Source organism: Scleropages formosus, chromosome 4 (assembly GCF_900964775.1).
Source record: "Scleropages formosus chromosome 4, fSclFor1.1, whole genome shotgun sequence".
Classification (NCBI taxonomy): Eukaryota; Metazoa; Chordata; class Actinopteri; order Osteoglossiformes; family Osteoglossidae; genus Scleropages; species Scleropages formosus.
This window is the reverse complement of record NC_041809.1, coordinates 5171274-5311436: the sequence shown is the minus strand read 5'-3', so window position 1 is coordinate 5311436 and position 140163 is coordinate 5171274. Positions and strand designations below refer to the sequence as shown.

Genomic DNA, 140163 nt, shown 5'->3' with positions numbered 1-140163 from the left:
ATTGGAAACGGTGGTGTTTATTGAGCCAGACAGCGGCTTCGTTTCTGCCCTGAAATAAGAGGCAAAAATAAAATCGATGTTACGGAACGTCATTTTCAGCTGCATTGACTGCACCGGCTGGGTCTTTTCCCGTCTGCAGTTCTCTTAGCCGAGGCACAATCGGATTAGCGTGGAGTGCCGTCCCGTGTTGTTTAGGGAGCGCCTGGAAACACTCCTCCCTCCTCACTTTGCAGTGCGGAAATGATCAAATGCAAATGTAGTTAAGGAGACGCGTCATCGGCGCATTATTCATTAATGACGATGACTGCGCTTTGCGTTGCGGAGAGGACACGTGTTGGGGTTTGGCCCCGAAACGTTTCGGCTTCACTTGACCTTAATGAACCTCACGTTTTCTGGACACGGGCGAGACATTTGACACCCTCCGGGTTTGGTCGTGACACGGGCTGCACACGCCATAGCGTGTCAGCAAGCCCTGCCGCCCCCTCGCCCTGATGACACACGTTTGGCTGTGCGTGAATACGCCCGCGGGAGCTCCCACCTACCCCCTTTGAAAGGACGCATTTCAGCAGCTCAAGGCTGCGATGCTGATGTCACAACCGGGGACCTAATACACATAAATAACGTGTGATAGATAATTAGACTGAAGCGAGACGAGGAAAAAAGGGGGAAGTTGCCCCACTCCCTCAGATCAGGGCAGGGTTACTGTGAGGATGGAGATAAGTCAGAAAGACAGATTGAGGAGAAGGCGGTCGAGGTAAGAAGATGTGATTTTGCCCTCGGAGGGGCACCATCAACCCTTTAGCACCTGGTCTTCACCCGTCGCTGCAGAGCTCCCCGGACGCCTTCTGTCCCAAGGACCGGACGAGGGACATCGATGCCATCTTCCGCGTGATGCAGGACGCCAAGAAGTTCATCTATGTTTCCATCACAGACTACCTGCCTCTTATCAATAAGAGCCCTCACAGGTCAGCTCTTTCTCACGATTATTCAGTGGTGCTGCAGCAATCCCACTTATCGCTGCCAGCGGCCACATATAGATGGTACCACGTTGCGGATGAGCATTGATTTTGTTTCTTGCCTTTTTTCGTTTCCTGCACGTATATACGCTCAGGTACTGGTCGCGGATCGACGGGATGCTGCGGGAGGCCTTGATTCTGAGGAGCATCGAGGTGCGTCTGCTCATCAGCTGCTGGAAGCAGACGCACCCGCTGACCTTTAACTTTGCCTGGTCTCTGAAGACGCTGTGCAGGGAGCTGACCAACTGCACGCTGGAGGTGGTGAGTACACTCAGCTGGACGAATGGGAACCGCAAAAAACGTACGTGAGCAATTCTGAACGTGTGGGTCTTAAGATCGAAATGCGTTTCGAGCAACGATGATATTGTGGACCTGCTTCTCAATGAGATTATGTCCGTGTTTGAAAGACGGGGCAGCTTTTTTGCAGAAAGAAGAAAAACGGACAAACGTTTTGTGGCCCCGAAAGCACATGCTTTAATAGTCCTGCTTAAATGTAACCTTACAAGGTTTCACGGGAATTCTCAGGGCAGATCTTCAGGACATAATTACACAGTTTTGTGAGGGAAGCCTGTGATCAAGTTTTGCGGATGACAAGTCTTACCACAGAATGTAGAATGTGTGGTTTGCACTGTTGCACAATAACTTCAAAACTACACAGCACTTGTGTGTTGCTTCAGTTTCTTATGATTATCATCATCATGATACAAAGTATTAGTTTTCACGTTCATTACGATCATGGGTCGTAGTGTGCTTTTTGGCGGGAAAGTGTGTCCCGACAAGCCCTGACCCCACTGGTGTCTGGCTGGGCTTCGTGTGTGCGGCCCAACGTGTGTATGGTCTCTCATGCAGAAGTTCTTCAGTCCCAGAGAGCAGAAGGATGGCACCGTGCACGCAGTCAACCACAACAAGTTCATGGTCACCGACAACTCGGTGTATATAGGTGAGGACTCGAACCTTTGACCATTTCGATTTTGCTCCGGCGCAGACGCTTCTTTGTTTGGCCGAGGTCAACCGGAATATCGCGATCGTTTGACCGATTGATCGGTGCCCGTTGAGCAGAGAAATGTACGGCTCTGACTCCACAGGGAACTTCGACTGGGTGGGGAACGAGTTTGCGTACAACGCCGGCGCGGGGCTGGTCATCAGCCAGGACAGGGGCGCGGAGGAGCGCAATGCCACCGTGGTGGAGCAGCTGAAGGCCGCCTTCCTGCGGGACTGGCACTCGCGCTACACCAAGAGCCTGCAGGCCAACAAGGTCCCCGAGTGCGGAAAGCGCCGCGGCAGCCAGTCGGCGCCGCTCAAGGGCTCGCCGGACAGCGTGCCGGACAGCACGTGGGACAGCGCGGCGGACGGAGATGGCGAGAACACTTCCCTGTGACCAAGGGGACTCGCCGACACCTCGCTTCTGTCCTCTTTTTTTTTACTCCGAGCGGCCGACGTACAGGGCGCCGGGAAGCAGAACTCATTTTGAAATTTCTTATATAACTCTCTGTGTAAAGCCCAATTCCCGACATGATTAATTTGCAGAACAGCTCCTCACGGTGCTTCATTTAGGAGGATTTATGATGTTTTCTCAGTTGTTAGTGGAGCGTTACAACATTGGACTACAGCAGGACGCCCTCGAACTCCGCGGAAACTTTGAGGAACCAAAAAAGGACCGTCCCCAGACGGTGTACCGCTTTGCCGAAAGCTCTCGTGGCACCAGAATCGTCCCTTTTTTTAAATGCATAACATCAAGAGGGGGGAAATCGGTTTCCCGGTCGTAGCTGCGAATGTGGAGATTGTTTCCCTCCGAAGCACACTTTTTTAACGTCTTCTGCAATTGCAAAAAAAAGCTGCAGATAGAGGTTCACAGATGGTGGTGTGAGGAGATCCAGCAGCAAGACCCGTACTCTGATAGTACGTGAGGCGCGAGGGTAGTCGAGTGAACAAACGTACAGTCTCCCAGCCAAAATGACAACGAAGAATGTACAGTATGTGGTGTGAATGTGAGAGGACGGTGGGTAGGGAGCAGTCGGAGAGCGGCGGGTGGGCCGATCTCCGCTCGGTGATGGGCCGGCCCACCCCACCGTATCGCCGTTCTACGCCCACCTGTAAAGGCAGAACTCGTACCTTGATAGTCCCACCTGTGTGAGGTTTACTCTTACAAGCTACATCCTGAACCGGTATGCAGCTGAGCACAGCTTTTTTTTTCCTCGCACGAATGTTTATTTGCTCACTTCTCAGCCATTTGCCTTACTAATGGTTTCAGTCTTACTGGCTGCACATGTGCTCATTTAAATTTGACTGATTTTTAATTTTTTTTTTTTTTTATTTAACTGGAAATAAAGAAGCAGCCGCAGGGTAATTCCTGCATTTCCGTGGCCTCGGTTCGCATGGCGCTCCTTTTCTGGGGCGACTCTTCGGTGGCAACAGCGGCAAACGCACAGCGATGTCCCCGATCCCCTTGGCTCTGCTGCCGAAATGTTCAGCCCATAGTGACAAACTGGCTTTAGAGAAGTTCACATCCTTTACCTCCTACTCTTTTATTTTCATCGCTAACACCCTGCGTTTGAGATTATTGGCACAACCATAACTTTTGTAAGTGTTTATACCAGCGATTGGTTTCCGGTCAGTTTCTAACGCAACGCTGGAAGCCACGCGTACACGATTTTTACACAGAAAATGTCTTTTCCACACTAAGATCACTGTAGCATCTGTCACGGCAGTTGCTCCGATTCACCTTTTTGTTCAGGTTTACATACAGAACTTTGATTTTATGAATATTTAGAGTCAAACTCAGTCAAAAGATGTGACAAAATTGCATGGTCCCCGACTCATTTGGAACCCTGAGATACAGGCATTCGTTTTCATCCACTGTAGAGGACATGTATTTTTAAGGGCATCTCCCAGACTGTACCTGGAGTGTGAACCATGCTACTTCCAAACTTTTCAGAGAACATTTTGTGCTTTTTAATGATACCACATGCTGCGGAGTGGGGCTTGGAAAACTTCCTATAAATCCTAGAAATGTATTCAAAAACCCCCTTTTTTTCCTGGGTCCCAGGAGGAAAGGACATCATAGCAGCATTTTTTTATATGTGAAACGTACTGCAAAGGCACCATTTTTTACTGAGCAGTCTTAGTACTAAGGTTCTAATCCCGATGCTCATGTTTTATATGTTTTATACGATCTAAAAACGCTTTTTCCATCACTTTTAAGAGCTGCGTATTCATCACATCAATAAGCCACGGTTCTTCGTGATGTGTTGTAGGGAGAGCATCTTATTCAGTAACTGTACCGCCAGATGTGTGGACCAATATCAGATGTGTATCTGACTGCTGCCAGTGCGCGTATCTGCTGAAAACACCTCCGTCCTTCATTTGAAGAAGTAGGTATGACTGCTCCTTCGATGTTTCAGGATTTCTTATCACTGGCGTGGCCTCTTAGGATCCATTTGTGGACAGGCTGCTATAATACCGAACCTCAAAAAGGAGCCGTCACTTATTCCGTTTTACAGCATTTGCTTTTGTTGCACTTTTTCATTGCAAGGAATATCTCTATAATGATGGATGTAAGGGTGCAGAATGAAAAAGAGTACACAGCTTCTGAACTGTTAAGTGTCATTGTAAAAGAACGGACTCCTTTCTTGCCTAACAAAAGTGTAATGTTGTAAAGAAAGGCTCGGGCGGGAAGGAAACTGCATTTGTCACTTGCTTTCTTAATATTCCCATTCAAACTCTGTTCAATCTACTGCCACTTGATCGCATTTAAATGCCAATCATCAGTCTCAACCACGTGAACTACATTTCCCACGTCGCTCCGAATTCTTCACTTCCGCTGCTGCACCTCGATCATCTGTGCCGCCTCTGTTCTCCCCGTCGCTTTGGCGTCGTTTCACCCGTACGCCTGTCAACTTGGCAAACATCAGATGCGCGTATGACCAGCAGAACTTTTTGTGCATACCAAGCCAAACAAATACAATACAGCACATTCTTATACATTCCGGGTGACTGAATATTATGTGCAGCTGCTAAATCATGTTTTAAGTTACCGGTCAGCAGTGATCTGATACCCTGTTTTGGAGCCTGTTTTCAGTGTGAAAAGCAGCAGTCTGCAGTATTGTACCACACTGGGTGTTGTCCAGGACAGCACATTGTTCACTGGTGTATTACTGCCACCTCGAGCTGCAGAGAAATAACAGCAGCAGTGCAGACAAACCAGGAGTGGCCCACTAGATGAGCTGGGGACTCGCCCCGCTAGGAACATAACCGCACATCAGTTATTCCAGGTGGGGACAGAAGAAAAAAACTTTGTGCCTACTGAAAATTGCACAAACTTAACCTGGTACATTTGCCTGCACCTTAAATAAACCGGCAGGTTCTTTGGGGACACAGTTAATAATGTTAGATCCGACCACATAACCCGCAGACACGAATTCTCTCCTGTTCCGTTGCTGTTGATCTGTATAATAATCTCATTTAAATATTAATAGAGGTGTGTTTGTGTAATATTTAGCAGGTCGTGCTCATTCTGAGTTGGAAAAAGGATGCGCTGGTGTTCGCCGAGGGCCCCGTGAATTTAGGACGAGACCGACTGCCCCCCAGAAGTCAATGCCAGTGTTACAGGGAGACGCTTGATACCGTAGTATGCTGTAGTACTTTCACTGTTTGCCTAAACACAGATCATTTTAATCTAGATTAATTTATTACTATGCATTAACTGCTTTATAATAGAACACTATTTTTAAATCAGGTTTTTCCTCTATTTTGGCATGCTACTTGTTTGCATGGCCTGCCTTTTTAACTTATACAAGTTTTTTTGCAATATGATATATATTTAAGAATGCAGAGGAATGTATATTTATTGTATAACCTTCTTAATTAATGCGTAGGAAATAAATTGATAAGTGTAATTTTTACTCTTAATAAAAAATCTGCCCGCCGATCATGTTGTGCCTGGTTTATTTGAAGGACCGCGGCTGCGAGATGTGGTTGAGGTTGAACATCTGGAAAGGCTCGAGCACGAGCCGCGCGCAACGCGAGGGCAGAGTGAAAGTTCCAGAGATGATGCGTCGCTCCAGATTTAGCGCAGCTCAGCGACCCGGCGGCTTAACGGCGTGCGGTAAATCCTCCGTGGCCCGAGGAAGGTACGGTAAACGAGGACCTAAACGAAGAAAATGACGACGATCGCGGTGCCGATGATGATGCTGACGGCCTGTCGCTGTCTGGTCATCATAAATGTCGATGATGGTTTATACTTTATTATGAGGGGGAAGATGTGTCCACGCCTGACTTTATTATAGTACCTTTTAGGACAATATTTAACATCTCATTCATTCGCCTTCCAACTGCTTCGGGATGAGACGAAAGTGGGGAAATCTCATCTGTATCAGTATAATCCCAGGTCTCTATCTATATAACGAAGCACAGATTTACATTATTTAACAGACACTTTTCTCCAAAGCGACTTCCAATGAACTCTAGTGTTACCAGCCCACACACCAAGAGGACTTACACTGCTAGACACACTGGGTCACTCATCGGTGGAACACACACACACTGACTGAGGCAGATGCTGATGTCCCAGTTTTGTTTCACCTTCAAACACGCGAAGAGCGGATGTACTGCGCTATTAATCATTACGCATTTAGGAAACACTCGAACATCACCGACTGCACATTAAACTGAAAGTAATGAATCCGTCCCGTGCCGTTTGGATTTAGCGGTGACGCGCACGCGGCTCGCTTCCAGCCTGCGGGCGGCGCGCGCGGCCCCCCGTGACGCAAAACGCGTCGCCATGGGAACCGATCAGGAGTCGAGACGGGACGGAGTCGCGAGAGCGGGACGCCTTGCGCGCGATTCGCACGAGCGCGTGGGCTGACGATTCCTCCTCCGGTTCCCCCCCCCCCCCTGCCGGAGCCGCAGCCGCAGCGCCGCCGGACATGGCCGAGGACAGCGAGTGGGTCCTGGAGAGCATCGCCGGCTACCTGGGCAGCCCCGAGTGGGTCATCCCCGTCACAGACTTCATGGAGAACAAATGTACAGGTACGGCCCGGGCGGGAGCGGCGGAGGTACTAGACGGAGGTGAGCGGAGGGCGCGGAAGAAAAGGGAAAGCGCAGCTGGAGAGTGGAGTAGAGGACGAGTAAAACGGAGAAGAAAGTTCTGGATAAAAAAGTTCTCCCCCCCTTCAGTCCGCGGCGCTCCCTCTCGTTTTCCCGCGCTGCTGGTGCGGCGATGGGCGCGAGGCGGCTAGCTAGCTCCGCTGCGCTAGGGCTAGGCTAGCCCAGCTGCTAACCAAGGCTTTTACCCTACCGAGCGGTGTAATTCCCTGTAGCAAACCACCGGGCAGCCGCTCGAGCTGCGGGTTTGCGCCACACCGTTGGGCTCCAGGTTCACTGTGGTTTCGGTGTTTCGCGGCGCGGCTGCGCGCTGAGTTTGTGTCCCGCTTCGTGTCCCGCTGCTGCGCTGCTGTTAGCAACCTAGCAGCGGTGGAGCTCCGGAGGCACAGAAACGCCCCTTTCGCTGCAGCAATAATAATAATAAACAATGATAATAGTAATAATAATGATGATGATAATAATAATGATATTGATAATGGTAACAGATTGCATTGATTTAGTGACCCTGGCCGTCTCGTCTGTCCGGCGCCGTTGGTTTGGAGGCGAAGCGGCGGTCGGGAGGACGAGTCTGATCCCTTACGCGCTCAGCCAGCGCAGTAGTAGACTCTAGAGACTGTAGAGTAGTAACCCGCCGTGTAAAACTGAGTAAGGTAAAACACAGAGTAGGGTAAAAACAGCACACGGCTTTCCACTCGCTTTTTCTCACGTCACGTACACAGTATTCGCAGGAAAAGGTCACGGGAGACACTGACTGACCGTGCAGTCGAGTCGTTTTTTTTTTTTCCCGGTTTTTCTCCTGAAAACAATTTTTACCTCAGGTGAAAGAAGACTGCAGTAAATGGTACATAACGATAACTGTACATCGCAATTTTTCTCATAAAAATAGCAGCTGAAAAATCATGTCGTTGAAGGTAATGATATCGATTATCGTATCCAGCGTACGATACACAGCAAACTTGTTTAAATACCATTTTTTCAGGAGACATTCGACGAATCGTCTCTTGATTGTTCCATTCGTTTAAATTAATGCCTAGTAATAGTTATAATTTCTTGCTCCATAAAGTCAATATTAGTTTCCTTTTTTTTTTTTTTTTTTTTTTTTTTTTTTTTTTTTTTTTTTTTTACAGGACACCGTTGCATTTACATTTACTCTTACATTTATTAATTTTATGAATATATCTGACACTTTCGGACTTTCCTCCGAAGCGACTTAGTGTTAATGTATTTACAGTTATTTACCCATTTATACAGCCGGGTAATTTTACTGGAGCACATTTTTTACATTAACAGTAATCAATATTTGTGAAATGTACTTGTATAACATATATATGAATATCCAGGTTTGTAATATATATATGGCTGGGTTGGTGGGGCGGTGATGGAACGCTGAAGGGCTGAAAGGCCCCAGGTTTGAACGCAGTAACGGGGCTGTTGTGCTGGGCTCAGGAATGATGGTGTGTGTGTGTGTGTGTGTGTGTGTGTGTGTGTGTGTGTGTGTGTGTGTGTGTGTGTGTTTGTGTGTGTTTTACAGTGTTTGACGACGAAGATGAGAACAAGCTGACCTACACTGAGATCCACCAGCAGTACAAGGAACTGGTGGGTTCACGCTCAGGATCATCGTCTGTATTATGTATTCACTTAACTGACTCTTCGCCAAAGCAACTTACCTTGTTATGTGTGTGCGGTAAGCTGCTTAACATCAGTTTGCACATTTTTAAAGCTGGGTAGTTTATTTACTCTATCGCTATTGGGTCAGTACCTTGACTGAGAGGCACTGAGTGAGAGAGGGGTTCGAACCCAAGTTCTTCAGTTACGTACAGTGGCTCTAACCACCGTGCTACCTGTTGCCTCCTTTTAATAACTATTGAGCTGTTATGTATCGCCTGCACGGGAGACGCACCGCCCCCCCCCAGCCGTCCCAGGACAGCACCGCACTTCGTTCGCGCTCGTTCGGGCTTTTGGTCGACGCCAAAAATACCGTGTTCCCCGGTGACGCGGTTCGTAGCGGTCTACATTTAGACTGGTGCGCTTCGGAGCAGCATGTACCAGCACAGCAGTTTGGGAGAGATGCTGAGGGACATGAGGTGCTCATGTTTAGACTCTCCGTTGTGATTTGCGTGACACTGAAGCCACTTGGGAAGCATCAGCTGCATTTACGACACGTGTTGTTCTCGCAACAGCGACTCATTGCTTATTAAAAGGGTACATTCGACAGGGATCTGCATGCGTGTCAGCAGCCCGGATTGGGGTTGCAGAGTTACGTCGGTGTTCCGCGTCGATTTTACTATCAGTTATTGAAAGATAAATAAACTTTGGGGTATTGTTGCAGCATCTTATAGGGAAGTTTATTTCATACGTAATTTTTTGCCTATTATGTTCTGTGCCAGAGATTCCTAATAATTAGCAGTAGTAGTATTGTGTTTCCTTAACCTGTCTGGGTAATATTTTTGTCCACTTATTTTCTTGGGTGAATATTAAAAGCATTGAGCAGACCAGACAAATTGATTTTTCATAATTTTATAGCATACCCTTGTTTTTTTCCATGGTCCCTCCTTCGCTATATATATATATATATATATATATATATATATATATATATATATATATACATACATACATACATACATACATACATACACACACACACACACACACACACACACACATTTTCAGAACCGCTTGTCCCATACGGGGTCGTGGGGAGCCGGAGCCTACCCGGTAACACAGGGCGTAAGGCCAGAGGGGGAGGGGACGCACCCAGGACGGGACGCACCCAGGACGGGACGCCAGTCCGTCGCAAGGCACCCCAAGCGGGACTCGAACCCCAGACCCACCGGAGAGCAGGATCGTGGTCCAACCCACTGCGCCCCCCATATATATATATATATATATATATATATATGTATGTGTGTGTATATATATATATATGTATGTGTGTGTGTGTGTATATAGATTATTTTAAACAATCTTAGCACGTTCACTTTTATGTTATGGAAAAAAATGTTGCTGAAGCCTGGGACTTAGAAACTGCAAGGTAAACTGTTGCACAGATTTAATGTGTGAAGCTCAAGTTGAGCATATTTTTTCCCGTGCTGATCATACCACCAACATCAGTGTATTATGTGTCAGTAATGCATATTACAAATGTTTGCCCTCCAGGTAGAGCAGCTTCTGGAAAACTACATGCAGGAGGTCGGAATCAATGAACAGCAGTTTTTGGAAGCGTGTTCCTCCCCCTTTGCCAAATCCAAGGCTCTCCAGGTATGATGCATGTTGGCATTTCTCTCCGCTGCAAAAAAGGGGCTGATCTGCATCATTGCTTTAGGATGAGATGTTTTTAGATGTGTCTGGAGAGCACATTTCAGCAGTGCAAATCACATATTGCTGTGAACTATAGTAATCAATGAAATGGATGAGGGCCGATTCTACCTGTCAAAACACTTTGCTCTCTAATCTATGGAGTTTTGCACTGAACAGATGTTGGAGGACAGGTGCCCATAATTCCTGGATTTGCTGTTCTGAAGTTGTCCTACTCTGAACAGCCCATGCCTCAATTTCAGACTGGCTCTTTTCCCCACTCTGCCATCCCACAATGCACTGCTCTGCAGCTTATTGAGGATAGAAAGGAGTAGTGTGTTGTGCCATGCTCCCCACCCTCTGCAGCGCATGTAACCTGTGTGTAACCTGCTGCTGTCAGGTGGAGATGATCTCATTTCCAGGGCAGAATTGATAGAAGCACTTCCAGTAGAAGTCCCTAGTAAAGGCCATCGAGCCAAACTTAATGCCGTATGACTCTGCTAAGATTTTAGCGCTGCATGATTTGTTTCAGCTTTGAAATCGGGTGTCTCTATTGTGACCTGTTATCCGTTTCTATACTGTCCCCCTCACTCTGATTCAAATCACTACAGAAAACTCTGTAAAATCAATCGTGGTCTGCACGTCCGTTCATTGTAGCTCCTAGGAGACCTCAAATGCCTGGCTTAATCCACACCCTGTCACTCCAGTTCCCTTCTCTGTAAGCCTTAAATTAACTGGACTGGGTGCTCTTAAGATGTGATCAAGTGCAGCTCAATTTAAATATTTAAAAATGAGCGTCAGGTTTTGTATTGAATACACCGAGATTTTTGTCCCCTGAGCAGCAGATGCGTTATGCTAGGACCACATCTGATGTGTGCTCTAATTTTACACTTTCTTCTCCAAGGAGAAGCAGAATTAAATCAAGAATACATCAGCGAAGTAGTAGTGATAGAATTATATAGGTAAATAGCAGTGGTTAAGGAGTAATTAATTTGTTGAAATTAAAGGCAAGGAGAAAAATAAAAAATTTGTTTGAGGATATAGCGTCAGCACGTATAGCGCAGTATTACCGGGAACTGAACAGTGGCTCTGTGAGGGAGTTGAACTCTTATTACCTCAGGTAAACCCAGTCCGACTGTGGCAGGATTAACTGGCCAGTCCTGAATCGGGTTATTCAGGCCACGGGATCAGTTCCCGGTAGCTGTTTTCACCTCGGGCAGGACTGGCCCTTGCTCCCAGATGTGCCCCTTGGGACTTACCTGAGCCAGAAAAAGCCTACAGGGCTGATTAAGTTCCTGGGATCCTGGGAGTGCAGGCCTCGAACCCTGAAGGAGAGCAGGGAGCTGACCTAGTTCATGTCATTCTGTACAGGGTCTCTGCTCCCTGGTGCTGCCATGTGCTGTCAGGGCTCCACGGCATGGAGAACCCCAGGGCTGTCAAGAAAGCCACAGGATCCTCATCTGCTTTCCGTTTCCAACTTTTGATGCAGACGGGTCTTGATGACTAAATAAAGGATTAGTTTTTGTGTAGCTTTCAGAATACTCTTTTTTTTTTTTTTTTTTTTTTAAACATAAATCCTGAACATGTACGTCTTGTAGAAACGCACCCATGATGAGACAAATGTTTGGGAGGTTACAAAGCCCTTTTCAGCTGTTAGACTCCCGCCCGCGAGGCAGTCGCCTCGATGTCCCGCTGCTTCGGCTGGAGGTGTCGGCTGTAATCTGCCACAAAAAAGCGACAAGGCTCAACTCAAGAGCCCCACCTGCTCCCCACCACCAGCTCCTACCACAACAGTCCCCACCTACCCCACAATGACTGGCTTCTCCTGCTCTCTTGGGCCTGCAGACCGTGTTCCAGCCGGTGCTGGCGACCGATGACTTCCAGATGTTCCGCTCTCTGATGGTGCAGAAGAACGTAGAGCTCCAGCTGCAGGCACTGCGAGTCATTAAAGAGAGGAACGGTATAACTAACATGCCACCACTGCCCAGTTCTGATTTAGCTGAACAATGATGCTGTTATGCCACTTGGTTTTTCTCCAAATTTTGGATACACAGTCAAGTTTGATGTAGTGTTTGGGTAATGAGCATGCTCTGCATTGTAGGTGCACTTCCTGACTGTCTCACAGATGGAGCAGACATGATGAGTGAGCTGGAGCAGCAGGAGATGAGGATCCTGCAGGAGGTGCTCAGGTAAGTGGTCCTACGAGCCGCGCCTCCCAACGCCTTCTACCTGTTTTTCTGTGGATGCAGGAGGAACCTGTTTCAGGCAGTATGCTTGGCGTGTTGCATCGCACTGAATCATACCCCTCTAAATCTTTATTTGAACTCGGACATGGATACGTATCACATGGTCCTTTGCGTCGTATTCCTGGCGTTTTGGATTCCGTGCAAGCAAGCAGTCACCACTTCAGATGCATCGCTGCTTCTGTTCCATAGGCGCAGCTCAGGGCGTCTTTTTTTGAAACTGCAGAATCCCATCATGCTGTTTGCGCCTGGGACAGGTTGTCTGCTCGTACGATGGCGGTTGCATCAGCTCTACCTGTGATGGGATTGACGGAGCTAAGCCAACCCTTAGAGGTGCTTTTTTGTGGTCAGCTAAGCCTCTGTCAGCAGTGGTCCCTGCAGGTCAGGGTGAGCTCTGGTCTCCTGGACTTGGCATCACATTTCCTCTGTAAGCAGGTCAGCGCAACATCACACCTGAACCTTTTAAATATTCCTCCCGCACCCCCACCGCTGCCACCAGCTTCAACACTCGTCTTTTTATTTCAGCATCTCTGCCTTCTCTGTAACAATCACTTGAAGACTTTCTCTGTTCTCTTGTCTGGTTGCAACTGAGTGGCGATGTTTCACAAGCCTTGTACCGTGAAAATCGGCAAGGAGGGAATATCCGGAAGCGTGGCAGTTTTAGATTGTTTAAGCCAGCGATAAATTTAATTATGTTGTTAAAAGCTTACGGAGAGTGGCAGGCAGATGATTGTGCTTGACATCATGGGGTAGGGATGCCGCTGGAGTGCACAGTCACGGCTACCTACTGTCAATTAACCGCGGTTCTGCGTGCATGCATTTTTGGCAGTAGCACAGCAACACCTAATCTCACAATTTCCTTACTGCACCCAGTTATTGTTGCATATATGCTGGCTGCTTGCGTTAGTCTGGTTACAAGTTTTCAAAGATACAAACATTTCCCTACCTAGCTGTGGGGCAGCTGGCAACGTAGTGATTAGAGCTGCTGCCTTTGGACCAAAAGGTCACAGGTTCGAATACCACCTCCAGCTGTAGCACACTTGAGGATGGTACTTACCCTCAAATTTTCTAGTAAAATTACCCAGTTGTATAATAAATGGGTAAAAAAACTGTACGTAGCTTAAAACTATAAATCGTTTTGGAGAAGTGTCAGATAAATGAATGTAAATTTCATGAATGTGAGCTGTGGCCAGTAGATGGCAGTAAAGTACCCAAACAAAAAGGATTGTGGGAGAACTTTATTCAGCAGTGTTTACAGCTTGTGTGTGGTGTTGGTACGTGTTGGAAAACAGTAATAAGATGGTGAGCATTTATGGGATGAATCTTCTGCCATCTGGGTTCAACTCAGTTTGTGGAGACAATGTATTTTTCTGTTCAGTTTGTAATTTCATTGACTGGCTTCCACATTAAATGCACAAGATGGAAGTAGACTGTGTAGCTGAGACTCAATTAATTTGGCACTTGTGCCGAATGTTTAAGTTCAAGCTTCACTGAAATCGTAGAAAATTTTGTCACATTTTGAGCAGTGTCATCATGCCCAGCAGTAGCAGCCAGCCAGTTTTCTTAAATTTTCTGTTATTACTTATGGTAATTTTTGCATGTCCTCATACTTTTTATATTTGTTTGTGTTCATTCCGTGTTTACAAGTGCCCTGAAGTAAAGTTTTGGGAAGGGTGCTAATAAGAGAATTAATTGAACCGAATATCATAAATTGAACAAAGATGAATTTTTTTTCCAGTGTCAGTGGCTGGAGGAAATTTCTCCACATTCTACAATCATTAGTTATTTTGTTTAGTGTGCAAATAAAAATTTGTCACTGCTGGAAATTTTAATGACCCAAATTAGGGTACATAGTTTCCTCAGGGGAACCCATTGCAAGTCATCTTCTACGAAATGACAGTAACTTTTGGGTTCTGTGTGTGTTGTAAACTAGTATGCCTTCTACTGCACATACGTTGTGAATTATGGATGATGATCAGCTTTCTCTTCAGCGCAGGTAGAATGGACAAGCCCAGCAGCTGGCCCACTGTACACCTAGTGTCTCTTTGTCAATCCACCCGCAGGAGGTCAAAGGAGGAGTATGACCAGGAGTTGGCGCGCAGGATGCTGTTGTCGGAGGAGATGATGGGCTCCACATCCAGCAGCAGCTCTGATCAAGTGCCGCTGGACAGAATGGAGAAGCGGCACAGTCCCTCGGCCCAGCAGACAGACGACAGGAGCAAGGTGTGCCGCCCTGGCAGGGGGAATCTCACAGGCAGTTCAACTGATCAGTTCACTATTGGAGAGCTGTTAAAATATCCAGAGAGGTTTCATGTCCATCATACATGACATGTCTGTGGCAGGGAATACAACCACAATTATCTGAAGTTTTCTACTAAGAGAAGGTATTTTATCAAAGTGATTGTTTTTACAGGATGATGGACGATAACTCGTTAACTTCTTTTATTGAAAGTGATTGCAGGCGTGAAACAGTGTAGGGGGCATGCAGATCAGGCCGATGTTAGCCAGCACGAGCAAGACGATTCGTCAGTGTTTTCCCATGTCGACTGAGCCCAGCTGGTGTTCTCTTTCTAAAGGTGCAGCAGGCAGAGGCTCCGTCGGACAGAGGCAGGTCCAGTGCGGTGGCCAGAACACAGTCCCAGGGTCCCGCTGTCTCTGGTGGAGCCTCAACGGTAACCGTGAGCTGGGCTGTCCCCTGGAGCGAGAGCGTTAGTCAAAAAAGAGCACATAGCAGCAAGGGTTTCCGTCTAGTGGTTGAGTGAGACTCGACCTCGTCGTGAGAACGTTAGCAGGGTTAAAGTCTGCAGGGCTGACAGGTGAAGTGGGTGGAAATGACACGCAAGCTCCTCCCTCTCACAGATGAGCGGCACACCAGGGAAGGAGGTGAAGAAAGAAGCGAATGCCTGTAGAACTTCAGAGACACCTGGGAAGAGCCAGACCAAGTCAAGTCCGAGCAGCACATCCAAGGTGCCCCCAGGTAGCACTGTTGCTGTCGGGTCTGTGTGCCTCTCGCGTGGAAATAAGTAGACGGGAAAGTGTGACGCAGTGCCACTAACTCACCTACCCTGGTGCCTATGGCGGGGGGGGGGGGGGGGGGGGGGGGGGGTGGTGCAGATCTTCCTACAGTCAGGACCCCAGTGAAGGGCAAGGAGCTCCCGCAACCGCCAGGGGACAAGGCCAAGGAGAACAGCGGCAATCAAGCAGCCAAGGCGTGGCTAGAGGAGGCGCGCAAAGAGGCTGGCATTTCCAGACCGTTTGCGGTGAGTCCACCAGTCATCCAGGCTACAGTGCAGTACTACAGACATCTTCTCACACTTTGCCATTCCTCTCATCTGTGTGTGTGTGTGTGTTTGTAGGAGCTGTCGGCAGCCCAGCAGGAGCAGCTCCAGCAGAGGGCGCAATACCTCCGGCAGCAGAGGGACAAGCTGCAAGCCCTGAAGAAGGAGCAGCAGAGGCCCAAAACAGCTGCAACTGAGGAGCTGCAGGAGGCTGCCACCAGCGCCGCCACCAGCTTACCGGTAACGCCGACTTGAACCCCGCCCCCACAAAAAGAGCAGCTGTATGCGAGAGGCTTTGCCTGACAGCAGACTGCTCCTTTTGGGTCACCAGCAGGATGTTGCTCTCCAGCCTTAATCCTCAGCAGCAAAGTGGTGTTTTTATGGAGATGCAATGTGCTGCTTGAACATGAACATTTAGAACATGAAACTCTAAGGGCTGTCAAAATATGTCTGGGTAGGATATGTTCCAAAATACTTTCTTCCTTGAACTGAATGACCTTCACTGCGTCCACACCAGGAAGGACAGTTTTTGACCTGAGGCACTTCAGAACCGTGATAGCTGTGGCCAGCATGTCGTTTTAGGAATTGTTAAATTGTGGATTTTTCCATGAGTTTGATATGCGATACCATACTTAAAAGTTCATCTCCATACAAACGTCACACAGCTCTCCATTGGCACGCTGTATGTACCACAGGATGCTGTAAGGGTTACAGGGCAAAGCCAAGGTGTCTCCTGGCTCCGATTTCACTGGTTGCCTTTCTTTCCCTCCACGAGAACCCCAACGCAATGTGTTCTATTCACATGCGAACAGGAGGCCATTCCCAGGAGGGACATTAGCAGAAACACTGTGCAGGATGAGAGAGGCAGTGTCTTGCCTGCAGCAAGTTCACCCCAGAAGAAGGTGACCGTGTTTGTGTGAGAGACAAGTCATAGTTCCGCTCTGCCATAGACCTAGAGTAGCTGTCTTGTAGAAAAGCATAGCTCAGGCTACTTGACACGTTTTTCCCCGTTCCTCTACCTGCTTTGTCACGTAATGTACAACTTCATTGCGTTTGTCCCTGAATTGTTTTGTCTTCACCGCGCAGGAACTGTCCACAGAAGAAAGGAAGAAAATGGAGAAAAGGAAACATTTGGCTGAAAAACTGAAAGAGGAGGTGATCAAGAAGTGAAGCACATGCCATTGTCTCTTCCTGCACACAGTCATTTAGCCATGTTGGACTTCAAAGGCCTCCTGGGACATACATGAATTCTGGGCTACATTTCTTTCTCCAGTGCCAGTGGAAAGGTGTGGTTCTGGTGGATAAATGCAGTATTGAAATTTAGCGCTAGTCTCACCTGGGCAAGTCATGTACTCCGTTATGGACCTGTATGCTGTTTTTTTCCATTAGAGCTCATAGTTTAAACCACAGTTGCCTATAAACTTAAGGTACAATTGTAGATTTACACTTACTCGCATCTCAATGGTACAGTTTCACATTCAATGTAAAATCATGTTCTTAATATATTAACTTATAGTTCCTTGTATGTTCAAGTCATTTTTATAGCAATATACACAATCCAGTGTTTTAATCAAAGCTGTAGAAAGTGTAAATATCTAAATTTGAGGAGCATGATGCTTTTTTATATTATGAAACTGCTTTTAGGGAATTTTGAAATGCATTGACAGCTTGGGATGCAATATTTATGTGTAAGCTTTTAATGTTTAAGAAAATGGCAGGAGGGTCCAAGTAACCATGTCCCACAGATGACACAGAGCCAATTTGTTGAACAGAACAGTTTTGAACCTGCTGTATTCAAAGCAATACCCATTGCTAGTTTGCATGTGAAATTGTTTTACTGTAAACTGTACCACTGGAAAGTGTCCATGCTCCGGGCTACTTATTTTAAAAAGCATAAAGGAAAACAACTGCAACTGGTGTGTAGATGTGAGAAACTTGGAACACCCTGATCTGCACAATTTTGTAGGAGCAAAGCATCAACATTGACATGTCACAGGGTTACAAATGCAGGGAAACCAAAGACTGTGCATCCTAAGCTGAATTTGAACGAGCAGCTCAGGCACTGTGAGGTACCAACGCTCTGCCCCTTTTGCTGCTTAATGTCTAAATGTCCACAAGTTAACATTGCAGAACAGCACAGGTGGAGGTGTCTGCTGGTGGAAACTAACCATTAGTTAACAAAACAGACCCTCACTGTAGAAGAAAGTGTGAAACTAGGAGAGCAGCGGTGTAACTCACCTCAGAAGGGTAGATTAATAGGGCAGCGGTGCGTACAAAGAGCCACATGACCCTGCACTCGCATCCAGCTGAGCAGCGCAACTCCTAATGCCCCTGACAGCCGTCTCTTCGGCTCTGCCCTCAAGCCCTGCTGTAGCGACAGCACTCAACGTTTGTACATTCACAAACAGCATATACATTATCCAGTGTGACCCAAATGACAGTGTGGATGTTCCAGAACAAGTGACAAGAAAAAGAAAGACGTGATGACAGCCTGAAAAAAGTGCCCCTCCCAGGGACCCTGTGTTCCATAGTGATCTGACAAAAAAAAAAAAAACTAGCTTACCATATTTAATGCCAGGGTCACGTTTAATTTTAAACATTTCAAATATCAAATGGTATACAAATGGTGTAGAACTGAGATAGTGGTAAATGCAATTGTACAAAAATTCATGGACAGAGTGCGGAGGAAAAAAAAAATCTCAAAATGTTCATTTACTGTGTATATCCTCCCAAATTCAGCACACCTTGTTTACACTGAAATGCTCACAGTTCTTGTGACAGTTGAAAAATTTTGTCCATCGGAATGTCTGCAGATTTACCATGGCTATTGTTTAACAACCGGCGCTAAACTCAGTTCCACCTACCCCACAGCTAGCCATCGCTGCCATTAGTGTCGCCCCCTTTTGGTTGAAGCAGAACATGCATCCCCACCCAGGAGCAGTGAAGTGTGCGAGCACCACAGAGCGTCAAAAGGCCAAACGCACCCTTGTCCGCACCTGATAAAACACTTCCCTGAACAGATGAACATTGTGAAATGAAATGAGGGAGGCAGAGGAAACAAGGTGCTTCTGAAGGAAGGATGAAGCGGCCTAACGCTGAAAACTTACTGAATTCCTCCAACACGGCAGCAAACCTTTACTGCACTTCATACGTTTAATTAAAACCAGCATAGCAACTTTCCTACTACAACAAATGAAAACATCTGAATTAAAATTAGGATCAACAGTGGTCCCACGAGGGCTAATGTATCTCCCTTTTCAAATCATTGGAGGCAAAGGATTAAAAAAAGAAACACACTTTACAGTACTTTTAATAAAATTATGAATACAAGATTCCTGGCTGATGCAGTTCCTACATGAGTCTCAACACTGGAGACAGTTTAAAAATTTTGAGTCCTGCTCCTTGGAACTAAGATCTTTTTTCCTTCCCCCCCTGCATAGTTCCCCCTTCAAGTGTCAACATCTGTAGCTATTTTAAGGTAAGCCAATCAAGCTTCCATTACTAAGCTGCTAGTCCTGCTAGCTTGACTGGCCTTCCCATCATCCCCTGCTCCATGCCTAAAATGGTTCAGGAAACAGGATGTGCTCTGTTCCTGAAGGTGTGACAAGAGTGTGCAGGGGTAGGGAGTGGGGGGCAGCAGGGATTGTTGGCACTGTTCCTGACTCCTCTGGTCCTCCTCAGATAGGAGATGGGGAAGGGATGGGCAGAGTAGGTGGGCAGTGGGGATCATCAGAATTGGAGGAAGTGGGACGAGGCGCGGAGGTGTCTCAGTCCAGAGGGCAATGGAACAGTGGCGCCAGACTCGCTCCAAGAGGACGGACCTCGTGTCTTATGAGCCCAAGCGGGGGCGCTTTCGCGGTGAATCCTCCACCTCTTCGTCGTCTTCTTCGTCATCTGGATAGTCCACGAGACCCACCAACCCAGCCTGCATGTGAAGTACATGCAGTAGGTTTACCCATTTCCTGCTTTTATTGAATCCCTGACAAGACTCCCTCAGAAAGCTTGCAGCTGCTACCTACGATGGTTAATGTGCATAAAGAGCGGCTCGAAGACATTAGAACACAGAGCACCTAAGAGTCATGTTATTAGGAGAGGTTAAGACCATCACAGCAACTCTTAAGGGTGAAGCACTTGCTCACCTTGGAAACAGCTGCAGGGGGCAGTGCAGCCGACTTTGCGGAGGAGCCATTTGGACTTGAGGGGTTGGGAGGTGTAGCCGCAGACTTCCCATTGGTGCCACTGGTCCCGTTCGCTGCTCCTGCAGAACGAGAGAAGGAAAACTTAAAGTGGCCAGCGGAGGTCCACTTTGGCAACTTCGGCCCGTCTTGCTCGACTACAGAAAGAAGAGAGGGCCATGTCAGCGAGCCAGTTTGTTCTAGGGGACCCGTTCAAGTCGTGCGCTCTAAGAAATAGTAATTAACCAAATTATAACTGCAAAACCGCACTGCTGCAACATCCACGTCCCCTTCACCCTATAATCAAGCTAACAGCGAGATTTTGTCCATGCCTGGTAACAACCATTCAAATGCATTAAGTGGATTGATTAAACTTCCGCCTGTAATTTCTTCTACATTTCAGCTCCAATCCGGTTGTTTCCAGCCGAGTATGAGATTTAGCCATGGAGGCAGAGGCCAAATTAAAAACTGCAGAAAAACTAACAGGGATTTAAAGGTCTGCTGACTACTTGCCACCTGCAGGTTAATGACAGTAGTAGGAGGCACTCATATAATCATTTATTAAACATCAATGAGCCCTGGACCCTCCAGTACCGGGAATGGACAAGGATACACACACCTTCTCAATTCACTGTTTCAATTTCCATTCCCAAATGCAGTTAAATGTAATTGGAGTCATTTCACTTTACTAGTTCAAGATTCACCACCACTGAAAAGAGGTACCTTTTTTTGCTTCCATATATTTTCCATAACTCTCCGGAAAGTCTTCCTCTGACTTTCCCTTTTCCGCCATGACCTCTCCTTCTTCATCGTCATCTTCTTCATTGAACCACATTTCTTCATCATCCTCCAGAGACCTGGTGTCTCTACGGTATCTATCAAGCAATAGGAGGAACATTATAAGCGCACAAAAACTGGAAAACCACTGACAATGACGCACAATCAATTCTGCGTCTTTAGTATATTTCAACTGCCCTAAAGTTCATAATTTACATTTATTTATTTAGCAGATGCTTTTCTCCAAAATGACTTCCAGTGAACTCTATGTAGTGTTATCAGCCCACGCACCTTATTCACACCACTAGATACACTACTTACAATGGGTCACTCATCCACACATCAGTGGAACACACTCTGTTACTCACACACTATGGGTGAATCTGAACAGCATGTCTTTGGGAGGAAACCAGAGCACCCGGAGGAAACATACAAACTCCACACAGACAGAGGGAATCAAACCCATGCCCTCTCGCACCACCCAGATGCTGCGAGACAGCAGCACTACTCGCTGTGCCACCCTACGGCTGTTTCAGGCTGCATGTAAAACCCCGCTAACCTGCTGAGTCTCTGATTCTGTCGGTTCTTCTCCTGCTCATATCGTGTCTTCAGGCCTTTGAAAGTCTGGACATATTCAATGGATTCAAGTGCTTTGTAGAAGTTGTCCACAATGTGTGCTATAAGGGATTTAATATCCTCCTAAACAGGAAAGTAAGAGGAGATCAACTTTAGTCTATAATAGGGCACATTTTGTTAGTACGCATACATTTATTCATTCAGCTGACACTTTTCTCAAAGTGACACATTAAGTTACCTACAACTACTAACCGATTTATACACCCGAGTAATTTTACTAGAGAAATTTAGGGGTTTCTTAAGATGGAGATGGGATTTGAACCTGTGAACTTTGGGTCCAAAAGCAGAAGCGCTAAACACTATGCTACCAGCTCCTCCATTATATTACTAAAGTACTAAATACTTAACATGCACTATAGAAGGTTGGTGACAATTCACAGCAAGTTTTTTTTGCAGCTGTTATTCTCTGCTAGGAAACAGACTTGCATCAAAGTCCTTGGAACTATTTTTTGAGCTTTCATCTTCTATTCAAACTCAAAGGTGATTAAATATGTTAGACAACAGAATTTCAAAACAAAACCTGTAACATTACGTAAGACCGTAATAGCGCTGAAACCCACCACTTTGATGAATTCGAAAAGCTCAATAATGGCAGAATTGAGTAGGTTGTATCTTGTTCCATTGTCCAACAGAGCATTTATGACTGGCTCAAACAAGTTCCCTTTGATGATGTAGCGGTTGTAAAAGTCATCCTTCAGCCCTATTATCCGCCGCATGAACCGCAACGCACCTGAGACGGAAAAGGCAGTCATACGTTAAATTCTGAGTGGTGTTTAACCTTAATACATGGAGAAATTACAATTTTTCTACTTTACTGTCTCACACAGGAGACATTCTCCCAGCTTGGACAAGATAAGCTCCAAGTTCTGAATGAACAACTTACACTGAATACACTAAAACCAGTAATGCACAAAGCTGTGAAGCTTTGTGATGTGGATGTGACTTAAAGCAAATAATAAAGTTGGTCACCTTTGCTGCTTCACCCACCGACCCACCAAAACCCTGCCATCTGCCAAATGGCAAGCAGCCCCTTCTGACCCTCTGGCTCCAAAGCAACAGTCTACAGACTGCCCAACCCTACCATGGTCACTCACACAGTGCCAGGAAGGTGTGCTTTGAGTTCATGAGCACCAGCACCCTGCGCAGCAGGTCTTTGTTCATGATGTAGTTCTTGATGTGGTAGGTGTGGTGTTCCACACAGAAGGTCAGCAGCTCCAAAATCAGTGCCAAGAGCTGGGCTGTCTGGAAGTTATCTAAAGAACACAGAACCAGTGGTACCCTCAGTGTCATCAAAACATACATGAAGAGAACACAAAGATCAACAAAACAAGCAAAATAGATCACTTAGACTGAGCTCACCAGGACAAACTGGATTGATCTTTGCAGAACCTTCCGGTGAATCTATGTAAAAACAAAATTATGAAATATAGTTTAAAAACAATTTTCCCATCTTACATGGGATACCAAATTCTGACCAACTACAGAAATGGGGTTGAAGAAAAAAGTAAGTTCTATGTCCCATACCGCAGTTCTTAAAACAGACAAAATATAAACTGCTTAAACAACACCCAGTGCTGAACAAGCCAGATGGCAAGCACTAGAGAAAACAGGATTCTCACCTTTTGGGCTCTCGGCCGTGTTTGCCAGGAGCGGGGCGGTGAGAACGTGCATGCAGTACTTGTAAAAGAAAGTGAGGAACTCCGTCTTCTCCGTTTTCTGTCAGAGAGGGCGTGAAGGGGGGGGAAAAAAAAAATCACGATAAAGAACAGTACACCTTGTGAGACCTACTAGCTCAGGACTGGGGTGGTAATACATGTTCCTGGAGAGGGGTACGGGGAAGACGTGGGCCTACGTTGGTAGGCGCTAGCATGTTCTCAGGGTCAATGAGGGTACGCAGCAAGCCCATCAACTGTACGGCACCGCCCAGCTCCGGGTCCGTGTCGCAGATCATCTGCTTAATCACCACATTGATCAGCAGGACATCCTACAAAGGAGGAATCAAGTCATCAACCACACATCTAAGTTAGAGTAGTATTTTTCAACTCCCCATATTACCATGCTATCAGACAAGGACAGCTAAACTGGCCAGCTGTATCAGTGGGTGTACAGAAATACAAGGAGACCATTAAATTTGCTTGCACATTAGGAGGAGTAGCTTATTCTATCAAGGTTGCATCTGTGGGTGAGTCCAAATTCATCTTCAGGACTTACATCATCAGTGTGCTGTGACTCCTGCATTACAAACTCCCGCACCATGGACGGACTGAACTCGACCAGGTAGGAAAAGATGTCTATGGCTGCTGCTCGAACTTGCAGGTCATCCATGCCCTGCAAACATCAGTCGCTTACATGAGGCACACAGACAAAACACGGTCATCATTCAGAGCAAAGAACTTGAATGAGCTATTCCAGAAGATATGAGAAATCTACAGACTGACATGTTCTTTCTCACCCATTTCCAATTTACAAGCAATTTCTCTCCAAATCTGACTGGCAGCTTTGTAAATTAGCCCATATTTTTTCAGTGCCTTTGCCATTCACGTCTGAGTAACATGTACCTGCAAGTCAACTATCAAACAGTACTGCTACTATTTGTCTAGTGATACTGTCTGTTGGCTCTAAAGCTTATCTGCTGTGAAATGCATTTACCATAAGGTGTATCAATTTAAAGAAAAATGCTAATTGAATAAATGTAAATCTAAGAGCAATCAGTGTAATTTCTTATTTTCTCAACAAAATGAGAAAGATCCCAAAATGCAAAACCTAAAACGGGACACTGGTAATCCTACTGGTGCATCCCACCACCAGGACATGTAGCAAGTCTGTTCATTCCTTCTGTTTATATGCAATATGATGCACGCACCACTAATGCCTCACCATCACTATCTCCAGTGCGGGGAGGATACCCAGATTAGCTAAGGTCTTGAAGAAAGCATCTCTGTTCTGAGGTTGTAATGTTTGTGAAAAAGCACAGAACTCCTTGAAGAAGTTGACCTGTGGAAAACAAGGACACAGCTCATCTATAAAACAGCAGATTCTCTTAAAGATCAATGCATGTAAGAATCCCAACCACCTATTTCCTGTGAAACACAAATGGGAATGTTTTATACTCACCAATTCTCTTCTCTTTCCTTCTTCAGTTGCTTCATCCGTCAACTGTGCAAAGACTTCAGTCAGGAATTTTTCATCTTCCTATTGTCCAGGGATCACACAGAGGCACAGTTATTGTAAAATGGTTAAACTGAAAAAGAGAATGTCACAAAGACTGTATGTAACAACAGATCTAATTTATAACATTCAACAGTAAACGAACACTTCGTCTGCGGATGATTACATCCTAAACTTTTCTATTTAGTCTAATAGTTTCGAACAGTATTTCTATCCATGACTAGCTGATGGTCCCCTACATTACACTACTTCATTTAGCAGGCACTAGACAGCTGTAGCATTCAGTTCTTTTAAATAAATTATAGCACTAAACAGAAAATCAGGCAACTTCACAAATTACGGACAGGACAGAATTACAGTTTAAGACCTGTTAAATTTCCTTCAACCAATTTGATAATTAGTAATGGCTTGGTGTAAATACGTACTTTTCTGCATTACAGAAACATCAACTACAGCGCAAATTACCTTAGCAGAGTGCTTAAAAGGTTCACATGGTATTTAACGTAAATCACCATCTACAATATATCTGGTATTAACAGGAGAAAATGAACCTCTTTACCCCCCGACTGATGCAGGCTAAGAAGCAGTTTCTGCTTTCATTTAAAAAAAAAAAAAAAAAAACAATCTGCCAGATTTAAGATCAGGGTCGTGTACAATAAGTCAGGTTAAGGATCTTGCACAATAGTGATATATCACTTTAGGACTTGAACCATCCACTTTCAGGTTATAGTTCTATGCTCTTAACCTACACCTGAAATGTGCAGCTTTGCTTTCCTGTATACTTCTGCTATGAACAATGGCTGTTAGACAGCAGAATAAAATCTGAGCTGCTCAAATTAGCAAACAGCTGGTACACTACAGAATCATCACTGTTTGCACCACAAACCTGCTACACTATAGAAGTGATACTACTTTGTTAATTACACTATGAAATACTGTAAACTTCCCCATGTGAACTTTAAAGCACCGCTCACAAGTTTCCCCTTTTCGAAGAGGATACATCATGGTCACATTAGGACAAGCTTGTTCCAGAATGCAGGTTCTTGGGAAAGATCACTGCAATGGAGAAAAAAAAAGTACCTGCACTCCACAGCATAGGTTGTACTGATAAGGCTTTGGTCATTTTCTGTTTTCAGGTATTCTGGGTTCCTATGTATTTCTGCAGTCCAGATGTGAAAATCCGGTTGCGACTAATGGCTCTATGAATATTTCTTATTTGTAGAAGATATGCCAGCATTTTCACAGCTAGCTAACAAGCCACAGCCTCAGTCTTACATGAGGATTCCTAGATGTGAAAAAACTAATTTGACAGCAAGATAGCTAGTTAAATAAAACAGTCCAATGAGCTTTAGTTTTCATTGCAAGATTATAAATGAATACAACTGGATAATATTCTCAGTTCTACTCAAGATAAACTTTATTTCTAAGTACAAACATAAAAATCCATATAGCCTGCTATCACTGTAATTGGGTATCATTTTACAACTTTCACAATAAACCACATATGGGAAAACTGTAGGTGTTGTCAAAAGGTACTTGATGCTTTACTAAGCGATCAAATGGCTTTTTCCCCAATCAGCATGGTGAGCTGGATATTACTTTTATCATATAAAAGTAACTAAAAATATACCATTTTGAACAGAGTTGAAATTTTGTAAGAAACTCCCGTCTTTCAATGGGACTATGGGAGAAAAGTTTTTCTGTGCCATGTCATCCATGCCGGAGTTTTGCTGATGTGATACTGTTCCCTTTGTGGTCATCTCTTGTTCAGGAGTAAAGATGTAAACAGTAAACATTTCCTCCCATTTAACTAGTTCCCTTTTCTTCGCACCACTCAACCCTATAAATGTCAACTCCCTGGACTTCACCAGCTAATTCCTGAAAGAGAATTAGACCTTTACAGGGGCTTTCAGGTTAAATTCTCTCCAGATTCTGAGTCAGAGCACTAAACCAACCCTCTGGTTCCCAGAACACAATCTTCGCCCACCTAAACATGTATTCATATACAGGCCTGCAGATTATTTTTGGATTTCCCTTCTTGACTGTCACATGCTTCTACCAAAACATAAGCCATCTGAGAATGAAGGACTCAACCAAAGCATTCCAACATAAAACCAACATCTAATGATGTATTTGACAACCATGTCTGTTGGGCCCAAACTATACTGGGAATAGCCTGTTTAACATACAGAGCAACAGATTATTCCATAAGCATTCAGCACACAGATCAGACCATCTGCTGTCCGCAATTCTGACCAAAATTCTGTTGATTTTTAAAGCCATCATTGTATAAAGCCATAGTTCAGCCATTACAGGACCAGACAGCCACAGACAAAAGACAGCATATGGTGAGGAGATAAACAGCTGACTCATTAACCATGCATTTATCCAAAGGAACTCACATAACCTGTTGCTTTATGCATCCTTTACAGAGGGTTTCTGACATACTACAGAACCCACCCCCCCAAAAGGCTGAGCAATAGGAGTGCTCACAAAATGCCAAAAGTTGACAAAGCACAAAAATCCCTGGGAAAGAAGAAATGCACTCAATTCCAGCCATGAGCAAATTACCAATTCTATAAATAGAACAGGACATTTCTCCTGCACATGAAAGGATTCACAGCACCTAGTGTTTTCCACCCCCATTATTAGACCTGCAATTTTCTGTGAGTCAAAGCTCCCAAGAGTACTAAATCATTCTTCTAGGTACTCAGGAAAATGAAGCTCAGAGACGGGACGTGGTACAACTTGACACGTGAGCTGCTGCTGCATATTTAAGAAGAAAAATACCTAAATTTTTATCTCCACTTACAATGGATAGATGGATTTTGAGATGGGGACAGGCAGAATGAAATTCCTGGCTGTTTAAATGAATTTAGGTACCAGAGTCATTGCTCAAAGTGCAGTGAGATTAATATTAGAGAAGTGAAAGAAGGGGGAACAGAGAAGCACTGTGGTGTCATTAATTTATGAATGTGCTAGAGGCTATGTGTACACGCTCCAAAGTTGGCTCATCAGTGCCTTACTATGGTTAAACTTCCAGTCCCCACCACAACACAATGGGTGTGTGATGAAGAGGCCCAGAGAGCAGATTGCCCATTGTTCCCCTGGGTGAAAGACTACAGGATTTTTTCCACTCTTTTTCAGAGAGACGCAAAGTAGATGCCTACAGTGCTGCTGGTACAATGGGGAACAGCAGACTCCTCCAAGTGTGTAACACCTCCACAGAGTAAAAAGAAGCAAATGGTTCACAGTGTGCAGACAGAAAGCGAGTTCATGTGTCCACCCCTTTCGAGCTCTCACGGCAGTCAGACATTGAGGGGGGGACCCAGAACCGGGCACAACTATTTTAGGTGGACCCACCTGTAGCATGCTGACAATCTCTACTTTGTTGAAGAAGATGAAGGAGGTGAGAGTGGAGAGGAAGTTCTCCTCAAAGACGGAGGGGGTGGGTAGAATGATGTCCTGGATGTACTGGACACGGTAGGTCTGGTGAATCTTCTGCCGCAGCTCCGAGTCCGTGATGGGGATTACCTCTTTGAACTTGGCTGTCTTGGTGAGGAACTCACGGTGCCGCTTGGGCTGCACCAGTGCAGGGTCGTACTCCAGGCAACCAACCACATCCATGATGCAGTCATCAGAGAACATCACCTCAAAGAGGGCCGCCTTGTTGAGAAATAACACACCTCGCACAATCTCATACAAGTGATGGAGTCCCTCACGGTTGTCCAGATCCTCGCACACCTGAAACAGCTGCAGAAGCTTCTTGATGTAGCCCTCACTCATGAGTGCTAGCGCCAACTTCTCGCGCCGAATGGGAGAGGACAGCACTGAAGTGACCAGGTCAGCAATCTCCTCCAGCTTAGCGAGCTCACAGGGTGGTAGGTCCACAAGATGGCTGGTCTCGGGCATCTCCTCAAAGCGCTCCTCCTCAGACTCATCAATTGGGTCCTGGGTAATCTCCAACGCAGGGTCTTTACCTTGCACCTGAGACCAAAAAGAGGTGCCAAGAGACCCTGTTAGATGGTCTTGTTCACTCCTTTCAGGCAGTTTTTAAAAAAAAAAAAAAAAAAAAAGATTCCATACAATCACCACTGTTGTGGTCCTAGTATATCCCAGTATATCCTGAAAGAGAGGTTTGCAACTAAGCTTTTTTTTTTATATACCAAAGGAGCTTTTTAAGATTCAATTCTTTTGAATTTCCCCAACTTCTACTGTTGCTTACTTCCTAACCCAGCATTATTCTGCTTGTATTTAACATTTATATTCATTCATTCTTACAATGAATACTATATACTATTTAGCTGACACCTTTTCATCCAAGTTGATATAGATACACTACAGTACACAACCTACAGTCAATCACTCAGACACCAGAGCAATACACAATCTCACACACTGTGGGTAGTCACAAATTTACTTCCTCTGCAGCACCCGAAAAAATCCTTAAACACACGGAGAGCATGAAAATGCCACAGATATAACTTCCAAACCTGTAAGTTATATAAAATTCACATGAAAACTTAGGTAGTCTGGCTTCTACTCATATGTTCTACTTATGAGTAGAAGCCAGACTACATCTTCGACAAGATTTTAAGAGAAAATTTTCATTAGGTGCTACAGAAAAACTCCATAGTCGATGAGTAAACCTGGTGAACACGGGACATCCTGGGTGTTTCTTTTCAAGTCAAACCACAAAAACAAAGCCACACCTTTGTAAACCAAAAGACAAATAAAAGCTATACTCAAAATATACATTTGATTTGAAAGATCAGAGACTTCAAAAAAAAAAAAAATAAAAAAAAAAAAAAAGTATTTTGTGAACTTCAGACTTCAATATACCACCATAATGCTGCTGAGCACGGGAGAAAAAAAATTAACTTGTAAACCTGGCAGCATTGCTGATCCTAAATTACTGGTACTGTGAGAAGTCTTAAGAAAGCACACAGGTCAAAGGTTTAAAATTTACAATTCAGACCTGAGAGAGTACAGGACAGTATTGCATCAAATTTCTAATTCAAAGCACATAATCATTAATACCAAAACTTAAGCAAAATTCAATCATCAGATACCACAAACTGGAAATTAAAATAAAGTAATAAATGGTGCTTGTCATAGAAAGTTCCTGGAATGAGACACCTTAATGTCATAAGGGAAGCAAAACACAGCAAATCCTGGAATGTCCTGCAATTTGAATCTTAGGAACATGACCCAAGAGGCCATACTAAGAGCATACAATGTTACTTGTGAATGTTTCTACAGCAGCAAGATGTTCAGTAAACAGGCAATGAGACCAGTACTTCCTTTTAGGAGCACAGCCTATTGCACAGCTTACACTTCACAGGCAATAAAACTAATTTTGCAAAAAAAAAAATGTTCAGCATCACACACATTTTAGTTCTGATAAGCAATATATAAATTATGGTACCTATTTTATCAGTTTAAATAACAGCTCTCTCCCTATATGTAGTGCACAACTAGTTTAGACAACTCATAAGGCATTCCTTTATTCCTGATATACTTCATGTTTACATCAAAATTGTATGATACATGAATATAACATTTCATTTAACTTATTTAACTTGATGAATAACAGTGAACGAGTGTGTAAATGACCCAAGATAGACTGGCCCCCATGCAGGGTGAACCCTGCCTCACGGCCTGTGCTTCTGGGATATATCCAGAGCACTGCAACCCTGCACAAAACAAGTAGCTCTTGATGATAAATGGATGGATGGCCTTTTGCCGTTTCAAATTTCGCAAAGAAAAGCATTTACTCAGATCTACATCACACCTGCCATGAGCGTAATTGAGAGTAGCAGGTGGCATAGTGGTTAAACTGCTGCCTTTAGACACAGAGGTTGCAGGTTCAAATCACACCTCCTGTAAAAACTACCCAGCTGTATGAACAGGAAAATAAATGTAGGTAGCTTGAAATTAAGTCATTTGAGAAAAGCATCAGTTAAATGTAAATAAACATAAATGTACATTAAGTGACCAAACTCCACATAATTCAGAAGTCAGTTTAATACCTGGCAGATCTTCTCCCAGATTTCATCGCAGCCGGCCTTCTCCTGGAAGCTTAACGCTAGGTCATAGTTCTCTGCTTCGGACCACACAATCAGGGTGTCCTACAAAAGCAAGGCCACGTTGACAGAAATGGTCACAATTATGATACAATTTCAAAGAAGAAACATTGTAATATTTAACTCCACTCTCAAGAGTTCTTGCTTCATGCAAGTTCTTACTCTAAGAAGCCATTATGAGGAGTCATCTTGACTTTGACACATCCTTCCATATAACTCACGGAAAAATGATCACTTCCACCAGTAACCATGCTGTCGTGACAACACTGAGTGGCACGTTTCAATAACATTTCTATGAAAATGTGCAGCTATATTATTAAAATGTGTGGCTGCGAATTACGCAAAGAGACATCACCCAAGAAACTAGTTTCTGAAGATAAAAATGTAGACAAAAGCTGGGCAAAGAGGGTGATCTGAGGCCCTTTTCCTCCCCCTTCACTACACACTTACTTGCTGTTTCTGATACGCCGTGTTGGGGCTAATTTTGGACTCCAACAAAAGCGAACCTGCAAAATATTTTATTCATTAATAAAGTCCACTTGCAGACAGCCACAGCAAACAAAAAAAGGTCACAACTAATGAGAAAGCTGAAAGGGAAAAGTTAACTTGAAAAACACTTCAGCAGGTGTAAATTTACCTCAGGTAAACACTTCACAGGTGTAAATTTACCTCAGGTAACACAAGTTAAGAGAAAAGTTGGAGTTACTTGTTAACAGTTGTTTTATGAATAGATTTACAAATATGTCACTTTTCCAACTTGACGGAGTGACTAAAAGTACAGACTAGTTCTGTGCGTTAAGTGTTTCTTTCGCGTCACGTCACGATCTCCCCGTGTCGTGTGTAACTCCACTCGCAACCCGAATACAAACACTTAAAAAAGCTTTCTGAAGAGCAACTCATTTGTTCAGTACTAAAAGTTACTGAAGAGATGAAGAAGCCCGCGAAAGTGGACCTCGGATAACTATCGTTTCTATTTGTTTAAGAAACGATTCTTTCATTTGTCCCGCGAACGACGGAACCGAGGACGGCGCGAGACTCCCGCCGCGACTGCGCGAGCCGGTCTCGAGGGCAGCCGAACCCGGAGCGGGACCCCCTGCCTGGACGGGGTCGGAGCGGAGCGGAGGCAGGGGAACGCCGAGCGACGGAAAAGTGAAGTAGAAGCGTCGTGGAGCTGCCCGTACCGTCGGACTCGGCTCGGACCAGCAGGGAGATCCCCTTCAGGCGCTCCACGAAGGTGGAGGAGACGTGGCCGGTACCCCGATCGTCCCACTGGCGCTCCTCGTTGAGCGTGTACACCTTCACGCGCCGCCGCGTGTCCGACATGGCTTCCGTCCCGCTCTCGCGCCGCTTCCGTCCCGCTGCCCCGGCCGCGTTTCTCGGTGAACTCGATTTTCTCAACCCCGAGCTCCTAACTTTGTTTCCACCCGCATGTTCCAGACGCGCTACGAACTAGCCCGTGGCTCTAAAACACCGAATCTCGGCTTAAATCTCTTCATAGAACATGGTAATATTTTGAAGAAAACATAAACCTTCCTCTGATATTCCCGGCCGAGGAAATTAAAATTGAAGGTAACAGGTACAAAACAATGTGTATCTCGACCGCTTCTTTCTACAAACCACTATCCGCCATCTTGTAATCCGATCTCAAGCCTTTTCTTTTCCTACGTCAATCAGAGCGGAGCGCGCCGCGGGGTCTCCTTGCAGGGGCTACGGAGGCCGGAAAGAGACCTGTTTGACGTACAACGTGAACGCGGAGACGGAATTCAAAAGGCGGAAGTAGCGTGTAGCCATCTGATCAGCGCTGTACTGTACTCTACTGTACTACACTTCGCCACAGGCCTGAGTTTCTATGCAAATGTGAGAATGTGTAGAACTTTAAATTCTGTTTATACTGTTGTTACAATGTATAAAAATGTATTTTAAACAAAAATCCCCAAGCAAACTAACAAAAGATCTCAATGTTGATGCTATTTTGTCCTTTTAATATCCAAAATAATGCAAAACATGTACATACAAACCAGTTATTTAAAAAAAATTTATTATACAGAGACACTGCAGTATAATAAGGTAAATAGTTTTCCCTCTTCACAGAGAAATGCTAATGTGTTAAAACTGACAAATTACTCCCATCTATACAGATTTGTACAGATTAACTGCAGAAAAATGTATCAGCAGTTCCTTTTCCTGCAGTTAACCGAGATGCAAGTGAATAAAACGATGGCAATACAAAGTGAACCGCAGCCTGCGATATTCACAAACGGACAGCGCCGGGTTACGGCGTGTCTGCGGCCTGGTTGCTGCCCGTCCCCATGGCGATGCTGTGCTTGTCGCTCAGCGTCCTCACAACTGTGGCTGCGGGAGACTGAAGCACTTTGCGCGAGAGTCGCATCCGTCCATCTGTTGGGTCACGTCCAAAGTATTTAACCTGCAAAAAAAGAATTCCAAGCGCTGTTCAAAATGCTCCCCTGCTTGCTGTCACAATATTAGATTTGAGCCTGTCTGTTAAGTTCACTATACATTTTAAAGAAAGCCAGTCTTTTATAAGTAATTGCTTCATCTAAGTTTTATATAGTTCTTTTTAAAGCAAAACTAAGTTTTAGTCCATCTGTTGTCCTTTTTGATTTTTTTTTAATCTGTCATGGTTTAAGGTACTTACCCTGTTGAGCGTCCTAAAACACACATTGACATTTAAATTTTTTTTAAAAGCTTGAGGCCCTTTAAAGTTTGTCTCCCTCACAAAAGGAACAACTGTGGTAACTCGTACCTGAATCTGCTGCCCAACCTCCAGCCCGAGGGCACTGGGGTGTTTGATCTGCAGGAAAACAAGATTTTTGAAAATATTGAAATGGACTTGATCTACAGTCAGACTGCAAAATAAATGATCTGAAACTGCTTGTTACCCTTTTGTGGTCCAGCTGGGAATTGTGAAGTAAAACAGCACTCATATTTGGGTACAACTTGACCATGACTCCAGCATCTCTGTAGAAGGAGAGTGGAGGCACTGAACATCATGTCTTTGGGTTGTCAGAGCAAGAGCATCAGTTGGAAAACTCACAAAGACACGAAAGTCCTTCAGATAAACTGACTTAATTGCAAAAAAAAAAAAAAAAAAAAAAAAAAAACTTCAATGTAATTAAAGATCAGTTTTCACTAAGCTGTGCTGAGTGCAGTTAAGTCCTTCTCTTGAATTGCTATAGTTGAAAGTCACAGTACAGAAAACCAAAGTTAATGATGGACATCCATCATGTTAATACCACGTACCTTATTTCAGTGATAGTTGCTGTGTAGACTGCCCCAAACTCCAGCTGTTGCTCTTGCTGTGAAGAAAAATCATTGTTACCGACGGCAAACAATATAAAAGAAATAAAAGAAACAGATGCAGTGGTGCCATCATTTCTAAATCAAGAACTCGACTTACATCATCTTTGCAGATTTCTCTTATGAATTCCTGGGCCTCGCTCATAGCACCAGGGGTTGGAGCGAACACAGAAAAGGTCTCCTCATCCACCTGGCTGATGGTTACACCTGCCGAGGGGGGAGCGACAACAGCCGACGCTGCTCAAACGGAACCTGGGATCACAAAAGCTCAGGAACACAGCAAAGATGCCTAGTTTAACATGCCTTGACTGTCTACCTACTGATGACCACAGGGGTGGCAGCCAAAAATATCTTTTGGAAAAATTAAGAGAAACAAACACCAACAGTTTAAAGATAATTAATAACTTACTTTAATGCTGAAACAAGTTGTAACATTTACACCAACAAGAGGAAGCAGCCAGTTGGGAAGTAGTGTCGGATTGAAAGGATGACCGACGCAGACCTACCTGTCTCCACTTGCAGTTTACGCAAGTTGTACCCGCCAGGACCAACAAACCGTGCCCTTCTAGAAATAGGTACCCGAACGGTCTCTGAAGTCATTTAGTGAAAAGGAGAAAGTGATGGAAACAGTGCCAAAGCCACAAACATTCATTTATCATCATTATTAATATCATTTTTATTTTTAATAATAATAATAATTTATAATTATGATTATACCAACGACTGGACCATTCTCCTTTCTTTTGGCTCTTGGCTTAGCAATCGTCTTGTTCATGATGCCCAATATCTCTTTTTTAGCCACTGAAATAAAAAAAAAATAAATAAATAATAATAATTTAAAAAAATATATATACTTCAAAGATCTTAACATGCTTATGTAATTTCATTCAAAGTACATATGGATTCTGTCATTCAGTCTAAATATGTTCCAGTATACCTGTGGCTTGCTGAATAGCTTCCATTACAATTTTCAGAGGTATTCCAGGAATCTTTACATCAGCCTAGGAAAACACACAGTATGTGTGAAAGTGTGGCAAACTCACGAAAAAAAAAAAAAAAAAACACAATAAGATTTGAGAAAATCAGCACCAAAGTAACACACCTGTAAAGCGGTGATGCCTTTGCTGGTACCAGCCATTTTGAAATCCATGTCTCCATTATAATCTTCTATTCCCTGGCAAGATATGAAGAAAATTACTGCGAGGTTACAAAGTCATTCTAAAAGAGGCGGCATTAGGCGTTTACAGAAATGACTGGAACCGAAGGACAGCGTCCCATACCAGGATGTCCGTTAGCAGTCTGTAGTCCTGGATTTCCGATTGTTTCTCTGGGTTGGCTTTGGAGACGAGGCCGATAGCAACGCCCGCAACAGGGGCTGAAATTGGCACACCTGGAACCCAAAGCACCTCTACTGTATCACATAATCCAGGTTTGTTACAGCTCCCCGGAAACAACTCCAGGATGATCAAATGGAACATCTCCAGCCAACGCAAAAGTCCCACGAAGCACGTCTCACAAGTGCTGCGCCTTCCCAAACCTCCATCCTTTTGTGCCATCGAACGACTCGCTCATACCTGCATCCATTAAGGCCAGGCTTCCTCCACATACCGAGGCCATGGACGAAGACCCTGGGAGAAACCGTAACACATGACACATTTACATTCATTCAGCTGAGGCTTTTCTCCAAAGCAACTTACACTGTTGATCTACTTATGCATTTATATAGCTGAGTAATTTTACTGGAGCAATTTAAAGCAAGTACCTTGTTCAAGGATACTACTGCTAGAGGTGGGAATTGAACCTATAACCTTGGGGGTCCAAAGGCAACAGCGCTAACCGCTACGCTACCGGCTGTCCCACCCGGGAACAAATGACAGCCCTTTATTAAACGGCACACTCGGAAACTAACCGTTAGACTCCAGAACTTCTGAGGTCACTCTTACAGTGAAGGGGAAGTCTTTGGGAATGACAGGTTTCAGACCCTTCTCCGCCAAGGCCCCTGCAATGAGGACGACATAATAACACATTGAGGGAAGAGTAACTCGCGGGTGCGGTGGGGTAAGGGGGGACTGCAGCATGCCTCCTCCTATGCAGATGAATGCTCACCGTGGCCAAGCTCCCTCCTGTTGGTCCCACCCAGCTTCCCAATCTCATTGGTTGCGTAGGGAGGGAACTGAGACAAAAGGAAAAAGAAAAGATAAGAAAAAAGAAAAAAAAAAAACGATGGGGAAAAAAAGTGACCACTGAGATTCCTTAAATCATTACATGAATTCTCAATGACTAAGTCATCCTCTTTAACTGATCACAAAGCACAGATTAAGTCGGCAAAAACTAATTTACAGGGAAAGCAGACACACAGTATTGGACAGTTCCATGCTACAATAACCTTTGAGCGGTAAAAATTACCCAGCTCTACAAATGGGTGAATAACTAAGTGGCTTAACACTGCAAGTCACTTTGGAGAAAAATATAAATACAAAAAAAAAAAAAAAAACCTGGTTATATTGCTTGTTCAGTGCCTAATACTAATATGAAAAACATAGTGAATATGAAATATGAATATGAAATCTGTAAACATTATCGCCACTCTATCCCAAATACTGGACAGATATTGTTGCAACTTTCTAGCAGAATTAATCACAATGTGAACGTGTTAATACTCACTTCATAGTGCAGCATAAAATTTTTTTCTTTCACTCCACTGTTTAAGGTTTTTTTTTTTTTTTAAAAAAAAAAAAAAAAAAAAGACACAAATATTCAGTAATTCATGAATGGTTATATTCACTCATTTTATGCATTATTAAAGACTCTCGTGATTAATATGCTGACTGCCAATAACGATACCTTAAAGCAGAAGTGACCAGGTCAGTTTTAATACTTGATTCTATAGAGTCGAAAGTCACAGTACAGAAAACCTAGCAAAAAAAAAAAAAAGGCTTCAATTAGAGGACCATTTCTTCGACACGCAACAAAATTGTTGGTTGGCGCAGCATCAGCGGAGACCGAACCTGCGTCTGACCCCTCTGAAAGAGCGCCGAGCCGTGAAGAGGCTCAAAAAGGTCCACCTCGCAGGATATGTCCCTCAGGGATGTGAGATCCCGCCCGTCGCACCTGCGAGCGTGAAACGACACCGTATGTGTCGCGGACCAGAGACGAGGACAGTCGGCATGAGAACACCGAAACACCATAGTAAAGCAATTAAAGCATTAAACAAAACGCTCCTAAGAAGTTTAACAATTTCCCCCATTAAAACCAGGGCAGGTGGTAGTGGAGTGGTAAGCGCTGCTGCCTTTAGACCCAAAGGTTGCAGGTTCAAATCCCACCTCCAGCTGTACTGCCCTCGAGTGACGTATTTACCCTGAACTGTACCTGCATAAATGGGTAAATAATAAGTAGCTTAACATTGTAAGTCGCTTTGGAGAAAAGCGTCATATAAATAAGCTGTAAAACGGTAGAGCTCGCATAGCCTAAATAAGCTCGACGGAGCCCTACCTTTTGTACTCGTTGAGCACCAGGTTACGGAAGATCTCCTTGGAAACCGCGTTGAAGGCCTCAATCCCATCGTAAGGTTCCGCTTTCGGATATTTTTCTGCCAAGAGCAGAGGGGGGTTTTACAACACGTGCATTTTGGGGAAAAGAATAAACCCCACTCTCGCGTCCAGTCCGTCTCCACAGCGCCCAGAGCAGATAAGGGGTACCTTTCAACTGCTCCTCGGTGTCCAGGCGTATCTTGTTGATGGCCTCATCTCTAGAAACCTAAATGAGGGGCAAATCAAGTTACTCGAATCAAGGTCTAGCGTTACCGAACGGCAAGAAGGTACGGCCGAGACGTTCATTCATACCTTGTCATGGGAATAATCTGTGAAAACTGCATAGATCTTTTCTGCTGCCAACCTGGAAGCAAGAAAGGGTCGCGTTAGGCCGTCCGTCGGGCTGCGAACTCCCCATTCATTCACCCCGACCGTCCACGAGGGAAAGGAATTTTCTCCGTACGACTTACTGGCGCGTGGTCTCCGCCATTTCGGGGACGGCTGTGAAGAGCTTGGCGGGCGTGCGCTTTTCCACACCGTGCTCACGGGCCAGCTGCTGGATGGCCAGGATGACCTGCTGCGCGTGCTTCACCCCCACCTTGACGGCATGGCAGAAGTCCTGCTGCAGCACGTTCTCGGCAGCCGCCTCCATCATCACTGCGTGGGTCGGACAGGTGACACAGGTGACACGGGTCCGTCACGCGGATCACGTGCTTCCGCCCAGGTGTGCGGCACGGATCGCCTGCCTCCTCACGCTCCTGCATTCCCAACCCTACAGCTTTCACCCCGTACAACTGTGAGGTTCTCACACCAGCTGCAGCGATGGAAAGATTACATTCTGGAACATTCCTAAAGACCTTGATGAAGGGACATCTGACCAAATCTGCACCTGACTTTCCCGGCAGCCCAGAGTTCGACAGCCACATACGTTTAACCCTTGCCGCACCACATTACAAAAAACACACAACATATAAGTCTAATGATCGATATTGAATGTGTATTTCCATCTCCACAACTGGTTGGAGCACGCACTGCACAAACGCAACCGCACAAGTCACCTCGGACAAAGGTGTCACCGAAATAAGAATAATCATCGGCGAAGCTTCCGAAGGGACTCACCTATTTGACTAAGGGGAGCGCTGGCCACCACCAGGTTCAGCGTGCTGGAGGCCATTTCCCTGCGAGTCGGGTTCACCACAAACTCCCCGTCCACGATACCCATGCGTACCGCACCTAGACATCACCGTACATGTCTGTGTAACGCCGTTTATGAAACATCCCTGAGGGAGGGCCAATTCACGGAGCCGAAGATACGAACGGGTCGGCGACGGGGACCAGCAGCCGCCGAGCTCTGCCGACGGCTTACTCACCAACGGGACCGTTCCAGGGGATGTCAGAGACGGCCAGGGCAGCCGATGCTGCGGGCGAAAAGCGTTTGCGTGTCACCGGTGCTCTGGCACGCCTCCACTTTCAGCAGAATAGCTTCCTGTGTAGAAACACGGGACTGGTCCTCACCTCCGTTTATAGCGAGTACGTCCGGGTTATTCACTCCATCGACGGCTAACAGGTTGCACAGCACCTTGGGTGGAAAGATACGAGAAGGTCTTTCAAAATAAAAATTAAAAAAAAAACACATCTTATGATTACGAACAGAATCACATCACACCGATCACCTAAACAAACCTGCGTGTCATAGAAATAGCCAGCAGGGAAGAGAGGCCTGATGGAGCGGTCTGGGGTGTGACAGAAACGCCATTAGTCATATCGATCACCAACATCTTCTAGAAGTGTCCAGAGAGACCGATGTGTCACCTATCAGCCTGCTGGTGAGGATCTCGACATCCGTCGTGCCAAGCTCCCTGCGCAGATAGTTGGTCGGGATCCTCCCCGCAGCCGCGGATTTCTGTCTGTAGTCCACCTGCCGATCGCGAGGCGAGAACAAACGAGGACCCAGTGACCCCGCGCTCTGGTGCCGTACCCTCTGCAGAATGGCTCCGCAGCAAAGCTCTGCTGCCCTTGTCTAACAACCATTTGCTCCATAGAGAAGCGCTTTTTAAGCTGTTCTATTCCACAAATCTCTAGAAGAATCCGATGAACGCTAAAGGACCCCTCAGAGAAAAACGTCCACAAATAAACTCGGAGAAAACAAGACACTCAATTTACGGCACTGACACGTCATTACCCTCATATCGAACCGCGTGACAAATAATATTTTTATCTTTTATCTACCCATTCGTATAGCTGGGTAATTTTACTTGAGCAATTTAGGGTAAGTACCTTGATCAAGGGTACTACTGCTGGAGGTGAGGTTCGAACCTGAGACCAGCGGCTCTAACTGCTATGCTACCAGCTGCCCCAATTTCTTTTTAGTTAGGCTATTACTTTCAGAGCAAGCCCGAACTGCAGAGACTCCCTGAAACTGATCCCCGGACCACTAAAGGGACAAGGGACCCCCAGTTAAGTACCCCAGGCCTAGAGCATCTACCTTCCTCAGTCCCCAGCTCCTCACATATGAGAGCATTAAGAAAAATAATGAATGAAGACTTACAACCAGTGGCATGAACTGAGAGGCGGTGGGTTTCGACTTGCTGACAGCTGTCACCATAACAGACGTTTCTCCGAGCTGCAACGATAAAACGTCACGGTCACTCTACTGCGACCGCCACTCAACAAAGGTTCTGTCCACGGTAACTAGGCTGAAGAAGCGCTTGCCCAGCTGCATCACAAAAACGTGAGGAGCATCTCTAGCCAATAAGAGGTATTAGTCAGGTACATAAATGAACAGACCCACAGAAAAAGAGGATTTTAAAAAAATATTCCTCTACCTGAACGACAGAAGACCCGTCAGCGAATCTGGCCAGTTTGCCGGTGGAGATTTCGAGTTTTCTACAAAACACGGAGGGCAAAGGTGACAAACAGATTCAGGGTTACAATAAAGGCAGCGTCCAGCTTCTAAACACTCTGCTCACACGGTGCGGAAATGTTACCACATACACCCTTTTTATTCAGTACATGTCTCAGATACCGTACACCCCCGATTTCAAATAAATGCCGAACACAAAACAAAGTTAGACTGTGCTTACCGACACAGAAAATAAGACTACGCAATTGTGTGCTCCCCTTCCTTTCTCCTTCACTCTCATGTTTTGTTTTACTATTTTTCCTATAATAATCCCATTGCACTGTGATTGTATTTAATTTTGTTGACTCATTTTACATTTGTTCATCGAGCTGATGTTTTCTCCAAAGTGACTAACAACTAATCACCCATTTATACAGCTGGGTAATTTTAGGGTAAGTACCTTGCTCAAGGGTACTACAGCTGGAGTTGGGATTCGAACCTGCAACCTTCAGGTGCAAAAGCAGCAGCTCTAACCACTAGCATTTACACAGCATTTTGGGAAACTGCATTTAAGAGAACTATGTAAAATGTATTAATAATAATAATAATAATAATAATAATAATATGTAAATTGGGGAAAAAAATAACAAAAGATGGACACACCAGCATGAGATCTTTTGCAGAAAAAAAACCTGCATGCTAATTGGATAAGAGAGCGCGCGAGGCACGAGGACGGAGCACGCGAGCGGACTCCAAGTGCCCACGGTCAGAGAGATGACAACAGAGGCGGCTCGTGAACCCTGTCCTGGTGGTGGTGCCAGAGTCGGGTCCGCTCCCCTCACCTTTCTCCCAGCTCCACGCCCACTCGTCTCACTTTGCCGTGTCTGCTCCATGCGCTCTCGTGACACCGTCGCATGCTCCCCCGCACGACCTCGGAGCCGAAGCCGAGGAACTGTCTCACGCCGAGAGCGACACGCTCCATCTTTTGTGAATGAAAAGCCCTCATGGTGCCGCATAGTCTATGAGCTGCCATGACTGCTCCTCACGTGCGTAGTAATACGTTACCCCGGCGTACTCTCTCATTGGCTGCTTTTGGTGCACCGCTAAAATAAGACCGCTGCACCTGGCACCTCGCGTTCTTTAGTTCCTATATAAAGTACGGTAAAACTAAACACGTCCCTTCCTGTTTCCGATTACGTTGATTTGCTAGTGACCTGATGTCACTTCCGTTTTCATTTTCTCTCATTTTTCTCAAGTTGATATCTTCTCGTGGAATTTTTCTCCCTCTAATGTTATTTTTTCATTCTTTAACTTGTAACTTTATCTATAATGTGGTGTAATTTTCCATTAAAACATATTTTCTCTTGGAATTTTGTACATTTATGGTGGAAATGTGTTTTATGTGATGACATTCCATGAGTCATGGGCGAGTTTGGTCATAAAAACAATAGTTCATTCTTTCCTTCAGTATTTCATTATCAATAACCTCAGGCCAGTGCAAAGTGCAGAGATCCACAAGCTATTCTGGAGGCATGGTGCACGAAACAGGGTTCACCCTGGATGGGACATCAGTCCATCACAGCATAATAATAATAATGATAATAATAATAATAAATGTAATGAAATAATTTACTAATTACTTAAGACTTCTTTATAATGACTGAAAATTAAAAAAAAAAATGTAGGTATATATATGAAAAATAAAATTTGTTTCCACAAACCGTGGTTCAGAAACTTTTATTCATTCCACAAGTATTTGCAAAATTTATAATTTTGTTATTGATCACTAATCCTCGATAACACCAGACATGACCTGTAAGCACTGAAAAGGAATAACATTCCTGTTCCTTTTGGGAGATTTTTATTAGAGTCTATTAGTTGAGCTGGTAAACAGAGCTCACCTTCACTGCACTACAATTTTTTTTTTTTTTTAAATCTGAAAATGAACAAGAAAATTGTCACATTTTTGGGAATAAATTAAAAGAAATAAACAAACAAAAGAAATCAATAAAATGAAATAATATCCAATATAATAATATATGCAATAAATAAATAATTGCAAAAATTTCTTTTCAAAAATGTGTGACTCAAGGGGCGTGTAAAAATTACTGTTAATACTGCTTCTAGTAAAATAAATCCGATTTGTGTCCTTTATTTTTGTTGCTTTTTTTTTTTTCCCCGAGACCTGCTTAAGGTATATTATACAGTTATACCCTAACATTATGGTTTTTATATCATATTATTATTATACAGTAAGCATTGTGTGTAGTTCTGCAGTTTGCCACAAGGTGGCGCACTAATGTACAGTTTCATCAAGCTACTGTACTCAAGACAAGCAGACAGCACAGACCCTTTGTTCACCATGGTATATACAGTATAATGGGTTTATGTTGATAAATTATCATCCAGCAATTGTTTAGGCAGGTACTGAGGCACCTTTTCCAAAAGGAACACTTCCTCTTGATGGATTCTGAGCCGCGTTTCTGATTTCAAAAGCGCGCGTCTCGAGATCTGCGCCTGGGAGCGTCCCCCGCGGCCCCCTTTCCGACAGGCTGCTGCATTATTGATGAGGGTTCGAGGCACATCCTCAGTGTGGGCTGCGTGCGCCGTGCGAGCACCAGGGTGCGGCGAAGCAGGGATCTCCTGATCCCTCTCAAGAACACTGCAGAGGAGGCTGAATTTGGGTTTTTGCCCTTATTTGCCAGTAGACAAATGCATGGCATGTGGCATTTTGCTTTTGCAATTGCCATCAAGAAGGCTGTCAATTCCAGGGTGCGAGTCATCCTCCAGAAACCTACTGTGACCCTCTTTTGTCTGTTCCGGATCGTTCCGTATAACGTGCATCGGTAGTACGTGTCCTTTCACATTTATCCCATTTCGTCTCACAGCTACCCCACATTTACTTGGGCCTCTGGTCGCAAGGAAAAACTGTTTGAAGGTCTCTCTGAAAACCTTGAAAAGTTCAAGGGGAAGGAATTCACTGAGCGCCGCAGAGATTTATCAGCAGCGTGTCCTATTTCTACCGGCCTTATCTCTCCGAGACACCACAGACGGCCTGTTTTTGTGACGCCTCTGAGCGGAGGCACCTGGAGATGCCTCTCGAGAGCCATGGAAATAAAACGCATGCGTCTGCCGAGGTACATCGCGGTGGGGTGAAACACCACCCATCTGTGTTTTGACTGCCGATCAGCTCCAGGGAGGGGGTGCCCAGGTTTCCCACACGCTGCCCTCAGGGTGCGAGCGTTGCTGGAGCGCCACGGGAACCGCTATGGATTTTGTGTCACATCGATCACCCCGCTGCACTTGCGACGTGCGCATCATCGCTAACGACGGCGGATTACCGCGCGCCGCCCGGGCCTGTCTGCCGCCTTCAAATTGGCCCTGTGTGTTGCGGGGTGCGGTTGTTATGGCAACAGATTAAGGTTAACACATTCTCTGAGCAGCCTCTATTAGGTTTCTCTGGTTGCTATGGCAACATCCGGAACACAAAAATTTAAAAAGGATACGAGAAACATTTTTTTCTGAGTATTACACTGTCTTGACAGTATGTTCCACACTTGGACACTAACCTGTGTGTGTGTGTGAGAGAGAGGATTGCCAGTAAAACTGAAAGAAAAAGGATAAACTTTCCTACAGACTCTTGCAGCCACCGGCAAACCTGCCGTACCCATATCCATGCTTTGAATCTATATTTACATTTACATGCATTTGGCAAATGCTTTTCTCCAAAGCGACACACATCTGAGAGTACAAAAGCGCACGCCATGGCGACGGGGGGGGGGGGATGCACAAACGCATGATTATCGAACCTCAGCTTGTTTGTCCGATGCCACACGTTCAGACAGGTACCTCCAGCAGCGACGTGTGAATCAGGAGATACAAAAATAACAGCATAACAAAATATAGCCTGGTACAACTCGAGAACATGCACCTTGGTACTGCTGGTACTTAAAAGACAGTATCATGTTTACTTCCAACGGCTCGCAGTGCACGATACCTTCACATCGCCGTGTGATTACATTCAGTGTAACTTAATATCAGCGAGAAAAGCGGTTAAGGACCAGTGGGGTAAAGCTGGCTGGTTCCAGATGTGTCTTTGTTCTAGATCAACATCCAGATGTATAAGTGGCTCCAACTGCGGGAGGTTTGGACAAAATGCTGTGTGAAATATCTGTAAGAACGTTGAGCGTGACCGGAACCGAAGCGGGAAGCGGATGTGACCTGTCTGGAAAAGGCGATCGGTACGATGGTGTGTGTTACAGGGCAGACGGGGCTGGCTGAGGGACGTGGTGGCTGTGAGAACGGTTGCCTGGCAACTGGCACTCCTCGGGGGCCTTTGACAGACACTCAGAACGGGGGCTGTTCTCCAAGGCCTGGAATTCCAGTTTTATCGGACCCGGCACGGAAATGCACACCGTACGCTCGGGCTCCCCAGGACCGATCGAGTCTCACCTGGGGGTTGCTGGGATTTGAGGGACCGGGTTCCGGTCACGATTCTGCACTGAAAGGCCCGGCAGAAACACTGGAAGGGGGTGGATTTACTGTGTGACCTCCAAAGGCAATCTCCACAAATCCTTTCTCATCATTTCACCTTGGGTGGGCTCTGGGGGTCTTTGATGATGACCATTATTGACTCTATCGGTCCTGCTCTACCCATTCAGAGCACATTAGGCCGCAGGGGCTTTGAGTAACTGGAGGGGGGTGGAGGGGTGGTCTGATCATTTCAGTTCGATCTCCAATATCGGCTCCACAGGGTAGCTGCTGGGAGGCTTCACAGCACTTGTACTGCAAGTGGGTCAGAGGTTTTTTTAATCCTTATTTTGGTCAGAGACTTTGTATTCAAGCCACACACCCCAATTCTTCTATTCACATTTCACTGATGCTTTTTTCCAAAGTGACTGACAATGTTAATCTATTTACCCATTTATAGAGCAGGGTAATTTTTATTGGTGAAATTGAAGGTGAATATCTTGCTCAAGAGTGATGTTTGAACCTGCACCCTTTGAGTCCAAAGGCAGCAGCTCTAACCACTACTACACTACCAGCTGTCCCCCTTCCATCGCATTACGCAGAGTTCCGAAATGTTGGACATCCATCCTTCGATGGTCGTTTACCACTTGTCCAGGGCGGTGGTGGTCCAGAGCTCATAGAAGAGACAGAGGGTACACCACTCAGTCACAGTGCAATCACACACACACAAAAGCCAAATCAGAGTCATCAATTTACCTGAAACATGTCTTTGGAGTGTGGGAGGAAACCAGAGCACCCAAAGGAAACTCACACGAACATGGGGGCAATGTGGTAGTGTACTGATTAGATCTATTACCTCTGGACCCAAAGGTGGCAGGTTTGAATCCCACCCCCAGCTTTACTACACCTGAGCAAGGTACTTACCCTGAATTGCTCCAGTAAAATTACCCAGCGGTATAAATGGGTAAATAATTGTAACCTCAACACTGTAAGTCGCTTTGGAGAAAAGTGTCAGCTAAATGAATACGTGCAAAGGGAGCCAGATTCAAACCCACAGTCCAGCATCCATGAGGCCCCCGCACCGCAGATAGAAGATAAGAATGTTTGCGCTCAGACTCTGCTCTGAAACACACAGATCTGCTCATCACAATGAGCCAAAGACCATCTGTGGAGTTCCACCTTCAAACACGACCAATGAGCTCTAAAAAGGCGCACGTTTCTGGTCTCTGATCAAGAGTGAGATGTAAATTACAGTAGAAAAGTTAAAAGTGACCATAATCTCAGCTGGGAATCTGCCGCCACCCCCTCGGCCTGTAAAGGGCACGAGGTTCGAGCGCTCGGGGCAAACTGTTTACAGCTGCTGAAAACCAGACACGCGGCACAGCAGACCTGGGTTCAAAGGAATGTGGCCCCCGTGGGATAAGGGGGATGAGCTTGGAGACAGCTGCTAAGGCTCCAGGAGCGCTTCCAGAAACTTCCAAAACACTGTAAACACCATTGCGTTACAATGAGCCACTATGGTGAAAAATACCACGGAGACGTAATTACTAGTCACATTACTTGACGCGCTGCGCTGCTCAAATGAACGCAACGATGCTTTGGTGCCGCTTCCATTTATCGAGAGTAGTTTTCTGTTCTTAATGGAATCGGGGAGCCTGGCGCTAAAATCCTCGCCGAGATGGAGTCGGGATTAGTGCGCATAAGACGTTTTTTGGAATAATTTTGTTTAATCGGGATCAGACAGATTTATTCTCATTTCTGCTCGCTGAGGGTTTATATTCCACACAAGACCAGAGTGGTTTTATTGTAGCTCCTATAATGTTTCATGTGTATTTTGAATGAGATCATATGGTTGCAAAAACATTAGAATAATATAAGGGGAAAAAAACGATGGAGAACCCCTTCTTGGCCGAAGGCCTACGCAATCTGTACAACACATGCAGACTTGCGTGGTGTCTAACGTTCATTTCTCAAACACAAAGCGAGCTCCAACAGTGAATTTTCCTAATTGTCTGCGCAGGGGCTCCATCGGTCGACGCCGTCGGCTCCCTTGTTAAAAACTCTGAGGCGTCTTATCGATTTCATTGTCACTTGTTTGGGAACAGTTTTATTTCTTCGCGTCGTATCAGACCAGTGAATCATCTTCCAGGAGGAGCAACTGTGATGAACTCAGTGGGTGAAACCATCAAGGGTGGATTTAATCAGAGCTCTGACACTCGGCGTGACTGACCAGCCTTTGCTTTTCTATCACCGATTGATCCCCGTTCAGTTCACGTCCAATCTATTCCCCTTCCCCACAATCACCGATTTCATAAGACAAGTACTGTAGTACCATGAGGATAACGGAGCTCTCACTGCTCGGATCTGGCAGAGCGCGTACATTGATTCTGGTGGCGTCGCCCAGGGGGTCCTAAAGTACACATGTGAACATGATGAAACAACTCAAAGACTGGGGGATTTAGAAAAAAACTTATTAATTTCAAGTTCATGAATTCTGTTGCTGTGCTTTTCTGTTTATCACCATCTATAATGTGATAATATGTTGTATAAATGCCATAATTTACCAAATTTATCTTGTAAATCAACCATCTCAGTCAAAACAATAGATAGTAAGGGATTAAGTTGGACTGCAAAAAAACACAACGTGGTTTGGGGAAACAATCAGGGTGAAATGTAATTAAATCAGTACAAACATCAGTATTTTTAAAGCATTTTGAATGAATCACAGACAAGAAGGACATGGTATCATAGCACCATATATTCTATAATGTATGTTGCGCCTACTGTCAAGCCTTTATAATTTGTTTTCCTGAATATTTGTAAACAATTCATTTCAAATGCATGAAAATTACAGCCTCTTCTCACATGTGACTCGCGCAGTAATGAAACACATCAATTTGCTGGACATTTGACAGACTTGTGGGTTAATCATGTTTTCACTCCTTTAATTAGTAGTAAAATCACACGCGCGCAGTTGTTGGGAGGAACCAGCAGGGGTCGCTGTTGAGACTCAGTAACCGCTGCCCATAATAGAGTTCGCTATCCAGTAGCCATACCCGCAAAATTATTACCAGCTGGCAGACAAACAATGGAAAAGACCAAAAATATTACAAATTACACACAATTATTGGTATTATATGAATCACCGAGTCTGGGGTATTCGCAGCAAAACACCAGACGTAGAGGTTCAATCCTACGTTACATTAATTAATTTAGATAGATGACGCTTTTTTCCAAGCAAGCGGCATGTTCAGTACAGTCGTCATAACTGGGCTATATTAATTGATTTCTTTTTTTTTTCGCAGTCCCTTTCTGGACTTATGTTTAAAAATAAATTAATGTCGCCTTTGTAGCAATTAAAGAATACAAATATGAGAAATCTGGCCCGAGAGCAGCACCGTTTGGCCCTATTTTTCCTCGCTTCCCTTCCCTGCCAAGCGCCTGGCGGAGGTACACACGCGTCCTCGCGACGAAGTCAGTGGGGCGCTGCGTTCGCACGCGGTCCGAAGGGCGCGGAGCCACACCGGGGGAGGGCAGGGGAAAGGCGGTGCTTCGGCACCGTCTCGCGCACGGCCGTTACTCCTCAGGCGGTGGAGAGCGCGAGGATGCGGGCGCCGCGCGACGCAGAAGGGTTGTTTCTGAGGAGCCGCTTTTAACGCACAACCAAGCGTTTTCCTCTCGTCGTAGGATTATTATTATCATCTTTTAAACCGAGTTTCTTTCAGGATGACGCTCTTGGATACGTCTGGGTGATCGTATTATTTTTTTTTTACGTAAAGGGATAATTCCAGTCAGGAAATCGTCATATATTTTGTATTTTAACGAACTAAATAAATAGGTAGTAATAGGGCGGTGCTGTGGTCGCGTCAGTTTTCGGCAAGGTTTTACTTAGAAGATTTCTGGAGACGTATAAATATTATACAGATATACATTTTGTCCATATATTTTCCAGTATAAGATTCTTTTCGGCGCCGTTTCCTGCTGAGGTGTGAAAATCATGTCTTTTCCTTTGAACAAAGCCGCATCCTGCGGCTCCTCTCCGCTCTGACTCCACACCATGGTGCCTCTCCTCTCCTTCCTCCCCTTTCCGCTCCTCTGTCTCCTGCTCGGCCCACATTGGATCTGCAGCAGCACTCAAAGGCTGGATTCCGCTCATCGTTTCGATGATTTAATCATCCCCGACTCCGGCATCAGCTCTTAAAGGCGAACATTCATTCACTTGGACTCGTCCTGCGGCTTTTCGCTCTGCCTACTCTTCGCGGGAGCTCGGCATGGAAAACGAGGTGTTCACTCCGCTGCTGGAGCAGTTTATGCTCAACCCGCTGGTGACCTGGGTAAGAGCTGCCTCCGTCGTGCGGTTATTTCACGTTTTAAATTTGACACATGATTTGCTGCAGGCTGCTCTAACGGCTCTCCCTCCGCGACCTTCCTTCAGGTGAAGACTTTCGGGCAGCTGGCTGGCAAAGATGGCACCAAACTTTTGGAATACGTCGAACTGGTGGACGGAGTTTATCTGAACGACATCATGCTCCAGATGTAAGTACTATATCATATATCAAGTATTAAAAATGCAGTAATTAGGTTTTCACTTGCGGAGTAGACGTACATATGATATGATGCACAACCATATATAGGCACCCACCTACACGTTCTCTCTTACACACACCCGAGTGCTGCTTGCCTTTATTGCCATCTCAGCAGCCTGGAGCATCTCACTACACTTCTTGGGTGGAGGTTGGCTTGTAAGAGAAATGTCGTTTGTGCTGCAGAATCTCAAAGGATGGAGCTTGGCATTTTGATCTCTACAACCAGATGTTCATTATTGTTGTTTCTATTTGAAAGGACTTGTGCTAATGTCCTGTCATGTGCTTGCTGGTGTGTGTCACTGGCTGCGTGATAGCTGGGTAACTCCCCTCCCTCCCATCCTGCGTGTCTGCAGTCGGTTCCGCAGTGTTCTGCACAAACCGTACCTCCTCAGTCTCCATGATGTCCCTAACTCCTCTGCACACGATGAGTCGCTACTGAGTGCTCTCATTACTGAAGGACACTTATTTCTATACATTACAAGAGTAGATGACATTGAATTTTTATTTCAAACAGGATTATTTTCTACAGGAGGGTATGGTATTGTCAGGAATGTGGAATAGTAGTGTAAGCAAATTTATGAATATTGATTTTTTTTTCAGTTACTCCGGGGGGGAAAAAAATGTCATGGGCATGTTATCCTAGTCCACGGTTTTGTTAGCAGTGAAGTGAAATTAGAGGTGCATTAGGAGCAAGCTTTGTGAGTATTTTGGAGCATGTCATAGTGTACAATGATGCCAAGGTCAATGGACTTGAATAGTGAAATGGGATTTTTCAGTTGTATACTGCTGCCGGCAAACAGTATTTTATTGTTTGTCTGTAGGCCTTTCGAGAAAGTAGAAGTTTCAGCCAGAATATCATTTTGTACTCTCCATCACATGCAATGTCTGTATTAGAAGCCTGATTTGCACCAACAGAACTCTTAGATACGTAGTTTTCTTTTCAGAATATGAACTATGATTGCAAGAATTGGTCTCCATTATCTTCTTGCCAAATTTCCACCAGCAATCCTTGAATCACAATGAATCCTACAAGTATTCATTTTTAAGAGCAAGGCACAAGCATGTTTTTGAAAAGGAGCCATTATCTCCTGCAGTCTGGCCCAGGTACTGCATAGCAAGTGGGTAAATAAGTGTAGGTAGCTTAACATTCTGTTGCTGAATGAATAAATGTAAAAATGCTGTTATTGGCAATTTTTTTTTTTCAAGTGAAATTTTTGAAGCCTTTAATTGAAAACATGTTTTGCCTGCATGGATACTTGGTGACATAGTGTCATCTAGTTGGTGCAGGATATTTGTCAGATTGATTTTTAAATACTCTACATCTGCAGAGCAAAAAGATATTGGGGTTGAAGTGTCTTTTTGGTGAATTGAAAATTTTTCACTATAAACTGTTCTATTTTGCATGTAGATGTGAATACTACAGCATCAGTAATAAGATTAAGAATTCTTCGGTTAATTTTCATGCTTTTAACTTTCTTGTTTTGTAAACAGTTCTAATCAAAAAAACATTAGTTTTATGCAAAGGGGTCCTGATTGCACACTGATACTGATTAGATTCTTTGCTTTCTGAAGAGTAACTTGGTAGCTTAATCGTAGTCAGCCTTCAGTCACCATCCTGCTTTAGCTGTGGATTGATTTTTTTTTTCTTTTTTTCATTCCATGTACAACCTTGACAAAATGATGTTCTCACATTGTTTACATTTGCTTCCCAGGTGATTCTTGTTACACATGAAAATTCATCCAAAAATAAATGAGGGACTTTGGTGAACTAGTATAATGCATGTCTAAGAAGCACACCTTTATCCCAGAAGGCATGATGAGTCTCTTGCTCCAATATGTGTACATTACCAGCATTAATTACTGCAGATCTTTTGTTTTTTTTAATTGTTCTGTTTCCTGTAAAATCAGTGTCCTCAACTGTCAAGGAACACAGTACTGCATTACTGCTAAACAAAGTGCTTGAAATGGCAGCAAAGGCATGCTTGTGAAATGTTTACAGGGTTAATACAGTAAGTAATGAATGAGATTTACCACCTGGCAATTTGTGAAACAATTTATTCACACCTGATGAGGTGCCTCTCTCTTTAATTTACACGTGGAAATGGTTGTCCTTCCAGTTATTGTCAAACAGCAGATACTGATGGATAGTGAGATCAGTACCTGTACAGCTGAGGACTATTGGGACAGTTGAACTCTGTTTTGGGTGACTCCGTTTTTGATGAAAAGATGGTTGTGTAAATTTAACCTGACAACCCATATTTTTCATGCTGAATAACTGCAAATGTTGTTTATAAGATATCAGTTGAAACTGAATGCTTTATTTTTCTCACCTGTGGTGTAAAACACTGTTGTAGAAAGAGGAGACAGATGTCACTTCATATAGAATTGTATCCCCCCCCACCCCATATTACATTTCCTTTACATATGTGTTTTTAGGGAAAGGCTATAATTTTAGTATTTTCTAGCAAAGCAAGATTTGCATGTCAACAGTGAACAGCAGACAGGCTTTTTTTTTGTTTGTTTGCTTAATATTTTTGAAACTTGCATGTTACAAAGTGACAGTGGAAACGGGGAGTAAGCCATGACTACAACAAGATGGGTGAGCAGGGATTGGTTAAATGCTCCCGGATTATTCTAGGATTTATAAATTAAAGATATACAGATGGCAGGGAGGGGTGACCAGAGTCCTCACAGTTCATAGCTGCCCTAGCAGTGGCCATTGTCCTCTGTGATATTCCATGTTAAAGGGAAGTTGGTCAGTGTGTCATCACTCATGCGTCAGTGAGTTTAGAAGGGTAATTCATTGATTCTTCGTATAGGTAATTCTGTGTTTGCTGCCAAGTATGGTTTTCCATAGCTAGTTCTGTGTTCCTTTGGTTTTGTCTCAAATCAACTGAATTTCACTCTGTTCTGTTAAAGTAGCTGAATGCTCAGTTTGAAAAGAGTCATGTTTGTTCTGGAAAATTTTTTCCATTTATATTTCTGTAGTATAGGCAAGTTACATAAGGACAAAACAATCTCTTGACTGTTGTACCACCACACCACTGTTCTGTCTAACAGTTTGGTGGTCAGTATAAAGTTTTTCACAAACTGCTGTTTCAACACCTTTGACTTGACATAGAAGTCACTGTTTTACACAAAGGTATTAACTAACTAAATACTTGCACACAAAATGGACAGTTGAGGGATGTTCAGGTATTTTGTACCTCTTGAACAGTTAGTTTTGCCTGGTTGCTGTTTCTTCTCGGTGTTCGGCTTCTCTCTGTATGTTTATATTTGTTCATTTACCAGATGCTTTTCTTCAGATCATTGTATGCCTTGGAGAAAAATACGATGAGTTCATTACATCAACAGAAGGAGAGATTTGGATGCAGACATGTGATTCTTGAGTATAGTCAAATTCTCACACTCATCATATAAACGAGTAGACATTATACAAGTAGTTGCATAAAGGCTTTTCCATTACTAAACGTATTAAATATTACATTTATCATGCACATATGAGATTGGGGAGAAGTGAGTCTGAAAGAGGTGAATTTTGACATGTTCTAAAATGTAGAGAATTTCAGCAGTTCTGAGAGAGAGGTGGAAGTCATTCCACATCATCAGAACCAAAAACCTGTGTGCTTTTGATTTTGGATCTCTTGTACATGGGACTACTGAGCAGACAGAGGTGGAGCATAGCAGTCTGGTCTGGGTGTGGCAAGTGATCAGGTCTTGTAGACATCAGGGAGCAGATCCGTTGATGGTTTTGTAGGTCATAACCAGAGTCTTGAATTTGATCCGGGCAACTATAGGAAGCCAGTGCAGAGAGACAAGTAGGGGTGATACGTGGGAATGTTTCAACAGGTCAAACACGACTTATGTAGCAACATTCTGTATCAGCTGGAGAGGTTTGATGACAGGTACAGTAGTCCAGGTGGGATATCACCATGGCCTGGACCAGGAGTTGCATAGAGTTTGGTGTGAATGTTTTATAAAGGATGTATCTGCAGGACCAAGTTATGGCTTTGATATGTTGAAATACAGACTTGAGCCACTCATTTCTCCCAGGCTTGTAGCCAATGAGGTAGGCAAAATGAGTTTTTCAGCTTGAGAGTTCTTGACAGGAGTATGAACCAGCTGGCAGGGGAAGGATCTATGTTTTGGAGAGATTTAGTTGTAGATGGTGGTCAGATATCCAGGCAGAGATGTCTGAGGCAGGCAGCAATCTGCAAGAGAATTTTCGTAGGGCTGAGGGAAAGGAGAGAGAGAGTGGGATACAAATCCATAACTTCTCCATGTTGCAGAGGTTCTGTTTCAGACGGCTATTGCTCACAGCCTATTTACTTAGAAGCAGGGTAACTTTTGACCCTGGTGAGACAGCAGAGGAACACTACTGCTTTAATAGATGCATTCAGTCTTAACTTAAGGTGTATGTAGCGTACATTTTGTCAGAAAAAGGAAAGTATGTTCCGTTGTTTTGTCTACACAGCAATCCACAGAACCTGCTGCGATCCTCATTTTTTCTAGTTTTCTCAAAGCAGCATGTCCCCCTCTTTATTTGTAATCTTCAAGAGGAAGTAGCATTCTTCACATTCTTATTGAAATCCTTGTGTGTACTTGTCAAATTCCCCACAACTGGAAATATTTGAAAAACCAAAAAGGGACTGCAAACTCCACTGCTGACAATAGTAGTGGTGTGCTTCAGATTTGTATCCGGGGTCTGCAGGAAGCAGCTGCTGTGGGACAACCAGTTCCGAAGGGGATCTTAAGACAAGCAGTCACGGATGTGTTGTGGAACAGTGAGAGTCCTGGCCAAGGCCTAAGTCCTTCTTGTCATGTCTGTGTGGCCTTTTTGGAAAATTGGTTTGCTTTGAGACTGACTGTGTTTTGGTGCACCTGTACTTTTTTTTTTTTTGGTCTGAATTTTCTCACTGAAGGGTGAGTGGGTGTTTACATTTATTTAGAAGATGCTTTTCTCTGAATTTATGTAATCATTGGATGTTTAATCATTGGACATTGATTGCTTCAGCAAAACAAAAGGACTAAACAAACCCCTGTTAAAACATACACTGTTACTGGAGCACAATGGGTTTCCCTCCAAAAGCCCAAATTTTTCTGTGCAGAGGATCTTTGGAATGGGTCTGGGATTTTTTTTTTTTTTTTTTTTTCTTAAGCCCTTCCCTTTCTCTGGAAGGATGCTCCCACCACCCCCAGCTCCAAACTGTGATCAGCCTCCATAGCAGCTGAAACTGATGTAGCTTGTCATAAGTAGGTTATACACAACTGCTTCAGGCCATGGCAAGCGCCCGGACTGCAGTCCTTCAATCCGCCACATTGCCTCCCCTGTTTTCACTTTATTATTTTGTCCCACAAATGTGCTTTGCTTTAAATGAGGTCTTGTTTGGAAACTATCAGTCATTGTAAGCCCAATGGAACTTATAGACAAGAAGAACACTCGTTATGCATGAGTGTAATACACTTGGCTTGTCTGCCATGAACTTCAGCTTAATTATTGCACATCAGATCTAGTTTTGTCGTCCTGTTGTGTTGCTAAACTGAGACACAGCACTCCTGTGTTTAACTACTACTCAGCATTACAGGATTACATCTTCCTCCTTGGATTTTAATTAACAGGGTTAAGACACCCCCCTCTGTGCTTCTTCAGAGGCCCTCTATTTGGTGTCAGAAGGTAAGTGTTTAGGGGGGACATCACATGAGTTGCATCCATTCACACCACAGTAAAATGGGCCTTGTTTGTGATTTGCTGAACTGAATAGCCAGGGTGTGTGGAACACAGTAATTTCATGGTCAGATGATTAGCTCTATCACCAGTGAATCAGTACTGAAATTGGAAGAGCTGCTGTGATTTTAAGTTGTAATAAAATTTGGATTTTTTTTTTTTTGTCAAAATTTAAATGAAAATACATACTGGCAAAGTAGATGTTTGGCTTAATGTTTTGAGTCAACATTTGCACCTCACACCTGGAGTATACCAATTGAGGAGTGCAGAACTAGGAAGTGCATTAATGTGTTTATGCTGTTGTAACTTGGCAAAATGCCTGCCTTTCACTTGCATGAGGGCATTGAGATGCCTTTGTGAGCAGATAAATGTTTCTTTGACCCTACCAACACAACATGCCTTGTGTGAGTTTCACTTGGATGGAAGTAAATGAAAAGAGAGGTAATGTGGATACAGGGGTCATACAGAACTTTCTGGATACATACAGAAGTTGTGCACAACATCCATGCCAGTTCTCTTGAGATTCAGTTGGATGCACATCCCATAACAAATGCACATGCACTTGACTGAATGGTCCTAGAGTTCTTTTGTTCCCTCGATTCTAAAAATACCTAAAACATTAATCGGTTAACCAGTTCCATGATGCGAGAGAGTCGTGTTTACTGAGTGTAGTGTAACAGCTCTGCTTCCAACACTAGTATTTAGATGAACCCCCTCTCTCACACACACACACACACACACTTTCAGAACCGCTTGTCCCATACAGGGTCACGGGGAACCGGAGCCTACCCGGTAACACAGGGCGTAAGGCCAGAGGGGGAGGGGACACACCCAGGACGGGACGCCAGTCCGTCACAAGGCACCCCAAGCAGGACTCGAACCCCAGACCCACCGGAGAGCAGGACTGTGGTTCAACCCACTGCGCCACCGCACCCCTCCCTCTCACACACAAATTTGCTAAATTGTTTGGTTTGCTGGTGAACATATCTTCAGATGAGCGACACTAAAATTAGGTCAGAGGCCTGCTAAACACAAGCCATCTGTCCAGTGAAGGATGCAAGTGGAAAGAATTATGTTTTGTAGATGTTTTAGTCGCTCGTGCATTTGTTTTTGAACTCTATCACAAAGTGAAACCGAACTACTAACTTTCTCGTTAAATTTCAGTGTAACTGGAAGTCTTATTTGTTGTCAATCAGTTCAGTTAAATTATAGATGATCATTGGGGACTCTGCAAAACAATGGGGGGTTGAACTTTTGGGCTTTTTAATTACAGCTTGTTCTTGAATGCCCACCAGATTGTCTTCTCTGCTGCAAACTGGGTTTGCGATACAATACATTAACATGAAAAAGCATAGCATACAATTACAATAGTAGGCTATGCTTTTTCATGTTAATGTAGAGACTGTGAGGGTGTTAAAATGTCTTAGGTGTCGTACAGACAGTTCTTTAGACTGCAGTGAAATGGCTAAACTAGAGACTGAAAGTACAGCTCAGGTCCTGGTGCAGTATCTGCAGTTCCCTTAAATTTTCACTCTTGGATAGATGTATGCACTTAGGATGACGATAACATCAGCAGTTGTGCCTGAGGGGGATAAGATTTCAGTGGCTCCTCAAAGTATGCATTCTGTGCTCCAAGGCTTTTTTTGATTATGATTGAAGCAGTGGGCTGTTGGAAGCTTTTAAAGGAATGTCAGTTGAAAACAAAATGCATCATTTCATTAAGTCTGTGTTGCACATAGTCCTGTATTAAATCTGTATAATCTTGAATATTTTATTAGGAAAGTACCTTTAATCTAATTTAAGAAGGTCACATCCAGTTAGGTTTGTGTAAGTTTAATGGTGCCTTACTGCTTGGTCTTTGCATTTTTAAAATCTTTTAAGTTTTTGTAATTTGATCTGCAACAGTGTGTTGGACCAGTTTGTACTATTGTGCTGCAAAATGATGTAATATTAATTGCATAACATCTACGTGCTATATTGGCAAGTAAAGTGTACAGTTCATTATAGTGTTAACTTGTAAATGCTGTATTTTAGTAGTACTTTGGTCTCTTAAATCTCACATCAGAAGTGTGAATGTTGCTAGTGGCAGGCTCTGTTACCTGCACCCACCCACCAAGAACTCGCATGAGCCACATAACTCCAACCTCAAATGTTTTTCATATCAGCAATTTCCTGCTTCGTTATGGTTTTCGTAGCTTATGCTTTTATTTTACGTGCTGCTTCTAGCGGATCTTATAATTTAAGGTTTTTTTTAAAAAAAAAAAAAAACTCTTGCCATTAGGGTAGTGATAAAGCAAACTATAGGAATGCCTAATGAGTAGCGCAATAAGTGTAAACTCTTAAAGGGTTATTTAAAACAAGTAACAAAATAGATTTTAAAAATATTATGTGAAATATTGTGTACATTTTGCTTTTAAGTGTTGTTGCTGGTGCATGTTTGTTTTTATTAACCCTTTTATGTTTTAGCAGGTTTTTTGCCTCTATATGGCTATTTACGGTATTACTCAGGTTTCTGAGAATGTGATTGTACTGTGAAATGTTTTGTACTGTATTCATTATCTTTCAACTTTGTTTTTTCAGAAACCCAAAATCTGACATTCAGAGAACCAACAAAAAGGTTAACAATGACTCCACCCTTCGGATACAGAATCTATCCATTCTCATTCGCCAGATCAAGTCGTACTATCAGGTGAGTGGAAGATGTCACTTGTGGTGCTTTGCCACACTGTGTAGCACTTGACATTTCAGCTGTGTTTCAGTGCACTTTGCCATGAAATGTGAGTTTTTCTGTTGCTTTTCCAAGCTCTGAGTTCAGATTGACTGGAGAGATACCCATGCAGTCACACAGATGTATGTGGCAGATGTGATGTGTACCTAAAGTCTCAATTCATTTGTAATGGGATATAGTTACTGTTGTGCTTTTCTTTTGTTGAATGAAACAAAAGGATAAGGTGGAACACTGGAAGGCAGGTGCACTTTGGACATTGATGTAATGCCAGTCTGTTGTTGTAAACCTTTGATTTGACAAACTGCACAGATTAACATTCATCTTAAATTTTGGTTTGACTTCCAGATATTAGCAGATTATCTGTTTTTCATAAAATACTATGCATAGTTTGACATAGATCTTAGTGATCAAAAACTGGATCCATTTTTGTGTTCTGGCAGAAGCTTCAGATTCTTGGTTTATGAAATGAAATTAGTCGATTGTCTTATTTACTTATTTAATTAATTACTTTATGAGCAGAATATTCCACATTTTGCTATGTTCCACCAGCATTGGGGACCTCCTCTTTGAACTCTTGCATGTGGATATAGTGCCCACATATGCCTGATGGTTTTCAATTGACTGTAGAAACAGGAGACTTCCTCTGGATTTGAAGAGCCCCCCTGATGGTGAGAACAAGGGCTTTGGTTACGCTCATAAGCTCAGGAGTAAAAAAACAGCCGTGGATGTTGGTGCTGGGGCAGAGCTTGCTGACTTCGGCTTAATTCTCCCCGGGAGGCCAACAGGACTGCTAGCACATCTGTCCAGCAGTTGCTACCAGTTTGACCACCCCCATTCCACCCCAGATTATTCCCTGGAGGCCTGGACTGTGCCCTGGTTTTCCGTTGAGGAGAAGAGGAATGGGGTCTGTATGAAAAGATATAGGGTTTCCTTGACAGAAAACATTCACAAACTGGAGTTACAGCAGTTAGCAGCAAGGAGCTAGAGCAGAGTCTGAATTGATCTTATCTTGCAAAGCTGTTGAGTTTTGAGTTATGTCTATTTTTTTAAATGATTGATAAATACATGAATGGTTGAGGCAGTATATTTACATTAATTCATTTAGCAGGTGCTTTTCTCTGAAGTGTTGTACATCTTGAAGAAAAATGGAAAGAGTGCATTTTGTCAACGGAAGAAAGATTTGGATGCAAATATGTGATTCTAGACTATAATCAATCTCACATTCCACCATATGAACCAGTATACATACATTCATACAGTGGTCACCTAGTTTTGGTCTAGATAAGCAGTTTCACTGTTTCTAGTTTTTCCTCAGTTATTTACTGGAGACCTCTTATCGGCCTTCTGAATTTTGCAGGAATGTTTCACTGCCACATCGCTATCCTGGATAAGCTTTCTTCAACATTACTGCTTTGAATCCAATACACTGTGCTAACATCTGTGTTTGGAATCTGTGGTTAGATTATGCTCCGGAAGCAGGCCTCTGAAATTGCACACTTTCTGTTAAAAAGCTTAGTGCTAGAAGTTCTTGATGCTGGGATATGTGCTCAGTTTGTCCTGGATGTCTCAGCCATCAGCAAAAAATGTGATTCACCTCGTGGGAAACTGGGCTGTGGAGACATTTTGCCTGTTTGGGAAGCCACAGGAAATGATCACTAATATCTGAGCAGTAACACTTCAAGTGGGTAGTATTTTAATCAGCAAACATATAATATATATATGTTCTAGTTTTCCCTGGGAAAGTATATTTGACTGTGTGGTTGTTGGACTAGGAAACTGAATATTTGAATTAACTACTCATTCCTCATAACCTTGTCAGCTGACAGGAAAGAGCCCAGCCTATCCAGTACACTTCAGCACAGCTTGGTTTTTTGTATGCTTCCTTTGGAAGTTTTACTTGAACCATTTCAAACTTTTTTTTGGGGGGGAAAATGCGATCTCATTGCATGGTGAAGATATTGATATTTCTGTAATTGCTGTCTTTGCCAAAGGAGAGGGGAAAAACTCAGTGTGTGACATTGTATTAAACATTTACTAGAATATACAGGTAAATCAGCTTTTTGTCTTAGGATGAGTAGCTTTTTTTTTTTTTTTTTTTTTTTTTTTTTTTTCTTTTCCCCAAATGCTCGACAAAAATACTCTGGTGTTCTGTATGATATTAAATGCCTCCCAGGAGAAAAATTTACATTTCTCTTGTGTTTCACAGTTATTGTAGAATGCCATACAACGCAGGGTCAGAAGATGAGAAAAACTGATACTAAATTTCTACAAGAACATTTTGTGAACAATAAACAACATTCACCCAGGTGGTTCCCCCCCCCCCCCCCCCTCATTAATGGCCTTCTGCCTTTTAGCCTTATCCTTTGTTTTAGGAATATGTAGCTTTTTGTTCCTCTAAATATGTAAAATCAAAAGCCACAAGCAGGATGTATCAGGCTAATCTGTCTTTTATACAGAGGGATTCAGTGCCTGAGTCAGGTCAGAGAATCAGCATGGCTCTGACCTCATTGTGCCACGTGTGTGGCATAGTTACCGGTGATCCGCTGAAGCCTGTGAGTGACTGTGGTGCCGTCATCACCACTCATCATTCATTTTCAGTTGTTGTCGGAGTCAGTAGTACCACAACTATCCTGAGCAATGAGACACTAAGCTTTTCACCAGTTCATCTTACTGCCCACGCCTGCTTTTTCCACAGGCAAAGATCACAGATGTACGTTTAAATAAAAGGAAGTGTTAATTGCCATAGTTAAATGTCATATCCTGGAAAGTAAGTTTTATCATTGTTCCTCTGTACTTGGTTACTGGGTGTAGTAAGTGATTGTCTTCATGGAAGTCATTCTGAAGGTGCTGTTGAGTTTCACGGAACAGGTGTATTGAGAATGACGCTTGTGAGATTTAGCTTTGAAGGAGTTATTTATAATACCATTTCTGAACCCTTCCTCCCTTTGTTTGGGTCTATGTTTTCAAGTTAGGCTGAAGGTTCTGCAAAATGTCTCACCCATAGTTTAATACTGTCCTCCTTTGTAATTGTAATTGTTCATGTAAATGTAACATGAGTTGTAAAGCTGAGATAATGTGTAGCCTCTGTGTCTGGTTCTTGGTCAGTCCATGCTTTGCTGAGAAGTCATAGCAGACAGTGATTCCTGCTACAGCTGTTGGTCTTCACATGGTGTGGGTATTTATTACAGTTCAGATTTTACCTGATAGCTCTATCTAATCCAAGAATTAGTTGTTTATCTCTGCCTTCTTACCTCTTGGTCAAGTGGGCTGATTTGCTCCAGGTTTTGCCTGAGGGATTTTGTATCACTGAATAAATATACATGGTATTGAAACTGAGCAGTACTCCCCTTTCTTATTAATAAGGACACAAAATAAACTTAAGATGTTAGTGTTCAGTATGTTTCAGATTAATTGAACAATACAGATAAGCATTATCTTAAGGAGTTTTTTTTGCCATGAAATAAAGTGAGAGGGACTTGTGCATTTAGTCTTCAAAGCTAAAGCTGTTCTTACTCTTTTGAAAGTACATGGCATCAATCAAATTATAGTTTAGCAGAATTATACGTTTCAGTTGTATTACAAGTATCACATCTATTTGTAAGAATTCCCTGTCTTAAATGTTTGACTTTCTTTGCTTATTTTACTGAACCCAGACACATCCACAATCTGTTGCATTCTGTGCTACTGAAACAGGATGGGTAGTTTTATCTGGTTTACAGTAACCCTTCTACGTGTTCAGATCAGGCTTTCTTGTAAGCAATAGCTGGGATTAAAAGTATTCCTTCTTGGTTAAAATGTTGACTCATGCAGCACATGTGAGGCAGTTGGCTATCTTCCCAGGGTTGACCCTTGTGTGCTTGCTTATTGGAGACAAACGAGTCATTGTTGTTCTGCACATTGCTGTGAAAATTGCTAGTTAACTTTATCACTCAAGATAACATTGAGAGGTACAAAGCTGTTGACTATAAACAGTAAATAAATTTGAACTCATAACTGACTTTACTCTTTATATGTAAAAGTCTTAAGTTCCATTTAACAGTAGCCTGAAATTAAGCTTTATTGGTCTTAGTTGCCCTTGTGCCATAAATACTTTGAAAGCTAATGGGAAAAACCTACCTTAACATAATAGAAGATATATGATCACTGGGCTCCTCAATCAGTGCTACTCTGTTAGATTAGAAAAGATGTGGGCTTGGTGTTTTTTGAAACTTTGAGGTCTGGGGCACATGTATTTGTATCAACGTAAAGAAAAACGGTAGATCCTAAGAGTCAACTGCAGCCTAAGACAGTCATGGGTACCAGTTGGCTATTAAACAGCCCAGCCTCCACCTCAGTAGCTGCAAGCATCATTTTAGCAAAAAATTCCACTCACTTGCCAGACTGGATGCTTGGATGTTTTTGGTGGGGCAGAGCTGGGGTGGCACTGAACAGAGGGTATGTTTTTCTTTTGGTGAGTAAAATATTTCTGGATGGCTGCTGCATATGAGGGTTTTTTTCTTCCCTTCTTCCCCCCTGCACTGCTTCAAACAATAGAATGTCTGTTTAAGGCAAGGAGGCTCATAAGTCTATATGAAGAAGTGTTGATGAGTGATGTAAACGGACAAAATGGAATTATCTGCTTGACCCTGGTATATCTCTTCAGTGTAATCATCAGTGTACAAATACTTAATTAATTTTTGTCTGCTGGATTTTCTAACTTTAATACTGCCATAGCTTTTGTTTTAATGTAAATGTGTTTAGCATGTTACAGAACTTTGTGTTGAGAAGATTATGAACATCAAGCAATGAGATTCTCTAATCAGTTTATTGGAAGCTGTGCAGAATCTTTTGATACATTACTGGGGTGATCTTTTCTGAGATGATTGGACAGTACAGCAGTTTTTAGTGACCGAGAGGAATTTCCACCCATATGTACCTCTTCTTCCATTTGGAGGGTTTGTATATGTGTTAAAGGATTCTATTGCTGAAATGATTTATATATCTTGCTCTTGAGTTTTTAATCTGCTTGAGAATTTCATTTGATTTACATTTATTTAGCAGATGCTTTTCTCCAATGACTTGCAGTGAACTTTGTGTAATGTTATCAGCCCACACACCTTATTCACCAAGGTAACTTGCACTGCTAGATGCACTACTTAAAGTGGATCACTTATCCATACATCAGTGGAATGCTTGCTTTCTCTCACACTCTGTTGGTGAACCTGAACAAGTATGTCTTTGAACTGTGGGAGGAAACCCACGCAGACGTAGGGAGAACATGCAAACCCCACAGACTGAGCGAGGTTCAAACCTATGTCCTCTCACATCACCCAGGTGCTGTGAGACAGCAGTGCACTTGCTGTGCCACAGTGCTGATTTTTCTGCTTGTGTTTATACTTTTAGCTGATGCTTTTCTTCAAAGCAGTTTACAGTGTTAAGCTACCTACAATTTACCCATTTTTGCAGATGAGCAATTTTTACTGAAACAATTTAGGTCAAGTCCCTTCCTTAAGGGTACTGCAACTGGAGGGATTCAAACCTGTGACTTTTGGGTCCAAAGGCAGCAATTCTTACCACTACCAGCTGCCCAGTTCAGTTGCAGGTACACTTAAGTGGGGTATGTATTTTTAGCTGCTCTAATTGTCCTCTTTGTAGTCTTAATATGCAGTTACTTCAATTAGCCTGATTATTTTAGGCATTTGGTGTCATTCAGTAAAATGGAACCTGTTTGCAGTTTCTCTGAGAATGTTACAATGAGGTGGAAAAGAAGTGCTCAGTCAGGCCTAGCTGAAGGTGGACTTAAGGCTAAGATTTTTAAGGAACTTTAAGTATTGTGCTGTAAGGGTGATATTGGACAGCTCTTATTTGTATTTCGAAAAGTATATAATAGATACATAGCAAAGGTGTGTGTTCATTGTCCTTAATGTGTTGACTTTTCTGAGCTTTTCAATTTGCCTTGTAGTTCCCTAGATCCTGTCTTTTAGTGCTCAGAGGAATTGGTTTTTGTAAGCAGTTAATTTTTCCATTCCTGGAAATTGTATAGTCCCCCCCCCCGGCAGTGGTAAAAATGCTCAGTATGTGTTCAGCTGTTGGTTAGACTAGATTTTATTTGCTACCCATATCACATCAGTCTGTAGACCAGTCAGTCACATTTCCGGACTCCTGAAGCGATATTGCAATTAATAGCAGCGCAGCCCCCAGTCACCTGCCACTACCAGTCAACAAAAGCCAATTAGTCAGCCACTAATCACAATCCGGTCTCTGTGGGGGAAAACTCATGATTGAGCATAATCACCTCAGGAGGCCCCATACAATACGGTCCAAACCAGATCTTATCAAGAGAATCACTCTTCCTGTTCCACTGTTACAAATCACTTCTCCATGGAAGTAGTGGGAGAATAAAATAAAGAGGAACTAAAGTGGACTTGAATCTCCTCTTCTGTGCCATTAAAATGCAGTGTGATGTTTGTCATAGAGAACATATGATTACTTGATTTTACTACTTCACACATGCATTTTCATTTTGAAACTCAACCCTGTTTTTACATGTTTGTATATGAGCATAAGGTCTTTGGCCTTTGTCATGTATTTACTGAAATTAAGTGTCTTAAGTTTAATCCACTTGTAAAAAGGAAGTAATGAACAAGCTCCCATGGAAAAAATGAAGTGAGAAAACAGAACTCTCACTGTACACCTGGTGTACATATATGCCTTAATGTGACTGTCAGGCAACTTTTTTTAAAAGTTCTCAAGTTGTGTAAACTTTAGCTTGAATTGTATTTGGCCTTTTGACAGCAACTTATGTAACTTGCATTAGGTTCAACATTCAAAGATTGTAAGTCTGATTGCCCATGTCTTAAATGCCATGCTTGTACAGTACATAGACATTTGGGTGACATTTGAATAGTTACCTTCCCCCTGCCTGTGTGCCAGATGTTGTAGAATAGCAGGCCAGCTCCCAACTGTATTTAAGCTCTTGGAGGAGGGTGCCCATCTCCCACAATTCTGGACAGTTGAAAAAGGCCTGTCTGGTTGCACAAACATATGTGTGATGTTCCTTTTTGATGGCGTGTGGGGTTTCCTTCCTGCCATAGAGGACCAATTACAGTCAATATGCACAGAGTTCATTGCTGTTCTTTCCCATTCTCTGGAATGTATGGATGTAATTCGTTGTCTTTGTGTGCACTTCTGGTCTTTTCCATTGATTTCATCTACTGTGGAATACATTTACCTGCTTCATGTTGATCTTTTGGTTCTATAGGTTGTGATGTGTTTTGAGTTACTATGTGCAAAGATTAAGAACATGGACTATTCTCAAATTCATTGACTTGCTGGCATTTTTCAAAGTGACTTAAATGTATTTGACCTAGTTGTATAGCTGAGAATTGTACTACCAATTGGTAGTGTCTTGCTGAAGGCTAGTACAGATGTAACTTGAAGATTCTAGCTCAGACACCACAAGTTCATGTCCCTGATATGAACAGCTCATAGCATAGTGGTTAAAGCAGCTACCTTTGGATCCGTTGGGTCTGTTAAAGTGCTCTGTCACTGTGTGAGAAGAGCGCTCTATAAAAATGAATTGAATTGAATCTGAAGGCTGCTATTTCAGATCCCTCCTCCAGCTGTATTACCCATGAGCAAAGTACTTACCCTAAATTGCTCCAGTAAAATTGCCCAGCTGTATAAATGGGTAAATAATTATAGTTTGACATAAGTTGCTTTAGACAAGTGTCAACAAAATGAAGAAATGTAAATGTATTCTACCTTTAAAATATCATTGGTATAACTGAATGAAATTTTTAACATACACTCTATCTTTTAGTGTACAGTTGATTTTAAAGAAGTATAAATTAATTTCTGGGCATGTCAGTTGATTTTTAGGTTGAGTAGGGAATTTTGAAAAGAACATCAGTTTTCATTTCCAGATTTGTGCTCAAGTGGTCAATTTTATTTTAAAATTAAACTCCGGTTAATGTATTTTAAATTTAAAATTAATATTTAAAATTAAATTTAAATGAACTGCTGAAGTGCCAGATTGTTTGGATCATGTCCTAAAATGTGACTTTAATGTCCATTGTCAGCATCTTCTTCCTTATTTTTTCATGTCCAGCACCATTTTTGCCTGTACAATTCCATAAACATTACCTAATCTCATTTCTAATTAATATGAGAAAGCATCTTTGGTAATCCCTGCATATTGCACAGACCAAGCAAAGTGAACCTTGCAGAATAAGGATGCCGCTGGCACCAGTAAGGCAGCACCAGATGAATAGGGTAGTCAGTTGCCATAGAAACCATCCTTGCTTCAGTAGAACCGTGCAAACACGACTCAGGCTTTCAGTGCTTCCCACAACATATTCTAGTCACCTCTCCTCCCCTGGGAGTTACCCACACAATTGGTCCCTGTTCCCTAAGAGTCTCACGAGGTGTGTAGGGACTAAAGTGGCAGGACCTGGGTTTTGGTTTGGTTAGAGGAGATTCTGCTATTTAGGAGTCCTGAAGTTCTCTAAGTGCACTAGGCACTGACAGTATGGCTCATATTTATCCTTTTGTTTGTCTGTATCACTGTTTTACTCCATCTTCAGAGTGCTGCCACACTGTGTGGATTCATCTGACTTAACTTGTCAGCAGAAGGTGTCTATTGGCCATCTATATATGTTTTACAAGATGACAGTACTGAGGTAGATTGCACCATTGGGTGATGCTGTTGAAGACATTCACTGAATTTGGGCCATTGTGCTACTGATAAATGGAGTGAGATCAAAAGGAGACCTGGTATGACACTGACAGCTGTTTGGGGAAAGCATGACTAGAATACTGTATCAGTCATTATAATGCAGGAGCATAATTATTCCTCAGTGTGAAGTGTTAGCTTTGTTGGATGTGTAATTTCAAGAAGTACTGCATGTATATCTCCCTTTTAAGTTTTTATGGGTTTTACCGAAAGGTTTTTGGCTACAGCTCTTAATGGAGCTTGAATCAAATTTCAGACATTGCATCCTGTTTTTTTCCCCCACAATCCTCAAACACATGACACTCTTTTTTTCTTACAGCAAGGAGAGTTTTATTGCTAGACTTCTGAAAAAATGGGAAATGTTGGGACTTTGTCAGTTTCACAAAAGGACATTTTTTTCTGGCAGACTTAATTTGTCTGAACGAGTGTACATGACATCCTTGTGTCCCTCCCCTCTTGCAGTTTGGTTATGCATTATACATGAGGCGCATCCGATAATCTCCCACCCTTCCGTTACTAACATCTAATCAAAGGTTCCTCTCTTCCCTGCTACGCTGCCAGCCTAGCCAACCGGCATGAGGGAAGTGGAGAATCTGTGCGTTACAAAAGGAGCAAGCAGGAAATAATTGGTTCTGTAATGCAAATTAAATGCCTGTTTATCCATCAAGGATTTTTTTAAAACCTGCTTTGTCCATACAAGCATCTGAAGGTCTTTCTCCATTCCAGTTTTTGCCATGTGAAATAAGTCTTTTGTCTTTCTGGATTCCAAGAGACTGTAGAGTGTGCTGAATCAATATTTTAATTGTGGAAGAGCAGAGTTGCTTTTCACCAGCCTCCTGAATAACTCCTGCCTAAAGGGAGTGGGAACAGAGCTCACAGTAGCTGTGGGGCTGTAAGAAATACAGAAACATGGATTTGAGTAAGCCTGGTCCCCTGCTGTGGGAGAGCTCTGTGCCAGCCTTGCAAACACATGTCTTTTGTGGGGACAGGTGGGTAGACGTTTGTTACATCTAGGGACAGCTGGTAGTGTAGTAGTTATAGCTACTGCCTTTGGCTCCGAAGGTCACAGGTTTGATCCCCACCTCCAGCAGTAGTGCTCTTGAGCAAGGTACTTACCCTAAAATTGCTCCAGTAAAATTACCCAATTGTAACCTCAACACTGTCACTTTGGAGAAAAGTGTCAGTTAAATGAATAAATGTAAATTAGTTATACTTTTTACTATGCTTTAGACTCTGGAATTATTCTGTCTGTCTAGGTGGAGATATGTTTTCACAGTTTTGCCTCTTGTAAAAAATCTGATGTGAGTTAGTAATTTCCTGACTTGGATGGGTAGGTGGGGGAGGGTACCTTAAAACTCTGAAATGCTCAAGTACTCTCAGCCCCCAATGAAATGCATGTGCTGCATAATTGATAAAACCTGAATCATGTTGATATTAAGAAGCTGGTTGGAGAATTAGGTGGTGAATGGGCACATTTAATTAGTCACCTGTTTGTTATGAAAGCTCTTGTCCTCAGGCTGTAGTATCACAGATCTGCAGAAAACTCCATGTAAAAGCTATGGGAGCTAGGGGAGATATAGTAGTTTACCTTCCTCCTTGCTGTGAGTTATGTCAGGGATCGTATAGGGCCTTTCCAGTGCTTCTGCTTGCAGCTCTCAGTACGATTCCACAATAAGCTGCTCTATAAATCAGTGTTTCATTGTGGTATTTTTAGTATACGATTGGCTTTGAGTTGTTTACTGAAATTTTATTTGTGTGCAAAGTCATTGAGTCATACCTTTTTTTTTTTTTTTTTTTTTTTTTTTAAAAATTTATCCCAGTTTTCCCACCTCAATACTTTCCCTAGTTTCTATAACATAAGCAGGCAGCTGGTCTGTCACAGCAGAAGTGTGAATGTGATGTGAACATCTACATTTGTAACTGAAGTCTTTCCAACAGAATTTTACTCCCCTAATCAATAGTGAAGATTATATTTTAGTCATTACAGAAAGTAGTGTAGCCATTCGGGACATTCACTTGTAAACCAGAAGTTAATGCTTTAAGCCCTGCTCAGTTTGCTTACCTTGAAATGCTGCAGGATGGTGGCAACAGTGAAGATCTTATCAAAATTTGATGGTTTCACTCAAGTGATCAGTTTTATTTTTAATTAAGTTCAATAGTAAATTTATAAGGATTTGCATCTTGAATAAAAAAAATTAAAAAATGTCATGAAGAATTAGCTTCTTTACATGATCTGTGGATTAGAGTAGTTGAAATACTGGCTGTCATGCTACTCGCTATTCCTGTATTAATGAAGCCTAAATTGTTGTCTACTACATACGTTACAAATTAAATTTGTTTGAGGCCAAATTGCTGATCATTAGTGCACTCCAAGATTACTGTGGGGAAACTGCAATTTTGATTGCCCACATTAATTTTACTGGAATTGAGTTGCTAGTATTTCTGGATTTGCTGAAAACCCAGGTAATGACTTCCAAAACCACTTTTGTGCTACATTCTTGTAGCACACAGGGTCACATAGGGGCTGCAGAGAGCACAGTGGTTAACGCTGTCTCCTTGCAATTTTAAATGTTTCTGGTTTGTCATACTAGTACCCTTCTTCAAGGTACTTATTCTGAATTGATACAGTAAGAAAGACATGCTGTGTAACTTGATGAGTAATTGCAAAGTATCTACGTAAGTCAACTTTGGCAAAGAAATAAGCCATGTTAGTACTCCCTCCCAGCTTTGATTCTGCTGGTTTTCAGTTTTCATTGACATTTATTCATTTAGCTGGTGCTTTTCTCCAAAGCGACTTAGTGTTAATCTGTTTACAATTATTTACAGATACAATTGGGTAATTTTACTGGAGCAGTTTTGGCTAAATACCTTGCTCAAAGGTACTGCAGCCAGGGGTGAGATTCAAACCTGTGACCTTAGTCCAAAAGCAGCAGCTCTAACAATTACGCTATCAGCTGCCCCATATATGCCCTCTTTTCATGTACTTTTTAGTTTTCAGCTTGTAGGCTTAAATTTGCTAACTCTTTAGCTAACTGCCAGTGAAAACTATCTGTGCTGCTAAGGGGTATAGCCTCAGATGCAAACATGGTAGTGCCAGTGAAAGAGTATCCTGGTCTCCTGTCACATGTCCAGCCTGAACCTTGGTCAGCAAGCTGCTTCTGTCCATGATTTCTCGAAGATATTTTATGGCTCTAATCTCAATGGGTTTCTGTTTAAATGACTTCTACACTTCTAGTGAAAACAGCAGACTTTCCTCAGCAGCACTGAGTTTGAATGGTGTTCATTCACTCCTGTGTGCTCACATTACAAGAAGTGGAAAGTTTAGACCGTCAGTGTTACTGTAATGAGAGTTGCCAGCGAAGGGTCTGGTCATTAACCTCAAGATAAGGTGCTTTTGCCAGTCTAGCCACTAGCAAAAGGTGTGTGTGTGTGTGTGTGTGTGTGTGTGTGTGTGTGTGTGAGAGAGGGCTGGCAGTCATTTCAACCCATCTAGCAGTGCATTGAAGGGATCCAGTGTGTGCATGCAGACGGCCATTGTGAGGATAGTCTAGCTTTTGTTTTTGTTTCTTTTGATGCATGTCATTAATTAGCCACTTAGAAATATAATTTTGCACTTGCACATTTATGCTCCTAATGACTGGAGGCTGTTTTTAGTGTATTGTGTTCAGTATGCTGCTGTTCTGTTGCAGTGTTTTATTTACATTTTTTAGCTATAGGCTCTGGTACAGCCAAGTCCTGATGCAGGTGTAGCAAATTAAGCATGAAATTTATCAAAATTGTCTAAAATACTGCTAAAAAATAAAATTTACTCAAGTCATTTTTCAACCTGTGTTCTGAGTATTGCATATAATCCTTGAAACAAGGATTTTCAGTAATCAAAAAAATGCATCTTGAAAATTTGTCTGACCTGTACATCTAAATTGAACTGAATATCTGAATTCAGTCCACTTCTCAGGTCTGACCTCAGCATTCAATGTGTGTTTTGACTTTATTGGAATTATAGAGGAAGATGTTTATTCATATTGTCATGTTGAATTAAATGCTAACAATAATTTGAAATTCTTCAGTTTTCATTGGACTGCTGAATCATACAGCAGGATTTACCATCTGAATTTTCCTATCAGGCTGGATAGTATTTCCAGTTTTATTTCTTCATTTATTTACTTGTTGTGTAAAGATTTTACAAGGCTGAATACAGCAGAGTTCTGTGAAACAATTGAAAACTTTAAGTTGCTGTCCTTGTCTGATTTAACAGCCTCTTACAATGTAAATATTTATGAAACTTTAATACAAGTTATACCTTGAGTTTTTAAACATTAGTCTCAGGCCACCTCTTATTTTTGTGTGAAGAACATTAATCCTCTTTGCCATAGATGATGCTATTAGCAAATGTGTTGGCAACCCTTGTTCTAGACAGTAAGAAAATAATGAGCAAAGATTTGAATACTTTAACATGTACAAGACCTCCAAGGTGGCTTTTGGCCCTTATGCAGACATCTGAAGGAAATGCATGTCAGTAATCGATTAACACCTCCAGCTCATTCCTGGCAGGCATAACTTATGAATCATTTTCACACCCAAGATGGGAGCACAGCAAGCTAGTTAGTAAATTTTTTTTGGAAGGGGATTCTCAGGTCAGTGCATCTCTTTTGCTCATTTTTTTTCTTAATTTTATTAGCTTTTGTTTAATAAAGAGGATTCTTTCAGAGTAGGAGTAATCCATATATTTTCATTAAACAAGTTTGTTAAAACAAGATAAAAAAATAAAACCATTGTGAACAGCTCATCTTGCATTCATGACTTCAGCTGCATTGACAGTACCAGAACATTGTTATAGATTACTTGTATATTTAGGGTTAACTCCTGACTTGTTTAAATGTGACAGTTCTGGTTATAAAGTGCAGTCTAGGCAAATACATGCATTTTAAGAGCGTTACAGTACTGTCATCAATTTAATTATTTGTATTTACTTGTTGCTGTTGATCTTTGTGACTTGCCGTATTAGATAACCTACAGTATTGGATTGTGGGAGGAAACGGGAGCATCTGGAAGCCCATTTGAACATCAGGACAATATGCAAAATCCACACAGTGAAGCAGATTTGAACCCAAATCCAAATGCACAGTCCAGCAGCTGAGAGTCTGTGAGCAGTGCTACTAGCTGTGCCACTGTACTGGCCATAATTTCACAGAATGGTACACTTAGCATTTAGTGATTTCTCTGAATATACTGTCCATGGCTGAGCATGAATAGTTGTTGGTCTGCTTATGTTACATTGCCACCAGTAAAGAATAATCAAATAGATGAATCACAGGTTCTCTTTCTGCATGTGGCCACCTTGCTCTGAGCTAATGACCTTGTGGAATGGTGCCTTATGTCCTTCATGGCAATATGTCCATTATCAGCACTAAAAGGCTGTAGATTCCTTGTTTATTGCCATGACAGAAAGGTGCTGTCTGTGAGCTCTGATGTGGGTGCTGGTTGGAATACATGCTTCTTTTAAAAAAATTTTTTTTTTTTTTGGCAACTGAGTTGAAGTCTTGACCCATGAGATGCAGTACCCAACAGTCAAGAACTGGGGTAGAAGTAATTGTGTGCAGTGATTGGGATGGGTATGTGGGATGCCTCATGATTGGCCCAGGTGTTTCATATCTACTTTGCATGTTTTGCTGATGTTTGGAGTAGCTGTTTTTCCCTTTAAGTGAGCAATATATTGTTCGGTACACAGCACTGATAAGCAAGCAAACAAATGCAGATGCATTAAACACATTCCTTACTGTGGCCACTTCCAATCACTTGACTGTGATAAAAGGAAGCGCTTTTTTCTTTTCTTGATGTGACTGCCTCACCTGATATGGTCTGCTTTTGTTCTCTCTCCCAGGAAACACTACAACAGTTGATCATGATGCCTCTCCCTAATGTGCTGGTGCTGGGCAGGAATCCACTTTCTGGTAGGGTGTCCGTCTGTGTTCATCTGTACTGGCCACCAGTGGGCATTACTTTTTGTTATGTATATCATTTACATGTGTTTGATAGTTCTTTGAGCCCTTACTTCACAAAGGTATTCAAGTGCTTTGTCATAGTGAATGCAGCAGGAGCACTAGGTTTATAATATGTGAGCATATGCAGTTTATGAGAATGTTGCAGAAGTAGAAATTTTTGCGGGTTTCAGATGATGGCAGCTTTTGTCAACTCATTGTTTAGTTATCCTCTAAATACAAGCTGAACTTTGACCATTAATTTATATTTTTTTGTTGATATTTTGAACAATGGGTCTTCATGCCAAAAGTGGAGCACTGCTTTGTGTTTGTGACCTTGGAGCCTTGTCAACACTAGTGTTCTAACTTCTGAAAGGGGTTAGCTACTGAAGATACCCATATGGATCTTATTATGCTGTAGTTGTTGCTTCATGGGGGATGGGAAAGTGATCAATACTTTTAGGGTTTTTTTCACAGGAATCTGTGTAACACCTTGAATGTTAACGCTTTATTCCAAATGTGTACTTACCACAGTAGTTATTGTACCAGGAGAGTGACTTCTAAGTGTCATAATAAATTAAAAGCAGAAGAAAGAATGGGTGACATTGATCTGCCATGGACACTTAATAGTGACTTAGGAGATCTTAGTGGAAGAAAAGTTACTGTTTTGAACATCTGTTCTCTTATGATAGATTATGTAAACCAGTAAGTATTTGAAATTTTTGAAAAGGTGTTTTATTCACACAACAGATTATGCAGTCCTTTTTTTGTTCCTGAAGATGTCTTTAGCAACAAAACCATTGAACCAAAAAATTCCCCAACTTTATTATTCAACTTGTGGGAGTCCTACATTCTGGTTTTTTTTTTTTTTTTTTTTTAATTAAAGTAAACAATTTTATAGTGGAAAAAAGTGCAGTCTTAAAACAAATCCTAGCTTTTAATTAAATTGTAGGCTCTTCAGTTGCCGGTTACACTTTAATCTCATCTCTTAATCGTAGTTTTCTGATGTAGAGTGGTCTATGACTCATTCTGAGGCTAATAGTGTCACAAGATGGGCTCATTTTCCTGTTCCTATGGACAATGGCCAAACAGGATGAACAGCTGCTCCATGTTGGGGAGGTGTGGCCTGCACTTCCTGGCAGGAAGAGATTGTGATGGAAAGATGCTAAGAGTGGAAATTTTTCCACATTAAACCTGTGCCCACCCCACTCCTCAATCTAGCAAGTAACTGGTTTCCACCAAGAGGAAACTTTCATCAGTTATTTCTCTGTTTAGTGTGCATTATTGACATAACAGATGTATTATGATGAGATTCACTTGTGTTGTCTCAGAATATTTTGTAACAAGTAATAAACTAATATACAGTTCAGAACTAAAGGTCATAGTATGCAAGCTAGCAAACTACCATAACTAACAATAACAGCACGTGTGGTGGCTGAATGCAGTCATTTCTTTTCCTTAAGCCAAGCATGTACATACTCTTTCAGTGAGTCTGTTTCACTCTCCCTCCATCCATACATTTTTTGTTCCCTTGCACTCAGTCCCTTTAAATTATTCATACAGTGCCTGGTTCTTATCTTCACCCCTCCCGGATATTTTCCTTCAAATTTGCTTTATAGGCTTCTTGCACGAGAAGTTCATTATGTACAGGCACACACAATCTCTCACATGGACAGATGTAACTCTTATCATAGTTCCTCAGTGATGGTAACATTTGAAACCACCTTATTTTATTTGATAACACCCATCTTCCTTTCCAGCAGAGAGACTTCACATCACTGTCATGGTCCAAATGCTACTGAATTCAGTGACTGTTTTACTAGCCTTCTTGGTCCAGTATTGTTGACTCTCAGTGTACTTTAATATTTTATATTAATGTAGTTACAGTAGTTATAAACATGTATAGTAATGTTTTCCATTTTTCTGTAAGCACAAATTTATAACATTTCTCATGTTTATGTGGTGGTATAGATGGTTTTTGGCTTTGCGCATGATACTAGCAGCAGAGCTATTTAAAACACTCGCACACCATGTGGAATTTAGTCACCAGTCACCTGAAACACATGTGTGTGGAATACCTGAGCACATGGAGGAAACCGCACTAAGTGCTCTTAATAGTTACGAAAGAGCACTGGTAGACAGCCAGTGAATTTTTTTTTTTTTTAAAATACTATTAATGCAGGGGGGGGTGCGGTGGCGCAGTGGGTTGAACCACAGTCCTGCTCTTCGGTGGGTCTGGGGTTCGAGTCTCGCTTGGGGTGCCTTGCGACGGACTGGCGTCCCGTCCTTGGTGTGTCCCCTCCCCCTCCGGCCTTACGCCCTGTGTTGCCGGGTAGGCTCCGGTTCCCCGCGACCCCGTATGGGACAAGCGGTTCTGAAAGTGTGTGTGTGTGTGTGTGTGTGTGTGTGTGTGTGTGTGTACTATTAATGCATTGAATCTGCTTTGTTATACTATATTACAATTAATGCTATTAAATATTTAAGTAATTACATGCAATGTGTATCACATTTAGGGCTCAGGCATGCTAACATTGAAACATCTTCTTGTAAAGACAATTTATGTTGACAAGGGTAAGATGGAGGAAAATTACTTCCATGCAAGTCTGTCACCAGCTTATTATCTTGCTGAGCTAAGGGTTTTTTGCTTCATTTCTTAATTTTCCTTAAAGGTAGTCACTCCCAACCTCCTTGGTTTTTGAAGAAGAAAGATGGAGCTGAAGTTGCACAATAACATATCGGCAACATCCTTCAAATGTGCTTGCCTTTCAGTGGTAGTGTTACTGTAACTTGTTCAAGTATCTTTACACTATAGACTGTTGCGCACTTTGTAAATGTGGCTTGCTTTAACTTAGCATGTAAAATGGCTCAAGGTGAGTTTTATCCATAGTACACAAATGTAATATCACCACTTAAAACAATGACATCTTAATGATAGCCTTGACTGAAATTAATTACTATCTGGTGAATTGTTGGGTTATTGCTGTGATTTTAGTTCGTGTGCATGTAATTTTCTTTTAAATCGGAAATCAAGCTTTTGTTTTATGGGATCTCCAAAAATACCCTTTCACTGGTATTTGCCTCGTATGTTGTCTATTTTGTCAGCTATAGATGTCAGACACTTACGTTTTCTTGTAGTGAATGCAAGTTGGTATTAATGAAATTCTGATTCAATTATGATAAATGTCAGTGTGTTCAAGGTTTGATTTGCTGCCAGAAATAAAATATGGATAATGGAATTTTATTTGCTTCCAAATTGTCACTTCTGACTTCAGCGTCCTGTTTGCTAGATTTTCTTCTACCAGAGAAATGATCCTGACTGAACTGTTACATTGAATAGTTCAGATATGAAAGTTAGTTGAGTTATGTTTTAGTTTATTTTCTTTATTTAGCGGGTGCAGAGTGATTAATTTACCTGACACCTTTGTGCAAGGTGACATAAAATGCTAGACCAAACATATCTTCAGATTTCAGAGGAAACTGGAGTGATCCACTATGTTTAATAAATGCGGAATATCTTGTGAAGATAAATGACTGACATTGAACTTTCCTTTTTTTAGTAGAATTATTTGCTTATTAAATGCAAAGTGGAACTACTTTTGCCTGCTCATGAGTATTGGTTGTCTTGAACCCATAAGTGTTCAAAGGGGTGGCGATATATAAACACACTAAACTTAAAATGGTAAATATTTATTTTCAGTACTTTGTTTCTGAATAGGAAATGTGAGGTTTGCAGCTTACCAAAGGGCAGGGAAGCACCCTGGTGTTAGGTGAGGTGGGTGGAATTGTCTCCAGTTAGCTCCAAAAAGACACCTGGGGTCAAACTGTTGCTGTGGGGAAACTTAACATGGGCTGAGAATTTGCATTTGTTTAGTTGAGGATTGTTTAAGGGACAGAGGTTCTTAATTTTGTCTTCCATTTATCTTTTCCCAGTTGAAGAGAGAGCTTTTTAGCTGATGGCAAAATGTATATGTCAAAACATCCTGCTTTTTAGCCAAATCCATTTATTAATTTTTCTCCAGACAGATGTCCTGTTTCAAAATTTGCAGAATGCCTTGGAATAACATACCCATTGAGAAGCAGTTTGCAAGAATTAAGTGTACTAACATTTACTACTTTTTCATAGACAAATCAGTCTTTGTGTTTGTCTCATCTTTTGCTCAGTTTGTGTCAATTTATTCAAGGTCCTGTGCCTTTGAATTGCGTTGCCCATATTGAAAGCCAGTGGTTTTCTCTAAATAGCTTTAAACCTCAGCTCTGGATTCACCAGGCTAATTAGATATGTTAGGTGCACTAATGTTATTTCACTCTTCTCTGAAAATAAGCCATACCAGCCATTTCTGAGACTAAGCACTGTCTTTGTCTCCAAAACTTTGGCTTGAGAGCAGAGTCCCTAGATGCCTACCTGACACACCCCCCTGCTTCACAGACTTGCCCTCAAAACTGCTGGGGGAGAAGAGTACATACAGACAGTTGTCTACCTGCCTAATTTGGAAACCTGTCCCCAGGTTTAGACCTCCACTTACAGTTTAGATGTTCAACAGTTCTCAATTTCATCATTCTGTTATCAACATCATCTTCATCCCATTAACACTAGTGTGATTTCTGTTTTTTAAAACCAGGCCAGTGCAGTGCTGTTCCCTTCACTAATTCAGTCTCATTAGTGTGTGTGTTATGTGTGGAAGCCTGAAACAGTCACTCTTCCTTCTCCAGTGACTCAAGTGTTTTTCTGGTTGGGCTTTGCTATATATAAATTTTCTTCAAATTTATTGCTGGTTCTGAAACATGTGAGCAAACTATAAAAGGAATGTGCAGCACAAATTGCCTTTGCAAAAATGCACAACAGCTGCAGAAATCTTTAAATTGGTAGGCATATTCCGTTTCCTGTCGGACTGGATATGTCCACTCAATCTTCAGATGGTGATAGTGTTCATTGTGTTTACTTTTGTCTATTGCAGAACAAGGACTGTATGAAATGAAGAAGTTACTACTGCTGCTGTTGGGCTGTGCAGTTCAGGTAACCTGTTGCCAGCGTTTCTGGTAATAAACCCCTATGTTTTTGTAACCATTAGCGGGTGTGTGTTTAAGGTGCGTCTGTGTTCATCTTTTCTTTGTTTGGCAAGTTGTCCTCCCCCCCCAATAGGATTAGTTCATCTGGCACAGACCTGATATTTGAGCGGAGAATTTTTTTTGGTGCTTGTATATGGGCATGGTCATGTTGTTCAGCTTGATTTTCATTTGTTACTGAGTTTTGGATTTTTGTTAAACCTCTGGTTTGCTTGTTTAGAGGTACTTCAAGAGGTGGAAATCCAACATGGGTCCTTCAGTTGCTTGGTGGTGATTTTACCACTATGATACTGAATGCCTCATATTAATAATTCAGATTAAACTAGTTTCATTTCATTTAGCTGTTATTTTTGTAGCTTAGCTATCATCTTCCTGCCAATGCCCATGCAATGCCTTCAGTCATGTTTGAGTAATGGTTCTAGTGATCTCATGAAGAAATGGCAGATTGGTCTGACAAATGTTAAACTTTTTTGTGTCTGTGTGTCTAGTGTGACAAGAAAGAAGAATATATTGAAAAGATCCAGAACTTAGATTTTGATACAAAAGCAGCAATTGCATCTCACATTCAAGAGGTATGTGATTTAATGTCACACATGCAGTCTGGTGACGTGTCCTTTAAGCTTGTCCGTATTATATAGTTGTGCTTTTTCTTTGTATACTTGTACCTCAGCTTATGCAGACAATTAGGACAAAGAAGTCTAACTTGAATTGCTCATATAATGTTTGTGACTTCAACTGTTAATGTAATGCAGCGTCTCAGTGTTCCTCTACGCTGCAAGCATTGGGATTGAGACAGAGAAAAATAGTCCAGATGCCAGACTTTTCTTACCTTTATTTACTTGAGACAAAATTAAAGCTGTCTACTTTAAAATGACTGAATCTCAACAACCCCCTATTCAATGTATTTTGTTATCCTTTTTACATGTATGATGCCACCTTATTCTTGTGCATCAGGTGACTTGCGGTTGAGGGTAGTGTGGCATGAATGAATTAGTCTTTGATATTCAGTGCTGACTGCATGTCCCTGACTGAAGATGCAACAAACTGCTCACAAAGATGGGACCCATTCATTACATAAGCGTTTGTCAGCATCTGCTCACTTTCAATTTTCAATTAAAAGCTTAATAGATACCTACCTTTATGTATTATGCTGTGTATTTCAAAGCATTTGGATATAGCTCAAATTAAAATCAGCTCAGTGGAAATGCCCAACCTTCCCAAAAATGGTGCCATTTTACTTTCAATTCTGAGTACTTCTAGCTAATAGAGGACTCTTCTATGGATCTATTGGGAGCTTTACCACTGGCATATCTACGGGTAGTCCATGGGCTGTTCTGTTGCCTGATGCTTATTTTGTATAAAGGTGACCCACAATCAAGAGAACGTGTTGGACCTGCAATGGGTGGAAGGTGGAGAGCTTTCCCCAGAGGACCTGGACTCCATATCCAGGAACATGGCCTTCCATCTAAAACGTCTGGTGGATGAGCGGGATGACCAATTGGAGGTACTAAACTGGGAGGTTGGCTCACATAAATTTTAAAATAAAAAAACATTAATTTAAATCAAATTTATGGTCCCCCAACATATTTATTTTTTAAATCTTAGGTTTATTTGGTAATATTTCAAAGCACTTAAACTGCTTTAACAGCAAACGATCAGCACACTTAAATGAATAAAATAGATGAATTAAGTGAGATTTATGAATTAGATACAAGGACGCTAGGATAAATAAACTAGTGTATAATACACAAGTTAGCTTTTTAATAAAACATCAAATTAAATTACACCACAACTTTTGTATAATGATGTTGTAGTCCGTTATTCACATACACCATCAGTTTTACTAGAAGTATGGGTTACTTACGGCTCACCCAGCGCAGTGTTCTTGTTGAGGGCCTTAAAGAGAAACAAGTTTTGCTGCATTTTCTGTAGCAAGCCTCTTCCTGAGTTTAGACTGGACAAGTCCATATATACTGAAGACACACTCTGCCTGCAGAGGATGGAGTGGCAGAAAGAAGTTGGTTGACAACAGCCATGGATTTTGAATAAATAACATCACTTAACCATTAAAAATTAACTATTTCAAACAGTATTTAACATTTTCAGAAGGACAACAAATATTTTAGTTTCATGTATATTAAACATTTGCAGTTTAAGAGAACGCTCAAGATTTTTTTTAACACTTTGCTTTAGATTTTTAAAAATTAAAAAAAATGCGAACCCTGATTTCTGCGGTACTATGTATTGTCCCTTGACCTTTTTGTGAGCCCTGGAGCTAAAGGAAGATAACATTCTATTGTGTTTAAGGTCATTGTGCCATTAATGCTACTGAATGATCTTGTCATGAAAATGAGTGAAACCTCTATATGACCAATACTGTCCCCAACGTAATATGTATAGTGTTGTACAGTGTTTTGCCTCAGCCTCTAAGAATTGTCCACAAGACACTTGTGGCTCTGGCAGAAGCTTACAGACCATGTTTTTCAGTTTTTGTTTTGAATAGATTCATACATACCCTTCCTTTAGATAGGTTTACCAGGCTGAGTGGGCAAAGAACAGTAAGTTATCTATGGCAAGAAAGGCAAAAGAGACACAACCACACTTAAAAGGCCCTTCTAGTGAAGGAATTCTTCAGGGCCACTTCCCTTTGAATATTTGCTAATGAAACCCTATACTGCATCCCAGAGCAAGCCTATTTCATTGAAATGCTCTTTGCTGAGCTGTACTGTAAATTATGGATGGGGGGAGGAAATTCAGTTATGACCATGTGATGGTCTATGTAACCACTAACTGGTTCATTTCAGCTTAAGTCTTTGCTCAGCATCACAAATGTGGCCCCAATTCATGGTGCCAAGTGTGAGCATTGTGCACTTTAGTAGTGTTAGGCCAATTAAAGCGGCGATCCTATCTGTGTTTTGGGTTTCCTTTTAATGGAATGATCTCACCTCCCCATGAAGGAGGATGACCTAATTTGTCATCTGTCTAACCACAAACCTGCTGGACAGACTATGAATGTATGATGTGTTAAATGTGGAGTTCTGTGGAATGCAGGGTTTTGTATGCCCACATCGTCACTAGTTTCGTTTGGGTGGAGGTTGGCTTCTTTAGCACCAGTCTAAAACTTGGATTTAGTTATTGTTGCTGCTTGTGTTCCAGGGAAAGCCTTTACATAAGTGTGATTTTTCTTCCATTATTGCAATTTTGTTAATGGATTCTGAGTCATTTGATGAATTGTTGGGGGGGCTTTTGAAAAACACAATCTTTAAGTGTAATCATATGTAATTATTTTTTCTCCTAAATCAGTTGTTTTCGAGTGTCTTTTGTACTTTGCTGCCCCCTCATCAGCCTCTTCGTCCATGTTCCCTGCAGACCATTGTGGAGCTGACCCAGGAACGTGACTGCGGCCAATGCTCTCCTGCAGTGGCCTGTGTCCAGTCCCCTGGGGATTCCCCCAGCATGCGCCGCACTGAGAGCCGCCAGCACCTGTCTGTGGAGCTTGCGGATGCCAAGGCTAGGATAAGACGACTGAGGCAGGAGCTGTAAGTCCCTTCGCTGAATCCCAGTTAGGCTGGGGTGGGGTTGGGGGATTAGACAAAATGTAAGGAACTTTTACCCACTAAAAGTTTCACATTGTGCATGTCTTCACTTAATGCACAATGGTGTCCATCCTAGTTATGGGTTCATGCAAGATTCAAGAACTTCACTGTTTGATTGCATCATATTTTTTTGCAAAATTTTACAGGGTATTACACATTCTGCTTAGAGATATTTGAATTTCTGGTTTATGTTCTATTTGGGGGTTTTTATCAAGTTTGTGATAACTTTTTTTTTTTAGTATTTATCTTACTGGATTTAGTGTTATATCAAATTAGTTCTGAAAGTTGGCGAGCATATTTGTCTGTCTCTTAGTACTAGAGTGAATGACTGAAATCAATTTAAGCCATCCACTGTTCATGTTTGATAAAGGGAGTTCATTATTATGAGTTGAGCTGGTAAGAATAAGACATGACCCTAAAAAACCTTTCTGTGAGGTTTTTGTTGAGGTTGAGCAGATTTTTGGTTGGAAGCATATCTTCCAGAGATGCATAGGGGCTCAGTGAGATCTTGGATTTCTGGCTGAGGTCAGGCAGTGCTTTGACATAACTTCTGGGTTTCCATGCATAAAGTTGTTTTGTTTTTTTTTTTTTTTTTCTCTTCTCTCTTTCCCCCCCCCCCCTCCTGCTTTTTCTATGATTTCTCCCCACGTGTAGTGACAGAGAGCTGAATGGTTCTAAGAATCATGGATTGCATGTGCTCACACTAGCAAAAAGAATGTTCATTTTAAGCAGGATATTAACTCATTGGATTGACTTGCACATGAGCTCTCAAAATGTAACGTGAAAGTTACAGCTGATTGACTTCTAGTCAAAATAACAGAGTGCTGCAGATGTGCATGTCATACAACTGGCTCCTGGGCAATGTGTGCACCACATTATCTGTTTACTGGCTGTTGTATTAATAGCAGTGTGATTAAGCAAATTAACCTCAGGTCTCCAAAGGAGGAATTGGTGGTATTTTTGAGGGAGATGTTTAACTGCAGTTACTTTAGTAACATGGCTGTTGTAGAAGGAAAATAAAAGGTAAATGCTATAGATGTTGCCCTGGATAAAAGGTCCAGTAAATGGTTATGAACATGTTAAGACTGTTCAAAGAGTCTCTGAGTTAATGCATGGCTTGTTGTGCCAGACTCCCTGAATCCAAATGATCGGTCTTGGGGTGTCTGTGAACAGCTGCAGCCAGAATGGGAGCTTGGGTTGATTGCCATTATCGGGCTGACTGCCTCCTCAGCAAGTGGGAGGCCTGACGAGACTCGGCACGCAGGCATCAGGCATCAGCTGTCGGCAAAGCCTGTTATTGCCCTGCCATCTCTTCCCTACAGCAGGGAATTGAGAAGGTGCTCTTTGCATCACCTGCCTTTGAGTTTGGAGGGCTACATTGTCCCCATGGCATGCCCTGGGGCTGGAGTCGGTTAAAGAGAGGCACTTTGAAAGGACAAAGGCATCTATATTGTTTTAATGTTCCATGAAACATTGTTTGCAAAAAAGCACTGTGCAAAATACGTTGCATGATTTGACTTCTGTGATTTTCGTAATGAAGTGGAAGGTCTCATAAGGATGTTGGTGATACATGTGGGTGGCTTGTGCTTTACTGCTGCTATGTGACTGCCTGTTGGTGCAGTCAGTCCACATCATGAACACTTTCTTGGTTTCTCTGTTTGGTTGACAATGGTAGCCACGATCAAGTTCCACCTTATGCATGCTGTCATGTACTAACAGTATGTCTAGTGCATCCTCTCAGGAAATTCACTAGGTGTTGAAAAGGTTTCTGCGGCTGAAACTATGGGTGGTGTCTGTGTGAGACAGTAAAATGCACTAAAATGAGGGCAGAATGAACAGACTGCTTTATGCTGTCTCTAAGGAACTGCAGTGAGAACTGTGGAATATATTCCACCCCCCTTTTTCACTTTAGGGATGTAAATGTTTCCATACCTCTTTGGACGTTTGCTGGAATTCTTTGTAGCTCCTGTGGTTTTTGCTGTTCAGTCACAAGGCTAGGTAGAGTTAAGTTTGAAGCCTTTTGTTTTTGGGTTCAGCCATCTTGTGTGCCACAACCAAATGTATGTGCAGGGGGTGAATTGTGACCTCTTACTTTTGTAAGCATTAAATTATGACCATATCTAGTGCTTTGGATCTCCATGCACTGGCCATTGTCTGCAAGAGCAGCAACCAATAAGTGACGGATTTGCATACCCCCGCATGGTGCCTGAAGGGCTCTGAGTCATGAAACAAGACTCTGATCCACTGTTATAGCAAACACTGAACAGCAACTGGAATACATTTGAATCTAAAGACATGCCTGATTTGCTCCAACTGAAAACCTCATGGCAGTTTGTGTGAGGACAACCTCAATTTCCATCGTTTTTTTATTTTAAAGTTTGACTGATCATTGAGTGAAAAGTACTGTGAGAGAGAACTAGCATCAAGAAAAATCAAATATTTTCACTTTTTAACGAGATTGTGAGCCTGAATTATTAAACAATGTTTTCCCAAAGCTCAAATAGGGCTTTTTATATTTTATTGTGCAGTGGGGAAAGCCAGTTCCTTTCATGGTAGATGTGATTAGAATTTAAAAAAAAAAAAAAAAAAACAGGGAAGAAGCACAACACCTCTGCTTTCTAAATTAATTTCATTTTACAAAAATTGTGAAGGTTGGTCAGATTTAAAAATAGTAATTACTTTTTGTTTGGCCATAAATACAAAATCCAGTAGTAAAAGGAACATAATGTTTGAGCTCTTTTTCTCTGTAGGCAGGTTCTTGCTCTGACTGATCTTCTGAGTAATCCAGAGAGTCTCCCACAAACATAGGGTAATAATGCACTGGTGTACAAGAGGGCTGTGGGACCGACTGTTTTGGAGACAGCCACGTGGGGGCTGCTCCAGTAACCTCCTGCTGACCCAACAGTATGTCCTTGTCCGAAGAGCCCATCTGCTGGGTCAGTAGAGTTCAGGTGGAGGGCAAGGGCTAATGGCAAAACGTTGGATAGACTTGGGACTGAATTTGAGTCCTGAGCTACTGAACCACAGCCTTGCCCTCTACCAACCACCTGCATACTGTTTATTCTCTGCTCCAGAACATCTTAACTGTAATTTCATATTGTTTAGAAATGGATGAACTACCAGCCTATGCTAAAAAACCCTGCAGGTTGTCATTTATTAGTACTGCGGTATCCAGGATTTACTATATAATGAACATATTACACCTGGCATGACGGGAGAGAAAATGTGTGCACAATAGTAGTGAGAGACTGGTAAAGTGAAACAGAACAGTGTGTTCTGGTGTCATGTTTAAAATGTTCATCTTTTTATATACATGCTGTACTATGTGTAAGTACCAGGCTATTTATGTGCCAAATCTACATCTATCAAGTTTCCTCTTGGACTTTACCATAATGGTGAATGTTTTCATTTATTATGGATTATTTGATACTGTGACCCAGGCTTTGCTAGCTCATAAGTCTGTGCTCCATTTGTTTTTACGGTTGACACACTATTATAAAGGTGTAATTCCTTTGCTGAACTGTTTCTGACTAGGGAGGAGAAGACTGAGCAGCTGATGGATTGCAGACAGGAGCTGGAGAGCATGGAGCTGGAACTGAAGAGGATCCAACAAGAGGTACAGTTCTAGATGTGTGGGGGATAAAATCCAGAGATGAGGACACATGCAGTGCTGTGGAAGGGCAGCATATTGGAAGTTACCTTATATTGCAGTGTTGGATAAAACATCTCACACAGCCATGGCTCTTCCTTCTAAATGTCTTCCTTCTGCTGTTCACAGCATCCAACCACTTAATACTGCAACTGTTTTTAGTTGAATTGTCCAGAAACACTCTAACCATGTTTTCTTTCCTTTGGTATAAACTCTGCATAATGTCTTGAGCAAACTAAACTATTGTGCAACTTGGTTTCATGTAAATTGCTGTTAATCAGAGAATGCACTTTGCATGTATGTATGCATTTGCATTCCAGAACATGCAGCTGTTAGGTGAAGCTCGTACAGCTAGGGCCTATCGTGATGAGCTTGATGCCTTGAGGGAAAAGGCCATTCGGGTGGACAAGCTGGAGAGTGAAGTTGGACGCTACAAGGAGAGACTGCACGAATTTGAGTTCTACAGAACCCGGGTGGAGGTACAGCACAGAGCTGGGACACGATTCCAGTCACTTTTAAAACATCTGTGTATCGTGGAAACTGCTTATTGAAGTGACAAGAAGATGTTGTACTTGTGAAAGCTGGCTTGGGTGTATGAGTGTCTGATCTTTTTAACTTCTGGCCTGGGGTTGTGTAGGAATTGAAAGAGGACAACCAAGTGTTGTTGGAGACCAAGACCATGCTGGAGGACCAGCTGGCAGGATCGTGGGCACGTGCCGATAAATTACACGAGCTGGAAAAGGAGAACCTGCAGCTTAAGGCCAAGCTCCATGATCTGGAGATGGTAAAACCCTCGCAACACGGGACTGGACTACCACACTGAGAATGAATCTAAATTCAGAATTAGCGAAATTAAAATGCAACAACAGCAAAAAATTCTGAAGGGCCCCTTGTGATTAAGAGTCTGTATATGAGCACTGCTGTGGATCAGCTGAAACCAGTTTTGATCAGAAATTCTGTGTGTGTTCAGGACCGGGACATGGACAGGAAACGCATCGAGGAGCTGCTGGAGGAGAACCTCAGCCTGGAGATGGCTCAGAAGCAGAGCATGGAGGAGTCTCTGCATCTGGGCTGGGAGCTAGAGCAGCTTTCCAAGACTCCAGAGCACACAGAGGGTAATCACACAGGTCCGGGGGAAGAGGAGGGGGTGTTGGCTGTCAGTGCTTGACAGATTGAATTGGACTTATTTACGCTTGATTGATTAAAGCAATTAAAAAACAATAGTGTCCAGACCCATATTATCCTGGGCCACCCGCTGCTAATTGCTCTTAACTGGCCAATCTGCGGAACAGAGGGTTTAGAGGAAAACTTGAGTGATAATGATTTTAAACAATTTTGGAAGCATGCGTTTCTGCCTTTCCTGTCTCTGAAATAATTCTTGATAAGTAATCAAAGAGTTTATTAGTATTCATTTTATTATCTGCGGTAAGAGATGAGACTTGTACCAGGCTGATCTCATTAAGGTCTCTGCCACTTGTTTGCAGTACCACAGAAGTCACTGGGCCATGAAGTGAATGAGCTGACTTCCAGCCGACTGCTGAAGCTGGAGAAGGAGAACCAGGCTCTGCTGAAGACTGTGGAAGAGCTAAAGGGAACAACAAACCCTGAGGACAGTGCTGTCCGCTTGCTTAAAGCAGAAAAAGAGAACCAGAGGCTCACTGAGAAGGTGAGGAACACAGCCTCTACTGCCTAAAACCTGGCAGATTTCAGCAGTGTTACAGCAGGGCCTAAGTGCTTCTCCTCTGTTTTGGTCTTTGGGATGTGGTAAAATGAAATCCTTGCTGATCTTGAAATCGAAGTCATAAAACGTCAATTTCTGACACAAAAGCAGGACTTGTGTTTATAAAACTTTCTAAATGATTTGATTTGCTCCATAAGTGTTAAGATCAGTTCACATTTCATTCAAATTGAAGTTGTTTCTCTCCAGTTGTACTAGAAGTAGCCGTTAACCTGGTAAGCTGCTTAGGAGGAATTAGATGACTGTGAGCATATTTCAAGTTCTAATCAGCCTACTTGTGGCAACAGTGCAATTTGTCTTTTTTTTTTTTTTTTTTTTTTTTTTTGGTGTGTCTCTCCATGCATGCACACTCACGCACACATAGAAAGAACAGCTGCAGTGCTAAATTGGATAGTTTCAAGCAACCTCATGTTACTATGGCACAAACCAACTGAACACTGATTATTTGCAAATGATAGAGTATCCCTCCCTGGTCTCTTAGCCGTTTTTAATCGGCTCAAATGAAAAGACCGTTAATTGAAGTGGTCACTCACGTTAACGCTCTGCATCACCAGGGGCAATTGTAATGTGAGATGAGGTTAAAGTGATCTGATACTGCATTGCTTAATTTGTGTTTATCATAAATGACATGTTGCATTTAAAGTGGTATATCACAGAAGGGAGGCATTTTCTTAACAGGATGCTTGGGAGTGTCATTTTCCCAAGGTTGTGTATTTGTTAGAATGTTGCTTCTTATGTTTGGAATTAATGATGGGCAATTAAATGTGAGAAGATGTTACAAAAATGTTGAGCAAAGTTGCACATCCTTAAAGTAATGTTGCGTTAGACCTGCCCTTTATATCTGCATTATATGTTCCTCTTTTGGTCTGAGTGAACATTGGAGAATAACTAGATCACTCTCTTTATTCCATGTGGTTTATTCCCTGCTGTGCATAACAAAGTAAGGGCAAAAAAGCCATACCAGAAGTGTTTGCTAATTGGATCAGCTTTGCAGAAGGGATTGGCAAATGAGAAAGCACTTTTCAGCATCACTGCAATTCAGGAAGCTGTCAACAAAATAGTGGGGAAGTACAGATAAGCTGGGCAATATTGAGTAGACTGAGGATATATTGTAATTTATAATATAACAGGGTTAACACTATGCAAAACCCTGCACAATACTACTGTGAACTGAAGCAATGGTATGAGTTCATCATTGCTCCCAAAAAAAACAAATTGATTTGTCTTTGTCCATTCCCATGAACATTTGAGTTTCATAACCTCCATGCCTTTTCCCTGTATAGTTGGAGCAGCTAGAGAGTGAGCTGAATGCTGAGAAGCAGAGCTTGCAGAGTGCAGAGAGCCTCAGTGGGGACTTGATGAAGGAAAAGGCTCAGCTAGAGAGGACCCTGGAGACCCTGCAGGAGAACTCAGAGAGACAGGTGACTTGCCACTCCCCCCTCAAAGTTACATAGCACAGGGAAGAGACCTTTTTACATGTTGGGGCTGTAATTGCTCTAACTTAAACAGTAACCCAGACTTTGGGGTCTTTTACTGTTGGTGCTGAAAACATGCAGGTATTAAGGGCTTATGTGCATTATAAGTTTTGCAACAATGTGATTTTTTTTCCTTCCCCCCCGGTATGAGGACCGTTTTGGGATACCCAGTACAACCATTAGATTTTGGGGCTGGAAACTGGGTCAAAATGAAAAGCATGCATGTTACCAGTGAAAATGGACATTTAAGTTGTGCTGTAAAATGACCTGGGCTGACAAACCCAGTGATACTCCCCATGTTTTTTGGTGTCATAATGCAACATGAACGGAAAAATTTCTTTCCAGGTGAAAGTCCTTGAGCAAGAAAACGAACATTTGAACAAGACCATTGCTTCCCTGCGGCAGCGCTCCCAGATCAGTGCTGAAGCACGGGTCAAAGATGTGGAGACAGAGAACAGGGTACTGCATGAGTCCATCAAAGAGACCAGTAACAAGCTCAGCAAACTTGAGTTTGAACGTAGACAGCTGCGCAAAGACCTAGAATACTACAAGGAGAAAGGAGAGCGGGCAGAGGAGCTGGAGCTGGAGGTACACCGGCTGCAGCGGGAGAATGAAGGTCTACAGAAACGTGTAGCTGCCCTTGGAATCACCTGTGAGAAGGTGGAGACTCTGGAGCGAGAGAATGTGGAGTTGGAGGCTGAGGGTCGGCGATTAAAGAAGAAGCTGGACAGCTTTCGCAACACAGCCATCCAGTTGGAGGCGTTGGAAAAGGAAAATTCCCAACTAGAAGAAGAGAACCTGGAGCTGCGGCGTACCACCGAGGCCCTTCGTTCAGCTGGAACTAAGGCAGCCCAGCTGGAGCTAGAGAACCGTGAGCTAGAGAGCGAGCGGAGCCAGCTGAAGAGAAGCCTGGAACTGCTGAAGGCCTCTTCCAAGAAAACAGAACGCCTGGAGATGAGCTGCCAGGGCCTGGACACAGAAAACCAGCGCCTGCAGAAAGCATTGGAGAACAGCAGCCGCAAAATCCAACACCTGGAGGGTGAGTTGCATGATGTAGAAACGGAGAATCAGAGCCTGCAGAGGAACCTGGAGGAGCTGAAGATTTCCAGCAAGCGGCTGGAGCAGCTGGAGAAGGAAAACAAGGTTCTTGAACAGGAGACCTCGCAGCTGGAGAAAGACAAGAAGCAGTTGGAGAAGGAAAATAAGTGGCTTCGGCAGCAGGCTGAGATTCGGGACTCCAAGTTGGATGAAGACAACCTGCGCATTGTTCATTTGGAGAAAGAGAACCGATCCCTCAACAAGGAGATGAGCATATTTAAGGACTCTTGCTCTAGAATGAAAGACCTGGAGAAGGAGAACAAGGAACTGGTCAAACAAGCCACCATTGACAAGAAGACACTAGTTACATTACGAGAGGTAATGATCCAGGGTGATCTTTACAATGTTGTCATGTTATGAAATTTTATTGAATTTCATTACCACAGAGTTTTGACAGCAAAAATTTGAGAATTGTTCACCAGTACCATTTATCATATGTTTTTATGGTTTTGTGGCTAATGATGATTGTACCATTTTTAATCTTTCTGCTCAATTACGAATTTACAGGAGCTGGTGAATGAAAAACTGAAAACCCAGCAGATGAACAATGACCTAGAGAAGCTAACACATGAACTAGAGAAGATTGGCCTTAACAAGGAAAGGCTTCTCCATGATGAGCAGAGCTCAGATGACAGGTATCTTAGGGGCTCTAACATGCATGCTTGCTCATGCACAGCCACCGCAGGCTGTTAATTCCTACACTCTGACTTGCATCAGCAATCGAGATCATTTTGTTATCCTACCAAGTGCTCTGTTCTAAGAACTGGTGTATGGAATTCAGTGGCTGTTGTCTGTCACACAATCACACTGATGCCAGTAGTGGGGAAGACTTAATCCTTATGTAACTGGCTTCCAGTGGATGAAAGAATATTGGTTTTACCTCCATTTATAAAGTTGAATATTTACTGAAGCAGTTAACCTACTGTATACTGTAGGACGCATAATGTAACTTGAACCTGGAACCATTTGGCACAGGTCCTGATCCTTAACCACTTTACTACCTGCTAAGCTTATTTGCCGATCAGGAAGCTTTTGCTTTTGAGCAATACTCACCTTTGTTGCCTGAAATCTGTCCTGCTGCAGGTACAAGCTGCTCGAGTCCAAGCTGGAGTCTACCATGAAGAAGTCTCTAGAGATCAAAGAGGAAAAGATTGCTGCCCTTGAGGCCAGACTGCAGGAGTCTTCTAACCTCAACCAGCAGCTGCGGCAAGAGTTGAAGACAGTGAGTTTGCACAAAGGCGAATGTCAAAGCTGCATCCTGTCCCAGAACCATAGAACATGAAAACTTTCATAGTTGCAAAATTAATTATCCATGTTTTCTTTTTATTTTGTTGTACTTGCTTCTGACATCCTACAGTTCCAGCAAACTGTACTAGTGGAGATTTGTCATAGGAGTAACGGGTATGCCAGAAAATTCCCTGAACTCTCAATCTGCTGAGTCTGGAATTAAAAGTGCTAATTTAGTTGACCTTCCTGGAATAAAGTTTATAGTCACACTATTTTGAAAGCTGTTGGTAAACTTTGGTGACTTACATGTCCTGCATTCTTTCACCCCCAGGTGAAGAAGAACTATGAGGCACTGCGGCAGAGAGAGGAGGAGGAACGCATGATGCAGAGCTCACCACCTCGGGTTGGAGAGAAAGCACAGGTGGTGAGCAAATGGGAGAAGGAAAGCCATGAAGCCACTCGTGAGCTGCTTAAAGTCAAAGACAGACTGATTGAGGTTGAGAGAAATGTGAGTTGTGAGCAGTTCTATTTAGAGCTTCTGAAAACATGCTTGTTCATTTGTCATCAATTGATATTGTAACTTATACTGTGCCTGTGGCCCCTGTTGCAGAATGCCACCTTGCAGGCAGAAAAGCAGGCACTGCGCACACAGCTGAAGCAGCTGGAGGCCCAGAGTGAAAACTTGCAGGCACAGATTCTAGCCTTGCAGAGGCAAACAGCCTCACTGCAGGAGAACAACACAACACTGCAGACACAAAATGCCAAGCTGCAGGTGAGCACACAATCTCCATCTGTGTTCACCAACCCCCTGCACAGGGGGAAGACAGCAGGGTCTCCCATGAAAGATTACTGAACTTCATCCTGCTGAAACAGCAGCAGTACACTGATGTCGATAATTTTTCTGGACTATTTCAGGCTAGCATCACTATTCCTATGTTTACAGTTGTAACCTTAGCGTTATAGCTGTAAAGACTGAAAATTGTATGTTTTTGGGATTTTTTTTTTGTGGCTCCTATATCCATGATGTACATTTCACAAATAATTTTCATGGAAAATTCTAGGCCAGCCAGAGTGCATCAAAGTATTTAGTGTAATCTTTGAGATGGCACACTTTGTAGACACAGTCCCCCTGTTGGCCATAACCAGTATTCTGAGACCAGGATGGCATTTTGCCTGTTTGACATTTCACCAATTAAAGGCCATCATCAATAGGTCTGTGCAGTGCATTTCCGGCTTATTCTGATTTCACTTTATTGGTGCCTTTCCTCTGTCTGTAGGTGGAAAACTCCACCCTGAATTCTCAGAGCGCTGCCCTGCTGGCACAGAATGCCCAGCTTCAGAGCCAACAGTCTAGCACAGAAAGTGAGAAAGAAAGCGCAGTGCGGGAGAGAGAGGAATTGCGGGCCACCTATGAGTTGCTTTTACGTGACCATGAGAAGCTGGCTGCGCTACATGAGCGCCAGGCCATAGAGTACGAGGCGCTCATCAGCAAGCACGGTGGCTTGAAGTCAGCACACAAGAGTCTAGAGCTGGAGCACCGTGAACTGGAGGACCGGTAGGAACAGGCTGCCTACCCCATTGGACCCTTCTGCATGTACTGCATGCAAATTAAATGAGCAATTTTGAAATAATGTCATTACATGTATAAAACTGGGTTTCTATAACTAACTGCTATTAGCTTATATAAAAGTATTGCATTAAGTATAATACTTAAGTATACATTTGATGGTGCAACTTGTAATGTAAAAGTTCCTTATTTTGGAATGTTGCATATCCAATTTTGGGGACAATGGAAATTTTCTTCCTGTGGTGGTGTTTAGGTACAACCAGCTGCTGAAGCAGAAAGCTCAGCTGGAGGAGCTTGAGACAGTGTTGAAGAAGGAACAGGAGAAGATGGTCTCAGAGAGCAAGAGCCACGAGGCTACAGCAGCTCAATACCACAAGCTGAAGGATGAGAATGACAGGTCAATATCAAGAAGGACTGGGACCCTTTCAGTGTAGCCACCTACTTGTGGTTGGGCTGTGTTGGTTGATGTAGAGCTCTAGGACATATCCCCTGAAGAGATTTAAAAAAAAAATCATTGCATAGGGATTTATTTCCTGTTTAGTAAAATCATTAAAATATAGCCCTGCTTTAATTCCTCTTTCACTTTCTTTCTAATGGTTTCCAATTAAATTGAATCAAATAATAGTAACATTTTATGTGTAAATTAACTGAATTTTCCCTGTTGTTATGACATGGGTTTACAGACATGATCAGGATGTGTCACTAATGTGTGTTATATGTCCAGGCTAAACCAGAAATACCTCCAGCTACTGAAGGACAATGAGGGACTGCAGGCAGACCACAAGAACCTGAAGAGCCAGCTGAACAGTTCCAAGCTGGAGCAGACCCGTCTTGAAGCTGATTTCTCCAAACTAAAAGAACAGTACCAACAGCTGGATATAACATCCACCAAGCTGACCAACCAGTGTGAGGTACAGGGCTGTTCTCTTGCCCATCTGGCTGGTTTAATAGAGAGCATTCTCCACATCCAAACAACTCTGGAATGTCCCCTTTTCATATCAACATGATGGCATTTGTCCAGACTTTTGTCCTGTGTTTTTAGTGATGATAAATCAATTGTTAGTTTATTTGTGTCTGTATTGTGTAATAGAACTGTCATGTTCATGGATTTGGGATTTATCACAGGAACCCCAAGATTTTAGCAATTAAAACTGAAAAAATTTTAAAGATGTAAGCTTTAAGTGTCTTGGAATGGAAGGGGAAAAAATGAATATGTTGTACATCAGTTGATTGTTTTCCGTTAGCTCTCATGCAGTTGTGTGTCAGTGATAAAGGTGTATTGTGTTTATGCAGCTGCTCAGCCAGTTAAAGGGGAACCTTGAAGAGGAAAATAGACACCTGTTGGACCAGATCCAGACTCTAATGCTGCAGAACCGGACCCTGCTAGAGCAGACCATGGAGAGCAAGGACCTCTTCCATGTGGAACAGAGGCAGTATATGTACGTCTCTGTCCATGTCAACCACAACCTTTTTCTTGATTAGATTTTAAACCAAAGCAGCCTCATTTGTACAGAGGAATATTCTGAATAAATGCAACCTGTACAACCTAACCTAATGTGTCCATAAAACACCCAGAAGGTGCTGAACTATATGTAAAACTATATGCTGTATAAGGTATAGAAAATCCCCATCCAGATTTAATTTTTTCCATGCTCTATTTACAGAACAGCTTTTTTTTTTTTTTGCCATGAACACATGTCATCCACTTTTTTTTTTTTTTTAAATATCAAACTGACTTCCATTATACTTCCAGAGACAAGCTGAACGAGCTAAGAAGGCAGAAGGAGAAGCTGGAAGAGAAGATCATGGATCAGTACAAATTTTATGACCCCTCACCACCAAGGAGGTAGGTCTGAGTGCCTCATATGCATATTTTATGTTTGTGTATGCTTGTCATTACCTTAACCCTGTACTGAAGCAGTGTTCATGCAGAGAGACATTGTTACACAGTGACTAGATACTTTTGTGCACTTATTTAGGGTGCTATGGACCACACTGGTTTTGCAAACTGTTGCAATATTTTTGTTGGTTTCAGCTATCCAAAGCTTGTGATGTTTACATCTATTATTCTAGTACCATGTTATGGTACCTCATGTAATTTAGAGCAGGCTTGCTGAATGTTGCGCTCAGCCAACCAGTAACAGTTAACTTCTGCTCATTCATTCAGAACCCTGATAAGCAGGTATTGTTCCCCTCTACATGTTAATTATCTGAAATCTTTGTCACAATTACTAAGCTATACATTATACAACTATTACAAATGACCAAAGTTTAAATCATTTGTACGTTTTCTTAAATGTACTTCAGTGGGGCCAGATTTTTATCAGAACATCAGGATTTTGAAAACTACAACATGAGATTTCATTAGCTGCTGGTGAACATTTTGAACAAATTAGGAGGGCATCACCTCAGTGCTGTTGGATAGATTGTGTAACAGATTGAGGCAGGATTGTTAACCTGAACAGTCGGGGAAAAGCAACCCAAACTTTGGAATTTGGTTGCTGTAATTCATTCACTGAATTTGGGTTCAAATTTCTGATTTATTTGACAATCTGTGCTGCATGTTCACCCAAAGAGATCTGCCTTTGATAAATAACACAAACCTGCTTCCTGGTAGCTTTGTTATCCATGTATGCAGGAGGTCCTGCGTGTGACTTGAATCCACCACTATTGGCATTCTTCAGTTGAATGGGTTGGCTAGAGGGGGACATGTGCAGAGACATGAAACATTCTGCTGAGCTTGGTTCTCTTTTGGCTGCCCAGGAGAGGCAACTGGATCACACTGAAGATGAAAAAACTGATTAAGCCCAAAAGCCGAGATCGAATCCGTTCTCTGACACTGACACCTACACGCTCCGAATCCAATGAGGGCTTTCCGGGCCTGCCACCTGCCGACAGTCAGGACAGCTCCTCCATGGGTTCCCTGGATGATTCCCTGTCCCACAAGAGGAGCAGCAGTGAGTATGCCAGCCTCTTCCCCAGTCAAGGCAGGCAACACAATAGGGCAGGAAGAGTACAACCCCCAGCCTTCTAACATCACTGGTCAGACAGTCTTAAAGAAGACTATAAAAGTACTTAAATCTGGTTCACGACTTCCTGGTGTATAATTGTTTTACTTCTGTACTTTCAGTCCTAATACTTTCTGTGCTTTTTTTTTTTTCTTTCTGTCTGAAAGGGAAGAGAGGTCAGAACATCCATTTGCAGTGTCCTTCAAATGGTATGCCAAATGGGGTCGCAGGAGCGGGCGGCCCTGGCATGTAGAGGAGCCGCAGGGCTCACCCGTTGCTGTTTTGCGTGGGGTTTGGGGTGGTGAGGTATCGGTCCGGGGCTTTAGAAAAAGTTGTGGTTCATCGTCCACAGTGTCAGTGTCTATCAGTATTAAAAGGTGCAATGCACTTCTTGTAGGTGTAGAATCGAGTTAAAGTAGACACTGGGAGTCTTCTAGTTTCCCTAACCTACTTGTGTACCAACTGGTCTTCGCCACTGCAGTTTCAGACTCTCCCACCTGAGGAAAAAATACATCCCCCCAACCTTATTTCCCTAATTGGCTCAATTCCCTTTTGGTCCTGTTTTTGGCTCTGTTTTTTTGCCCTGCAGTCGTCATACAGAGATGGAGATTTTTTTTTTTTTTTTTTTTAAATCATGGCAGTTAGGATCAAATTAGGAATTTTCTTCCAAAATAATTTCATTCACTGTTTAATATGCTGTGAGATCAAGTGAATGAAGTAAAATATGGTTTTTGCCTTGAAAGTGACGTCTTCAACTACATTTATAGCATCTGTGATTTTATATCTAAGCTTATATTATCTAGCCAGCCAATGTGCTATAGGTTAACTGTTGAATTGGTCAGAATAACTGACCACTTCCTTATCAGACACACTTTGTTACTTAGTTGAAAAAATATGTATTAACCCTCTGCAGCAGTTAGCAATTCCCTTGTCCAAACCTGAGCCCCTGTTCCCTGTGGAGTCCTATCCCCTGCGCTACGGTGCACTTTTCCTGGGCCCATGTTTCTGCCCTGCTGGCCAATTGCACCATTTAATAAATGTCACAATGTACATTGTGTGTCTTGTGTTTTGTGTCCCGTCTGCTTCAGGACTGGTAGCCCACTATCCCGCCTTTAGCACACCTTATCATAGGCATTCCACGTGTGTTTGTGTGTGCTTGGGCGTGCGTTCCTATGTGTGCATGGTAGTAGAGAGTGCAAGTGATTGCTTGCGTATGGGATTGCACAGGGCAACACGTGTTTGTATGAGAGGCCAATCACGTGAGCAAGAGTGTACACTGAAGCATGTTGAGGTGTCCTGTCCCAAACACTTCACCGATGCTGCTGGACAACCTGTTGGGGAACATCCCCCACCCCTCCTGTCCCTACCGGTTCTCTGCATTAACGTCCATCTGTTCTCTCCCTCCCTCCCTCCTCTCTTTATCTCCATCTTCCCGGTTTGTCTGTTCTCACCACCTGCTATGATGCTAAAGTGACCGCACTGAAAAGGTTGCCCTTTATGAGGAACAGACTGAAGGAAAAGGATAAAGTCAAGGCCATCTATCGCCGTTCCATGTGTAAGAACTCTGACAGTCAAGCTATATTCTCTTTAGCTGCACCTGCCTCCTGTTTTCCTAATTTCACATTTTCTTCTTTTTAGTTTATGTGCAAACTTTTTTTTTTTTTTTTTTTTTTTTTTTTTCCCCCCCCCCTCTCGACCCTTGTCTTTCATCATTTGAAGGCACGACGTCAGCTTGGTGGATAGTGCACTATGCAAATGTTTGGCATTGCTGCTGCAGAAGCTTTTGGGCGCAACTTATAAATAACTTGTATACCCACAATTCACCCCTAAAAAAAGGGCTTGCTTGTCATTTGACAAGTACTGATTTGGGTTGTTCGGTTTCAGCAAATTTTATTTGGGTGGTTCTAACTGAGGTGAAGAAAAAAAATTGTACTTCTACAGAATCTGTCATGAAGGTGCACCCTTTAACGGTGCCTAAAGGCTATCGAAAGAAATTGGTTGAATATTGCACAGTACCTTTAGTCATGTAAATATGTTTGTTGTGAGTTTCAGATCTTTTAGTGGTAATTATAGTCCTTGCCTTTGCGCTGTCACGTCCAGCTCAAACATTAGTTATAGTGAAGAACGCCATCCCCTTCTCTTATCCCTGGATGTGACGATGTGAGTCCCTGGATGTGTGTAGCCTGCACTGTTCGTCACCCAACCACGTGGCCACCTGCGGCACAAGCTAAGCGATCCCCTTTTTGCCCTTTCTCTGCCCGCTGCCCTTCACCTGTCTCTCACTGTGCCTCACCTTGGACTTGCTATGGGCATGGCTTGGTGACACTGACACACCAGATATATATCATATTTGGGCTGAAATGGAGCCCACAAAGACCCTTTTTCTTTTACCTTGCATCCGTCTCTTTCTTTATCTCTGTCTCTCTCTGTGTGGTGCTATATAAAATCCTGTCTCCCTCTCTTCTGTCTCTGTCTTACTTTCTCAATCTCTTTCTCTCTTGCTTACCTTTTCTGTTCTCAACCTTAAGCCACATTTCAGCTCAGCACATGCCATGATAACATGGACACCATCATCTGACTGTGGACTCCATAGTCTCCAACTATGGCATCTTAGTCACCAGCTGACCACTGACAGGAAAGGAAGTGCAGTCTAGCGTGCTGTTCCCTGGAAGTGCAGCCCCATCCTGTGTCCGTTGGGCCTCTGGGCACCTTTTCCAGGAACCAGCAGGGCTAGAGGGCAAAGCATAGGCCACAGGGCTTTAGGCCACCAGACCACCGTGACTCATATCTTCTCATGTCCATCCCAGCCATGAACGACCTGTTGCAGTCCATGGCCCTGGCGGGGGGTCCGTGGGCTGGTAGCTCTGAGAACCTGGATGAGCCTGAGGAGGCAGCCAACAGACAGCGCCTGAAGGAGCTGGGATCCATGGCCTACTCCACCACGGCCATCAACTACGCCACTCTCAACCTCCCCTCTGGCCACAGGTCCAAGCAAAGGCTTAAAGCCAAAGGTAGAGCCAGACGAAAATACATATACCTTCCAGCCCTGCCTCACCCCACCCCACCCCACTCCATGCTCATTTCTTAACTGAACTACTCAGGAAAAAATGTGCCAGAAAATTTTTGCGCTATCCAGGATAAAATTTACTAATTTCGATTCACACTCATCCTGAAAAGAAACAACATGGGCTTAAACGCATGTTCTTCGACTTGTGCAACCCAAAATGAAATGGGATTAAATTGTGTGTGTGTGTGTGTGTGTGTGTGTGTGTGTGTATAATATAATATAATATAATATAAAAACAGCTCAGACATATACCAGCTCACAAAATGTCAAAAGGGAGGTGTTACAGCTGAGTGTACATGTGTACCAGCTGTTCCTTGCAGTGCTACCTACTGCAGTACAGAAACTCTTAGGGCTGTCTGTTTGAGTTGTGGTATCTAAGAATGAGTGCTCTGACAATAACAATCTGTGATAAAACCCTCGGTCCTCTGTGCCCACCTTGTTGAACAAGGCGGAGTAAATGAGAAGAAAATCCAGAGAGTCGTATGTCAGTGTTCAAGAAGTCTGTCACCACCGGCCTGAAATTCCTGTTTGGCATCCTGGTAGTTTTGTTTGCTTTGCCTGCCTGTTGTATGCTGAGACATGGCTGACATGAGATTCCCTTGCCTGGCCCCATTATTTTTAGTGTAAATCTTCTGGCTTTGTCATGTTTTTATTTTGTTTCTTAGACAATGCCTCCTGTGAGGATGTTGCACCAGCATCCTCAGATGATACCAATGGACCCAGAAGCCAAGGTAAACCATAGAGTGCTCTGGGGGGAATGGTCTCTCCTGTATGTATGGAGCAGGGTAAACGTCCTCTACATCCCCTCCATGTCATAGTGACATTAGTGTGCATTTCGTCTTTCTTTAACTGGTATTCCCTGCCATCTGCTGGGTGCTGTACTGAAACCCTTTAGAGCAAGTGTGCCTTTTTTTTTTTTTTTTTTTTAAAAAACCCACACAGATCAATTCCAGTTAATTTCACATCACAGAGTGCATCTCTACACAGGGCTTATAACTTGCCAGGCTGTCTGCCTGGGGTTCTGTAACCCGCAGGGCTGTCTGTGTTCAATTGACCAGGGCTGCAGGACTTAAGCAGTGGTGAGGTGCTCTCCCCTTCGACTCCTGCTTCCTCTGCAATGTGCAAAGTACCCTGTAAAATTTGTTGTAAGTGACCTGTTCATATGCACCTCTGTCCCCACCTCCAGTACCAGTGCATCCTGCATCCACAACCTCAACTTTTGTGCCTTCTGCCTTTACTCTACTAACCTTGACCATGCTTGACTGTCTTCCCCCTACACTTCCCAGCCACTTTTTCCCACCCTATATTCCCCGGCTTCCAACCACTGGTATCCACTTTCTCCAAGCTACCTCAGTGCAGTACTCCCCCTGGGAAGGCCCTTGGTTCCTATAAGACACCTTGTTTCCTAGGTTGAGGTTTTTCACTGCTCGTGGTGCTACTATTCTCTAGCTAGCCCATGCCATTGCTGCAAGCATCCCCCATCCCCATGTTGGTCTTCATGCAGTTTGCCCTTGCTCTTATGTCCATCCAGCTTCCAGACCCACCAGTAAAAGTAACAAGATCACAAATAGAAATAGCAATAGCAACTCCCACTGCTCCCTGCTCAAGGTCGGAGGTACGGCCTGGTTCTCCGTTTTCAGTCTTCAGGCATCTTCTACTTAATGCCTACTTATGTCTTGCTTATCGCTTCACTTTATGGGTCATTTTACTGACATTGTAGCTTACAAATATTAAATGGAGTGTCTTAAGAACAGATTCATTGCATGAAAATGTACAACTGTGAAGTTTACTTTTACAGTTATTTGCTGTAATAGGAAAGTTCTGTTGTATAAGCTTTTTGTTGAATTTTTTCCATACTCATTGATTGTCTTTCAGACATGGTGTTTTTTCTAATTTTAACCAGTAAGGATCAGGCATTAAGTTTTAGACTGAATCTTTTCAGAACTGTAGATATGCGTGAAATTATTATTCATGCTGAAAATTAAAATTTGGGTGGTTATGAATGTTTGCAGAATATTTTTACAAAATCTAATCTTTCTCGTGATATCATTACTGTAGTCATATTAAGGTTCATGACATCACTATGCTAAATCCTGTCCACTGTGACCATAAGAGCAATAGAGGTGGCAAGGCTACAAATCTTAAGACAGATGGTTTTCAATCACCCCTGCTGCCACAAGGGCCTGCTGCCCTCAGAGGCCTGCAGAGAGTGGGGTGGGACTCATCTGTCCTCCACTCACTGCCTTTGTCGTGCTCAGATGTCATATTAGCCAGAAAACTAGCTTTGCAGAGTAGGCTCTTTGTTTTGACCAAATGCATCTTTGGCCTTTCTTGATATGTGTTTTGTTTCTCTCAAAGGGCAACCTCACCTGTCGAACAGCTTTTTTTTTTTTTTTTTTTTAATTTTTTTTAAGCAGTGTGTGTTGTTACTGGGCCAAGGATGTTTATGAATTCGCCGAGATGGGAATTGATGATGTGCTTATTCCTTTGTCAGCGGACACCTATATCCAGGGCAGTTATCAGTAGCCCCCAAAAGCAAAACTCTTTGAGGTACTGTTCAGATAAGCAAGGTGCATGGAACTCTAATTGGGCAGCACTGATTCACTTTTAGGCCTGGGCTCTAAGTTATCTTTCATATAGGATTTCAGGGTGGAGAAAGTGGAATGTTTTTTTTTTTTTTTTTGTGTATTTGAATGCAAAGAAGCAGAAAAAACTTTTGAGTTTTATACATTCCTTGCTTTGCACTGACTGGTTGCAGGAATGTTTCAATTTCATGCTGAGGAAATTTTGACAGCAGACTAGCATGTTAATATTGTTAACATTAATATTGAATATTGTTAACATTTTGCTCACTTTTCGTCCCTGAAGGACCCACATGTGAGAAGTTAGCAAGAAACTGAACTAATTCTAACATGGAATGCAGTTGATAGACTGCCATTTGTGAAATACACTGTTGTCTTGCACTACAACCCCGGCGAATAATTGATGCCAGAAAATCATTGCTGTAAAGTTGCCCCACCATGGCAGCTGTTTGAATTGTTGCATGCTGGATAAAGTGACAGTGTGTGTGTTTGCTATGTGTCTGACCCTTGCCTCCTTCTCCCCTGGCAGCAGGTGCAATGAATGGCAACCACAGCCGCCCACAGAGTGAGAGCAGCGGTGAATTCAGCTTGAGTCTAGACAACGAGGGCTGGTCCAGTGGCAGCAGTCCTGTTCAACAGCCCTTGTCCCAACGCTCATCACGCCAGAGCCCCCTGCCCTTTCGCAAGAGTCTGGAGCCCCCGTCAGCACAGGCTAGGAAGAAGGCTGCCTCACCAGGAAGCGAGGTCATGTCCCTACAGCAGTTCCTGGAAGAAAGCGGCAGCCCAGCCGAGGTGATCCACCCAACTGTCATCGACACTGTGTCCACTAGTGGATATCAGATTTACGCTGTATTTATTCATACCTTGTATATATCTTGTGTACTTGTCTGAACTCATTTTTAAATCTCCTTTCTGAATTCATAGTCCGTATGATATTGCTTTCTTGTTTGTAATCAACAGCCATATGAACAAGTGTTCACTATTTGTGTGACTCCACCTCCCAGGGCAACAGTCAGGAGAATGTCACCACAGAGCCATCTCAACCGCCTGCAGAGTTGATGGAACCTGCACGACGTGACCGTGGGGAGGGGGGCACTAGGGGAATCCTGCGTTCAGCCAGTGGCAGGACTGTACCAACGGACTCCAGTGCTGACAGCCGGACGCTGAAGTCTGGCCATGGTTCAATAGGGCGTCCCAACCTTCGCAAGGCAGAGAGTACACGGGTGAAGGGTTCTGCTCAGGTGCGACCTACCCTGAGTGTCCAGAGCAAGGCCAACTCCGTGTCTGATCGCTTGGATGCCTCAGCCTCCACCTTGCCCCGTGCCAGCAGCGTCATCTCCACTGCTGAGGGTTCTAGCCGCCGCACAAGCATCCATGACTTCATGTCCAAGGATACACGGATGCCTGTCTCTGTGGACCCCTCCCCCTCGAAGGCCAGGGCCCGCAGCCAGGCCATGCCCAGTGAGTACCCTTCGTGTACTGATCCCCAGGCACTACCCCACTGCACGCCCTCCCAGGCTCCGTACGGTCCTTCGGCATTGCCCAAATCCACCAGCCTGCCCCTAGCTGGCAGCGACCCCCAGAAACAGGGGCCGGCACTGTCCAGCCTGGAATCATTCCTGGGCTCCACATTCACTGTGGACTCAGTCTTTATGGACACGATCTTCAGCGAGCCAGTGTTCAACAGCACTGGTAAGAGCCAGACATTTCTCTCCCTCAACACCTCCCTGGTCAGTAACATCAGCGGTGTTCCTGTGAAGCCAGCCCCCTGGCCTGGTAAAACAGAACATGAGACCCAGCAGAACATGGGCTTAAGCCCCAGTCCACCTGTCCAAAGGGCTAATGACCACAGTGTCATTGCCACTGGCCCAGAGACAGCTGACCCACAGGCTCCCACCCTGACCTCTGAGGACAGCCAGTCCTTGTGGTATGAGTATGGCTGTGTGTAAATCCAGCCTTGGAGCAGTGGAGCATCACCACAGTGCATTCATATTCATTCATAACATCACACTAACATTTCCAAATGGAGTGCCCTGAGAAAAATAAGGTGCAGAGTAAACAGGCTGTTTCATCTCACCTAGTTTTTTAATTATTTTATTTTAAACGGTCTCAAAGGTGTATTGAACAAGGCACCTGTGTGCTCTCCTAGCCTTACAGTGACTGTTTTGTGTTGGGTGAATGCAGTAAAGGCATTGCATTACTGGGTTGGTGTCTGTCAGGTGACTGACCGTGAATGCTGCCCCTGTGGTTTGTCTTCTCTGTGGGTGTCTGAAAGCTTCAATGTGTTCAGTTAGGGCTTTAACTGGTTCCTAGTATTACCCTTTTACCCCTCCTGCAACTTATTATACTGTATTTCCTCATGCATGTATGGTTAGTCATTAAGAGCTAATCGGTCTTTGATCATGATTTTTCTTAAGGTTTGCTTTATTTATCATTAAATGCTTCTTGTTTTGTCATTCTTTCAAGGAAATAGTTGTGAACAGAACATTGATAATGTTTAATTAAACTTAGCCTTTGCGTTAGCTGAAGTCCGGTGAACAATGGCTGGGCAGCTAAAGAGCAATAAAACCGTAATCTTGTCAATATAATTAGTGACTTTGGAAAGAGGAACTCATAACAGGCATCTGATGTGTGGGTTCATGGCACCGTGAATTCATGTAAAACCTTACCTTCAAAACGGTTGCCTTATTCTTGATTGCTGTGATTACTCTGTAAACAATTACTGATCAATCCATGTATTAATCATGCTGATGTAGAGAAGGCTCTGCCAAGACAATGAACTTGACCTAATTCTAATGCCCTTCACAGTAGAATCCATTGATTCAAAATGTGTATTTAGAAGGGAAATCTGGAACAGATGAGGTGTTTGTGTTTCTGCTAATAGTGGTGGATGATGGCATGAGTTTTAAAGTGAAGTAACGAGGCTTATCGAGTAAGCTACATGTTCCAGCCCCCTGGCTGTCTTCTATTAATTACATTGCTTCTTATATATGTAGCATAGTTAGTGACATGAAGCCTTCAGTTTGTTTCCCTGAACCAACATTTTTGTAATTTATATAATTAAAACATTTTTTTTTTTCTTTATTTTATGTAATTTCATGGGATGGGGAATTTTGTGGAATGTGGTTCCTGGTGTTGGAACTGCATGAAGTCTTTGTTTTTTTCTTTTTTTTTTCTGGGAACGATGGGGGTTTGCTCATGTACTCTCACAGGATATTTGCATGTTTTGTCAACTGCTAGACTACCATTTCCATGTGTGAATGTCAAGATTCCATTCTGATTCATGTGATTACTGTGTGCACCAAGTGTAAAGATCACTTGTGTGTCCTGTTTACTCTGCTCACTTTCAGTCAAGACACAGTCCTCATGCTTTTTTCAACTGAGGGGATATAATCAGCAGGCTGTTCTGTTATCCATAAAAGAGTTACACTTCCTAGTGACAAAATGTGATTATACAGAGTATTTCCATCATGGGGCCTGCTAGAGGCAGGTTGCAGAACCTTTTATAAAAGTGTGTAAATACTTGCATCTAAATTTTACCATCATATATGGAAAAAGATCCTAGAAACTAAAGTTTTGTGTACTGACCCCTGGTGACAGTTTGGGTACATATAAGCAATATGGCGAAATACATCTGATACAGTGAGTTCAAAATATGGCATTCAGTGAAAGAGGACTTTTTAAAATTTGTTTTATGACAGTATCACAAAGGTGTTATGGTCACACAAATTATGTTGGTAAATAATGGAAATGCCTTTATTCTGCAGATGTGGAGGGTTTTCAAGAGCGCAGAAAGGCAAAAAGCAGGAGCGGGGAGCGGCAGAGCTCCTGAGTATAGCTGCCTGCCACTCGCCCCCAGCGTGGTGGGCTAAAGTGGTGAGTTTCTCTTGATAAAGGAAGGGTGTGTCCATCTGTGGAATGGACCATGGTGCTGGTGGTTAATTCACTAACCTTGCCCCAAAATGGAAGTGGTCTCCCCATGTAGGGTTGCAGTGGAGTGATTGGCATGTAGCCCACTGGGATGCTGGGAGCTTACCTACACACTCCATATTCCATTGCAGTGGCAGTGTGCTCAAACACACCCTTTTCTCTTGCTCTCCCTTTCCTGACATTTGGTGATTTGATTCCCTCCCCCAAAACATCACTTGTCCACGGTGTTCGGGAGTGTTGTGGGTTTTATAAACAAGATACCAGAACAGCAGCACTGCATGGCCTCATTGACCAATGGCTTCAAATCCCTGCTCTCTCCCCCTCTCACTTGAGCCTCATCTCTTAGTGCATGTTACTTCATCACTGTAAAGTTGTATTTGCATCTTCTCAAGTTATTTCTGCTTCTAACTTACTGTCTCCTGTCTCCTCTGAACTCTGTCCTGTCTGCTGCCTACTCAGAGGGAAAATTGTCCACCAAGCTGTCAGTTTCAAGCCTGTAAAATCTTGTCTACTGAGATGGTCCTCAATGGAGAGACAAAAGTGTGTAAATCTTTTTAAAATGACTTAAGAACCCTTCAACAGCAGAAACCATAGACCACCTATCTTTCCTTGAATCAAGGAGAAAAAAAGGACTCCCAGAAATATATTGTGGCAATTCCTTTTTGTAAGACTGTATGGTAAATTGATCTACTAGCTGGTTTCAACATATACTGCTCACGCACATACACTCGATGGACCATTGCTCTGTGCCAATCTTGTGTCTTGGGAGAAGCAGGGACCTTTTCCACAGAATTTGAAGACATGGGTGTTTTCCCTGAGTGATGTACAAATTGCCAAACTTTCTTCAGCTTCCCATCTATTTGCTCTGTGTCTGATCTGATAAGCATGTAGATGTTACACCTTACAGCTGTGCAACAACTGATTTCTTGATTCAAGCATCTGCAAAGACTTTATAAAAAAAAAAAAAAAAGCATGTGGACACCAAAAAAACGAGGTCAAGCACCTTCTGCATGGAGCCATATAATCAAGATGTGCCCTGTTGCCTCCCAGCATTATGAACATTGCTTCAAAGTCTGCTTTCCCCTCTGACATACCAAAAGAACACTGCAGGAAGACAACGCATCTACTTTTATCATTTCTTTTTTTCTGCTACAAAGGTTTCCACTTGCTGAACTGATGAGAGCTGTATCAAGGACTTGTGGAAAGAGACTGTTTGGGGGTCAGGGTATTCTGGCCAAAGTTGTGCTGTCAATGACTGAAGTTTGTTCCTTTTCCACTTGTACTTTTACATAAATGCATTTGTGAACAATCAATGAGAGTTGCATCTTGTTTTGTTTGTGCCACCTTGTCTCTCGGCATCAGGCCCCAGAGGAGAAAGAGGCAGCTTCGTGGACTGGGGTACAAAGGGCTCTGTGGTCCTTCAGCAGTACTCCCAACACACCCATCCTTTGGTGAACCATTAATGTATAGGACAAGTTCAACCTTTAGTGACACCTAAATGGGGGGGGGGTCAAGTGTATCCCCTTGAAGCAGCGACCATTGTGTTTTGTACTATTAAATGCTGAAAGTGAAGGTCCTTTATTCCACCCTCACTGTCATCCTCCTTCCAAAGACAGCTGAACAATGGATTTATGAGGTGCTGCACATTCAAGGCACGATTGACACTTTTAAACATGGATCTTGATATTTTGTGATACGAGGAGCTACTGCAACAATGAAGTTTCCTAACAGTTTGACTCGGCAAATAAGACAGCTTCCGCAAAGCATACGGTGCCATGGATTCAAATACAACTGTGTTCAGTAAGTGCTGCTCCCTCTGTTGGCTCTGAGCAGAACTTTTTTAATTCTGTTGTGGGCAGTTTGTCATTCAATTCCCCCACGACACCTGGGCATTGATCTAGGCCATTTGTTATGACAAATTTTGTGGAGCAATCACTTAATGCACCAAGATTTATTTTTATTTATCTGGTGCTAATATTTACAACAGGGCTCTTGGTGTAATTTTCTAGGCTTATACATAGGTTAATAAAGTGCAGAGTCCAGTTACACTTCCATTCTGTAAATCTTGTGCCTATTTGCATGCGAACCCGCTGCATAAGAGCAGAGAATAGCCAAACTGAATAGATCTGTTAACGGATCAACCTCTGCAAATGCAGTGCTTATAGCTGCAACCTCACAACACCCACTTTTACGTTTTGTAATGATGACGTATCATGGTGGAGACTAAGGGGTTGCTCCGCCCCCTCGGTCCTGGCTCCTGGGCGCGCAGGCTGATATACTTGGCCGTGTACACATTTTGTGCCTCGCACGTTTTGGAGATTACTTTAATGTTGTTTATTTTATTGTAAGGACAGCTGTGTGAAATATGTCGTCCATAGTTGCCTACAAGATATTAAAAAGAAGAGCTTCCTTTTGTCCGTGTCCGTCTGGATTTATATAGTTATACGCCTTTCTGGAATCCACGTGAGGATCTGGGCTAACTCATTAGCCGGATCGTTACAGTTTCTCTAAACCAACTTATAACTACTTATACAGTTGAGTAATTTTACTAGAGCATTTTATGGCAAGGACTTTGTTCAAGCATACTTTGCTTCCTTCCTCAAGCATTCATTGTTCAAGGATTCAAATCTGCAACCCTGGGGTTCAAAGGCAGTAGCTCCAACCCCTGCACTACCAGCTGCCTCCTGATATAGTGGCCTTACTACTTAACCTGAACGGAGTTGGTAAAAATGAACGAGCTGTGGACAAATACTTGTAAGTATATTAACATATATTTTTCCTTGGAGAAAGCTGTCAGCTAAATGATAAAGAGTCGAACTGCACTGGGAGTATGTGGAAGAGGAAAGTTGTCCTTCCTAGGAGCTCCAGCAGAGGGCGCTAGAGCCAAGGAGACTTCCTGGATGAAGAGCCCTTCAGCCTCATAGTACTGAAGAGCCACCTGGTATTCAGCATGTTTGTCAATAAATACAAAATTGCTGTCATCTTTGCACCACATTTCTTCTAAAGGAGCCCACTCACTGTGCCTGTGAAGAGCCCTTGATTGGTCACGGGACACAGCTCACTAGGGTTTAAATATTATACATGTGTCAAGTACAGTATATTAGACAGACCATACAAACAATGGGAAAGATAACATCCCTGGAACACATGAGCATTGTTTAACATTTTGACAAATCATATGGCCAATTACAAGAGTATCCTTAGTAAATTAATGAGCAAGAGTACATTTACATTTATTCATTTACTCTTGCCCAAAGTGAGTGGGAATTTTTACTAGAGTGATTTAGGGTAAGTACCTTGCTCAAGGGTACTACAGCTGGAGGTGGGAATCAAACCTGTGACCTTGGACTCCCAAGGAAGCAGCTCTACCTCCTGCACCACCAGCTGTCCCCCTAGCAGTCCTGTTTACTGTGTTTTTCGTACCACGCTCGTCTACTCAAAGCTCTGAAGAATCGGTTCATGTCCTGTTGCTTTTAGAAACTTGAGCAAGTCCTCCGGTTTAAGGCCCATCGTGGCAGCATTGGTCATGGGGTGAAAATACACCCTCTCGTGGCCCCCGTCTACCAGGTCGCTATCGAGGACAAACTTGACGCTCGTCTCCTTGTCACAGAAGAGCGCCAGAGCCGTCGCGCACCCCTGACCCACCCTCAGCTTCTCCAGCATGGTGGACTCGTCGGCGAAACGGAGGTTACCGCTGCCCACGCCCAGCTTCTTGGCCAGGTCGTTGAGGTTGACCTGACGGTCGTGACGAGCGGACACCAACCACAGGCCCTTCTTCTTCTTGTCCTTGAGGAAGAGGTTTTTGGTGATTGCTCCACTCAGGTGCTCCACGTGAGGCATCATTTCCTCCACTGTGAACACCTTTATTTGATGAGCCAAAAAAAAAAACGTTTTAATAAAACTTGCGTGCAGACAGCATGGGGATCTGTCAGTTACAGCTGGGCTGTGAAAATCCTCAAAAGTACAACAGGTTGAATACTTTCAGCACATAAATTTACTCCCTGCACTATTGCAGAGTCTGCGATCAAGGTACTTAACGTTGAGTTACTGCGGTACATTTCGACACAAACGCCGGTCAAAATACACAAAGTTGCCTTGGATAAAAGCATCAGCGGAGCAAACAAAGTCAGTTTTTCGAAATGTAGGTATCGTTTTCACGCAGGATTTGTTAAAATGTTGAAAAGAGCACAGTTCTTGCAATACGGAAAAGTGACTGTCAGGGTCGCAGGCGCTCAGTCGTGGCCGTTCAGAGCGCCCTTCAGCGCCCCCTGCTGTTCGCCAGCGGAACGACACCGACATGGAAACTGGACGAGTCCATTGCACGGGTCCGAGCGTCCAAAAACAAACAACCTCTCCAAAAACTGTAATAATCATACACACACAGGCCAGGGCTGCGAACGCGTATATCGACAGAAAGCATTTACAAAACATACATAGATCAACTACTGCATGGCTCGCACGGACCAAATCAATTATTTTCATGGAAAATTGTACACTTCTTTTTGGCGGAAACCACTTGGCAATAATAATAATAATAATAATAATAATAATAATAATAATGCTTTTAATTCTAAATAATTAATTAGTTACCTCCGGGTGTTCAACGCATATTGTTTCAATATCGAGCTGTTTCAGATACTCCTCCAGTTCAGTCCGGAGCTCCGACGATGCCATTTTAAAGCGGATACGGCGACTTTTACAGTCCTGTGTGTAAAAAGTCTGTAAAAAGTACCAAATCACCCCGGAGTGTCACTCCACTTCAACACATGCCGCGTTTACCGCCTTCATCCGTGTTCGTGGGTGACACCACTGCGCAGCCGTGGAAAAATGATTCAGCCAATCAGGTTGCACAACTATGTTTTTATTCTCAACGCATTCTTCACTGATTGGTGGAGATTCACCGTGCGATTAAATATTAATATAGTATTGTACATAAAAATCTAAATGGTAAATGTATGAAATACAATTAAGAAGTTAGTCCACGGAGCATCATTTGAATAGGTTGATTTTTCTGTGTCCATCAAAACACCGCGACAAATACTTTTTATGGAGTGCAGCTAAAGCCGGCAAACGATCACTGAGCGGAAGAGGTATGACTGGAAGGGGGTCGCGGTGCATTGTGGGTAGGTGTCATGGCGGCGCCCATGGCAGCGCTGATTTAACGTTCGTACGCGGTATCCGGGGCTGAAATACTACAGTATATCAGAGTAATGAGGGCTCGTATAACTGTTCCGCGTTGACGAGACACCAGGTGAGCTGTATTATTGTTTTGCAACATCAAATGTGCACTTTAATTAATGCATTTCTCACTTCGTTTTCTCTGAGAAAACCGTGACGACGCGTTATTATTAGCGAGACTCTAACTCTTCATCTCCTCATGATCTCTTTGTGCCACCAAGCCCGGACCCTTTACTCGACTCTTCTCTCAGTGGGCAGCTCCACCTCCTGAAGAGCAGCCAGGTGGTGGCGTAGTGGTTAAGGCACTGGTCTTGACAAGACCTCTGTGAGGCTGCAGCTAGAGAAACCTGGAGGGACTGTTTTTTCTTTTTTTTTTTGCCGTGTTGCTCCGACCTTGCGTTCACATTTAACCGGTTGCCTGTCACTTTTCTGCCCATTTGTTTAGCTGGATAATTTTTACAGGAGCAGTTCAGGTACGTTGCTGGAGGCGGGAATCGAACCCGCGACCTTTGGGTCCAAAGGCAGCAGCTCCGACCGCTACGGTACCAGCGAGCTCGTCGTGGTAAAACTGAAAGCTCTCTTTCTGTCGCTGGCCAGCGATGATGAGTGTGAAGGTCCTGCTGGGACTGGAGCGAGCTCTGCGCTTCAGCCACGCCCTCATCCAGCTGCGTGCCCTTCGCCGCCTCGACGCACGACGGACACCCTGGAGAGCCGCCGCGTCCGGCCTGCCCTCGCTGGCGGCGAGTCCTGGGCCCCCGTTCCCCTGCCATCATTCCCGCCGCCTGGTCAGCAAGCCTGTAAGTTCCTCTTTACTTCATTTCACGGTTGGGGGGGCAGTGAGGTGTGTTCATTTTGGAACTGCTCTTTCTCCTTCGCCAGGCTAAAGGCCTAAAGAGGGACCCAAAGGTCAAACCCAAGCAAGAGAAGCAGGAAGTGGAGATCAGGCAGCGTATGACAGTGTCTGAACTGGCTCGCGCCATGGGCAAAGACATCGGTAAGGAGGAGCGGTGGTGCGGGTGACGTACGGACTAGAGTTGTTGTCTTTCGCTTGTAGGATCCGGGTTCAAATCCCACTCCCGCTGGGGTACCCTTGAGCAAGGTACTTGCCCTGAATTGACACGGTAGAAATGACTCAATAGATGTAAGTAGCTTAGTGTACGAACCGAACATTGTAGGTAACCTTGGAGAAAAGCATCAGTTAATTGGTTTGTTTCCTCCAGGTGCTCTGGTTTCCCCCCCATAGTCAAAAGATGGGCTGTTCAGGTTCACCTGTAGTGTGTGAGTGACAAAGAAAGTGTATTTCCCTCATCTATGGATGAGTGACCCATTGTAAGTAATGTATACTGCGGTGAACAAGGTGTGTGGGCTGATAACACTGCACAGAGTTCATTGGAAGTCGCTTTGGAGAAAAGTTTCTGCCAAATAAAGTAACATAAATGTAATAATTAGGTCATACTGTAGTAAATTGTCAGTGCGTAACTGTTCTGTTCTTTAATGCCTCGATTCAGGTGTCAGGACACCTGCTCTGACAAAAGAAACAACTCTTGTGTCGATTCAGATCACGTGTACGAGGCTCTCCTCCACACCTCCATCAATCTGGACTCCCTGGAGCCGGACTCCAGGCTGCAGGACCACTGGATAAAGGAGGTCGTGAAGAAATCGGGCATGAAGTTCAAGTGGGCGACGCTGACGGTGGAGAAAGACCGCGAGAACAAGGACGTGGAGAGGAGGTTGGTGGGTTTCTGCCCTTACGGTGGCGTCTCGTGCCCTTTCTGCCTGTCGTCACGGGGAACCGATGGCGGGTTTAGGCTTCGGCTTCGCTGAATTTCTCAAGTGCCTTCGAGGAAGGGTTCAGCGTCTCAATTCCTCCACATCTCTTGTGTCCATAAAATCATCAACCCAGATGCATAACTTCAATCTAATAAGCTGTCCCAAAATGTTTTAGAAAGATGGAGGAGAAATAATGCGTCGTTAGAAGAAGTAGCGATTTCCCTTAACTCAGCAGACGAGTTGTTGTTTAGTTTGATAGAGTGTTTATTGATGTAGCTGTAGTGGCCCAGTGCAGCTGCCTCGCGGCTCATTCGTTGTGGGTTCGATCCGGCTCACTTTGTGTGGAGTTTGCATGTTCTCCCCAAGTTCGCACGGGCTTCTTCCCACACTCCATAGACGTGTGTTTGTTTCAGGTGAATCGGTAACCCTAAATTGCCCTCTGTGCGTGTGATTGCCTTGCAGCAGACTGGTGCGCCGCCCAGGGTGCACCTTGCCTCATGCCTTCTTCCAAGATAGGCTCCGGATCACAATGACCCTGCGTTGGACAAGCGGTTATTGATATGGATACTGCATGAGCAGTATTGTAACAGACCCGGTTTTTACTCTATGAAAGTCATAATCTCTCCGTTTTTGTAGACCCCCTCCCGACCCCGCAGTGCTGGTTTCTCGCCCTCCGGTCGTCACCATCATGGGTCACGTGGATCATGGGAAAACCACTCTGCTAGACAGCCTAAGAAAGACCCAGGTGGCAGCAATGGAGGCCGGAGGGATTACGCAGCACATCGGGGCCTTCCTGGGTACGAGGCGCCGCTGAATTCCTTTCTGTATATCTGCGGTGATTAAACCTATCCTGTTGAAGGCTTGAAAGGATGTACGGAGCAGCAGGTGGTGTAGCGATTAAGGACTTGCTGTTGGAACCCTTGAAATATCTTGAATATCCTGTTAGTGACTTAAGACAAAAGCGTCAGACAACAACAGAAGAGGTGATTATAATAAAGTTAGCGAGATTCCTGAGCTGATTCCTGTGGCTCTCTCCATAGTCCAGCTGCCGTCTGGGGAGAAGATCACCTTCCTGGACACCCCCGGTCACGCTGCGTTCTCCGCCATGAGGGCCAGGGGGGCCCTGGTCACCGACATCGTCATCCTGGTGGTGGCTGCGGACGACGGGGTGATGAAACAAACGGTCGAGTCCATAGAACACGCCAAGAAGGCCAAAGGCAAGTGACGCGAATCCCCAGCCGTGATCCAGCAAGTGTGAAGTACCATCGGATGAATCCCCCTTCATAATGATATGATTCCCCCGCGAGGTTTGAGTTGCTGTTGTGCCTCGCTGTTGCCTTCTGACCCGTGGGCTCCGTATGCTGCAGTTCCCATCATCGTGGCGGTGAACAAGTGCGACAAGAAGGATGCCGACCCTGACCGCGTGAAGCAAGAGCTGCTGGCACATGATGTCGTGTGCGAGGAGCTGGGAGGGGAGGTGCAGGCGATCCACGTGTCTGCTCTGAAGGTGCGCGAGCCGCTGACGCGCTGCCCTTAACTTTTAGAAACGAGTCCTAGTAAAGGTCTTCAATGGATCGCACGACTGAGCCGCGTTCAGCGATCATGTTATATGACAAAAAAATCCCATGAGCAGAATGCGGATTGAAATGGGCACTAGGCGTCATTGCGGTTAAGGGAAAATTGCCATGTAACCTGAAGGTGTCAGGTCCAATCCCCGCTCCAGCTCTGGTAGCCTTGAACGGTAAAGTGTGCAGCTCAACAAACACCTCCAGTACTGCAAGACACTTTGGACAAGTGTCAGTGAAGCAACAAATTAAATTAAAAATTTAACATTAAAAAGTCAGGTTATTGAATATTAATTTTTATTCCTGGTCCTGGACACTGACAGCAGTTTTTTCAGTAACTAATGACCTCAGGTGTCACTGTTAAGTGTGAACGTAAATCACGGCGCTAAATTAGTTGACTTAACCTCCCAGCAGCCACCAGTCAGGAAATCTGATCTCGGGTGTCCCTGCACCCCCTACAGGGCGAGAACCTGATGCAGCTGGCAGAGGCCACCGTCACGCTGGCTGAGGTGATGGAGCTGAAAGGTGACCCCACGGGCTTTGCGGAGGGGACCGTCATCGAGAGCCGCACTGACAAGGGCAAGGGGTGAGTCCCGCACCCGCAGGCCGCATGCGGTGCCGCCTGTTTCGGAACGTGACGGGATCCTCCACCCCCCAGACCCGTGAGCACGGCGATAATCCAGCGGGGCACCCTGAAGAAGGGCTGCGTCCTCGTGGCGGGGACGAGCTGGGCCAAAGTGCGCTTCATGTTTGACGAGAACAACCGGGTGGCGAACGAGGCCGGACCCGGCGCCGCCGTGGAGATCGTGGGCTGGAAGGAGCTTCCCGCCGCCGGGGAAGAAATCCTGGAGGTGGAGTCTGAGGTGAGGGATCATCTAGAGTCATTGTTTGAAGAAACATAAAGTTTTGCAAGGCCTCTCCGCTTTGCCCTTAGGGTTCAGTGCAGCTGACCTGGTGACCTCTTCAGAGGCTCAGAAGCTCTTATCCACTATAGGTATCATCTTGGAATCCCTCAGAGAGATAAAACCTAATAAGTTGCACGTGAAACCAGCACTCTTGATATAAGTGTTGAACGCCTATCCCACCAGCAAAGGGCGCGCGAGGTGGTGGAGTGGCGGACCTTCGTGGAGGAGCAGGAGAAGATGCAGGCAGACTGGCAGGTCATCGAAAGCAAACAGCAGGAGCATGACGACGCCTATCGAAAGGAGCGTGAGGGCCTGGCCCACCTGTCCTGGAGGAAGAGGAGGATGGCACTCCACAGCGCCAACAAGCACAGGATGGGCTCGAGACCCAGCGAGAAGGCCAGCCCCACCGGGCCGACCCTGTCCGTCATCGTCAAAGGTTGTGGGGTGGATTGGGGATGCGGGGAGAGCAGCTCCACCAGTTAATGTATTGCTTTGTGGACCAGTGCGTGAGGGTTTTCTGGTGGGGGGGGTGTGTGTGTGTGTGTGTGTGTGTGTGTGTGTGTGTGTGTGTGTGTGTGTGTGTGTGTGTGTGTGTGTGTGTGTGTGTGACATCTGGCTGCTGCCACAGGGGACGTGGACGGGTCTGTGGAAGCCATCATGAACATCCTGGAGAGCTACGACGCTGACGAGCAGTGTCAGCTGGACGTGGTGCACTGCGCTGTGGGAGACATCTCAGAAAACGACATCGCCCTCGCAGAGACCTTCTCAGGTGATGCTTCCGGCACCTTCGTGGAAGGTCCGCTCGAGTTCCGCTCTCAAGGTTACTTTGTTATTTACCCACTTTTACTGGAGCAATTAGGGTAAGTACCTTCATAAAGGGTACAACAGCAGGTGAGATTCGACCCCGTGACATTCGGAATTGAAGGTGCAGCAGCTCTGACCATTACGCTGTCAGCTGCCCCATATTTTAAGCCCTTGTTAAATCCAGTTGGTTATGACTAGTTGTACAACACAACAAAATTTTTTAATTATGCCAATTTTTGCGTGTAATCTTATTTGATTGATTTGATTACGATCAGTTGAAGTTTACTGATTTGAAAACATGCCACAAATTCTTCTAGAGACTCAGTTTTAGTTTGGTGCTTTAGAGCCATTGGAAGATTCTAGAAGGTACCACAACAGTTTAGAAAGGACCAGATCCTAAAAGATACTGGAATATTCGGTGCTTGGAACCCGGTGCCAAAATTTGCTAATTTCAAGAATATGAAATATTTTTGTAGAAACTTACATAGTACAAACTAACACCAATAGTATGTTTAATCTAACAAAACTGAATGGAACGTGCAAAAAAAATCAACATAAAAATTCGTTACACTATTATCCTCACGTCGTCCACAGCGTCAGTCCTTATGGACGGTCTTAGAAGGTTGATTTTAAACATCCATGTTCATTGGTCTGAAATCCCAGTCTCTCCTCTGCTCAGGTGTCATTTATGGCTTTAACGTGAAGGCCAACAAGGCCATCCAGCAGAAAGCCTCCAAGCTGGGTGTCCAGCTCAAGATGCACAAGATCATCTACAAGCTCATCGATGACCTCAAAGAGGAGCTCAGCAGCAGGCTGCCTCCGACTGTGAAGCAGCACATCATAGGTACCCGTCCCACTGCCCGATTACCAACTCCCCCCCATGTCCCAAATTAGCAGCAGCTGACCCTGGTCTTCAAGGGCTACAAAATGTTCTAGTATAGCTTGATCTCACTCTCACTTCTTAATTTAGTGTAATAATTTTTCAGTAGTGAATTTTTGCCTCACCTGGTACTTTTTGAGTATAAATCAGGTGTTAATTGAAACATCTGTTCATCTATAATCAATAACTGCTTGTCCAGAGCCTAACCCTTAAGCACAAGGGTAGGACACAAATTTATTTAGATGATGCTTTTCTCCAAAGCATCTTTACAATTATTTACCCACTTACATGGCTGGGTAATTTTACTGGAGCAATTTAGAGTAAGTACTCTAGGGTCCTACAGCCAGAGGTGGGGATCAAACCTGTGACCTTTGGATCGTAAGCACTGTGGTACCAGCTGTCCTTGGACACTAGTCCATCACACACAGAGAAATTTACATCTTTGAATTGTGGGAGGAAACAAGAGCACCAGCAGAACATAGACCACAAACACTGAGCTGTGAGGCACCAGCTGTACCACTTTAATTCAAACATGTTGACATAAAATTACTGCTTTTCAGCCTTTCTGTAACAGGGCTGACCCTGATCTCCATGTATGCATTTCTATATGACATCAAACCTACATCAGTAGAACAACAGTATGAATGCAGTAAAACATTCGTGTGCAGGAGAGGCAACAGTCCTGGCCACGTTTGAGGTGACCATGGGCAAGAAGAAAGTGCCAGTGGCCGGTTGCAGGGTGAAGAAGGGTGAGCTGGATAAGAAGATGAACTTCAGGCTTGTCCGTAATGAGGAAGTTCTCTGGGAAGGTAACGTGAGCACTCGACCGTTACAAGTTCTCCTTCCATGGAACAATGTTGAATGCAAAGGTGTTTTCCCCCCAGGTCTTTTAAGTGTCTTTATCAGACAACTTTGTCATCTTGCTGCCACCCTCCTCTGTAGGTTTATTGACCTCACTGAAACACATGAAGAATGATGTTCAGACAGTGAAGAACGGCATGGAGTGCGGTTTGTCCCTGGATAAGAACGTGAACTTCATGCCGGGGGATGAGATTTTGTGTCTCGAAGATGTGAAAGTGGAACAAAAGACTTCCTGGGATCCAGGATTTTGAGAATGGATCTCAAAAATTTCTGAAGTGTTGTGATATTGTATCATTGGCTGTACTGTAAAAAACAATTCTTGAGAAAATGTATTAATAGAAAATAGTACTTAAAATTAAGCTGCTTTACTTTATTTGCACTCTTCAATGCAAGATCTCTACTCAAGTTTTTCCCTTCACAAACAGTATTTAAGTTCTCTAATCATTGGGCAGCTCTCCTGTTCAGTGAGCCTGGTCCATAATTTATTTCAATTTTGTATCTCCAATAGGGTCAATTTTGATTTGACATCATTAATGCATTGAGTTTGGTTTAAACAGGTTCAAAACTATAGCACCACCCCCAGCCAAATCCTGGCAATTAAACCATTTCACTAGTCTATTCAAACACACCAACTACAAGTTGTACTCAGACGCAGTAACGACTGATTGCAACAAGCTTAAAGAAAGAGAGGCAGGGCAAGTCAGACTGTTAAACATTTTATTGGCTACGGTCCATATCCTCACTTATCCTCCGGCTTGTTGAAGCAGTAGGTGAGACAGCACTTGCCGCAGTAGTGCCTGTCAAAGTGGCTGGCCATGAACACGCCGGCACCACACTCATCTGCAGGGCACTCGCGGCGCAGACGGCTGATCTTGCCATTTTCATCAACCTGAGCAAAGCAACACAACTGAGGTTATGAAGGAAAAGGCTCAAGTGCTCAAACTGCAGTTACCCTTTCAAATCCAACCACCTTTAGTTCTGTTTCCCCACCATGTAAGCATCCATCTGGGCATCCTGGCAGTTTGTTTGCTGCAAACAAAATCTGCTGTTTCAACAAAACATTCCTAAATATTTACATTCCGTCAGGGAAGTGACTAGAGGCTCATTTATAAACTCCCAATAGGTCTAAAAGGTGCTGGGAAGACTATATCCTACCTTGTAGTACTTCAGCACCGCAAGCTTGACCTTCTTTCTCTTGTGCTTGTTCTTCTTGGGCGTGGTGTACGACTTCTTCTTCCTCTTCTTAGCACCACCGCGCAGCCTCAGCACCAAGTGCAGAGTGGACTCCTGCGAGAAGTCAGCCTGAGTGAGCCTAACGACCGGCCAGACGCAGCAACCACGCACCACCCTCACCCCCAGACCATCCCAATGCCTGATCCACCAACCTATATATCAATCAAATGTCTTCCAGACACTACCTTCTGAATGTTGTAGTCAGACAGAGTGCGTCCATCTTCCAGCTGCTTCCCAGCAAAGATCAACCTCTGCTGATCAGGGGGGATACCTGTTCACACAACACATCAAAATCAGTTCCGCAAACTCCATATTTACATTTCTGACACCTTTGTCCAAAGCAACTTACAATTATTAACCAACTTATATCGCTGGATAATTTTTACTGGAGCAATTTTTTAGGCCAAATAAATTGCTCAAGGCAATTGCAGCCAGAAGAAGTGAGGCTCAAACCTACAACCTCTGGGTCCAGAGGCAACAGCTATAACTACTACACTACCAGGGTACATTTGATACACTATAATAGTAACAATAGCACTATGTAGACACAGTAAGGCTAAAATCCCTTACCTTCTTTGTCCTGGATTTTAGCCTTGACATTTTCAATGGTATCTGAGGGTTCGACCTATTGAGAGCACAAGAAATAAGGAAATGGAATAAATTAAGAAAATCACTTGTTCTTTATACACGGGAGACAATGTGAAAGTTGAGTACGAAGTGCTGCGACGACTAATAAATGTAAAAAAAATGTACAACATCGATTGATAGGCCACGTGCTGCAGAGCTCAGTTATATGACCAAAACCACAGGAAGGCGCGAGCAAAACAACGATCAGACGGCACGGCCAACACGTGGACACTTACAGTTGAGTTTATAATAAAAAAAATAAAATACGCCTTTTTACTACATTCATTCGATTCAGTGAAGGCAGACAAGCAAGGCCGAGCGCCTCCACGTGCTTGAACAGGGAATCCATGCGGTGGGAAGTCAAGTATTTAAGGGAACTAGGGACATGCCATGGTACTATAGATGTAGTGTTTCATTCATTTTTAGGTGTACAGAGCCGGAGCAGCACAGCCCAGGCGCAGGCAGGCGCGGCGAAATCACCTCAAGAGTGATGGTCTTCCCTGTGAGGGTTTTCACAAAAATCTGCATTTTGGAATCAAATCCACCTGCACAAAACAATCACAAGAGCTTCAATTAGCAACCCCATCGGAGATGGCTACATGAATTAGGACTTTAATGGGCCAATTTTCTCGTTACGAGAGAGAGCTCCAACTCACCACAAGCCTCCTGCTAATGGCGGATCACGAGAAGAGGACCGCGGCGGCGCGCGACGGGGTTTTCTGGGCGCCCGAGCACGGACGGGGTGTCTTCAAAAATGCCTGTTCAAAAATGCGTGTACAGAATATTGAAAATAATTTTCTTCCTAGTCATATGCTGTCTTTAAAGCGTGTTCTGATTGATTTGCGAATCTTATTTAATTTAAAGCAAAATGCTAACCTTGACGTAAAAAACCACACTACCCACAATCCTTTGCGCGGAAATCGTAATTTCCTTAGTAACCCTCGACGTTTTACTCCAAACTTCCGTCTTTTTTTAAGGGCACATTTGTTAAGTTGGTGAAAAGCGCCATTTTCTATAGAATGTGAGAAGTATTGAAGGAAGAGTCGATTTACAAAACCGCTGTTGTGTTTGCAGGCGACATGCTCAGTTAATGTTCACTGCACTTAATGAAAAGTATTCATTTATATGGTAATTAGCATAATTTCTAATGACACGCTGTTAATGACGTCTGATAATGTGAATTTGTTTTTAGCTACTGGCATTCGCTTTTGTTTTGAACCTGCTGTCTTATATTTCATTTTTGAGTTCCACGCATTGTCTGTATTATAATTATTTGTTATTGTACACTATTTTCGACGCCTCTTGTAATCCTGTACAATCCTTTTCTCTTCACGTCCTTCCTTCGATTTAATCTTTGGCTCTGGTTGCTTCACATTTGCCTTATCTGGCCACATCTCTGCAATGCTCTCAGCATCAGTCCTGAGCGATAGACCAGTCTCCCTAGTCAAAACCTCTCAAACGCATCACTTACAATCATATTTTGAGTTCCTCAACCAGAATGACCTCCTCAGTGGATATCGGGCTGGTTTCGAGATGAGTTATTCCACCAAAACCGCCTTCCCTACGGTCACGAGGTCCCCAGTCTACTCAGGATGCTTCCCTCTTCTCGGCTCTCTTCTTCATTTCACCGAAGCACCTGGGTGATGGTCAACCCCTCGATGTTCCTTTTCTCCCTGGAAGAGCTTGAACTCAAAGGATCATCACTGAAATGATTAGAATTGTACTCACCGGGAGGGTCAATTCAGATCCCTCTTTCTTCTTCGCTCTGTCTCAGCAGGGCTCAGTGCTGGGACCCTTCCTCTTCTCCATCTACACCACTTTTCTTGGCTCAGTTATTGCCCCTCAGTTTATTTCACTGTTACGCTGAGAACATACAGCTTTTTTTTCCCCCCCACCATCCAACACAGATGCATCTCTTGTACCGCAGCATGTCTTTGCTTGGATGTCCAATCAGCATCTACAATTCAACCTTCTTAAGACACATCCTTTCTCTTTACCTGTCTGTCCAAATGTTACAAATTCTTTTTCTAAATGGGCAACTCACTTTTCTCATCCAGTTCATCAGTTAAGAGTCTTGGGGTAACAGCAGACAAATCCCACTTCTACATTTAGGTGACACTTTTCTCCAAAGTAGCTTGTACCATTAAGGTATTTACAGGTATTTGTCCATTTATACAGTTTTTTTTTTATTTACTAGAGCAAGTCAAGGTAAGTACCTCGCTCAATGGTACCACAGCAGGAGGTGGAATTTGAGCCTGTGCCCTTTGTGTCCAAAGCCATCAGCTCTAACCAGTGCAAATCTGTTGATGAATGCACTTTTGTATGCCTTAAGTTCAATAAATGTAACATTATTTTATGACTCTTTTTTCAGTAAAGGTAGAGTTCTTCCACCCATTGCATCTACCAGGTTAAGAAACTTCTTGGATTACTTGTACAAATTCATAGATGATGAGGAGAAGGTGGCTTGTGTAGGAAATGGACCTCATGGGCAATGCTTTATCATATACCGTGATGCATTTGACAAGGTCTTTAATAAAGACATCCCAACCGTCCTGAAGAATTACTAAACACCCCAAAATTATCAGTCTCATACCAATCAGTAATATCAATCAAATGAAATCGATTACCGTTTAACAAGTACGAACCGATATCAGTGAAAAGAAACCCAACATGATTCAATAAGAACCAGTTAATAGCGGAAACAGTCCATTTGTAAAACTTTTGTTTGCATGGTTTAGAAGAAGGGCTCGTGAGTACTGTACTATGAACAATTTCACAAAGACATATTTTTCACACAAATTGTACAATTTATTTAAATGTTTGATTTGAGAAGACATTTCTTGTTTTAGTTTTTAAATGAAGATTATATACTGTCTTCTGTTTCAGGTGACTGAACATGCCACGGCATACAAAATATTCTGTCAGCCATCAAGAGAGAATACGACGGCTTTACCAATGCCATAAAGAAGAGGCATCGTGATGCAAGGCTCCTTCGGGGGAAGCTGAAAGCCGCGGAGTCCGAGCCACTATCAGGGCAGTGCCGCCCAGCTGCAGGAGAGGTACGGAGACATTGAACTTCTGCCAAAAGATGTACTGAGTCATTATAATACGTTTACATTTACATTATTAATTTAGCAGACGCTTTTCTCCAAAGCGACGTACATCTCTCAGAAAAATACGATGAGTACATTATATCAACAGAAAGACGCGTGATTCTAAAGTGCAGCTAGTTTGTTACTGGGGGGTGCAGTGGCGCAGCGGGTTTGACCGGGTCCTGCTCTCCGGTGGGTCTGGGGTTCGAGTCCCGCTTGGGGTGCCTTGCAATGGACTGGTGTCCCGTCCTGGGTGTGTCCCCTCCCCCTCCAGCCCTGCACCCTGTGCTGTCAGGTTAGGCTCCGGCTCCGTGCAGCCCCGTATGGGACATGTGGTTTCAGATGTTGTGTGTGTGTGTGTGTGTGTGTGTGTGTGTGTGTGTGTGTGTGTGTGTGTGTGTGTGTGTGTGTGTGTGTGTGTGTGGTTTGTTACTTTCCGTCATACGAACCAATGTACTCCCACAAGTAGCTGTATAAAGGTTTATCCGTTATAATCACAAAGTTACTGACCATTGACATGCACTTAACACCTGAGGCATTGCACATTACTGCATTGCTGTTTTCAGTTCATACAAATGCTGGAGAGCGGCGATCGCGAGGCTGCCGCCTCCTTCGCGGCCGCTTCCCCGCAGGCTGTCTGGCAGAACTTGGAGAGCGTGGAGAGGTTCACGGGTGCGTCCCCCGCTGGCCGGACCCGGTTCTGTGTGTTGGCGCTGGTGTGCAGACGTGAAAGCAAGGAGAGATGTATGGCCTTTCGCTGACCTGCTAGTGCTCACGTTCCCTCGACGGCTCACAGCAGTATTTCCGCTTGCTGGCTGCCGTTCGCTTGTGGAAGCAGAAGATAGGATTAACAAGATACATCACACACACACACACACCATCTGAAACCGCTTGTCCCATTACAGGGTCGCGGGGAGCCGGAGCCTAACCTGGCAACACAGGGCGAAAGGCTGGAGGGGGAGGGGACACCCCCGGGACGGGACGCCAGTCCGTCGCAAGGCACCCCAAGCGGGACTCGAACCCCAGACCCACCGGAGAGCAGGACCTGGTCCAACCCACTGCGCCCCCCTATGATTAAAATATTTCCATTTAAAATGTACTTAATACAATATCCATCCCTCTACGTCCTAACCTGCCTTCTCCAGTTGTGCTATTTAAGTTGCACCTTCATTAAAGCAATTTATGTTATAAATATTTAGGAAGGGATCACTGAATAATTGTGCTGCAGATATCCAGAATAATTCTGAACACTGACATTGCTGTCTCCCCCACAGCCCTCGCAGTGTCCCCTCTGCTGCTGTTCTTCCAGGCCTCGATGACCTCAGTGCACGATGGGAAACGGGTGCCCAGCGAGGCCCTGTCGGAAGAGGGGGTGGGGTGTGCCTTGCAGCAAAATTGCGTGGAGCAGGTCGCACGCCGGGTCATTCGGAAGAGGCGAGAGACAGGAGGGGCTGTCAGTCAACGTCCAGCACCAACCTCCTGTAATACTTGCCATGAAATTAATAACACAAATAATTGATTTAAAGCCAGTAAAGGTGTTCGTTGTCATCATGGCCTTTGTTTTTTCTCGTCCTCAAATGGCTCTTACGTGATGCAAACCTTTCTGGTAGATGTCGCCCTTGTTATGTATCCATCCCCTTTGCCCTACGCTGTGTTGGTGGCGCAGGCTGACCTTCTCGGAAGGCCTCGGGGACGCGGTCTGGGAGCACGGGGCCGCCGGTGGGGAGCGGCTTGCCGACACCTGCCTGGCACTCGCGCACGTGGTGTACATCGCGTGCGGCGTGCACAGGAAGGCAGCGGGAGGGGCGTGGCAGGTGCAGCCGTGGAGCTGGTTCGCCGGGATGGGTCCTTCACCGTAGGTGAGGAGTGTTTGAGGAACGCAGGTTCAGTTGCAGGATCAAAAATGAGCATTCTGGTTCTTTGCCACCGTCGCATTGCGCAGAGACTAAACGAGAGTTTTGGCTGAGGTCCGGAGTTGGCTCGCGCCGGCCGAGAACCTCAGGTGAGAGCTGGACAGAGAGAAAACAGCGGGTGTCTTGATGTCGACACCCGCGTCGACGGGCAGATGGAGTTGGATCCGTGTGTCGTTCCTCTCCTCCCCACATCGCCAGCCTTGACCCGGGGGGGTTTCATTCCAGCCAGATCCTCCATCTGCTCCCCGAATCACGGGGATGCGAGCGGCGTGAGCCGGCCGGTCCCGAGCCCACCGCGGAGAACACCGGCAACAGGTGTCCCGCTCTCACCTTCTCTACGGCGTGTCCGCGACCCGTCCTACTAGGCAGAGAAGAGCCCGGAACTACAGTCCTTGCGCCAGACAGCACTGGTCTGGTGTCGATGTGATTTTGGACGCATTTGAAGACTCGGTAGTGCAGTCCAGCTCACAGCTTGAGCATAATTTAGTCAATCAGCCTGCCCAGTGGGCGATTTCCACCATATGGGTGACGGCCTGTTTGCAACAATACACTTCGCTGCCACCTCACAAAAAATAGGTTATAATTTATTATTTGTGTACGCTGGACTGCAGATTTACTCTGATTTCACCCTGCAAACTGAGCTGCCTCCCTACACACAGATGACGGCCTGACCCTGCTGAGGAGCTGCCCCAGCCTGGTCCTCCTCCGGGGCCTCGCCGGGGGGTACCGGGGCCAGCCGGCTGTCCTGTCCGTGGGTTCGGCCGTCCGCAGCCCCCTGGCGACGGACGGTGAGGACGTCGCCTTCCATCTGCCGGAGGACATCCAGGCAAGTGGACCAGGTGAGCAGACGGAGGTGGACCCAGCCCCCTCGTACCAGATCCCAAGGCACCTACGTGCCCCTTCCCAGTCGTTGATTTAGCGTTGTGCCGCAGTCCGATCCGGCGTAGAGGTGAGTCACGCGTAAGCCTCCCGAGTGCATAAAACGAACGCAGGTCATCAGCGCAAACAGACTGCGTGTGTTCAGTAAACTAAGTAAGGATGTGTTTCCAGGTGGCCCAAATGATCCAAACCAGCGAATGCAGGAAGTGTGTTTACATACAGTATATGCTCAGGGTAATTTGGGAAATGTTTCATGTATAAAAAATGTTTCATTAGCTCACGGAAGGGTTTGCCACACCAACCTGTAAGTCGTTTCTTGCGGACTGGGGACTTCAGGGCTTCGCCAGACACGTGATTGTGACTCAGGGGGTTGCGAGTGCACGACCAGTGAAGGGAACTTCCCTTGAATTCTTAAGCGATGGCTGTGACCTGCTTTTCCTCACTGTGCACACGCGCCACGCCGTGTTCCACTGGGAGAGGTGTTGACGCTGTCGCCCGCGCGAGTCGCCGTAGGCGATTGTGACTGCGTGCGATACGACGTTCCCCGCTGAAATACGAACGTCAGGATACGGAACCGCGGGTGAGCGGAAACGGGAGCCGCCGACCTCCGAAGGATGCTGAGTCACGGCATTGCAGGACTTCCGCAACTCCGCCGCTCTGCTGTGGCGGTGTTGGGTTACTGGGTGTGCGTTTCTGTGCGTGCGGGCGTTTCGTGCAGGTGCGCCGGAGAAGACGATCCTGGGCGACGGGATGCGCGCGGCCGAGGCGGCTGAGCGCTGCAGACAGCGGCATCATCAGCAGCTCCTCGGCGAGGAGATCCTCTCGGCGCTGCTGTCCCGGGATGGAGTCGTGCCGCTGTCCCCGACCGACAGCGGAGCTCGACTTATGGCGCGTGCGTTTGCGCAGGTGTTGCCCAGCAGGGGGCGCTCCTGGGTCGAGCCTCCAAAAGAAGCTGCTGCGCGGTATGTAGCTGCACTGCAGGCTGCGGCCTCTCATGGAGTCAACATGTCTGTGCAGCATAACCTCCACACAACCAGCCTAAGAGAAGACACTTCTTGTCATTTTGAGATTCACTTACATGGATGTGTTGTTCAACAGTGTAAATGGTGTAAGCACACACGCACATTGTCTGAACCGCTTGTCCCATACGGGGTCGCGGGGAACCGGAGCCTACCCGGCAACACGGGGCATAAGGCCGGAGGGGGGAGGGGACACAGCCAGGACGGGATGCCAGTCCGTCGCAAGGCACCCCAAGCGGGACTCGAACCCCAGACCCACCAGAGAGCAGGACCCGGTCCAACCCGCTGCACCACCGTGCCCCCCTCAAACATAAACCAAACAAATCAAAGGTATCTCTATATTTGTTTCACGGTTTTCTTCAAGTAATGAGCTACTTACAGTTATTTACCCACTTGCGCGACAGCATATTTTTACCGTATCAGTCCAGGGTAAGTACCTTGATCGGGGGCACTGCAGCGGGATGTGGGATTCAAACGTCAATCCTTCGAGTGGAAAGCAGCAGCTCTAACCGCTACGCCCCCTGCTGCCATCTGCATTACATACAGAGTCTGTTTTTGGACGCTAACGTGAGCTGAAGAACGACCACATTCCGCTCCTGTTGGTCCGGTAAGATATGCCGTGCGTTTGCTTTCAATTCAGCGTGTTCGTCCAAGAGCACGTCGCAGAAAGCCTAACAGGAGCTGCACCGTTCCGTTGCGATCCCCCGCTCCTGCCGGCAGCCCATCAGAGAGGGGGCGTCCGCCCGCCGTCTTTGTGCCTCGCGCCGCTACGGGGTCTGCGGCTCGGCGCGGACAAAGGCGCGCAGGGCGACAGGCGCACAGAGGCTCCGTTGTGCATTTGCGGGGGCGAGAATGCTTTACGTAAACGTTCGGATCCAGAGCGGGGCCCCTGCCGGCCCCGGCGTGTTTACTGTCGCGGCGCCCCCTCTGAAACAACAGCCTCGTAGTACAAATGAGCCAGTGTTGCCGTGCTGTCGACACCCGCGGCGAAACGGTCCGGTCCGAAGTGCTGCGGCCCCCCGCCCTCCTTCACACGGTGACCATTTACACACCGCTTGCAGTTCAGTATAACAAAGCAGAAGTCACAAATACGACTTCCGCATGCAGGAACTCTCACTCTTCATTTATTCATATCGATAACCGGTTGTCCGGTACAGGGTCGCGGTGGTCCGGAGCCTATCCTGGAAGCATGGGGCATGAGGCAGGGTAGACCCAGGACAGGATGCTAGGTATCGGCAGGGCATTCTGAGACACACACACACACACGGTTCCACTCATGCATACGCACTCAAAGGGCAATTTAGAGCCAATTAAAATTGAAATAGGAAACAGGAGCATTCGGGACGGGGAGGGGGGGGGGTTTCGCTCAGCCTCGTCACCCTCCCAGGAATGCTGTTTGTTGCCAGCCCGTTTCCTGAAATCCGCACGCAGAGGAAGCCCTCGTTAGGGCGCTCGTGTTGCCAGCCGCGGGGCTCACTTCCCGGCACGTCCCGAATACCCTTTATGTAAAAGAAATATTACATAACTGGCCCTAATTGTGAAATTCATTCATATGGATCAGCATTCATCGTCACTCATGTTCTGTCATTAGTCACAGGTGTTGCTCCGCTTTCTTTGACGTAAAAGCAACAAATATAAACGAGAAAAGAGGAAAACCCTTTGGGTTCGGACCAAATGGAAGGAACGCTGCCGCAAAGCACCGAACCGATGAGAGCTGGAATCGTCCGAGCGAGAGAGTCCCGGGGGCCCAACGCGGACGTTCTTTAAGGTCCCTCTGGTCTCAGTGGAACTGCACGCTTCGTACCCGCCGAGAGTAACGAATCCATGAATGGCGAGAGTCTGGAATTCGGCGATTATGTGCTTGTCGCAGTCGGTGGGAAGACCGTCACCCTCGCGCGAGCCGCGCACGGCGGAACGGCCCTGCTCCGGTTCTCCGAGACGCCGGACGCCGCAGTTCCATTCCAGATGGGGCGGACTCGGCGTCCGCGACGAGCGAAGAGGGGCCGGCTCTGGATCCCGAACGCTTTGTCCGAAATAGCGGATCTCGCGTTAATCCGCTGTCAAAGACTGGGTACCTGCAGTTTAGCACGGTAACACCATACCCCCCCCCCAGACAGCTCGCAGTCACCCTCCTGGTCTCTCGTTCTACACCCTAACAGCGCTGGGCTCACCCCCCAGCGTGAGTCTCGTGTCTGCGATGCGACGCGGAATTACCAGCACGATGTCTAACATCTGGAAGGGGACGTGTGCGTGTGTTTATGTGTGTTTTGGGGCTCGCTTTCGAAGGTTGATCCCTAATAGCCTCAGCTCCGTGCGACAAAAAAGCACATTCGTTACAGAAGAGCGGCAGCGGCGAGTTGGAACTGCTGTGTGGCTATGCTCATTAGATCCTCTTTTCTGCAGCCTGGGGTATGTGTGTGTGTGTGTGTTTGGAGGGGGGCTCAGATGGTTGCCATGGAGGCCGGCGGAGGCTTGGGGGCATGCGAAAGCGATGGTGTGAGGGGGAGAAGCAGGAGAGATGGAGAGAGGACGAGAAAAACGGAGAGATGGTGCTGCATCAGCGTTTCCCGGGCGCCGCTCGCCCCGCTGCCATCGATCGCCTCCTTGCAGGGAGCAGAGCGGCCTGCGGGGGGCGGCGGCGCAGAGGAGGTCTGCGGGGAGCGGACCACACCCCGGCACGATGGGGAGGAGCGGGAGGGGTGGACGGGGTGGGGAGAGGGAGGTGGCTGCGGGGGACGATGTCACCATTGCAGTGGGGCGTGCGCGTGTGTGTGTGTGTGTGTGTGTGTGGAAGGGAGGGACGAGGGGGCTGCGAACAAAGGCTGATGATACACACAGGTGCCGCTGCCCAGTTCCAACACAGCCAACAATCTGCCGGGTGAGATCAGATTCAGCGATCGCCGCGCCGTCGCTCACTGTCGGCCGGAGGAGCAGCCAGGCGACACGGACACACCCTCCCCGCTGTCCCGCTCCCCGGGGGGTGGGGAGGCTGGAGGCTGGAGGCGTGTCTCATGGCGCACCAACATGTTAGAATCCCGTGATGTTTGTCAGGTTGAAAAGATGGCCAGCTCGAATCAATATTGAAATGGAAACGGCGTGTGAGCTGTACGGCGTTTATTACCGTGGTGCCCTTTTAACGGCTAATGCTGGAAGCATCTGGAAACGGGCGGCTCGGAAATATCAAAAATCTCTCTTTCCGGGGGGGTCCTGCTAATGTACGAGAGACCGGCGGAGCGGCAGTGCTTTCGTTGTCCATCTCTGACGGCCCTGAACTGCACTGCAGTCATTTCCCTGAAGCGTGGTAAACCATACAGTGCTCGGTTTCCCAGGGTGAGGTCAACAAACCATGGTGCGATGAAGCGGCGGGTACCGTCGTCTTCTCGCGGCTCCGGGGTCGCGGGTTCGAATGTGGTCCCACATTGAAATAGAGCCCCAAACGGACCGTTTAGGTGAACTTTCACACGGTGGGTAGCGCTAGTGCCTCACCACTCCTGGGCTGCGGGTTCACATCTGGGTGCTCTGGTTTCCTCACACAACCTGTAGATGCGTTTTGGGTGAACCGGTGACCCTTCGTGTGTGTGCGAGACCACCCTGCGAGGGACTGATCCACAGTGTACCCCGCCTCAGACCCTGTGTTTCCAGGATAGGCTCCTAACCCCAGGAACCTGCACTTGTACAAGTGGTTATTAATAAGTGATGGATGGATGGATGGAATTATCACATAGCTAATAAATGAACATTTATTCATTTAGCTAACACTTTCCTCTAAAGAGATTAACTATATTAAGATACTCAATAAATGGGTATATTTATACGGGGGGTCATTTTTGCTGGAGCAGCTCAGGGTAAGTACCTTGACCAAAGGTACTACAGCAGAAGGTGGGATTGGAGCCTACGACCAGCAGGTTGAAAGGCATTATGTCTAACTGCTACCCCACTGGCCGCCCCCGGTGACAGCGTGTATGTGTACACACCTTCTAATCGACTACCGTCCCCTTCTTGAGCCCAGGGCTACCCAGTGTGGCCCTAATTGGACGGGCCCTTTTTGAAAAGGGTTCGACTGATGGAGCGCCAGTCTGTATGTAGTCTGTGCCCAAGAAGGTCTGTTACTAGTTATCTGGGCCACGAAAATGGAGCAATTAAGCCACACACATAATTCTTTGTATTCCTGAACCCGAGACCTTCCGGGCTTTGAGGTTCACCGGCCGCGCTTCTGGAATCTTCTCCGACCTGGTGGAGGCGGGGGTGCTGGAGGCCCTCAACCGCATTTCTCAGACGCCCGATTCTCAGCTCACAGACCGGCGGAACGCAGAGCTGCTCCGCTCCGCGTGTCCTTCACAGCGACACGCTGACCTCTAGGTGCCTGCGATGAGTCATGGAAACTTCCAGAAGGGCAGCACCGTCTTCACATCATGCCGCATTTTTCATTACCTTCTCTTTTAGCTTCTCACTTAGACGAAAGATTTAAAGCTTTAAGGATTAACACGGAATGTTTAGGTGCCGGAAAAGCGGACGAGTCGAAAGCCGAGTTACATTTTCTGAGATAACGTGTCACAATTTGGAAAATGATGCGTATTTAGTGTCTCTTCCGCCTCGTTTTTCAGCGTCTGCCGTGTCCCGTGACGGGAACCACGTCCTACTTCCTGGCGGTGTTTTCAGAGCGGCCGCGGTTTTAAGATGCTTGCCGGCCAAAGTTAGAGTGGCATGAACCATGAGGGAGCAGCATCCTTACGTACGGCGCGAAATCCGCCTCACCGCGCTGCCTAATGGCCCTTGAATGTACCACGCTTTTTACCGACGGCGCTCGCTTGCCCTCTTATATCCATGGACGTCGCGCAGAAACGCGCCCTTATTCTCATACCGCTTGTCCTTGTTATGCAAACTGATACGGCTGTCTGGCAAACGCGGCCCGGGGGGGTCAGGGAGACGGTCAGAGTCGGGGGAGGGGGCGGGAGGGTGAACGAGCGGCTCTCTCGCTCCCGCTCCGCGCGAACCTATAACCAGCATGTTTTGCGTTGACCGCGTCTGACCGCTGCGGTGTGTCGCGAGATTTAATTTATTCTCTCATCGCCTGCAGATACAGTTTAACTTGGGGCAGCAGGTGGCGTAACAGTTAGAGCCTTTGCAGTCAAAGGCTGCAGGTTCAAGTTCCCACTCCTGAGGCAGTATCCGTGATCAAGGTACCTACCCTGGTTACATTTACATACGTACACATACACGTCATCTGGATCCGCTTGTCCCAGACGGGGTCGCGGGGAGCCGGAGCCTAACCCGGTAACCCAGGGTAAAAGGCTGGAGGGGGAGGGGACATACCCAGGACAGGATGCCAGTCCATCGCAAGGCACCCCAAGCGGGACTTGAACCCCAGACCCACCGGAGAGCAGGACCTGGTCCAACCCACTGCACCACCATGCTCCCCATCCTGTTGATACAGCTGGGTAATTTTACTGGAGCAATTTAGGGTAAGTGCCTTGCTTAAGGGTCCTATAGCCAGAGGTGGGGATCAAACCTGCAACCTTTGGATCCAAAGGCAGTAGCATGAATCACTAGGATACCAGCCGTCCCCAGCTGTTTGGGGGGGGGGGATCCTGTTGTATAAATGGGTTAATCAGTGTAAGTGCTTCAGTATCAAACATTGCACATTGTTTTAGAAAAAAGCATGATGCAAATAATAGTTTCGTTGGATGGATATTTTTACCGAAGGGCTGTCAATCACAGCTGGCCACAAAGCCCACCGGCTGATCATTTCATAATAACACCGCTTCATAAATTAACAATAAATGAACCGCCACTTCCTTTCGCATAACAGTGATGGCTACAGCTCTCTGCGTGACGCCTTTTCAGAACAAACGTGAAAATGTGTTAATATCAGTGTTGTCGTGAAACACGACGCAAGATCAGGGTGCCTTTGGCGGGGCCGGTTTTCATATCGGATTCACGACGAGCGCAGATTTTTCCTAACTCGCGTACAAAGTGTCGGCCCTGCAGTAAAGTTGGATCTGGCAGCGGTTTTCGCCGACCCGGGCGCCCCTGGCTGCGCGCGCACCGGTAAACAGCAGTGTCATCCTCCGTTCCGGAAGCATGACTGCGCAGTCAGCTGTGCGTCTGGCCCGGTGCTGCGGACTGCGGCGCGGCAAGGGCCGCCTCGGTTGCGCCGCAGTCGCTCCCACCCCCAGGGCTGCGGCAAGGAGCACCGACCTCCCCCTCTAGACCCGAGCGGAGCGGCGGCCTCTCCTTGGCCCAGCCCCCCCTCCCCCCAGCAGCCGCTTCCCGTCGGTGCTTTCGCCTTCCGTGGACACCACAGGGAGTCTTTTTTTCAGCCGCGGTTTCTATTTCCGACAGTAAACCGGACCGTATGCGGAAGGACGGGCCCACGTGAAGCCGATCCGTCATCTATAGGGGAATCGCGATGGGACGTTAGGACGGCGGCGAAAATACCGCCCCGTCCCAGTGACTCATCCTTTCTTATACTTGGACCTTTGCCTCTTCTACTGAAACAAAGCTGATGAAATAAAGGCATCATTTGCATATGCAAAGCCCACTAGGCTGCGAGGCAGAAACTCTTCTTCTCTAATTAGATCCACAGTATTCCACCAACATGCTGTTGACCCAAACCAGAGTGCCTCTCTGGGGGGGGGGGGGGGGGCTGGATGGGTATGTTACATAAGAACACGTCTGCAGAGTTTTACGGTTCGGTGAGCGGTGGCAGGAGATGTCTAGCTGTCTAGAAGACGTCCTTCCCTCGTGCGACCCGTAGGTTTGGTGCTGTTTTCCGGACGTTCTCAAGCTTTTTCACACAGCCTGCCTTTGGCTCACAGCTGACAAGATGAGCAGAAGCCTGTTTAGAGACACGGACAGCAGGTGGCGCGGTGGTTAAAGCATTCCCCTTGCATTCAAAGGCCCCGGGTTTGAGTCTCGCTGCAGCTGTAATGCCGTCGAGCGTGGTATGTACCCTACAAACGTACCCTACTCCACTCAGTTGTATAATTGAATTTTGAATTAAATGGTAGGAAGCAGAGGGAGCTTAATATACGAACCTGACGTTATAAATCACAAATCCGAGGAAAGTTTCAGCAGAATTAATGAGTAATAATCACCGGACGTGTTTCAGTGCCTTGCTGGTCACGGCGACTGACGTCGTCAAGCGGTGACGTCTGCGTGCTGCAGCCTCGCAGCGGTTCGCAGTCAAAGTGGATGCATCTAAAACCACTGTCCCAGAAAGGAAACTGTGGACCGGGGTCATCTCGGGCAGGGCTCAAACTCCGACCCAGCCAGGCGCAAACCAGACATTCACCCCGGGGAACGGGACTGGGGTTCGGATGAGGACAGGCCCCGTCCCCGGATGAAGGCTACCGGCCCGTGCCGTTGAATTATGGAGGGGGCGTGGCCTCTGCCGCGCCCGCCCACTTCTGTGATTTTCCGCTTCGGGACGTGGCGCGTGGCTGTGCGTCCTAAGAGCCGTTTTGAGCGATCGCGCGGCACCAATGAGCCACCAAGACCCTCGGTATTCTCTATGATCTTCAACCAACGAGCCAGTCTCGAAATCAGAGCACAATCACTAAAACCTTTTAATTCTCCGTTTTATACGGCTGCGCGTTACCGGTCGTTTATTTAGCCTGATTCCGTGACGGATTCATTATGGCGTTTGAACGATGCCGCCGATTAAGTTGCTTTCATTCCGAAGGAATTTATTTGAGCTGCGGAATGTCTCTTCGGTCTTGCTGGCGAAATGCGGCCCGCCGGCGACTGTGCTTCGTTCCGATAATGCAATCGTCAGAGCAACAGGCGCGGCCGTGTTAGATCCGTTGCTGTTTCCCGCGCTTTCTTCATTTTTTCATTTCCTCCCTGGTTCATTGTTATTGTTTTTATCTAAAAAAACCACATTGTAATGAATATGAGCCAGGGCCTGGATTTGGCTGAGGTCTGGACTGTGGCATCAGCATTTTGGGTCGTCCTCCACCTCTCAGGCATGCTGGAGTGACCTGCGTGTCCCTGTGTTTAAATGAAAGAGGTGTCTGTACCACGTTTTTCTTTTTTTTTTTTAAAGCGTGACCGGCTTAAATCACACCCATTGTGAGAGAATGTCCTGTCACAACACCGTTTTCACAGTGGTCCCTTCGGTGTCACAATGATCCGCTCCTCCATCGCACGGACCATGTGACTTCCCACATGCGCCAGTCCCACGCGACGCCCCTCCCCTGCCGATGACTTGCACATTTCTGGCGGCTCTCGCCGCCCCTGGCGAGCGCTTCGCCTTCGGGTCTCTTTTCATCCCTGCGCGTGCCGGAGAGAGGGAGGGACAGCGTCAATAGGGGCCCGTTGTTTACGGGCACAAGCCGGTGCTTGTTCACCCTGTCAGATCGCTGGATGCTCTCGGCTGACCTTCAGACGGAGCACCTGCTCCGCATGCTCAACGCTAAAGGAAATTTGTTTTAAATGCAATCGGGCGCACTGCCCTCCCCCATCAGCTTGAATGAGGTCTTATTTTCGGATCCGTCCTCCCGCGAACAGGTCCGAGGGCGTTCTCAGCATCGCAACCAGACGCAGAGATGGGATCTGCTGGCGGCCAGCCGGCTCACTGCAGCAGCTGGGTGGTGGCGGTGGTGGTGGTGGTGGTGGTGGGAGCGGAGGGACGGGCTGGGGAGGGTTAGCAGACGTGTTAGCCCATTGCCGGGGATTCTGGAGATTCTGCGTCTCACCAGGGGAGAGATGAATCTGGAACAAAGGCCAAGAGGCTGCTGAAATATAGATGAGACGTGTCCTCTGGCTCGAGCGGAGTCCTACGTCTCTCCGACAGCCATCGGACCTCTGCCTGGTCAACAGAGTGGCGCACAAGACAGGGTCTATGAGGGGGATTGTGTGGGTTTCAGCTGAAAGGGTCCCTCGTTATCTTCATTGATAAAATAATCTAACTGCCCCTGTTGCCATAGCACAGCCGGTGTGGTACTGGGCCTCCTGAGAACTACCTCCATGTGTGATGCATCTCAGCTGTTTCATCAATTAATGATCACCACGGCCTAACATCATCGACCCGGCACGGAAACGCTACACCCGCTGCATCTCGTCAGCCGGCCTGGAATGGGTTTCAACACAATTACAGCGATCAGTCACGCCAAGGCCAAACGTATAGATCCACAGCTGTGCTGAACATGTTCTGGTAGTACTGTCTTGGATGGGGATTCTTCTTCACTTGGCTGACGCATCAGTGTTTTACACTGGTGACGGAGTACCAGCTGTTCCATTAGTTTAATGTCTTTCAGCCATTCATTCATCTGCCACAGACCTAAAGGTCAGAACCCCCACTGAGGGGATGGTGGTCTTGACCTGAAGGAGATGTGACTCATTCATGGTGAGCTGGTGCAGCTTTGCCAGTGTCTTTAGCAGTGACAGAGCCATGGAACTCTGGCGAACACCGTGCCCGAGCCTGCGAGGAGGTTAGGGAGCCTCACGTGCAGCACAGTACGGGTACGACCCTCTACCGCTGCTAGGCTTTTCGCTACCCAAGATGGTCCTGCTGGCATCCTCACCCATTTCCCGAGCATCAGAAACACTTCCGTGTCCACTCCCTGCCACCGTCTCTCTCCGGTTGCATGGAGACCAGTCAAGCAGCCAAAACAGACTGTGAAGCTCTGGCTCGGCAATGGCCAGAAGTGCCAAACGGCAGCACTAGGCACCAGGGCTCAGCCGTCTCCAGGAAACAAGGCCCGCCCCCATGCTGGCAATTCCAGTCCCTTCCCAGCCCCCCCCCCCCCCTCCCCACCACCCTCAAGGACAATGCCCACCCTGTGCCCCGTTGTCATGGTAACTCGTTACAATACTCCACTGGCAAAGTCCTCTTTTCCAGAAAAAGCCGTCTCCCACCTTCTCCCCAGGTCCCGCTTCTGAAGTACAGCTGCACTCTAGTGTTCTTCCTCTACCCACTTTGGCTAATGATCTCCTACATGCTATCCCTGCATACTCAAGTGTCCCAGAAATAGCCCGGCATGCTGCATCTTGGGGGTTTCAGGGTACTGCTTTGAAGTCCTTCCTGATGGGAGTACAAACACATGTACACATTTTTAATCGGGGTCATCGGAAGCATTTCCCCCTCGTCATGTTCCTGCCCGTCGCCCGATAACCACGCGTGAGGAAGCCTACATGAGATCTGTACCTGCACACGTGTTCACGGTTGTCACGTTACTACAAATAGCTCGACTGGTCCTCATTGCTTTCCTCCATGCTTCTGATGTGCTGGATGTGCTTTCCTCAAGGTGTTGCCATGACAGTCTCTCCTTCCCGTCAAGCTGAATTAACACGAGTTCTCTAATGCTGTTCACTTGTTATGATAATGACCCTCAGTGGGATGAATTTCTAGCCCCAGCCTTACTCAGCACTCTTCACAAGGTGTTTGTGGGCTTCCCTCTCGGTCCTTGATTCACTCACCCTCTGCATAGACGCTACCCATGTGTCTCCAACCAAGTGTGACAGTGGAAATGAGAGGCCGGGACTCACAGTCGATTACGGTAAGTGATAATTAAATATTTATCGCAACATCCATGACTTGGCGCTAAGAAAAGAAATCATACTCCTATTTGAACCTGTAGTGACTCAGCCTAAAACCTCTTTCACGGTCTCGTTTGTCTTCCTTGGGTAACGGTGTGAGTTAACCGCCACTTGCTTCAGCTGCCGACCGCGGCCCGAGGTCGCAGGGTTGCCATGACAGCTACTTTGAGTCATGGCTGCTAAATATGGGCTTTCGCAACACTGTACAGCCACAAAATGATCACTTCACGGATTTCGAAAATAAATGTAATTGATAGGCGTTCGAGCTTTAACCAGGAGCGGAGTCAACAGTATTGTCCCAGATTAAGAATAATTAGAAGGCCGGCACTACAATAAAGCCTGACTCACATTATTCCATTCTATTAAATGGAAGGCTCTGTATTCACACTCGCAAAACACTCATGCACAGCCATAAACAGATGCAGATACAGGTATTTTGAACGCCTCCCATGTGTCTGTTACTGCCTATGTAATTCCTGGACATCTAAAACTCTAGATTACATTTATCTGACACTTTTCCCCAAAGCAACTTACAATGTTAAGCTACTTCCAGTTATTCACCCATTTATAGAGCTGGGTAATTTTTTTACTGGAGCAATTTGAGGGTAAGTGCCTTGCTCAAGGGTAGTATAGCCAAAGGTAGGAATCGAACCTGCAACCTTTAGAGCCAAAGGAGGCAATAGCTCTAACCACTATGGGTGGTATGTACTATTGCAGGTAGAACCAGTGACCTACAGTGTAAAGATCCAGGTTTGAATCTCACCTCCTGCTGTAATAGCCTTCATCATGGTAATTACTCTGCATTACTCTAGTAAACATTAAAGCAACAATGGGCGCACGCAGGCGCTAACTAAGTGGAATAATTGTATCTCTTGTAACGGATGCGTTTCTGTTGGATGCCTTCGTCAGCGTTCTCGGATATTGTGCGAACAATGACGTACGCACAGGTCTGAGCTCAAGTAACAGGAAATGACACGGCAGGAAATGATGTCATCTTCAATGGACCGACGGTGCCAAATGAGAACACAAAATGGTGGAAGCGGCGCTTCAAAAATGTCACTTTAAACAGTGTTTGCCACAAACGGAATAAATACATAAATCTAAATACATACATAGATCTAAATAAACTGAATAACGGGAAATACACCACAGGCGAAAGACAATAATAATTAAACAAAACAGACAAAAGTATTAATAAGGGTCAAAATAACTGCGGTTTTTAAGTACCTCAGGGTAAACACCTAACTGTAAGTTGCGTTGGAGAAAAGGATGAGCTAAATGAAGAAATGGTCATAATAAACATGCTGAGAAGACTGCCGTAGCCGAGTTCACTCAAAGCGGTTCGAATCACGTAGCAGAATGAACATCAGTGATGTCCTGCTCTTGTGATGTTGCTTTCTGGTGGGAAAAGCAGAACCAGGACCACCAAATCCTGATGGTTCCAGGCCTTCAGGTGCTCCTTGGGTTAGTTGGCCTCACGTGCTGGTAGGACAGACCCAGACTTGGAGGATCTCCTTTGCTTCTTCAACTCAAGCAACAGCTGTGCTCCGATCAGGAGTCATCGCTTGGAGAGCGACGCTGTCAGCGTCTGTCGCTCTGGGGATCGGACCGGAGACCCTCCGTCCCTTCTCTCGCCCCCCTCGGGGAGCCCCAGCAGACGCAGACAAGCCTTTTTTAACTCAGTATCGACTTCCGCCTCCCCTCGTGCGGAGACGTTCCTCAAATACCGCTCCCCTCACCCCCACCCAACAAGGACCTTCTCCCAGGCCGCTTGCGTGGCTCGCTGCTTGCGTTCAGCTTTCGTGCCACAGGTGAGTTGAACCAGAGAAGAGGGAAAACGGGTCACGTCTCCGGATCGCTGCTCAATTAACGCGACGGTGCGACGAACCCGGCCGCCCTCTCGTTAATACTCGTCCTTCAAGTAACTGGGCAACCTCATAATGCCTTTTCGGTATTTCTGCGGACATATGTCTGTACGGTACCGCACCAGATTAGACGTGCTGTTTAAGGAGCCGGCGTGTCAGTAATTAGTTCTCATTTCTATTAATGAATTGCTGAAATGCAATTTCTGTCACTTTGGCGAAAAGCGTCTGCTAAATGAATAAATGGAGATTTGTCCGAAAATCCCTCGGCTGAGGCGCTAGCTGATGTGCCGAAGGACGACGTGAGCAGATCGGCTCTTAAAATGCACCTCTGAAAACATTTTTCAACACAACCCGTTGATGTAATACTCCAAATAAATCAAGGTAGGCGTCGATGTCAGGAGCCATCAATAACGCGACGAGGGCCTCGCGGCAGCCGGCGCGGCGTGCCATGCGCATGCCGAGGGCCACGCCCCTGCGGTCGTCGGCGTCGATAAGGAAGTGACTCAGTGTGTGCGAGCGTGTGACCTGCGCACCAGCACCGCTGCTGGGGGAACAGGCGCTTCGCCCTTCTCCTCCCGCCACATGAGAAGCTGCGGAAGAGGACTCGGCACATGCTGGTCCACCATACGCATCACTTTGAGTGTGAAAACTTCTCCGCTTAATGAGCAGGGACACTGCCGGGGTGTAGCCCATGAGCTCCTGAACTAGGGCTTGCAACTGCAATGCTGAAACCAAAAGAAACATACAAACTGGCCAGATATGAGTGTTTATCTTTCTCGACTCGAATACACGTTTCGTGAACCGCGCTAAAGATGCGTTATGATCTCCCAGTTCTCCACTTCAGTTTATCTGCCTGGCCCAGCTGCCTCCCCAAACCCCGCCGCACGAGTGCATAAGAAAGGACATTTAACAGGGTAAAGCAGAGGTGTCCAACGTGCGGCCTGTCATTTCATACAATGAAGCCCGCAACAGCATTTGTAAAATTATTAATACATGCTATACCTACCATAAATACTCCAAATTTCATCAAATCACATGATAATACAGTTATTGTTAGAAACACTTGTTGGACCTACACTGCGCCTAAATAAAACGCAGTACGTAATGATTTTTCATCTTACACATTTGAGATTTAGTATGTTGCTGTGATTTTAATACTTTTTATACTTTATAGTTCATAATAAAGATTGTGGCCCTGGTCGGGTTCCCCTGGGGTTGGGGCCGTTTCAGCCAACAGAACTAAATACCGAAGAAAGAGTCCAAAATGACTGTAGTATAAGTATGTAAGGTGACTGCAATAGCACAGGTTCACACTAGAAGTTTCACATAAGAACTGCTAAGCAAAGCTGTGAATTTGATCTTCCGGCCATGAATCTGCTCAAGCCAGCAAAGACATTTCTGCGAACTAATAAGACCTCCGTACGAGATTTTGAATTACCGTATTTTAAAGTTTTCAGAAGAAACAGTTTCTAAAACAAAAACACCGTATATCTTCACTATCAATTCCTACTTGCTGTTTGTGCTGAGAAACAATGAATGCAGATGATTTCCAAAACAATTTACTTCTCTGCTTTGTGAATCTCCTGCCCGTCGTTTTAAAAAGGGTGCTGTTTCCCTGTTTTTATTTTGTGCACCTTAATTTTACCTTGACTTGGAAGACGGAGCTCTGCACCGCCGCCCACCAATTTCGGTCTCGGGTGGGTGACACAGCACTGCGAGGCTCCCAGATAAATGAGCAGTCATTCTGACAAGTCTTCCATCGTAGACGGATTCTGAGCTGTTCTCTCTGGATACATTTCCAGCTTTCCTCATTGAATAAGATTATCAGCTTCAGACTGCAGGTTTCTGGAAACTGCCAACCCTGCCCTCTGAGGGAATGATTTCAGTTAAAATACGGTACACAGTTATTTCCTAGGTGTTTGTTCAGATGAGCAAACATTCACATGCAGCAAAGATAAAAAGAAAAATCTGCTGCCAAGACCTTCACCTTATCGTCTATAATGGTCAAATAGACTGGTGATATTATTAAGCCCCACCTTGTGCTATGACTGATTCATGGTTTACAAAGCAAACCCCGCACAGGCTCATAGGCTCAGTCCATCTGTCCAGTGCTCGGTATTTACACTGATATTTACTCTTTCACCAACCAAAAGAGACGAGCGGCAATTCTCGTATGAACGAGACACAGAGACATCAACCAGTTTTCAAATGAGTTAACAAAGCCTCTGAGACATGAAGTCAACTAACATATAAGGCTTTTACTTGGATTAAAAGTACCCAAGGTATGGTGGGGAGTAACGCTAATGTGTAAGTATACTGACAGATCATTGTAATTGGCTGATAAATGGGGCCATGTTGTAT

The 140163-nt window shown here is 44.7% G+C and overlaps 9 protein-coding genes across 26 annotated transcripts in view; 5 read left to right on the top strand and 4 right to left on the bottom strand.

The window, feature by feature from the left end:
- Positions 1-6008, top strand: part of LOC108932690 (phospholipase D family, member 5) — a 36864-nt gene extending 30856 nt beyond the window's left edge. The window contains exons 7-11 of one of the 2 annotated variants that reach the window (XR_003797638.1): positions 829-965; positions 1112-1277; positions 1866-1956; positions 2102-5643; positions 5970-6008. Coding sequence is in view for 1 of the 2 variants with exons in the window: in XM_018749242.2 (XP_018604758.1) it covers positions 829-965; positions 1112-1277; positions 1866-1956; positions 2102-2394 (687 nt within the window). In the remaining variant the exon portion in view is untranslated. Of the gene's footprint in view, positions 1-828; positions 966-1111; positions 1278-1865; positions 1957-2101; positions 5786-5969 lie in introns of those variants that run through there. The other variant, XM_018749242.2, reaches the window with a different exon arrangement.
- A 772-nt stretch (positions 6009-6780) lies between these two features.
- On the top strand, positions 6781-17840 carry cfap36 (cilia and flagella associated protein 36). 6 transcript variants are annotated; one of them, XM_018749524.2, is made up of 12 exons: positions 6781-7043; positions 8650-8714; positions 10278-10379; positions 12261-12375; positions 12517-12604; positions 14722-14881; positions 15235-15330; positions 15518-15635; positions 15773-15918; positions 16015-16176; positions 16749-16852; positions 17023-17840. In XM_018749524.2, the coding sequence occupies exons 1-12, from the start codon at positions 6941-6943 to the stop codon at positions 17081-17083; spliced, it is 1320 nt and encodes a 439-aa protein (XP_018605040.2). In that variant the 5' UTR covers positions 6781-6940; the 3' UTR covers positions 17084-17840. The 6 variants fall into 6 exon arrangements, 5 of the variants coding, with proteins under 5 accessions (XP_018605040.2, XP_018605042.2, XP_018605039.2 ...); XR_001966022.2 differs by having other exon boundaries at positions 6782-7043; positions 16712-16838; positions 17023-17059; XM_018749523.2 differs by having other exon boundaries at positions 6782-7043; positions 16749-16838.
- Positions 15279-32628, bottom strand: ppp4r3b (protein phosphatase 4, regulatory subunit 3B). Of its 3 annotated transcripts, XR_001966021.2 has the most exons (17): positions 31960-32628; positions 31229-31284; positions 30725-30823; positions 28056-28679; positions 24639-24716; positions 24402-24518; positions 23736-23852; positions 23338-23508; positions 23144-23240; positions 22884-22925; positions 22619-22777; positions 22085-22254; positions 21448-21587; positions 20835-20986; positions 20076-20194; positions 18175-19861; positions 15279-15353 (listed from the first exon to the last, which is right to left on the bottom strand). XR_001966021.2 is itself a non-coding variant. In XM_018749520.2 (16 exons), exons 1-16 carry the CDS (start codon positions 32099-32101, stop codon positions 19766-19768), a joined length of 2379 nt encoding a protein of 792 aa, XP_018605036.1. In that variant the 5' UTR covers positions 32102-32628; the 3' UTR covers positions 17899-19765. The 3 variants fall into 3 exon arrangements, 2 of the variants coding, with proteins under 2 accessions (XP_018605036.1, XP_018605038.1); XM_018749520.2 differs by lacking the exon at positions 15279-15353 and having other exon boundaries at positions 17899-19861; XM_018749522.2 differs by lacking the exon at positions 15279-15353 and having other exon boundaries at positions 17899-19861; positions 23377-23508; positions 31960-32626.
- Positions 32629-32907: 279 nt separating this feature from the next.
- Positions 32908-41532, bottom strand: pnpt1 (polyribonucleotide nucleotidyltransferase 1). The gene is made up of 28 exons (XM_029251236.1): positions 41311-41532; positions 40452-40512; positions 40175-40249; positions 39439-39544; positions 39310-39359; positions 39142-39205; positions 38997-39044; positions 38746-38859; positions 38097-38283; positions 37939-37990; positions 37795-37852; positions 37589-37685; positions 37105-37207; positions 36941-37011; positions 36761-36797; positions 36203-36269; positions 36006-36095; positions 35671-35724; positions 35377-35486; positions 35199-35270; positions 35034-35097; positions 34814-34897; positions 34603-34686; positions 34197-34303; positions 34040-34095; positions 33679-33757; positions 33543-33590; positions 32908-33203 (listed from the first exon to the last, which is right to left on the bottom strand). The coding sequence occupies exons 1-28, from the start codon at positions 41499-41501 to the stop codon at positions 33051-33053; spliced, it is 2382 nt and encodes a 793-aa protein (XP_029107069.1). The 5' UTR covers positions 41502-41532; the 3' UTR covers positions 32908-33050.
- A 6955-nt stretch (positions 41533-48487) lies between these two features.
- ccdc88ab (coiled-coil domain containing 88Ab) lies at positions 48488-105982 on the top strand. 8 transcript variants are annotated; one of them, XM_018749503.2, is made up of 33 exons: positions 48488-49272; positions 49374-49474; positions 57830-57938; positions 72572-72641; positions 77624-77682; positions 78221-78304; positions 79096-79236; positions 81102-81271; positions 84863-84944; positions 85298-85456; positions 85615-85761; positions 85948-86092; positions 86462-86643; positions 87999-88136; positions 88536-89606; positions 89796-89923; positions 90372-90510; positions 90847-91023; positions 91126-91287; positions 91793-92070; positions 92336-92479; positions 92807-92993; positions 93376-93521; positions 93836-93928; positions 94846-95039; positions 95258-95299; positions 96562-96645; positions 97898-98101; positions 98823-98888; positions 101269-101531; positions 101744-102200; positions 104507-104615; positions 105129-105982. In XM_018749503.2, exons 1-32 carry the CDS (start codon positions 49210-49212, stop codon positions 104569-104571), a joined length of 5550 nt encoding a protein of 1849 aa, XP_018605019.2. In that variant the 5' UTR covers positions 48488-49209; the 3' UTR covers positions 104572-104615; positions 105129-105982. The 8 variants fall into 8 exon arrangements, with proteins under 8 accessions (XP_018605019.2, XP_018605020.2, XP_018605018.2 ...); XM_018749504.2 differs by lacking the exon at positions 104507-104615; XM_018749502.2 differs by having other exon boundaries at positions 104507-105982.
- A 1130-nt stretch (positions 105983-107112) lies between these two features.
- On the bottom strand, positions 107113-109463 carry prorsd1 (prolyl-tRNA synthetase domain containing 1). Its single transcript, XM_018749400.2, has 2 exons — positions 109260-109463; positions 107113-108530 (listed from the first exon to the last, which is right to left on the bottom strand). The coding sequence occupies exons 1-2, from the start codon at positions 109341-109343 to the stop codon at positions 108102-108104; spliced, it is 513 nt and encodes a 170-aa protein (XP_018604916.1). The 5' UTR covers positions 109344-109463; the 3' UTR covers positions 107113-108101.
- A 333-nt stretch (positions 109464-109796) lies between these two features.
- mtif2 (mitochondrial translational initiation factor 2) lies at positions 109797-117244 on the top strand. Of its 3 annotated transcripts, none has more exons than XM_018749328.2 (14): positions 109797-109920; positions 110445-110632; positions 110727-110841; positions 111406-111577; positions 112254-112414; positions 112658-112834; positions 112985-113124; positions 113644-113768; positions 113841-114045; positions 114271-114523; positions 114716-114856; positions 115571-115735; positions 116440-116580; positions 116714-117244. In XM_018749328.2, the coding sequence occupies exons 2-14, from the start codon at positions 110447-110449 to the stop codon at positions 116881-116883; spliced, it is 2151 nt and encodes a 716-aa protein (XP_018604844.2). In that variant the 5' UTR covers positions 109797-109920; positions 110445-110446; the 3' UTR covers positions 116884-117244. The 3 variants fall into 3 exon arrangements, with proteins under 3 accessions (XP_018604844.2, XP_029107214.1, XP_029107215.1); XM_029251381.1 differs by having other exon boundaries at positions 110445-110644; XM_029251382.1 differs by having other exon boundaries at positions 110293-110644.
- A 91-nt stretch (positions 117245-117335) lies between these two features.
- rps27a (ribosomal protein S27a) lies at positions 117336-119191 on the bottom strand. The gene is made up of 6 exons (XM_018749582.2): positions 119149-119191; positions 118973-119037; positions 118436-118490; positions 118051-118136; positions 117788-117919; positions 117336-117521 (listed from the first exon to the last, which is right to left on the bottom strand). Exons 2-6 carry the CDS (start codon positions 119018-119020, stop codon positions 117372-117374), a joined length of 471 nt encoding a protein of 156 aa, XP_018605098.1. The 5' UTR covers positions 119021-119037; positions 119149-119191; the 3' UTR covers positions 117336-117371.
- Positions 119192-120798: 1607 nt separating this feature from the next.
- On the top strand, positions 120799-129754 carry LOC108932761 (clathrin heavy chain linker domain-containing protein 1-like). The gene is given in 11 exon segments (XM_029250840.1): positions 120799-120812; positions 120900-121017; positions 121379-121403; positions 121406-121551; positions 122151-122256; positions 122799-123018; positions 123251-123381; positions 123384-123443; positions 124157-124336; positions 125095-125338; positions 129592-129754. Coding segments are annotated over 11 exon segments (1407 nt in total).
- Positions 129755-140163: the final 10409 nt, after the last annotated feature.

Bases quoted from the DNA above. Each gene is read 5' to 3' on its own strand.
- ccdc88ab (XM_018749499.2), top strand. From the start codon at position 49,210: ATGGAAAACGAGGTGTTCACTCCGCTGCTGGAGCAGTTTATGCTCAAC. The intron at 77,683-78,220 runs GTAACCTGTTGC...CTGTGTGTCTAG, and splicing joins TGTTGGGCTGTGCAGTTCAG to TGTGACAAGAAAGAAGAATA. The intron at 81,272-84,862 runs GTAAGTCCCTTC...GTTTCTGACTAG, and splicing joins AGACGACTGAGGCAGGAGCT to GGAGGAGAAGACTGAGCAGC.
- mtif2 (XM_029251381.1), top strand. From the start codon at position 110,447: ATGATGAGTGTGAAGGTCCTGCTGGGACTGGAGCGAGCTCTGCGCTTC. The intron at 112,415-112,657 runs GTACGAGGCGCC...CTCTCTCCATAG, and splicing joins GCACATCGGGGCCTTCCTGG to TCCAGCTGCCGTCTGGGGAG. The intron at 112,835-112,984 runs GCAAGTGACGCG...CGTATGCTGCAG, and splicing joins ACACGCCAAGAAGGCCAAAG to TTCCCATCATCGTGGCGGTG.
- cfap36 (XM_018749523.2), top strand. From the start codon at position 6,941: ATGGCCGAGGACAGCGAGTGGGTCCTGGAGAGCATCGCCGGCTACCTG. The intron at 15,636-15,772 runs GTAGCACTGTTG...GGGGTGGTGCAG, and splicing joins CACATCCAAGGTGCCCCCAG to ATCTTCCTACAGTCAGGACC. The intron at 15,919-16,014 runs GTGAGTCCACCA...GTGTGTTTGTAG, and splicing joins GCATTTCCAGACCGTTTGCG to GAGCTGTCGGCAGCCCAGCA.
- ppp4r3b (XM_018749520.2), bottom strand. From the start codon at position 32,101: ATGTCGGACACGCGGCGGCGCGTGAAGGTGTACACGCTCAACGAGGAG. The intron at 31,285-31,959 runs GTACGGGCAGCT...AATATTTTGCAG, and splicing joins GGTCCGAGCCGAGTCCGACG to GTTCGCTTTTGTTGGAGTCC. The intron at 23,853-24,401 runs GTGAGGCATTAG...TGATGTTTGCAG, and splicing joins CCGCACTGGAGATAGTGATG to GGCATGGATGACCTGCAAGT.
- rps27a (XM_018749582.2), bottom strand. From the start codon at position 119,020: ATGCAGATTTTTGTGAAAACCCTCACAGGGAAGACCATCACTCTTGAG. The intron at 118,137-118,435 runs GTAAGGGATTTT...TTGTGTGAACAG, and splicing joins TAAAATCCAGGACAAAGAAG to GTATCCCCCCTGATCAGCAG. The intron at 117,920-118,050 runs GTAGTGTCTGGA...GACTTCTCGCAG, and splicing joins CTGACTACAACATTCAGAAG to GAGTCCACTCTGCACTTGGT.
- pnpt1 (XM_029251236.1), bottom strand. From the start codon at position 41,501: ATGGCAGCTCATAGACTATGCGGCACCATGAGGGCTTTTCATTCACAA. The intron at 37,208-37,588 runs GTAGGGCTCCGT...TCACGCTCGCAG, and splicing joins GTGCTCAACGAGTACAAAAG to GTGCGACGGGCGGGATCTCA. The intron at 36,270-36,760 runs GTGAGTATTAAC...CTTTTGTCTCAG, and splicing joins ATTTTATGCTGCACTATGAA to TTCCCTCCCTACGCAACCAA.
- prorsd1 (XM_018749400.2), bottom strand. From the start codon at position 109,343: ATGGCATCGTCGGAGCTCCGGACTGAACTGGAGGAGTATCTGAAACAG. The intron at 108,531-109,259 runs GTAACTAATTAA...CATCAAATAAAG, and splicing joins TATGCGTTGAACACCCGGAG to GTGTTCACAGTGGAGGAAAT.